General features: G+C 44.7%; 6 protein-coding genes across 7 annotated transcripts in view; 3 read left to right on the forward strand and 3 right to left on the reverse strand.

The window, feature by feature from the left end:
- The window catches only part of LOC117639038, a 19358-nt gene extending 14013 nt beyond the window's left edge, over window positions 1-5345 (reverse strand). The window contains exons 1-4 of the mRNA XM_034374396.1: window positions 5192-5345; window positions 3825-4033; window positions 2624-2824; window positions 49-160 (exon numbers count right to left, since the gene is read on the reverse strand). Coding sequence (XP_034230287.1) covers window positions 49-160; window positions 2624-2824; window positions 3825-4027 — 516 coding nt within the window. The 5' untranslated portion in view covers window positions 4028-4033; window positions 5192-5345. The remainder of the gene's footprint in view (window positions 1-48; window positions 161-2623; window positions 2825-3824; window positions 4034-5191) is intronic.
- A 5647-nt stretch (window positions 5346-10992) lies between these two features.
- On the forward strand, window positions 10993-37269 carry LOC117639082 (lipase 1-like). Its single transcript, XM_034374476.1, has 10 exons — window positions 10993-11302; window positions 23579-23685; window positions 23882-24071; window positions 27498-27612; window positions 31390-31645; window positions 32422-32580; window positions 33024-33108; window positions 36189-36334; window positions 36780-36961; window positions 37026-37269. Exons 1-9 carry the CDS (start codon window positions 11026-11028, stop codon window positions 36924-36926), a joined length of 1482 nt encoding a protein of 493 aa, XP_034230367.1. The 5' UTR covers window positions 10993-11025; the 3' UTR covers window positions 36927-36961; window positions 37026-37269.
- LOC117639164 lies at window positions 12003-21606 on the reverse strand. The gene is made up of 4 exons (XM_034374566.1): window positions 21285-21606; window positions 20485-20655; window positions 20245-20415; window positions 12003-12195 (listed from the first exon to the last, which is right to left on the reverse strand). The coding sequence occupies exons 1-4, from the start codon at window positions 21390-21392 to the stop codon at window positions 12013-12015; spliced, it is 633 nt and encodes a 210-aa protein (XP_034230457.1). The 5' UTR covers window positions 21393-21606; the 3' UTR covers window positions 12003-12012.
- A 22176-nt stretch (window positions 37270-59445) lies between the features above and the next one.
- Window positions 59446-61771, forward strand: LOC117642864. Its single transcript, XM_034381467.1, has 2 exons — window positions 59446-59643; window positions 61252-61771. Exons 1-2 carry the CDS (start codon window positions 59446-59448, stop codon window positions 61444-61446), a joined length of 393 nt encoding a protein of 130 aa, XP_034237358.1. The 3' UTR covers window positions 61447-61771.
- A 2257-nt stretch (window positions 61772-64028) lies between these two features.
- On the reverse strand, window positions 64029-119694 carry LOC117639150. Of its 2 annotated transcripts, none has more exons than XM_034374527.1 (3): window positions 119444-119694; window positions 64449-64763; window positions 64029-64362 (listed from the first exon to the last, which is right to left on the reverse strand). In XM_034374527.1, the coding sequence occupies exons 1-3, from the start codon at window positions 119540-119542 to the stop codon at window positions 64120-64122; spliced, it is 657 nt and encodes a 218-aa protein (XP_034230418.1). In that variant the 5' UTR covers window positions 119543-119694; the 3' UTR covers window positions 64029-64119. The 2 variants fall into 2 exon arrangements, with proteins under 2 accessions (XP_034230418.1, XP_034230429.1); XM_034374538.1 differs by lacking the exon at window positions 119444-119694 and adding an exon at window positions 64844-65118.
- Window positions 119695-128277: 8583 nt separating this feature from the next.
- On the forward strand, window positions 128278-138565 carry LOC117642871. Its single transcript, XM_034381480.1, has 3 exons — window positions 128278-128346; window positions 132147-132290; window positions 138140-138565. The coding sequence occupies exons 1-3, from the start codon at window positions 128278-128280 to the stop codon at window positions 138347-138349; spliced, it is 423 nt and encodes a 140-aa protein (XP_034237371.1). The 3' UTR covers window positions 138350-138565.
- Window positions 138566-143824: the final 5259 nt, after the last annotated feature.

Below are 143824 nucleotides of genomic sequence, written 5' to 3' on the forward strand. Positions count from 1 at the left end.
TCAGTTCGTTTAAGTGGAAATGAAGCAGCAGAGTAAACAACTACATACGGTGAGCTTGTCCCAGCTCCAGCTGTTGATCTTGATGGCGTTAAGGTGGAGGGAGTTGCCACGTGGGACAACTTCAGCGACGCCGGATCCCTTGATTCCTTTGGCCGAAATCCTGCAAGCCAGCAATTTGGACTGTGACAAGGGACTGGTTTTAACACGACAGCACTCTAAATGTCTTAAAATGAAATTTGAGCTATGTTAGAGTGATTTTGGCCCAAGCATAGGACGAAGCAATATTTATACGCAATACGAATCTTTTCAGTATTTTTATTGCAAGATACAAAGAAACGCCTTCGTAATACGAAAAAAAAAATACCTTGTTCGCATCGTGCCATTTCTCTCGTACTAAGGGAAATTTCTTCGTTAGACATTATGAGTGGAGACCATTTCGAGGGGTCCTATTCAAAAGATCTTATCTGCGCGTTCCCCCCAAGACAATCTTATCTTAAACGCAGGCGAATTTCACTCAGTTTGACCATTTGGGATGGATACGCGAGTAAGCGGGATATATTTCTGCATGCACTATTGGTTTCTTTGATCGTTCATCTTTACATTTCAGTGAATTTAATCACAAATTATATTGATTTGTAGCTGTATCAAATGATCAAACTAAGTGAAATTTTCTTACGTTTAAGATAAGATTGTCTTGGGGGGAACGCGCAGATAAGATCTTTTGAATAGGACCCCTCGATTTTCAGGACGTCCCCACCGTGAAACTTAGACTTCACGCTAAATATTGTACAATTTCGTTTCAGACGCCGAAATTTAGAGTGAGTTTCAGAAAAGCCAGAAATACAACCGGCCAATTTTGTCTTCTTTCCGGGCCCACCCAGAGTAGGGTGCGTCGATATGCACGACTTTTCAGATGCAGCTTTTGGGTAGCACTCAAAAGTTTCGTTTTTTTTGTGCTGATTCCATAAATGACCTCGGTTTTGCGATAGGACAAAGCCTTCATGACCCTACCGGGCGTTTTATGTCAAAAAGCGGAGTTTTTGTATTTTTTCTTGTTTTTGGGTTCCGCATTCCATCCCAAACTGTCGGGGCGGCTGTTGCACGGTCGGATGGCCACCGCCTACACTAAATACAAGTTTTGCGGCTTGGCAGGACCACCGGACACCTCACGTGTGTGTCCCAAACCTCAATTTTCACCATTTTTTTAACACAATTTTTCATTTTTCCCCCTTTTTCCAGCTTTTATCGAGGATTGTACCGACCCAGTCGGTCTATACCATGACCAGAGGTTGTATAAAACAGTGTAGGGGTACAAAGAACGCAAGGCAGCCCCCGGACCGGGGCTGTGTAGGGAGGGGGAGAAGGGAGGTAGGGGAGGCGGAGAAAAAAAAGTCCCAAAATCGGCCCAAATCAGCTGCTTTGCCCTTGCGTTTGGTAAATACTGTATTACCGTGCAGGTCTTAGCTCGGGAAGTGTTTGTACCCCTTGCCTACCCAGGACTCACCACGAGGAGGTGCCTGCACATTGAGTCCCGCCCACTCTCCCACCCGCGCTTGGTTTTTCTAACGCGGCGGTTTGATCACTGCCTTGTTAGTGTACTTGGGCATGGCGTTTCTCGCAGAGACCCTGGTCCTTATGAAGCCATCGCGGCGCTCCTGGCCGACCACCTTCTCCACCGCGGTGGTGACCTCCTTGGCAAAGCGCTCCACTGGCTGGGTGTGGAACGGCAGTGGAGGCAGCTCCAGAGGGCTGGCAGCGGCGGCGGCCTGCAGGTCTTCGTCGTCGAAGGTGGTCGGCCAGGAGCGCCGCGATGGCTTCATAAGGACCAGGGTCTCTGCGAGAAACGCCATGCCCAAGTACACTAACAAGGCAGTGTTCAAATCACCGCGTTAGGAAAACCAAGCGCGGGTGCGAGAGTGGGCGGGACTCAATGTGCAGGCACCTCCTCGTGGTGAGTCCTGGGTAGGCAAGGGGTAGAAACACTTCCCGATCTAAGACCTGCACGGTAATACAGTATTTACCAAACGCAAGGGCAAAGCAGCTGATTTGGGCCGATTTTGGGACTTTTTTTTCTCCGCCTCCCCTACCTCCCTTCTCCCCCTCCCTACACAGCCCCGGTCCGGGGGCTGCCTTGCGTTCTTTGTACCCCTGCACTGTTTTATACAACCTCTGGTCATGGTATAGACCGACTGGGTCGGTACAATCCTCGATAAAAGCTGAAAAAAGGGGGAAAAATGAAAAATTGTGTTAAAAAAATGGTGAAAATTGAGGTTTGGGACACACACGTGAGGTGTCCGGTGGTCCTGCCAAGCCGCAAAACTTGTATTTAGTGTAGGCGGTGGCCATCCGACCGTGCAACAGCCGCCCCGACAGTTTGGGATGGAATGCGGAACCCAAAAACAAGAAAAAATACAAAAACTCCGCTTTTTGATATAAAACGCCCGGTAGGGTCATGAAGGCTTTGTCCTATCGCAAAACCGAGGTCATTTATGGAATCAGCTCTAAAAAAAACGAAACTTTTGAGTGCTACCCAAAAGCTGCATCTGAAAAGTCGTGCATATCGACGCACCCTAACCCAGAGTGGCCCTCAGGTGACTGACACACTCTACCAGTTCGAACTTACGTGAGTGGTCCCTTGCCGTTGAGGTTGACCTTGATGAAGCCGACCTTGACCTGGCCGTGGATGTCGTAGTCGCCCGTCACCTCGATGCCGGGCACCTCAATGGCCACCTTCATCTGGCTGGAGTCACCGACCTGGGTCAACTCCGTGACCTGGAAGGACGACGCACCGACCACCTTGATTGCGCTCGCTTCGAGGTTGGCCCTGCAATGCAAGTGGCTTGCGTCACACCTCTACACACTCAACGATTTAGGACGCCCTCATGAAAGCGAGTAGCTTTCATGATCTTATTGGACACGAAAGTTTGTTCACGTCTTCTGGATAGACACTTCCACTCGCACTTCCACCAGAACGCCGAGTGGAGAACGAGAGGAATAAGAAGCGCCGGAACCAGTTCACAAAATTGTCTTATTTGCAGGTTTGACGGATTCAAACCATGGAACCCATCCTCGTTTCATTTTTACAAATTTCTAGAGCCCAAATGAGCACGTAATATTAACAAATTACACTCTCAGCCTTTTACTGACTTTTTCTAATTAGCTTTTGCATTTCTGTAAGCAACCATAAAACTTAGTATTTTTTGTCAGTATTACTTAGTAATTGCTAATTACTGTACTGATATTACCGTTTTCTTAGTAAATTACAAAGAAATTTTTATGTATTTAAGAACTAAATACTAAGTATTATGGTTGCTTACAGAAATACGTCTGCTAATGAGAAATAGTCAGTAAACGGCTGAGAGTGTAGCGACTTTTGTAGACTGTTTCCGGCTTTCGTTATTCTTTTTCTTCTTCACTCGGCGCGCTGGTGGAAGTGTCCATTACGACACGTTATTTTGTATTGCACTACAATGCGGTGCAGCCGTCTTATAAAACTTTATTCTAGTATTTCAAAACTCTATGTTTTATATTCCAAAACTTTTCTTTGCAATACAATATTTTGTCTCAATATTTTCTGGTGGTTTTTGTCACGTGATTATACCGTACCGTCTTAGAATGTTTTGTATCGAAGAAAAGTTTTGAAATACAAATCAGACGACTTTCTATTACTAGAGAATTTGTTTCATAATACAACACCATCGCGTTTTCAAATACAGAAGCAAGTCTTATAAAACAAGACTTTGGCAGACTTTTGATTAATAATGTAAGGAAAAATTCCAAGTACGTACTTAAGTACGTCCATGCATAAGAAGGTGGGTTCTTACTTGAAGGGCGAGGCGTTGATGCTGATAGGGATTTTCTTGATGGACAGGGGCTCCAGCACGGGGATGTTGAGATCGGGGCGGCCGGTCGACATCATGTCCTTGAACTCGGCGATGGTCTTGGCCACCTTGTCCTCCAGGTCGGTGGCCTGCGCCGCGACGGCCAGGGCCGCGACCACGGCTACGAGTCTCCACGCCGCACGCATGATGGCCTGGAAGTGAGAAGACGCTAAGGATTCCCCAAGAAACACACGGCTAAGTGTGAGACAAGCACATGCTTGCAAACGTAAGGTAAAAAATCAGCTGTTGGTCACGAATCAATTATGGCACTGAGATTCCAAACGCTATAAATATAGCACGAATGGTACAATGCACTGAGATATCGCACCATACACTGTGGCAAAAAGCTACAGAAAATTCTGTAAACAGCTTGTGGTAATTCTCCGTAGCCCCCTTATCAATATTCTCCGTAGGCTCTTACAGTATTCACCGTAAGACCTTACAGTGATCTCCGTAGGACTATACAGTCTTCCACACTCTCAGACTCGTATTGACTTTTTTCTCTTCATTATTGACTTTTTGTCCTTTGCTTACGTAGTTTTTTAAGCAGCAATAATATGTAGTATTTCCTTTGTAACCATGTACAATATTGTTCACTATACAGACTAAATTCTCATCAATTAATGACTATTTTTTAAGTCAATTGCGTATTGACTCTTTGTCAATAGCAAATTGACTTTAAGTCAATATAACAAACGAAATCTTACATAGATATTGACGAAATAGTACTTTTTATTGCTGTGTAAAATACTCTTTAACAAAGGACAAAAAGTCAATTACAGTCTGAGAGTGCAGGTCCTACGGAGAAGACTGTGCGGACTTACAGAGAATACTGTACGGCCCTACGGAGAATACTGTAAGAGCCTACGGAGAATATTGATAAGAGGGCTACGGAGAATCCTGGCAAAAAAAATAACAGAATTTTCCGTACCTTTTTGCCACAGTGTACGTGCAATGCCTCAGCCATGTTGCACCTAACGTGCAATGCGTCCCGAAAGTGCCCTATGCTGATGCATGGACATGGGAAGGCATTGTACTTCATGTGCAATGCTTTTGCATTGGACCAATTGACGCTACATTCATAGCGTTTGGATTCTCAGTGAGGCCATTTCGTTCGACGGGCCGCTACTAGCTCATGAATGAGCGGATCGTATTATTCCAGGCGTTTTGCCAAACTCCCACTTTCTTTCCTCATACTTTCCAAAAAATAAACTCGTCTATCAAGAATTCCTTTAATGAGGAATCAAGCGGCAGTTCGTGCCAAGAAAGCTGAAGTACTCACTGTCATCCAAGAAACATAAAGTACTTACTGTGATGTGTTCGTGGTGCTACCGGGCACTGAGGACGATCGCAGTCTGAGGCCACTTAATAAACGGACTGCACACCAAATCTTATCATCGAAGTGATTTGATTTCCGCGACAATCTCCAACCGCAGTGCAATGAAGCAATGTGTGTTATCAGCCTCCGCAGTTGCAGAATATACTGCAAATTACAAAATTCACGAGCCATATGCATTCTGCTGCAAGAGGTTGGCTCGCGTAAGAAATACAACCTACCTGAGCCTCGAATTGACATTTTCGGCATGCTAACGCGGTGGCTATCAACCACACCGCGGCTTAGTTAAGAACAGTTAAAATTTGTTTCCGTTCTAAGTCTTTATTTGCCTCTATATTGCTGAGAACATTATTGAACGTACCTTTGTATCCAGATGCTTCTTATCAACAGCGATCTTCTGAAGGGCCTGGTTCCTCAAGAGTGGGAAAAAGGTTGCCATTTTTAATCTTCCACGAAGTGTTATGCACATTTCATAGCAATAAGTTAGTAACTCAATCCATTACTTTTTTTTGGCCTGCCCAGTATGTCATGAAATAGGGAAGAAGCATTTGCCTTTTTATTGTTCAAAAAATCTAAAGATTCCGTCAGACCGATTGTTTCAAACTTGCTACTGGCAGTTAAAGTTTCAGACTTAAAGTTACAGCTTCGAGTTTTGCTGATAGTTCGTCTTTCAATTTCAGTAAGGTGTTGATTCATTACTGCTTAAGTGTAAGACCACTTTTATTTTGGAACACCTGGGACGGTGCACAAAGTCTGAATCTTCTCAAGGGTCGCGCCGCTCGGCCGCATTTATACGCAGTGCAGTAGCTAAGGTGCGAAGTTCGGATCAACACAAGGGCCCAACTCCTGTGGCTCTTCAGGACCGAAAACAAAAGAAAGTTCAAAGGTCGTTGGGCAGCATGATCACCTATTCCCAACGCAAAAATATACCTGAGAATTTTCAGACCTCATGGTAAACATCGGGCCTAACCTTGCCATCGGTCTGTCAGGGAAGCCGAAACCGTAGAAATTGACAGGCGAATGGAGGATCTGTGGCGCTTTAGCATCAGAATCACGAACAAAATAAAAACGTTCAACATCATTATTCAGTATTAAAGTACACTGTTTGAAAACATACTCTAAAAGTCATACGAAGGAACTTCCCATAATACGAAGGAAATGGCGCAAGCATAATACGAAGGTGGTTTTTCTTCGCATTACGAAGGTTTTTCTTTGTATCTTACAATGAAAGAGCTGAAAGATTCGTATTACGAAGGAATATTGCTTCGTATTGTGCTTGCGCCGAATTCACTGTAACATACGAATAAAATAGGTAAATTTAATTGTAAGAAATTTAGAGTGTAGATTTTATGGAAAAAAAACTCTAAAATCATGTTCATGGAGACTCCGTTTAGTTCCCAACTGTTTTTTCGGAGAGATCTGAGTGACAAGTTGCTTGATAATGGAGGCGGTGTATCTGTCGGTGCCATAACAGTGATAGTACAGTAAAACCCATTATGCACTTGACACTCCGACAAGGTGAACGTCTGTGGCCAATTTTTTGCGTTAATCAGCTCGGCGCTAGAGATTGATGCTCTGGGACACCAGACACAATATAAATCATAATCAGCAGCAGAAACTTTTCCCATACAGCCAGGGATGATACCCAAACCGAAACGATACCAGGGCCGTTACGACAACAGTTTGCACATATGACTGAAACTCAAAAAGTGTAGCACCTGAAACCAAGGGAACAGCTTTTCCTTGTTGATCAAGGCGTACCGGAGTTTTGTTCCCATGTGGGCCAAGTCCAAATTCCGCTTCCCTGAGTTTTGTTGATGAACAAGGCGAACGTCTGTGCAACACTTCTTGAGTTTTAATCATAAGCGCAAACTGTTGTCGTAACGGCCCTGGTATCGTTTCGGTTTGGGTATCATCCCTGCATACAGCCACGTTCTTAGCTCATTTGGAAAAGGTTGCATAAAATCTGCTGCATAATTACTTCGGCATACTTTCCCGTCAGGTGTACTGCAAATATTCACTTGATTAGACTAGGACTAGGCAGTTCTTAAACCAGAGATAAAGAAGCCAGTAAAATAAGGTTCAATCGAATTTAGACTATTTTTTTCGTTTATATGTTCATGAAACTAAATACCCTTCAATCCTGACGGTCTGGTAAGTACACACTAAAACGCATGCTTACAAGTACCCAGTTACAAATGCTTATGCGGAGCGTAGGGGTGTGCGAATCAAGGATTTTCGTTTCGAATCCAACTCCAATCTTAAATTAATTTTTGAATCGAACTGACGCGAACTTTCCTGTCATTTTATAACCTTTTCCCTAATCTGACCACCTTGGTTCGAAGACGAACCATCAACGATTCGTAATTTCGAATACTTGAGATCAAACTGTGGTAATCTGACTCCGAATCGAATCTTGCCCGATCCCATTCGGTAGCGAACTATTCGCACATCACTAGCTCAACGTGGATTCACACGGCTCCAAGCATGCATTTGTGTGTACTTAGAAGACAGTTACGTTTGTATTGTATATCGTGTTGAATGCAAGTACCCGACGAAGAGTTGGAAATGTTGTCTCAGTTAACTTCACACTAGAAATCTTAACGAAGTATTTTGAGCATATGTAACATAGCCATTAGGTTTGTTGTGAGAAGAAATAGCTTCTAATTTACCAAATATTTTCTTCGTGAGCTAATGTCTGCTCAAAATACTTTGCTACAACAATTCACTTTTCTTTGTAAGTAGTTTTTAAAGTTTCGAAAGTAAAGTGAGTGTAGGGTGGCAGCAACGCTTGCATCCTTCTACACACTGGCCACTTGTTGACATCCGCGAGAGCCACATAGAAACTGCTGGCAGGTGTCCTTTGACTTGGGTTGTTCACCTTTCGACTCTTGAGTTGTGGCTCCCTGTAATCTCAAGAGAGAAATCACAGATTGTCTGCTCTGCAGCCACTTGGTTGTTACTCGGCCTGCCTTAACGAGCCTCGAAGTTTGCATTGCAGATGAACTGCTGATTGTTGCACTGGACTGGATCAAACCGCAACCCCACCACGCTATCCCAGATCGCAGCTCAGAAAGTGAATTAGGAATTAGGGCAGAAGTTGCTTCTTTAGTTTTCAATAAATTCAACAAAGTAGGTGCACGCCAGATAGTGGCTTGCAGTAACTGGCTTCGCGATGCTGCGCCAGTTCCGACAGTCCACGCCCGGCGTTTACACCTACCTTGGCCTGTGGCGCTGGTTTGCCTTCGGCAGAACTCTTTTGACACACATCGGCATAAAAAAAGGGACGTGATCGCTCTTCAAACCATCATATAGTTTAAACATTCATGCGGGGGGGGGGGGATGGTCGAGTTTGGTTCTTTTTTACCCATTATGTGTACTCATTGGAACGGACCGGCCCAAAACATCGTCTTGACGGATGACAAGGCGTCAAACTACGTTCAGGACTCACATGGGATTGATTCGTGGTCCAATGCGAAGCCTACAGACGGATACTCCTGACAAAATGCCAATTGCCGCCGTCCATCGGGGCGCCTGAGAACTCAAAGTAGGCCGCCCGTTGAGCTCGCCTGTGTTGCGGGCCTGCCTAACTGCCATTACCATTACCTTTTTTACCCATTATGTGTACTCATTGGAACGGACCGGCCCAAAACATCGTCTTGACCACCACACATAATCGTATGCCATTTCGGGCCCGACACATGCTCGCCTGCACTGCAAAACGAGACATGGCCGTCCTCACTAGGCAGGCGCGTAATTTGGGGAGGGGAGGGGGGAATTGCCCCCTTTGGTCTCTTTTTTGGGCTTTAACGCGGATTGTTTCTTTGTATTGATGCGTAGACGTTGTTAATGTAGTTAATAAAACTTAAACGATATGAGCACTGTGTAGTTGAGATAATATTTACCGTACTGTTTTGATGCAACACTATAAAACTGACAACACTCTACAAAAAATGTCCTGTCAACGCCGTTAATTTATTACCAATGTTTGCTGTTATGCAATTCACGGCGTTTGCTGTGAACTAGTTCACGGCGTTCACTGTGATCTCGGTTACAGTGTTCACTGTGATCTGGCCACAGTAAACGCCGTGAATTGGAGCCTGATTTGCAGTACTTCGGTGCTTAGCGGCGTCAAACTCACAGTGTTTACTGGGGACCAGATCACAGTGAACACCGCGAACAAGATCACAGTGAATCCCGTGAGCAGATCACAGTAAACGCTGTGAATTGACCTACAGTGAAAACTGGTAATAAATTAACGGCATTTACAGGACATTTTTGGTAGAGTGAAGTTTGCCCTCGAGTTTGCCCCTAAAGATATGCACACTGAGATTCGAAACTCCATGAGTATAGCACGTGTTGTGCAATGTATGGACACATTGCACTATACGTGCAATGCCATAGCCATATTGCACCTTTCGTGCAATGCATCCTGAAAATGCCCTATACGAATGCATGGGAAGGCATTGCACTGATTGGTGCAATGAAAACGTTTTCAAACAGGAAGTCTCTGCGTGAACTCTGAATTTAATCCAACTCTGTTGAACAGATATCCTTCAAGTCGGTTTCGGTGTAATTGGCACTGCATGATGAGTTCGAAGAAATTTCCAACGTTTTATTCATGTTATTGCCAAAACACGGAAATGGGAACCATTAACATCGCTCCTGGGCAGCTAACACTGTGAATAAAAGAGTCTTGATCAATAATATCACGGTTTAGGTGAGGATTATTTATCACTCAAATTCAGGCGATGAAGATTTCCTTATCCAAATTTGGGCAATAATGGGATCAGCCAGCTACCTATTAAGCTAATTAGTAGTGACCACTCTAATTTTGGTGATTGGACACTTTCATCGTTCAAATTTGTGCGATAAAAGAATCCCACCCGAATTTGCACTATAAAGAATGCGTCACTCGATTTGTTAGCCCTGATTATGTCTCTTCGACTCACATTGAAGCATGGCGGTTCTATGACAGCGTTATGCAGTACGAGGAGCACCACAGAACTCATCACCGGCCATTTCGACGTCCTGCAGTGACAGCGCAAACGACCTGCGCGGACGACCCATCATTCGAATTACTTCTGGCCGCCGGCGGGACGTGCCCACGGCAGAATGATAGACCATTCTAGTCGTGGCCGAGTGAATAACAAAAAGAATCACAAAAGACAACCTTTAAGCACTACTATCCTTAATATTTAAGACTCTTGGCTTGGTAGAAGTTAGTGAGGATATTTAACTGCAAAACCTACTTATTTTCAGTGAACATATGCTTTCAAAATGCCCTAAATGAGTCTGTTGTGATTCTTCTTGTTCTTAACTGGGCCACGGCTACACTCTCAGACCTATATGACTTTTTTCTCTCTTGCTTATGGCGTTTTTTGAGCAAATGTAAAATGTACTATTTTCTCCTTAACTATGCACAATTTTGATCGTATAATAAAGATGAAATAGTCAATAGATCATGTAGAAATTGAAAAGTACATTGCCAATGACAAAAAGGCCGGCTTAATGGACTAAATACATTATACAATGAACAAAATAGTGCGTAGCTACAGAGAAAATAGTACATAGTACGTTTACACAAAAACCTTTATGGCAAGAGACAAAAAGTCAAGACGAGTCTGAGTGTAGAGTGGTCTATTCCGTGAGCCGTTTCCATTGCTCTCTCTCTCTCTCTCTCTCACACTCACGGTGCGTCCACAGGTGCGAGAGAGACAGAGTGACGAAGACGACTTCCAAAATCAACCTGCTCCGCGGGCCTGCAGGAGCGTGCGTACCAGCAAACTGATTCCAAGAGTAATTTTCATGTCTCTGACTCCCTCGCTCTCATGGAGCTTTCCTTACAGGTGCGAGAGAGACAGCGAGGGAAACGACTACCTCGGTGTCCGTGAGGTGGAGGGCCCGCGCCAAATCCAGCGTGTCGTGGAGACGGACGCGGCCCTGGCAGAGCCTGGACGAAAATCGCAAAGCCGGGCGCAGTGTCACTCTCCGTCCCGGCAGTGCCCGGTCGGTCAGAACGCCGCCAAACAGCACCCAGCTCACGGACTCCAGAGCGAGGGCACCGACACACTCAAGCTCTCAAGTAAGTCGGCGTGCTTTGTCCGAGAAGAAAGTTCTGCGGCAGTTGGGCGTAAGGCGCTTGGGAAAGCCATCGAAGATACGTTGTTATGTCCTCGTCCTGTCATTGTTGCTAAAATCTTCATAGAATCGACGACCCCCAGGCAGTTAAAACGACAGGAAAATAATTAAACATTCGATAAAAAGAATGTTGAAGACAAAGACTCTTAAATTTAAAAAAAAAGTTCTTTTAAAAGAATGTTCAACAAACCGGCTGTTAAATGAGGAGCCTTCAAAATAAAAGAGCTGTTACAAAGGGAATAAATTTTAAAAAAAAAACTTGGAATTGTTCGGAGAACTTTTTGAATTTATTTACTTTCTCAGATCCTGGCGAGATTTTGTGAGCAGGTTGCCTCAAGTAGGTAGGAGTCTCAGACCAAAAAATTTCATGCAGCAAAAATTTATTTACTGATCTGTAACAAATTCTGTGTAGGAATGGGCAAAGCCGTTCGACTTTTACGGGACGCTCAATGACCAAACCAACGCATGGCGACGGATTCGGGAGGGCTTAGTTGCCCGGGGTCCCAGCATGCATGTCGGTTGCTCCGACCGATCTTCCATATAACGCCCCCCCCCTTTCCCTCTTTTTCCCGCCGTTGGCGGTTAACCGCCCCTCCCGACAGGGTGCTCTGGGCACGCCTCTTGAGTCATTGTTACTGGCTTTTCCGTCCATTTCTATGGAGTGGCAGAATTTTGTTGTTTCGGCACTACTTGAAAGTAGCAACGTTTGCAGGCAATCAGCTCCTTCGTCTCAGTGTTCAGAATTTGACCAGTGCCTCGGTACCTGCCATAGAAAAAACTCGGAGGGAACTTGGCGATGTAGTTTGTTGAAACATTATTCACTGAGTACGTGTCCTGCTAAAGTAGAACAAAAGAAAAGAAAAATGCAGTCGTCAACTCTTATTTGGTCAACTCCCCCACAAAATGCCAGCCATCTCACGCAATTTTTAGAGGAACTGTGAACAATTAAAGTTTTGGGCCATTTTACCACTGCTCTGAAAATCGAATAGTGATACATCTCACTCTGAGAGGTGAGACATAACTGTGTCACCGAAAAACAAGCTAGGGCCCGCCCTTCCGTCGAACCGACTTGCCAGCTCCGCTTCGCTGCGCCGGCAACTCGGTTCGACAGGGGGCCGGCCCAGCTTGGCCTGCCGGCGGCCTTTTCTCGGGCCTTCGGCCCTCGCATCAGACCCAACTTGGCCAGTCGAAGGCCCGGGCCTTCGGCCCGATCGCATCACACACACCGTGAGCGGGTAAAGCAAAGTTATCGATGTACCATCGTGACTTAGGCCCGCCCTTCTATTCACAATATGCAATAGTCCTTACACTTTTTACTCCAACTGTCCTTAGAATATGCCCATTTCATTGGTCTCTTCGCCCTCATTCCGAAAATACACATATTTGCCATGCTACTGCAACTCCTTGCAAAAGAGGCACAGCAGGAGCGCAAAACGAGTCCGTCGCACTTTTTCCCATAACTCATGAAGGCGGGCTCCTGGACCCCCCTTCCGACCCCTCGTTGAAGAGGTCTTGCCAAGACCTATCCAAAACTTAAGTAAAAATTTTCAGTCGGTCGACCCCCTTTTTTCAAGATCCTGATGTGACTAAAAGACGAAGTCGGGCTCCTGGACCCCCTTTCCGACCCCTCGTTGAAAAGGTCTTGCTGAGACGAATCGAAATCTGCAATAAATTTTTTTAGTCGGTCGACCCCTTTTTTTGAAGATCCTGATCTGGCCAACTTGTAAAAGCGGCCGATGGGGTCGGGACCAGGTCCATTCATCTTGTCTCGTCGCCCCGATTCCAAAAATACCCCTATGTGCCCTGCTAGCACCAATAATGGCGGAAATCCCCCTCCCGCTCATGTAAACCATGATGCACCTGCAGCAGCCCTTGTGCGACCCGGACGGGATTTGCTCCACCGGATTATTTGTTTGGACGGTACTCCTGAAGTACCCTCCAAATCTGATTACTCTAGCTCAACTCCTTCCTTGTACACAGACGCCAACAACAACAACAACACACAGACACAAAGGCAAATGCATAGGCCCTCCCCCTATTTTTTGAATAGAAGGGCGGGCCAAAAAGTGATACTAAACTGTATCACCGAAAAAACGGTCGTACACGCATTTATCACCGAAAAAAAGATCGTACACGAATGTATCACCGAAAAAAAAGGTCGTACACGAATGTATCACCGAAAAAAAGGTCGTACACAAATATATCACCGAAAAAAAAGACGTACACAAATGCATCACTGAAATAACAGGAAAAGTAGCGATATACATCGGCAACTTTGGCCCGTCCCGTACATTAAGAAACGTACGAATTTCACCTATGTTTGACCCCGACGGAATTAAAACCTGAATCTGGGGTTAAAATTAATGTCATTTTCGTCATCAGCACCCTTAAAAACATCAGAAACAATGCAAAAACTCGAATATAAAGAATGTTCAAAAAATACCCCGCTGGGATTTGAACCCGGGTCCGAACTTCTCCGATTCGCTCGAAACTGGCACCATTGGTTTTTTCTCGTCGCCCCGATTCCAAAAATACCCCTACATGCCCTCCTAGCTGCATCCGTTGCCGAGATCCTCCTCGACCCCATGTAAACCATGATGCACCTGCAGCAGCACCCCCGGGGCTCGGATCGGATTTGCTGCCACCGGGCGGTTCTTAGGGTCACCCAAGGAGGCTCCATACCAAATTTGGTCAAGATCGGACCACGGGAAGTCCTCGGACGAACGGACGGACGGACGGACGGACGGACGCACAGCAGGGATCATACTATATGCCCGTCCCTCCGTCTTCTTTTTTTACAAAAAATGAACGGGACGGGCCAAAAAGGGTCATACTTCCCCAGGAAATCAAGGGTCAATCTGGCTGATGTCTCACCTTTTTTTTCGGTGATACATTTGTGAACTACCTTTTTTTTCGGTAATACATTCGTGCACGACCTTTCTTTCGGTGATACACCTCCTGGAACGCTTTTAAAACATGGTGCACCAAGACATTTTTTACCGTAACTGATAAAATGTTTGCCCTTGAGACTATCTTGAAGCTTCGAGACTTTCTCGTGGAAAAATATTTTGACGTTGTGGGGCACCATTTAAACCAGAGAGGAGCGAAATCGCCGATGGTCTACTTCGAACGGCGCTGGTATGCTCAAATCTCCAGCGAAAATAGTGAAACTATGCTACTTTGAGAGCCCGTAGCGTCGAAACCCGACGTCGTAGGGCCTCGTACGAAACGCCTTTCGAAAGAGCGTTCTATTTTGTACAAGATAAACCTAATGGGTGACTTTTTTGACCAGCCGGTCCCACCAACCCAACAAGTCCCAAACCCTAAAAAACAGCCATTTTGCGGGTTTCCGACCCTTAAATAATCCGGAGTTCGAGTCGGATCTCGCTCCCATGGTGTTTCGGCAGTCCGTATTATGGAAGGAACCCAGAAATAACCTACAATAACACAGAAGTATCATTAATTTGACAGAAACGACGGCGCACATAACGGTGCACAATATGTTTGAAATAGTATTGACCTGAAATGAAATTTCAATTATGCACTCTTAAAAGCCTACGAAGCATTTGCTTCATAACTACAAAGAAAATGAAGGCATTGTAGAATAGCTTCATATTATGAAGGATTTTGCCTCGTAATACGAAGCATTTCTTCGTAGATTTTACAATGCCTTTATTTTCTTCGTATTACAAAGCGGTTCTTCGTAGAGTTTTTACTGGGTGTAACTACTACGGTTTCGCAAATGTTCGCTACTTACCTCAGTTCCTCCCTATTCATCATCCTTGGTAGCACCTAGACTGGAGTCAACTTCCGGGTGCCGCACGTCACGTACGGCGCCATGTTTGGACCCGCCGCTTTCAAAATCAAACGAATGGACACCCTGTGCATCCTTGTGCGCGTTAGTGACGTCGATTGGAGTGACTTCCGGTTGCCTGAGGTCACTTCCGGTACCACGACTGGTCTCGCCGGCCTCGAAAACATATATATAGACACCTCGCATGGCTCTGTTTTCGTTCAAAGCGTTGAACAGCAAGAAGTCGGCCATTTTTTTTAAAATGGCGGATTTTGACCGACTTCCGGTTGTCGGAATGCATTTCCGGGATCATATTTGGATTCCTTGGGTCAAAATTATCCGGAATCGACACCCAGTTTGGATCTGTAGCTAAAATTAGGTCCGTTCGAAATTTTAACGTTAAATTTCCCCCACCCCCCTAAAAAATCTACCCTAAGGGACAAAATTGAGTGTTACATGGATCAAATCGACCAAATGGGTCTTGGAACAAGTGTGCCAAGTGGCACCTTAGTATCACGATTTGCAGTTTAGTTTTGCCTACCGCTAGCACTACTGGACTAGTGCCCTTGTTTCTGGTGATTTACATAAACTTCGAATTAATTTTTATGCTTTCCTTCGTCAAAAAGTGAAGTCTTAAAATTCGGACATTGCGAGGTCCTAAATATCAGGTCTTCAATAGATCCTCATCCAACCTGCCCTGTCTGAAATTTTGGACTTCCCTTGACATGAATTTTGAGACAAGTACTAATATTCAGACCAAGTACGGTTTCAGACTGCCTTGTCTGACCTTAGAGACAAGCGTTTTGAAAGCTCATGAAAAGGCATGAATTGGTGCGCCATAACGTCAAGTCTGAAAAAGTTGTCCGAATTCCCGAATAAACAAAGCTACTGTTTACAGAGCGCACATGGTACTCAATGCCGAAAAAGGAGGATGTGAAACCTTTGAAATGTTGCAATGTCACCCTGCCCACTTTCCAAAAATAAAAGCGAAACATCAGCAACTGTTGAAACTGGATTACCACTTAAAAATCGAAATGGAGTTTACATACGCGCACGCTACGCCACGCAGCCAACGGAAAAGTATGTTAATCGTAGAAGACCTTAGAGGGTTTTTGGCCCGCCCTTCTATTCAAAAAATAGGGGGAGGGCCTATGCATTTGCCTTTGTGTCTGTGTGTTGTTGTTGTTGTTGTTGTTGTTGGCGTCTGTGTACAAGGAAGGAGTTGAGCTAGAGTAACCAGATTTGGAGGGTACTTCAGGAATACCGTCCAAACAAATAATCCGGTGGTGCAAATCCCGTCCGGGTCGCACAAGGGCTGCTGCAGGTGCATCATGGTTTACATGAGCGGGAGGGGGATTTCCGCCATTATTGGTGCTAGCAGGGCACATAGGGGTATTTTTGGAATCGGGGCGACGAGACAAGATGAATGGACCTGGTCCCGACCCCATCGGCCGCTTTTACAAGTTGGCCAGCTCAGGATCTTCAAAAAAGGGGGTCGACCGACTAAAAAAATTTATTGCAGATTTCGATTGGTCTCAGCAAGACCTTTTCAACGAGGGGTCGGAAAGGGGGTCCAGGAGCCCGACTTCGTCTTTTAGTCACATCAGGATCTTGAAAAAAGGGGGTCGACCGACTGAAAATTTTTACTTAAGTTTTCGATAGGTCTTGGCAAGACCTCTTCAACGAGGGGTCGGAAGGGGGGTCCAGGAGCCCGCCTTCATGAGTTATGGGAAAAAGTGCGACGGACTCGTTTTGTTCTCCTGCTGTGCCTCTATTGCAAGGAGTTGCGGTAGCATGGCAAACAAATATGGGTATTTTCGGAATGAGGGCGAAGAGACAAATGAAATGGGCATATTCTAAGGACAGTTGAAGAAAAAAGTGTAAGGACTATTGCATATTGTGAATAGAAGGGCGGGCCTAAGTCACGATGGTACATCGAGAACTTTGCTTTACCCGCTCACGGTGTGTGTGATGCGAGCCGGCCGAAGGCCCGGGCCTTCGACTGGCCAAGTTGGGTCTGATGCGAGGGCTGAAGGCCCGAGAAAAGCCCGCCGGCAGGCCAAGCTGGGCCGGCCCCTTGTCGAACCGAGTTGCCGGCGCAGCGAAGCGGAGCTGGCAACTCGGTTCGACGGAAGGGCGGGCCCTAGCTTGTTAGAAGATTGAGTAGGTTTGCTCGGAAACAGTAAGAAATTTTCAACTTTTGAGATTTTTCTCAATTTTCCCATTAAATTTGGAATCGAATGGAAAAAACCGCAGGGCTCTACGACCACTCCTTGACCCCAAACATTTCTATGAGTGAGTGAGTGAGTGAGTCAGTCAGTGAGTCAGTCAGTCGGATTGGGGCTATATAGGTTCTTGATTGATGAGTGAGGGAGTCAGTCAGTCGGATTTTGGGGCTTTATAGGGGCTTGATGACAATTGATGATTGATTTTGAGTATGTTGCCGGTGACGGGGACCCGATTGCGGCACAGTTTCGGAAATGTCTCGACCAGACCTACCGATGGGGCGTATAAAAATTTTTAGTCGGTCGGTCCCCTTTTTGACCCGCCCTTCTATTCTAAAAATAGGGGGAGGGCCTATGCATTTGCGTCTGTGTGTTGTTGTTGTTGTTGTTGTTGGCGTCTGTGTACAAGGAAGGAGTTGAGCTAGAGTAACCAGATTTGGAGGGTACTTCAGGAGTACCGTCCAAACAAATAATCCGGTGGTGCAAATCCCGTCCGGGTCGCACAAGGGCTGCTGCAGGTGCATCATGGTTTACATGAGCGGGAGGGGGATTTCCGCCATTATTGGTGCTAGCAGGGCACATACGGGTATTTTTGGAATCGGGGCGACGAGACAAGATGAATGGACCTGGTCCCGACCCCATCGGCCGCTTTTACAAGTTGGCCAGATCAGGATCTTCAAAAAAGGGGGTCGACCGACTAAAAAAATTTATTGCAGATTTCGATTGGTCTCAGCAAGACCTTTTCAACGAGGGGTCGGAAAGGGGGTCCAGGAGCCCGACTTCGTCTATTAGTCACATCAGGATCTTGAAAAAAGGCGGTCGACCGACTGAAAATTTTTGCTTAAGTTTTGGATAGGTCTTGGCAAGACCTCTTCAACGAGGGGTCGGAAGGGGGGTCCAGGAGCCCGCCTTCATGAGTTATGGGAAAAAGTGCGACGGACTCGTTTTGCGCTCCTGCTGTGCCTCTATTGCAGGGAGTTGCAGTAGCATGGCAAATATGGGTATTTTCGGAATGAGGGCGAAGAGACAAATGAAATGGGCATATTCTAAGGACAGTTGGAGTAAAAAGTGTAAGGACTATTGCATATTGTGAATAGAAGGGCGGGCCTAAGTCACGATGGTACATCGATAACTTTGCTTTACCCGCTCACGGTGTGTGTGATGCGAGCGGGCCGAAGGCCAAGTTGGGTCTGATGCGAGGGCCGAAGGCCCGAGGAAAGGCCGCCGGCAGGCCAAGCTGGGCCGGCCCCCTGTCGAACCGAGTTGCCGGTGCAGCGTAGCGGAGCTGGCAACTCGGTTCGACGGAAGGGCGGGCCCTAGCTTGTTATTTATTCACTTCACATTTGATCCTAGTTATCCCTATACTCGCTGAAGGGTAATTCCACGCCCAACCATCGCACCCCCCGAAATCGACGGTGATGGAATTGGCCAATATAGGTGTCAATCCACTCAGGATGACCTCTTGAGTCACCCTGCAAAATATTTTGGTCCAACTCCAAACCGTTCAGATTTTATAGCGATTTGAAATTTTTGTCAACTTTGAATGTCGCAACTTTTGTCCACAGAGCATCTGTGGTCACATAGTGACCAGCCAGGTTTCATTGTCTTCACAAAAGACTACTCTATCCATAAGAAATTTTTTTTTGAAAAAAGTGAAAAACTTGGAAAATATTAAGAAAAATCAATGAAAATTTCACAAATATGGATGTATAAAAAAAAGCTGGTCCTTCGATTTTGACGATACTTGTTTCAAAAGTCACTTATCCTTAGTCGAACAAGCCCACAAAATTTCAACTCCGGCCCAGCTTCCTAACTATGGATCGGTCCACGTTTTATACTTTTGGGGCTAAATTTGGTATCGAAACTTGGACGGCATGAACCAAGAGTGCATGTTTTCACTTTTAAGATAACTTCTGAGCTTCAGATTGACCCCCAAACATCAATTCAAATCAGACACTCCAGGTCCAGAGATATATTTTTGTGTGTTTTAACTTCAACGTCGAGATTTTGGGTTAACGAGTAAAATTATGCTTGCGCAGACCATTTCCACCACATGAAAATAACGTCTGAGTATTCCCCTTACTTCATTTTACTCACCTGATGAAGAATTCAACACATTAGCCAATTGATTCTATCAGTTCTTTATCAGGAGAAACTCCCTGACTGATATAGGAGCTCACATATCATGGCCCACACCACAATAAACAAGAAAATCTTAACATTTGAGACAAAAGTTGTCCTGAGCACTACACTTTACTTTTCGAATCGTCTGCTCTGAAATTCGAAGGGTGAGACATCTCACCAATTTTCGGCGATACAAAATGTATCACCGAAAAAATGGTCGTACACGCATGTATCACCGAAAAAATGGTCGTACACGCATGTATCACCGAAAAAACGGTGAGACATCAGCGAGATTGGCCCTTGTTTTCCTGGGGAAGTATCACCCTTTTTTCGGTGATACATTTGTGTACGACCTTTTTTTCGGTGATACATGCGTGTACGACCATGTTTTCGGTGATACATGCGTGTACGACTATTTTTTCGGTGATACATTTTAGTATCACCATTTTTTCGGTGAGACAGGTATGTCTCATCCCTCAGAGAGTGAGATGTATCACTATTTGATTTTCAGTGTGCTTGTACTGCTCCAATCCCAGGTATGAGAAGTTGATAGTGCAGCAGAAAGTTCCCAAAAAATTTTGCAGGGTGACTCAAGAGGTCATCCTGAGTGGATTGACACCTATGGTCAATTCCATCACCGTCGATTTCGGGGGGTGCGATGGTCTGGCGTGGAATTACCCTTAAGTGAGTAACGTAGAGAATAGACGCCCCCTTTTATGTCTGACAAACCAGTTGGTAACCTACCGGTGGAAAAGGGCAGTCCCTAGTCGGATCGTTGAATACCATCATCATGCCTTTTCTCCATACGTTCGGAAAAAAAGTCTTAATAGTGGTGCAGAGTCGTGAGGTACTTTTCTGAAAGGCGTTGTCCTTCCAGCCTCCTCTTGAGCTCCAGGAAGCAAGGTTGAATGTTGCCTAAGTCAACACTCTGAATGAAAGCCATGTCTTACGCTGTTGAGTACGGAGAATGTACAGACGAATTACCGTGTAATTGTCATCAGCGGTGATAAACGTAGTGATATTGCCGGAATAGTACCACACGTCTGTGTTTCTCCTGTCTCGGAAACCTGAGTAGTAACCTTTGAAAAATTCCGTTTTTGGTCTCATTTCGGGTGGGCAGTCTTCCATGTAACCCGGTACGACTCGGAAAGGGCCCTGAAAAGTAACAAATCACCTATAGTCCAATCTGACGCTCCTCTCCATTGCACCCCGGAGATCACGTGACCTCCAGTACTGTCTCCTCAAACATTACGTCTTAATGGTCAGTTGGGACACAGAGAAAATACACAGAGAGAAAATTGCAACCCTTGTGGTGCTAATATCTTGCGTCTTGAGCCATACCATGGCCAGTTATTTCAAATGAACATAAAAATCTGAGAGTGAACTCCCTGTTAAATCGATGTTGAGATTTGCAGCAGGGCATAAAGAGAAGTCAGACTTTTGGCGTCAAAAACTTGATTGTTGCTCACCTTTTCAATCCAATATCCAACAACAATAGTCTTTTATTTACTTTGTTTTCAGGAGTGTGATTTACAACGCAATGAGGGTAAGTAAGAGATTCGAAAGCACTGGGCATTGCTTTTCTTACCCTGTACTTCTTACCCTGTCTTCTAAGTCGCACTGAAAACAATGTAAATTAAAGACAATTGGTGTTGCATATTGGATTGAGGGTGATCAACAATCAAGTTTTTGACGCCATTAGTCAGACTTCGGCGTGTGGAAAAAACGTACCCCAATCGTCCACTATCATGTTACATAATGGGCACGTCAGTTGCGGTACTTACGGCTATCTGCATCTGCGCAGTGCACTTGATTATCATTACTATGGTTGTGGCCAACAGGAGCTGGACGAGCCGCGCAGGGAGAGACATGGTCCCCATGGGAATGAGCATTCAGACTGTGTGGACCATTTCTTTCTTTCGTGGTGTGCGGTCGCGCGTGCATGTTTCTTCGTGTTACGGTGTCGCGTAATAGACCGCTGCTCGGGACGCTCACCTCGCCTTTGCTAAATAAAAAATACACGTGAAGTGACGACCTTACAATGCTCACGGTCCAAAGTGAAGTGGGATGACCTTGCGATAAGTACAACACGATGGGTCCTATGAACAAAGACCGCTACGCTTTGCTCCGGTTGAACAAAGACTCCGGTATGCCTTTTGGCCGCTTCTCCCACTCCCATTTGTAACGCGTATATCAACCAACGTAAGGTAAAAAATCAATTGTGGGTCACGAATCAATTGTGGGTCATTTTTTTCGACGGGTCACCGCAGACCCGACGGAGATTGAATCGATTTGAATTTCGTGGTAGACCTTCCTCCAACCTTTCTTTGTCTTTCCAAATAGCGTGCATGTCCGAGCGATGACTGTAACGGCTCCTATCAGGCTTCAAAGGAAGGCCCTCCATAATGTCGTGAAAATAGCGCCCATCCAACGAGGCGATAAATCGTATGTTTTTCAAATTGCCACCGTGAAGCTATTACGAGATAAAACGGGACGCCCTTGCTGATTTTGGTACATAGTAGGTCAGGGAACATAATTTTACCATAGTACAGCCGAAATCATTCGATGCCATGGTGCGCGGGTGATGGCAAAGTAGCGTTCGCTTCCATGTCAGAACCATTATTTTAACCGAATTTTCCGGTAGTTTTTCTGCTATTTTTTTTGTTTTCTGCGCTTCTGAATGACTGATGTATCCCAGTAAATTCCATTTTTCTGCTCTGTCACATTTAGTATTACGATACGAAGGTTATGTTAAGCTACAGCCCCGAATGACAACACTAGCTTATACTTCCAGTCTGCCATCAGGCTTTTTTGTTGGGGAGGGGGGGGGGCGCATTTCGGGGCTTACATACCTCCCGGAATGGAACCGCTCTCCAACTGCGGGCTAGGCACCCGAGGCCAGTCCGGCCCTGTTATAAGGAGTCAAATCAATCCCTACAGACTATATATTCTGACTGAAATAGATAAAAAACTGTAGCAATACCTCATGATGACAGGGTGTGGTGTTGGATTGTCTACCACACCGGCGGCCCTACAATACGCACTAAAAAAGTTCCGTGTCTAATCCAGGACGTTAAACTCACATCTGTCTCACAGTGAAGTTAGCCTGTTTATGTATTTTTCCTTTTTGAGTGAAAAACGTGTCTGCTTGGTTTATTGAGAACCAGGGACCTTTAATAAATGAAGATAAGAAAATATCTTGCAAAAGTGGTCAATTTACAAGCAAAAAGACGAAATGGCCCACAATTGATATGACCCACAATTGATTCATTGTGCTACAGATCCTGCAGTTTTCACGATTCCGAAAAATGAATTCAGAAGTGAATTTCTCTCGTATTTAAGCAAATCATATCCAAATTTGAGCTTCCTACAATGCTGACCCACAACTGGTTCCAAAAATCAATTGTGGGCCAAAACAGACTACTTTTAAAACAGCCACAGCTTAGTAAATAAGGATGATAGACAGGGCTACTATGCTGCAAAACTTAGGCCAAGGACCATAGTTAAAGGCCGCACATGCACTTTTGTCACCAGGTCAGAATTAAAGGCCTTAATTTGGAATTTTCAAAAATGTGACCCACAATTGATTTTTCACCTTAAAAGGAACGCTGCCAATCGAAATTTTCTGATACTTAAAAGTTTCACGCACCAAATGAGCACATTATCATCGTGCATCTATAAGAACTTCTATGGAAAGTAACTAAGATGAAATGAGAAGTCGACGTAACCCGAAATGCACGTCGGTCTTTGTTAAACCGGTCTTAGTTCAACCAATGTCCCCCGCCCTCCAGGACCACATATTTTCTACGGCGGTGGGCCGCACACTCTCATCCCAAGAACGTTTCATCACGTTGAAATGAATGTGACAAAATGTCACGTTGCTTTGGGCATTGTCACATGCGCTTGGACGTGAATCAGCCATACGTTGAAACGAATGAGACACAATGCTCAAAGGAATGTGACATTCTGTCATACTCGTTTCAACGTGATGTCACGCTCCTGGAGTGAGAGTGCAAGAGCAGGTCTAGTCTACGCATGGAATCAAAATTATCCTGTAAGCTTTATTTCTTTTTTCCAGAAGCTGGCTGCCTCAAAATGTCGTGCTGGTGGACGACGGGTGTCCTGGCCGTCCTCGCCAGCTGCTTCCCGGCTTCGGCTTCCCTCAGCAAGCCCAGCATCGGAAAGGTACACTGTACTCAGAGGTGCTCTAAACGCACTAAATTCATGTGGACTTTTTAACCCAACTGTTTTAACCCACGTCCTGTGTACTCTAACCTAGAGCACGTTTCAAACGTTACAATTTTATTTTTATTTTTATTGTAGGAATATTTTTTTTTGTATTTAACAAGAAAAACAATTTTTCTTGATGTGTTCCTTGCAGGTGGTGGCGAGCTGGGGCTACAACTTGGACGCGCTGGACGTTGCCACGCCGGACGGCTACATCCTCACCGTGCACCGCCTCTCTGCGCCCAAGGCCCGCAACGCCAGTGGCCACTTCACCCCGATTCTAATCGGCCACGGGCTCCTTGGCAACAGCGAGCAGTGGCTTCTGCGGTCGGACCAGAATCTGGGTGGGTCGCAACGCTGCCAGCGCCAGCAAAATTTCCTGCTCTCTCTGGCAGACGAAGAACTTTATGCCTACTTGGGCAAAGTAACCATTTTCTCCTACCCTTTAGGCGTCTTTATACGTGCTGGCCGAGGGAGAGGGGGCGCTTAATACACACCTCTCACGGCGTGCGGTTTCATGTGGGCCTGGGCCTTATCAATTAATGGAAAATAACGGGGATTTTATCACCTTTTGCTAACTTTAAAGGCAAAGTTGGTGGCTTTCTACAAATCGAAAAGCGTACAGTATGCTCTACCTGAAGTATGCCGACAAGCATGCTCTTGCTAGTGAATGCCTACCAAGCACGTACTTACCAGTGCATACATGCCAGGTACACAGTTAAATGCACGGTAAAAACGGTACCTGGTTTTCCCAGGAAGCCTATGACAGAGGCATAGGTGATTTCCTGGGAGTTCCTGGGAAAACCAGGAACCGTTTCTACCGAGTGAAGCATACATCTAGGGATAGGGAGTTGTTTGCATCAGGAAGCGTGTACGGCAAGTATGGACTAGTAAGTGCATGCTTGGCAGGCATGCGCAAGGGGAAATAACTCCTGAAAATTTGTACACCGAAATTCAAAATTCATGAATTTCAAGCCGAAATTCATTGAAATTCATCGAAATTCATTGAAATTCATTGAAATTCACGAAATTCATTGAAATTCATGAATTTCGGTCTAAAATTCATCGAAATTCATTGAAATTCATGAATTTCGGTCCGAAATTCATTGAAATTCATCGAAATTCATGAATTGCGGTCTGAAATTCGTTGAAATTCATGATATTTGATCCGGAATTCAAGAAACCACGTGAATTATGGTCCAAAAGTAATTAAGATTCATTTAAATGGATAAAAGTATATCAATTGATACAAAAACTAAATAATAGTTGTACAAAACGTGGAAGTGCATTGAAAAACAATCATTTTCATGCAATTTTCTTGTAATTTAATGCGGTAAGAGCTCTCCGGTGTGCGCGCTTAGGCTGAAGCAGCCTGGCTTCTAATACCGTCGGAAGCATTCGATTTTTCTCGGTCTAGATTTGGTCTACATGACCGTCTACAGACCTAAGCAACCCCGTCTAGCATTGAGTGGCCGTTGCGGCTGGAAGGCCCTGAAAAAATTACCGCCGCGGTAATTAGGCAAGGTCAAGGAGCCCTGCCGAGGGAAGGAATGGGAGGGGGGAGGGGGAGAGGGGAGGGGGCAGCCGGGGCGGCGACCTGCATCCTTGGGCCGAGAAGCCTCCCTCGCCCGCCACGCCGTCAGGATATTGGGACCTCAGCTGCCCTCAAAATTGGCCTAGAAATTCATTCGAACATGTTTCTGAAGCAGTGAAAGGAATGGAAGACGAATTTGAAATTTTCAGATTTGTAATATAAAGCAAAATATTAGATCACTGGGGTGAGCCACTTGTGAACAAAGACTATTCATCCCAAAGACCCCTCATTGAAAAACGCCATTGTCGTCTGTTTTCTCTCTTCCCCGCCCGAGACCCCCCCGAGAGTGAGCCAGTGTGCGTGTGTGTGTGAATGTGTGTTGGTGCGAGGGTCGGCCTGCCTGCCGCGGTGCACTCCTCCTATTGTCTCCAATTTTAACTTCTGTCGCTTTCAATTTTTCAACACTTTAAGCGCCATATTCTGCTTCCTCATGTCCACGCGGTTAACGCCATATTTTATTTTTGGATTTTGTGATATTTTTGAGTTTTAACCCAATTTGATTACGGAATTATAGAACCACATTTTCTTGTGTATCTCCCGAAGGCCTAGACCTAGAACTGAATTTCAAAACTGCTCCTGTACATCTTTTCATGGCGCATTGAACGAGCTCCTTTATTTTACTCTTAGACTTCTAGAAGCGAATTTACATTTTGCAGCCAGAGGCAATTGTCCTTGGGGGGCCAAGACCGCTCCTCTCTCGGCCGACCCGGACTACCTGGTTGGGTCTCGCCCGCAACCCACACTGCCGGATGGCTGCACTTTTCAATGGAGAATCGGGCGCCCTTTCCCTTGCGTTGGTTCAACTGAGCTTGTCGCGCACTCGTGAAAACTCAGAGGGCTTCCCCATTCGGTTACAAAGTGTGTGTATATTTGTGACTAGAGACCGGCACTGCCGCTCGTGGCGAGCCGGCCCGGCTCGGCAACCGAGTCTCTGTGCGAGAGAGAGGTCCGAGAAAGCCGAAGCCGAGTATTGCCGAACCCGCCGGTGCAAACGGGGCTCGTCTGAGCCGTGGCCGCCCGCGCCTCGTCGCCTAGCTTGGCGGCCTTGCGCGCGCTGGGGGAGACAGACACGTTCGCAGCTCCCAGCACAGCTCCCCGGCCGACTGCCGACCGACTCCGCACAGAGCCTCGTCGCTCTGTCTCTCTCGCACTTATGCGGGCCGCCCCATGAGTGCGACAGAGACGGAGCGACGAAGGTGATATGCGGAGTCGCTCTGCAGGCCAGCGGCAACGAAGTCTCACACCGAAATTCCTCAATTTTGTGATGAAATTCATGAATGTTGTTGTGAAATTCATGAATTTTGCAGTGAAATTCAATGAAATTCATCAAATTCATCGAATTTATCGAAATTCATCGAAATTCATCGAAATTCATCGAAATTCATTGAAATTCATTGAAATTCACTGAAATTCACCGAAATTCATGCGAAATTCAAAATTTTGTACACCGAAATTCAAAGTTATTTCCCCTTGGGCATGCGCTAGTTAGAGCGTCCTTGCAGGCATGCTCCAGCATAAAATGTACGCTTTTCTAGTTGGCTGAGCGATAGCGAAGCCCGTTACTCCAGTGCGGTTGAAAAGTTTTGTCTGTCTGTCTGTCTGTGTGTGTGTCTGTGTGTGTGTGTGTGTACACTACTCCTCCTGAACGGCTCGGCCGATCTGGCTGAGATTTTGCAGGCTTATTAGATATGTTCTTGGCTCGGCACACGCGAAATTTCACGATCGTACCTCAACTGGTTCAGTTTTTATAGCCGAAAAACACCTAAAAAACGGCGAAAAATCGAGTTTTCTGCTGGTAGATCACCTCTGTCTTGAAGAAAGGGGGGTCTGGGGGGCGGAGCCCCCCAGCCACGACAAGTTAAAAAGTGACAACGGTCAAGATCGTGTTATCTTTAGATGAAGCAACTCTATCTAGAATTAAGGGGGGTCTGAGCCCCCCAGCATGCAACACGTAAGAAGTATCCGACAATGGACAAGCCAATGCCTGCCGAAGGCAGGCTAGCGCCGCAGGCCAAGGTAGGTACGCCAGGCGCGGATTGGAGGAACTGGCCGCGAGACATCGCGAAGCCTGTTACGACAAGACGCGGTCTGGCGTAAACCTACCTTGTATTTGTACAGCAGTTACGCACAACTGGTTCCCGGAGAGTGCTGAATGTAATGTACGTGCTGTTCGCAGCTGTCCAGCTGGTGGACCGCGGCTTTGACGTATGGCTGTCTAACTTCAGAGGAACCAGCTATGGACTCAGACATAAGTCTCTCAGCATCAAGTCGCACAAGTTTTGGGACTTCAGGTGAGTCAAAAACTTGTCAGTATGAAGAGATCGTTCGCACATAATGCTAGAGTCATGTTTCTACCATGGTCCAGGAGCGGGTTTCGGCTGATAAGGGATCGTTTAATCTTTGTCTTACAAATACTAAGACGAAACTCAAGCATTGTACGCTTTAAAATTGCGACACTGGAAATGAAGTAAAGAGGAAAAAATGGCCTATGCATTTAGATACACACTAAATTCTTATGGATTTTTTAAATGCATAATCATACATTTTTAGGCATAGTGATGCACGCGTCAAATGTAAGGGAGGGTGGGGCACCATGACCACCCCCCTCGCTCTCGGGGACTACTTTGCCGACGGCAACCGGTCGACCGGACTTCCGAGAGAATAGGATTCTAACTATTTTCAGCCAGAGTCCTACCTTCTAGCTTCAAGGGTACGACCAAAGCACCTCGCCAAAATTCTTGTTACAGCGTTTTGGCTAAATTGGGCGTATTTAAAATCTGGGGTATTTTTTCTCATTCTCACATTTGAGGAAATAAGTTCGATGTCCTAGGTTTTTTTCAATATGTCGGCTCTCCGGCGAAGTATCCATTATCACATTTAATTTTAAAAAGCTTTTTTCTTGCTCGGGGAGCCTTAGAGTCGTAAACTGCACTGTGGAGAGCCATGACCACTTTTTAGTGGGGCACCATGAGTTGACTGGCCTGATGGTAACAACAGCGATATAAACAATTTCAATGAGAATACTGGTAGAAAGTACACTTTTTGGGCCAAAAAATTACCATGGTCATGGTGCCCCACGGGGTGGTCATGGTACCCCATAGGTGGGGCGCCATGACCACTTTGCGTTTTATTTTCCAAAGTGTTCTGTGAGCCTGCCGTGCATTGCAGACAAGTTCCAATGGGTGGAAGAGGTCCTTGGAGGTCCAAAAAATCCCCTCATGCTGGAAACTTAACTTTTCGAACCACACGGTGGAGTAGAGGGAGGCACCAAAACAAGTGGTCATGGTTCCCCACCCTCCCTTACACAGTGATGCAATATTATACATACCTTATGGACCTATCTGCAGATAGGTCCATAACGAGGGGGAAATCACTCGCGTAAATCACTCGCGTCGGGTCACCGATTCCGAGTATTACGCGTAATAGTAATAGCGTAATAGCCAAATTTTTTAAAGTTTTCCCTATTTAGGGTCCGATTTTGGCCTAATATGGATAATTTCGAGCGTAATAAGCCTTACGTAATAGCGTGATAGAACGTAATAGGGAGTAGTCGGGTCACAGTTTTTAAGAGTGATTTCCCCCTCGGTCGATAAGGTATGTATAATTTGGCATCATTGCGTACATTTGACGCATCTTCTTGCATAATATGTACACAGTGATGCATAATAATTGTACATACCTTGTGGACGTATCTGCGCGTGCATTACTATGCATAAAAAAGGTCCATAAGAATTAAGTGTGCAGAAGAAATCAGAACAGAGGAACATTTTGGGCTTGTACGGAGGATTTCAATTGGCTGAAGTTAATTTCATCAGAATGCACGAACCTTCAAGTTTCAAAGAAACAACTCTGAAAAGTCAACTATGTGCTGAGCACACTCTGTTCGGCGTGACACACAAGTACACTCCGACGAGAGTGTACTCAGATGAGTACACAGTACACTCCAAAGGAGTGTGCTTAGATGAGTACACTCTGACGAGAGTGTGCTTAGAACCTGGAAATATACGCACACTCTACCAAAATGTCTTGTAAATGCTGTTAATTTATTACCAATTTTCACTGTAGGTCAATTCACAGCGTTTACTGTGATCTGCTCACACGATTCACTGTGATCTTGTTCGCGGTGTTCACTGTGATCTGGTCCCCAGTAAACACTGTGAGTTTGACGCCGCTGCGCACCGAAGTACTGCAAATCAGGCTCCAATTCACGGCGTTTACTGTGGCCAGATCACAGTGAACACTGTGACCGAGATCACAGTGAACGCCGCACAGTGGGGCGAAAACGGAAAAAGTCGCACGAAATTATTTTCTTCACCAAATTTTTTGTACAGTGTATTTAGGGGTCGCTGAATTCATTTCTGACGAAATTTGAACGTGAAAGGCACCCTAAGAGGCGGAGCCAGGTGCGTGAAGGGGGGTAAAACGAACCTTATTGCTGAATTCTCGCAAAACTTTGGATTTGAGGGTTTCATTGGTAGTGAAAATCATTTCTGAGGAGATAAGAAGACAAAAGATATACCCAGGAGACGACCAAACGTGCCTCTTGTGCCGCCTATTGATACTGGCTGCACCCGAGGCCTGCGTAACGATGCATGTCTTGGCGTAACAGTATGATCACGGAAGTTGTTGTATCACTATCGGTGGCAGCCCAAAACGATGTCTGGTGTGGGACAGTGTCTGACAGAGCTGGTTGGAGTAGCCAGCGCGCATAGCGCCTCTGCCTTCCTCTCCCGAGGGCGCGGCGCGGTGGCGGCGGCGTGGCGCGGCGAGACGAAGTCGCATGTTTGACTTTGATTTGAAGGAAAACGGCATCGAACGGCATCGCCGGACGAAATGGACATGAAAGTGGGGTCACCATACTATCTCACCACGGTGCCCGACCGGTTCGCAAATGTTCGCAACTCGACTTATCCCTCGTCAAAAAAGTCGCAGACGACGATTTTAGCAAACATTTGAAGACCCGCAGTTTCCACACTTTTCGTTTGAAACCAATTTCAATGAATGGACTGGACTGCTTGATTTTTTGCCTTTCCAAAAACATATAAAACATGTTATTTTGCTCTACAACAGCGATAGGAGTGGCCTTTCTTACGCGACCCCCGCCAAATGTATCATTTTCTCGCGAAATTGCTCTACTTTGAGGTCGCTAAACGGCAAGTAGTAGTTATTTGAGGTGCAAAAAATGTTCGTAACTGTATAGAATGGTCCTTTCTGAGTTCAAAAACGTCGGTCCCATCCCTGTAGGACAAAAACGGCGAAATCGGACTTACGTGCGACTTTTTCCGGTTTCGCCCCACTGTGCGCCGTAACGCCGTGAATTGCATAACAGCAAACATTGGTAATTGGCTGAGCGATAGCAAAGCCTGTTACTCAGGTGGGGTTGAAAAATTTTTCCTGTCTGCGTGCGTGTGTGTGTGTGTGTGTGTGTCCGCGCTACTCCTCCTGAACGGCTCGGCCGATCTCGGTGAGATTTTGCACGCTTTTTGGGTATGTCCTTGGCTCAGCACACGCGAAATTTCACTATCCTAGCTCAACTGGTTCGGTTTTTATAGCCGAAAAACACCTAAAAAACGGCGAAAAATCGAGTTTTCTGCAGGCAGATCACTTCTGTATTGAGGAAAGGGGGGTCTGGGCCCCAGCCTCGACAAGTTAAAAAGTCAGGCCAATGCAGCCCTAGGCACGAAATCAAATGCTGCTTTGACCTTCAATCACGCAAATTGGTATGCGGATGCCTGGAAAAGAAACCTAGCCTGCCGAAGGCAGGCAAGCGCCGCAGGCCAAGGTAGGTGTAACGCCAGGCGTAGATTGTCGTAACTGGCGCAGCATCGCGAAGCCTGTTACGACAAGACACGGTCTGGCGTACACCTACCTTGTAAATTAACGGCGTTGACAGGACATTTTTTGTAGAGTGCAGTTGAGTACACGCTCGTGGGAGTGTGCTTGTGAGCACACGCTAATGAAAGTGTACTCGTGAGTACACGCTGAAGAGAGTGTACTCGTGAGTACACGCTAAAGAGAGTGTACAGAGTACACTGTTGAGTTTGCAGAGAACACTTGACTGGTTGCAGCTGGCACGAGAACGGGGTCATCGACCAGGCCGCCATGGTGGACTTCGTGTTGCAGACCACGGGTCGTCCTCGCCTTCTATCTTTGTCTTACTCCATGAGTTGCACCTCCACCATGGTGTTGCTGTCGGAGCGACCAGAGTACAATTCCAAGATAATGGGAAACGTATTCTTCGCACCGTCGGCCTTCTTCAGGCACCCGGCCGGCCTGTGGTTGTTCACCAAGTCAGCCATAGACAAGTGTCCTGGCCTTATTAAGGTATGCACGAGAGGGGCTTAAGGTGCACACTGTGTCATAAAAGTACGGAAAATTCTGTAATTTTTTCGCCCTCTGATCAGTATATTCTCCGTAAGGTCTTGGTCTTACGGTATTCTCCGCAGGACCGGACAGTATTCTCCCTAGGGCCTGGAAGACCGTATAGTCCCACGAAGAACAGAGTAGTGTAAGGTCCTACGGAGAAGACTGCACGGTTCTACGGAGAATATTGGCAAGGGGGCTACAGAGAATTACCACAAGCTGTTAACAGAATTTTCCGTAGCTTTTTGCCTCAGTGCACTGTAGCGACGGTGTTCTGGGATAATTTTGGAATACGGGGAAAAAGTGGAACAGCAGTTTCCTGGGCAAGACTTGACATTTTAGAATGGGTGTCAATGGGTTGGTTAGATTGCGCCTGTAGTAAATATTCAATTTTGGCACGGTGCCATTTCTCTGAGGGGGCAACTACTTGAAATATTTTTGTACACTGGATTCTTCTAAGGAAGAGATTTCGAGGTTTTTAACGAGATTTCACCAGATTTCGCTCAAGATTTCGTTCAGAATTTCGTTAACAGAATATCGGGACCGCATATTGCCCCCTCGATTTACTTGCTGTACCGGAACAGAGGTGCTGAACTCAATGTTACAGACTGTTTCGGTAATTGTGACAACACACGTGTGCCCATTAACATTCAGAAGAATGTGCCAGTGGTGCACTTCGACAAACATACGACTAGTCGTATGAGCTCATACTCGACACCTACGTACTCTGTGAACAGGATGCTACCGCACGCTACATTATCAACGACAAGATGCCATTTTCGGACGTGCCAGTGGACACCTTATGTTACGCAGCACAAAGCAGCAACGAACTCCAGCCAGTCTGCAAGATTTTCACCGAGTTTGCTGCAGGAAAACCAAAACCGCCAATTTCCAGTGTGCGTATAAGATTAGAAAACAATAAATTTTTCGATTCTTTTTTTTTTCATGTTTTGCCCTGCACATTAGTAATTGTGTACACAGTAGGCAAGAACCCTTCACGGCAAAACCCTGTCTACACTGGTAAAACAAAGGCCTAAAACTACGCCCTTTGGGACATAAACAGTCTTTTATGCCCTTCAAGGACGTAAATCGCTTAATGCCCTTGGGAAGGGCGTAAATTGTATATACGACTTTTAGGCAAAATGTAAATGTTCCTTCAAAGGCATAAACGATTCACGCCTTTCCAGGGCCTAGTTTTAATGCCTTTGTTTCACCAGTGTACCTGACACACACGGACAAAAAAAATGGTACTTACAACCCTTCACTAGCATGTCTTTGTAAGTGTGCACCAGGCAGATCGAAGTGTAGCATATTTGGTGAGATTTCCCTTTCATTGCAGAAGATGATGCGTGCGCTGCTAAGCCGATTCCCAGCTGGAGCATCTATCCGCCAAGTGACTCATTATGCCCAGAGCCTTATGTCAGGTACCTCTCATTTCCAACCTCCTGGCTTTCTCCGTGTTTCTTCCCTTCTGTTTTTCCTTCCATGATAGATGGGATGCCTTTCATGGGGTTTGAGGTTACTTTCAGAGTAAACCTAAATTATATCCCATTAAAGACTTGTTGTTTCCTAAGTTAAAGTGAAATTGTGTCTTTGTGCCCCGTCGCAGCAGCTGGGAGTAGGACGATATTGCGTAGTGGCTGCACTGCAAATGCAAGCAAAGGCGATACTAAAGTACATTTTTTGGCGATACAATTGAGTATCGCCAATACAAGGTAGGTTTACGCCAGACCGCGTCTTGTCGTAACAGGCTCCGCGATGTCTCGCTGCCTGTTCCTCCAATCCGCGCCTGGCGGACCTACCTTGGCCTGCGGCGCTAGCCTGCCTTCGGCAGGCTATGGCTTGCCCATCGTCGGTTACTTCTAAATTGTTGCATGCTGGGGGGCTCCGCCCCGCAGACCCCCCTTCATTCCAGATAGAGTTGCTTCATCCACAGATAACACGATCTTGACCCTTGTTACTTTTCAACTTGCCGGGGCTGGGGGGCTCTGCCCCCCTGACCCCCTTTCTTCAAGGCAGAAGATATTTGCCGGCAGAAAACTCGATTTTCGCCGTTTTTTAGGTGTTTTTCCACTGTGGCATAAAGCTACGGAAAATTCTGTAAACAGCTTGTGGTAATTATCCGTAGCCCCCTTGTCAATATTCTCTGTAGGCTCTTACAGTATTTTCCGTAGGACCGCACAGTATTCTGCGTAGGACCGCACAGTGATCTCCGTAGGACTAAACATTCTTCCACGTCCTACGGAAAAGACTGTGCGATCCTACGGAGAATACTGTGCGGCCCTACGGAGAATACTGTAAGAGCCTACGGAGAACATTGATAAGAGGGCTACGGAGATTCCTGGCAAAAAAATTAACAGAATTTTCCGTACCTTTTTGCTACAGTGTCGGCTATAAAAACTGAACCAGTTGAGCTAGGATAGTGAAATTTCGCGTGTGCCGAGCCAAGGACATACCCAAAAAGTGTGCAAAATCTCAGCCAGATCGGCCGAGCCGTTCAGGAGAAGTAGTGCTGACAGACAGACAGACAGACAAAACTTTTCAACCCCACCTGAGTAACGGGCTTCGCTATCGCTCAGCCAAAAAGGCCTTACGGAAAAGTATTGCCTTCAGAACGGCGATACACAGAAGTATCGCCAAAATTTGGCGATCCCGCGTGGGAGAATCTGCAGTCTGAATTGCACCCAAGAACTGAAGTCATACTTCACCTTGCAGTGAATAAGGATGGAAGTTAAGGTGTAACTCAATTGATCTTAAAGTGTTCATAAATCTGCTAGTTTGAAGTATGCATTGACTACAGTTTAACTGCAGATATACGACTGCAGCTCAAGTACAGTTGAAGCGCAGTTATTTGTAATTGAACTGCAGTTAAGTACACTTAACTGACATTCAACTGTACTCTGACTGCAAAAAAAATCTAGTACTTATTTCGGACGTTTCAGTTTTAACTACAGTTTTTTTGTCGGACAGTTCATAACAGTTCATAACATAAAAACTACAAATTTGAGTAAAAAATATAAAAAAAATCTCATTCAACGAACGTTAATGAAAGCAGATGATACTCGTTTGGTTTTCTTCTACGGGGTAGTATGGGCTCATTCCAAAGATAATATTTAAAAACTGAGTCCTTTGTGCCGTGGCCTGCACCGCCGCGCCATGAGACTAGGGCTTGGCCGCGCCGTGCCCGTTGGCCTCCTCTGCGCTGTAGCGGGGAGGGATTGTCAATGCTGCGCGCAGGCCGTCGCGCGCGAGGAGGGGGTGCCATTGTCGAATTCCGCGCAGGCTGCGCCGCAGCGACAGACTCATCAGCCCGCCCCGGCAGCCAGCCCCTATTATATTGTTAGGATACGCACTTGGTTTTTGGACTCTCGAGTAAAAGCTAGCTGACACCTTTATGTGTCTTGTAGTTGTAGATTTAGGTATGTTTTTGTAAAGGTATCATCTGCTAAAAATAGTGTCGAGAAAGGATGGGCCTCTACAGTCACGCCCTTCCTCTTCCCTCCTTTCCTTGTTTTGTCGTGTTAGTTTGTCAGTCTGATGAGTAGTCGAACCCGAGCGGCCGCGCTTGTCAGTCCGCAGCGCTGCCATCTGCGCCACGGAGACATCTGAGGGACACGGCCCAGTGCGGGCGATGCCACTGGCCGTGCCCGCGCGCTCAGGTAGACGAGGGATTTACCGCAACTCCCGCCCGGCGCGGGCCACTCCACGGGGAATTTTCACGTCATTTGTCCGGACATGCCGGTTTGGAAGCAGTGCGGAGCTTCACTTTGCAAAATTCATAGAGATTAAATCACTTTTAAGTGTCAGCGCTGAAGACATTCAGAGTGAAGATGGTAGTACACTTGAACTACTAGTGGGACAAACTCTAAGTGTAGTTTATGACTGCATCATGAATTGAGCCCGGGACTGTATATGCCATACACCAGTCTTTACTTTCCAAGTGTAAGTAAAGAGCAGTTGAGAACTGCATTTGATATCAACACTTTGCTTTTGTAAATGAAGCTAACTTGAAGTGCGGTTTTAACTTTCGGAATGACAGTGGACTGCAGTTGGATCTTACAACAGATGGCAGTTTAAGGACAGTTTTTGTCCACTTTAAATCATACAACTGACTGCAGCGGACGATACAAAACTGATTACGTTTTAAATACAAATAAAGGGAAGAAAAGAACTACAGAAACGGACTGCAGATGAACAACTGCAGTTTCATCTACAATTCAACTACAGATCCTTCCTACCCAAAAGTATGCTTTTGGGTATTGCCAAAACCACGGCATTCAACCAAGGTCTTCTCCCCTTGATTTGTTCGACGTTTATTGCCAAATCGTGGCAATACTCCCAAGTATTGCCAAATTTTGGCGTTTCTTTTGTGTATCGCCGTTTTGAAGGCAATACTTTTCCGTACGGCCGTTTATTGGCGATTCTCAACTGTATCGCCATAAAATGTACTATAAGTATTGCCTTTGGATTTACAGTGTGCTTACCTTGTTTTCTACTTTTGCAGCGGGAAGTTTTCGAAAGTATGATTTCGGAATGGCTAAAAATGAAAAATTATACAGCTCCCCCGTGCCTCCGTCCTACAACTTGAGCGCAATCAGTTCGCCCATTCATTTCTTCTACGGACTTGGTGATTTGACCGTGAGTGCTGAAGTAAGTGTGTCACCATTGACATTATTTTTCGTCACAAAATGATGGAGACCTATATTTGGTAATTGAGCAAAGTAAGCTCGCCGTGGCTGAAATGGGTAGACATGGACAAAAGTCGATAAATAAGAAGAAAACTTAAGCGCATGCGCAGTTCGCAATGTTTGAATTTTCTCAGAATCGTCATTATATCATAGTCCCATACATCGCGAATGGAATTCTAGGAATTAAAATCCTGTGAGTTCCATTTTAAATTATCAAAATGGGAACACTATGCAATGCAATTAGCATTTGACTTTTTTTTCACGTGAGTGACATTTTGAAGCGATTCACGACGATACAGCCTAAACCGCTGCAGAGAATACTATATTTGACAACTCCACGCGCCGCAGCAGCACGTCGTTCTTGCTTCGTTTGCACGTCATGCTGACTGAAGGCTTTTTTCCGCAAGGATGCCGCGGCCCTCTCGAGTGAAATTCCATCTGTCGTATCCGTGCACAAAGTTCCACGATTCAATCATTTGGACTTTGTTCTGGCCAAAAATGTGGACGAGGCTGTTAACAAGAAGGTCATAGACCACTTTCTAAGTTACGTGTGATACTCAATACCGGTTCTACACTGCGAACGAAAAAGGTAAATCCTACTGTTGTTAATTTGCCAGTGCCCGTTTATCCTCTCAGTCGTCCTCATTTTACAGGCTTTTCTGTAGAAACAAGAACAACATTAGCTGTTCAGTCAACAGGCAGTTCTGTCTCTTTCTTTGGTTCGTCCCATCCATGTGCAGGTGAAGGAAGGCTTCCAAAACTGTCCGAATCGATTCTCCTTTGCACGAATGGATTTATCTCAACACAAAAAATGGATGCTGTGTTAAAAACAGAAATTTATCGAAACTCTGCATGAATTAGTACATTTGCCATGATGTATCCAAATAAATATTCTTTCCAAGGTTAGCTGTGTGACGTTAATAAATTAATCATGACATTCCGGGTCAACCACTTAGTAACGTTCAGTCCGTGCAGCCGAGGGGGTTCATGCTCCAAGAAATCGTGTACAGAGTACTCGGTATTACGCGGTATACTACTGGGCATTACTCGTGTGTTACAGCATTAAAAAGCCAAAATTTGGCACATTTGGCCCAAAAATGGTACCACAATTATTGTACAATAATTGCAGTACCATTTTTGGGCCAGATGTGCCAAATTTTGGTTTTTTAATGCCGTAACACACGTGTAATGCCCAATAATACCGCGTAATACCGAGTACTCTGTACACGATTTCTTGGAGTGTGTACCCCCTCGGCTGCTCAGGGTTGCCAGATTGAGCTACATGTCGCGATTTGGGCTCCTCGGCCCAAAGAGGTCGTACACGCATGTATCACCGGATAAAAGGTCGTACACAAATGTATCACCGAAATAAGGGTGATACTTCCCAGGAAAACAAGGGCCAATCTCGCTGTTGTCTCACCTCTTTTTCGGTGATACATTAGTGTACGACCTTTTTTTCGACGATACATGCGTGTACGACCTTTTTTTCGACGAAACATGCGTGTACGACCCTTTTTTCCGTGATACATTTTGTATCGCCGTAAATTGGTGAGAAGTCTCACCGTTTGAATTACAGAGAAATATTGAAAGGTTAAGTGGGCACGCCCGAGCGCCTGGTAGCTCGGCAACTCATTTGACATTGGTGTTCGTTTGGTGGCCGCGACGAATCGCGGTTCATCATATGGCTACTTTGAGCCCCCTCTAAAAACGCCATTTTTCAATTTCCGGTTTGACCTTGAAAACCGAAATTCGGTGACAGCATTCCTGAGATGTCTGGCTATGGTCGGTACCTCAATCAGATTGAGTGGTAGAATGGTTGGATGGTAGAAGCGTGCTTTCTGTCTCCACGGAGCCTGGAAGCCTGTGGGGAAAAATATTTTTCCGGGGTAGCTGAAATGTACGCTAACCAAAATTGGCATGGAAAATAATCAGTCCATGCAGGGAGGTTTCATGAAGTGTGGCATTCATATTTGAAATAGAAACAAAGTGTCAGACAGAATACCAAAGAACGTAAATGATCCCACTACCGGTACTGCAGAAGAAAATGTTGCCTCCAGTATTCTTTCTCCTTCTTCTTCTTCTTCTTCTTCTTCTTCTTCTTCTTCTTCTATTAAATCGCCTGATTCATCAGTAACCTCAAGTCTTCTTAATTTTCTCTCTGAGAGCTGATACAGTTCAGAAAACAACACTCCACAAACTCCTGGAAAGAAAAAGGTGAAATGTATTTAAAAAATTTAATTTTTTGACCATAGTTTAAGCTTTGACTGAGACCAGTGATTCACCTTGTATTCACTTCTGGTCTTTTGAGAAGAAGTATTTGCTGACAATTAAAGTTTATTAACAAATTCCAAGTTTTTGTCTGACTGGTAGTTCTAAGATTCTGACTGATAAACTTGTTTAGAAGTTGCCCTCCCTGTACCTAGTCTGTTAGGTATTATTTATATTTCTTAAAATACTACAAATGTCTTTTTAAGCTTTTGTTTCTGAAATATACTCAAGTTCGTTTGAAATTGCAACTTTTTTCTATGTCTTCTCACAAAAAAACACCCGTTCTCATCAGTTTGGGGAAAATTAAGACCAGGATACATAAAATAGGGGGCAGAAAAGTGTGGGCTGATCCAGAGACATGCTCTAACTTTTTGCTGGGTCATTGATTGGGTTGGTAGAAAAGGCCATAAACTAGTAAGTGGGCCAATGTAGCCCCAAAGCACGGGGTAACTTTGCCCACCCTATTTAAACAGCGGCGCCTGGCAGAACCGTGCAGACGTCCTCAAACACGTCCAAGAATGCCACCAGCGCAAGCTGTCGAAGGAAGACGACGCTACCGGCAAGGCGGAAGTGGTTGCGCAGCGCAGGTTTGAGAATCTCCACCGTGCTGGTGCACGCACTGCAGCGCCGCGCCGCCTCCAGCGACACTTTGACTGGCCATTGTGGCAAAAAGGTACGGAAAATTCTGTTAATTTTTTTGCCAGGATTCTCCGTAGCCCTCTTATCAATATTCTCCGTAGGCTCTTACAGTATTCTCCGTAGGACCGTACAGTATTCTCTGTAAGTCCGCACAGTCTTCTCCGTAGGACCTGGAAGACTGTATAGTCCTACGGAGATCACTGTAAGGTCCTACGGAGAATACTGTGCTGTCCTACGGAAAATACTGTAAGAGCCTACGGAGAATATTGATAAGGGGGCTACGGAGAATTACCACAAGCTGTTTACAGAATTTTCCGTAGCTTTTTGCCACAGTGGCTGAAGGACATCATCCCTTCAAAACTGCGCAACCGACTGGACGAAAGCGTGGCGGCAGCATCATCGGAGCTCAACGGGGTGCTCGGTGATGAGACCTATCTCCAGCGGGACATGTCATCACAGAAAATGCTTGTTTCGTGGAAAAGCGTGAGCAGAGCAGATGATAAGACACCTTTCTTATTTTCCGTTAAAACATTTCAACTTTGTAAATTCTTAACATAAGGAGGCATTTTTATTAAGAAGTCCGATCGTGGAACACGACCGATGCCGATTTCCTCCATTTTTTGGTCAAAGGTAGTCCTTGTGGGTCTAAGAAAGGCCACAAATTTTTTGGGCCGAAATATGCACCGTTCAGATTCTATGGGCAATTTTCGTTTTCTCTGACAACTTTTCACATAATATGGCCAAAATTGAAAAATCGCCTTTCTGAGGCCTCTATGCACTCGATTGAGCTCAAAATGTGGTACCTCATGTCAAATCACGCGAGGAACACGAATCCGGTGCCCGTTTGTTGATAGGACAACCCAAACAGATGTTATGACTGTTTTTCAGGTTTTTTAGTGGTTTTTACTTTTCTTGGGGTTTTGGTGTTTGGCATCGATTTTCACCAATCCGATGAGTGGATTTTATAGATAAAGGACCAATCTATCATATTACGAGATAAAAAGTTTGTGTACGCCGCGTGAAAAGCAGTGGCGCTGCAAAAATTGAAAAACCGTCATTTCTGGGTAGTTTTAGATCAGATAAGCCACCTTTCGCGTGACCGTCTCCGCCCCATAGTCAGTCTAAATATTGTCCCAAGTGATGTCAGAGTTGGTGTGAAATTTCACCGCTGTAGCTCAAGTATTTTGGAAATGGCAGCTTTCTAAAGTTTTGCAATCACGTAAGGCATTTACTTAAGTAGAATTGCGGTAAATGTGAAGACTTGTCACAGATCGGGTAATAAATGAGATAGATGAGTGCGTCAAAGTTCTCTAAGCGTAATTTTGGACAAGGAATCCGATTTTGCCGGTACGAAGACCCTAGGTGTACTCTAAAACTACGTTTTCGTGCAAACCACATAAAAATGGCCTTTTTTCCGACTTCAGAGTTCGCCTAGGGTCTCCGTACCAGCAAAATCGGATTCGCTTAGAGAACTTAAACGCACTCATCTATCTCATTTATTACCCGATCTGTGACAAGTCTTCACATTTACCGCAATGCTACTTAAAGTAAATGCCTTACGTGATTGCAAAACTTTAGAAAGCTGCCATTTCCAAAATACTTGAGCTACAGCGGTGAAATTTCACACCAACTCTGACATCACTTGGGACAATATTTATACACTGCAAACGCAACGGCGATACTAAAGTACATTTTTTTGGCGATACAAATGAGTATCGCCAATAAACGGCCGTTCGGAAAAGTAATGCCTTCAGATCGGCGATACTAGAAAGTATCGCCGAAATTTGGCAATACTTTTGGATAATGCCAAAACCACGGCATTAAACCAAGGTCTTGTCCCCTTGATTTGTTCGACGTTTCTTGCCAAATCGTGGCAGTACTCCCAAGTATCGCCAAATTTTGGCGATACTTTTGTGTATCGCCGTTTTGAAGGCAATACTTTTCCGTAAGGCCGTTTATTGGCGATACTCAATTGTATCGCCAAAAAAGGTACTAAAAGTATTGCCTTTGGATTGACAGTGTACAATCATTGTACACAATATTTTACAGTGGGTCGCCCCTCGAGGAGAGGTCATTGCTTCGTTCCGAGGCTCACTGTCCTGGTACCGCCGCGGTAGCGTGAGGTACGATCCTGCTGCGGGGACTGACCCGTCCCTTGCCACGCTATGTGCAACTGACCTCTTCGTGCACTCTGCCGAGCGATTCAGAAGAGCAGTTTGTCGCTCTGACTCTCTCGTAACTGTTTGGAGAGCCCCGTGAGTGCGACAGAGTAAGGGCATCGAAACGGCTCTTCTGATCGGCTTGGCTGGGTTTTGATAACCATCCAATTAACGACCTCACGGATTACATACACAAAAGCTTCATAACAGGGCGTACACTGGAACTCTGCAACACTGACGCAAAGCGGTTGGACGACCCAGAGTGTTCAGTCTGACGATAGGATGCCTGAATCGCACGCCTTCAGGAATGGTCAACTTTTTCTTTTGGCAACTACGATGGTGGCGGTGCACGGTGGATTTATCAACTCCTATGCGGTACGTCAAGGATTCATGAGGAGAAAAAAGATAAGTTCTCTCATCCTTTCTCGTGGACACAGTCCGTGGTTCGCTGTAATAAGTTTGTACTCCGTACGACTTCTGTATGATGAGGCCTTCTTTCGTAACACAAGAAAACTCGGTGCAGTTTTGTAACTGTCATATTACAAAACTTGTTTTGTAGCTGAAAACGTTTCCTTACTATACTTATTAATATTTTCTGGTGGTTTTTCTCACGTCTTCGTAGTTTTGTAAAATGTTTTGCATGGAGAAAAGTTTTGTAATACAAATCAGAAGACAGCCTTCTACTAACTAAAGAATAGTTTCTTAAATAAGTTACAACTGCATCTTGTTTTCCTTCAATACAAAAGACTTGTCCAATGCTCAGTGACATAAATGAAAAGGATTTCCCCGGTACATACTTATGACTGCACGTTTCACACCTACATAAATCCTAAGGTCAGATTTTCCTTTCGCGGGAAACTTACATTAAGACAACATTCACAGCAGTCACATTCCACATTTGATTGAGGCAATTTAAGTTTTTTAAAGAAAACTTTATAATGACAGATTTTAACATATTTTTTTGCGTTTCATAAAATTTGAGTTATTAAATACTTCCCGATATTATTCCTCAAAGCTAGAGGGTTATTTTTACTTCTCAAGTATTTAATACAAGTGCAACAATTTTTTATGCAAAACTTCAAGCGGGGACTGAGTACCCTTGCGCGCAGTGCTATTTTGGCATTATTAGGCAAATGTGTTGTGTCATCTTGTGTCCTTCACACCCCACAAAGATGACCGTAGTTCAGCCAACTGTTTTCTACTCAAAATCATCCTTACAGAACCCTCTTTTCATTCATATCCAGTGTTTTTTCCTCCATGAACAGACAGGACTCTAAGTAGGCACTTCGTCAAATGTTGATCAAAAAATTATGTCGGTGGCGTTCCTGCCTCTTTTATTGGTTTCAGGGGCCGTATTTAGTCTGCGTCATCAGAATGTTCGAATGCAACGGAGACATACAGGACCCGCAGTTAAAACTAAATGTACGATTCAGCAATGTGAACCGATTCAAGCCTTACGAGAAACAGACTGTAACAGGAAATGTGACTTTTCTTCAGGACGTTGATGATACTTATCCGGTGAGTTCATTCAAAATCTTCCGAGATCTTGGGCTCTCCATTTGCAACGAAAAGCCAGCGACGACAGAGACAGTTTTTATTTTACTGTTGTTTAATGAAACTCCACGTCAGTAGTACAATGGTCTCGCAAAGTTCATGGCAAGTACGGAAAAAGTCTGGCCATAACTTTCCGGAACCGTCCGTAGGGCTGGGCGGTTTTCCGGTATACCGGTTCGCAGGTTCGGTTTTTTGCAAGAACCGGCCTGCCGGTTCAGACCTAGGAACTGAACCGGTACACCGAATACCGAAGTTTTACCGGTAAACCGACGAAAAGTGGCTCAAGTACTTCTTGTAATTGGTCCATTTCAAGTAAGTCAAGGGCGTTCAAGGAAAAATTAAGGCATATTTTACCGTATACTAGTGATTTTCATGGAAATTTGAAGAGTTAACAATGCGTGTACCAGCTGTAGAGCCTTTACCGATGAAGTTACTTGTTTTTTGATGCTTTTAAAGAGCCGGTTCGGTTGAAAAAACCGGTTTGGTGGAAAATACCGTTTTTTTTCACTGAACCGGTATACTGGTTCGGAAAAAGGTTTTTTGGTGAACCGGAAACCGGTTCGGAAATGTCTGAACCACCCAGCCCTAACCGTCCGCACCTGCCGAATACGTAACTTTTCCGTAGGTTCAGTTGGGGTAATTATGGAACACGGGGTTAAAATGGGACAGCTGATTCTTGGTCAAGGATTGACATTTTTGAACTCGTGCCATGCGAAATATGATGTTTTCAATGTGAAAATAACATTTGGTATGGCATGAGCTCCAAAATTTCAAATCTTGACCAAGAATCAGCTGCCCCATTTTTACCCCGTGTCCCATAATATCCCCAACTGACCCTACCCGTTTACATGTGTTTATATGGAACAAGCACAGACGTTCCGTACTTGTTTCCGCTCTTCTTTTACATCTTCTTCTGTACATCTTCCTCTGTACATTTTGCGAACGAAAGTCCGGAACCTTTTTCATTGAAAAACAGCAGAATCAACTTCCCTTTCTTTCTATATTCACTAATCCCTTTGCTATCAATAATATTAAATCATCAACCATAGATGAAGTTGAGTTTGGCAAAATGGGCCAACAACGAGTGGAAAAGGGATTTCATGGTGCTCAACTTTCGCGGCGGGTCCTGCTCCTCCGCGCGAGACAACGCTCCCTACATCTTCCGGACTGCTCTTAAGCCCGCCAAAATGACCGGGCCTTGCAGAGTCCGCACGGCAAGTACCAAATATTTAAGGGGGAAGTACACTACGCACGGTCAAAAATAGTGTTTTTGCGCATATTTTGCGGAAAGATGGCGTACGGGACGTCAAAACTGATCATGTGATCTTTTGATGCTGTAACTCAAGGTCAAATTAACATGTTTCATTAGGCAGAATTTTGTCTATTTTAGGGTTGCTCTAGGGTATTTATGGGTAATTCCCGGTGAAATTGAGCTATGGCCAATTCACACCCAAACAGATGTGACACAATGCTCAAACGAACGTGACATTTTGTCACGTTCGTTTCGACGTGATGTCACGTTTCTGGACTAAGAGTGTATTTTAGGCCTCTACAGAGAAAAGAAGTTTGTTACGACAAAGTATTTTGAGCATGCATAAGCTTACAAAGAAAATACTATGTAATTTACGAACTATTTCTTCGTACAATAAAGTAAATTAGTTTGTTGGCTGAGCGATAGCGAAGCCTGTTACTCCAGTGGGGTTGAAAAGTTTTTCCTGTCTGTCGGTCTGTCTGTCTGTCTGTCTGTCTGTGTGTCTGTGTGTCCGCACTACTCCTCCTGAACGGCTCGGCCGATCTCAATGAGATTTTGCACACTTTTTGGGTATGTCCTCGGCTCGGCACACGCGAAATTTCACAATCCTAGCTCAACTGGTTCAGTTTTTATAGCCGAAAAACACCTAAAAAATGGCGAAAAATCGAGTTTTCTGCAGGCTGGTCACCTCTGTCTTGAAGGAGGGGGGTCCAGCCTCGACAAGTTAAACAGTAACAAGGGTCAAGGTCGTGTTATCTGTAGATGAAGCAACTCTATCTAGAATGAAGGGGGGTCTGGAGCCCCCAGCATGCAACAAGGTAGAAGTAACCGATGATGGACAAGCCAATGCCTGCCGAAGGCAGGCTAGCGCCGCAGGCCAAGGTAGGTACGCCAGGCGCGGATTGGAGGAACAGGCCGCGAGACATCGCGAAGCCTGTTACGACAAGACGCGGTCTGGCGTAAACCTACCTTGTACTACGTACGCTCAAAATACTTCGTAAGGTTTTAAGCGTGCCTGAAAGGCAATGGAAAGTTGACAGAAGGTGTCGATCAACTTGCTTTTTTACAGGCCCGCATTCAGATTTTTTACTTAAACGAACCATTTGTGAATTTTTTTCATGTGGGTCATTCCATGGGGGTTCGACATACTTTTGCAAGTGATGTCTCCGATTTCGATGAAACTTTGCAAGCTTGTTGGCTATGGTCTGAATACCCCCAATACCAATTTTGAGCAAAAAATACCGATTTTTGAAAAAGTTATGGCCTGCGTTAGAAATTTTGAATTTTGTTGCAGACCTTTTTTGAAAACGCTGTAGTTTCTTCAAAAATGAAGCTACAGAGCTCATTCTGGGCTCATTTAAAAGGTCTTGAATTGGACTTTAAGCCTATTGCAACATTTTGACAAAAATTTTCAAATTTGAAAAAAATTGATCAAAGTCAAAATTTTGAACGCAATTTTCTAAAAAGTAGTATTTTTGATTTTTTTTCTTTTTTGATATGTTATAGTCCATACTTTAGTCTAGCAACCCTCAAATTTTGGTTGGAAAAAATTCATAAACAAGGGAGAAAATCGATTTTTAGTGTTTCAATGCACATCAATTTTGGTGTCCCAGACTCATTCAGTGTAGCGCTGGCTGCGTTACCTCCATGCTACTGCACTCCTACCCTCTGGGCGTCGAATTCACCTGCCCAGGGACATCCCCATCGACTCGTCGTATGCTCCGACCCCCCCACCCCCCTCCAGGTCTTATGGAAAAACCACGTGAATAAATATGTCAATTAAAAACACTCTTTTATTCTATCATTCGAAACAAATTAATGTCACTTTTTTCTTCCTCGCCTGCTTGATGGGGCCGGTGCTGGTGGCTGGACAGCCACGGGGGCAGCGCGGCGCGTTGGTGACCTGTTGGGAAATAATTTGTTGTCAATGTATGGTGGATTTCTACTGATGCGGTAACTTCGCTGCAAAGGCTAATTTTTCACTCACCGTGTTGCACGCCTCGTTTCAGTCTCGGCCTGCTGAAGTGGTACTGGCTGCACTGCTTCCTCCAGTGTTGGCTGTTCTTGTCTCTCCTGAGGTGGTTGAGTTCCAGTAGTCAGCTGCACCTCTAGGGCGTGTTCTGTGGCGGTGGCTTGAGTTCGCTTCGTGGTCGAGCTGCAGAAAAATGAAAACAAAATTATTTTACAGCTCTCATCTTTTTGCGATTGTCTTTATTTCATAGGTACCTACCGTGTCAGCACTGCATCTGGATCGTCCTCGTCTTCCACTGGGGTGTCCGCAGCCGATTTTAGCCTGAAGCTAATTTTGTCGCTTGACTTTGAGGTGGTCTTGCGAAAAAATTAGCTTCAGGCTAAAATCGGCTGTGGACACCCCAGTGGAAGACGAGGACGATCCAGATGCAGTGCTGACACGGTAGGTACCTATGAAATAAAGACAATCGCAAAAAGATGAGAGCTGTAAAATAATTTTGTTTTCATTTTTCTGCAGCTCGACCACGAAGCGAACTCAAGCCACCGCCACAGAACACGCCCTAGAGGTGCAGCTGACTACTGGAACTCAACCACCTCAGGAGAGACAAGAACAGCCAACACTGGAGGAAGCAGTGCAGCCAGTTCCACTTCAGCAGGCCGAGACTGAAACGAGGCGTGCAACACGGTGAGTGAAAAATTAGCCTTTGCAGCGAAGTTACCGCATCAGTAGAAATCCACCATACATTGACAACAAATTATTTCCCAACGGATCATCAACGCGCCGCGCTGCCTCCGTGGCTGTCCAGCCATCAGCACCGGCCCCATCAAGCAGGCGAGGAAGAAAAAAGTGACATTAATTTCTTTCGAATGATAGAATAAAAGACTGTTTTTAATTGACATATTTATTCACGTGGTTTTTCCATAAGACCTGGAGGGGGGGGGGGGGTCGGAGCATACGACGAGTCGATGGGGATGTCCCTGGGCAGGTGAATTCGACGCCCCCGAGGGTAGGAGTGCAGTAGCATGGAGGCAACGCAGCCAGCGCCACACTGAATGAGTCTGGGACACCAAAATTGATGTGCATTGTAACACTAAAAATCGATTTTCTCCCTTGTTTATGAATTTTTTCCAACCAAAATTTGAGGGTTGCTAGACTAAAGTATGGACTATAACATATCAAAAAAGAAAAAAAATCAAAAATACTACTTTTTAGAAAATTGCGTTCAAAGTTTTGACTTTGATCAATTTTTTTCAAATTTGAAAATTTTTGTCAAAATGTTGCAATAGGCTTAAAGTCCAATTCAAGACCTTTTAAATGAGCCCAGAATGAGCTCTGTAGCTTCATTTTTGAAGAAACTACAGCGTTTTCAAAAAAAGGTCTGCAACAAAATTCAAAATTTCTAACGCAGGCCATAACTTTTTCAAAAATCGGTATTTTTTGCTCAAAATTGGTATTGGGGGTATTCAGACCATAGCCAACAAGCTTGCAAAGTTTCATCGAAATCGGAGACATCACTTGCAAAAGTATGTCGAACCCCCATGGAATGACCCATGTTTAATAATATTTGGGACACATGGAACATAATGCGACCGGATGGTTATGTTTTTAAACATGTAACGCATTTGACAGCTGCGCAAGCACTTTTCATTCAGTTCGTGTGTGTATTTCAGGGAACGTACTCGTTGAACGGAGAGGAGATGGACTGGACACTGCCAAACTTCCCCACCCTGCCTTACGGACATTATCTCGTCAATGTTACTGTGTTTCGGACGGTCCGCCTTCGAATGTTCACCGTTTGCGCTGATGCCTTGCTTGTGCCCAAGCCTTAAGGGGGAGAGGTTTCTGGCACTCCATACGAAGTAATTAAAAAAGTATGATTCTGTTGTGTCCAGTGTTTTGTTTCCCTAGGAATGGGCAGTTTCATCACAAAAGTAAAAACAGGCAAAGAAACATATTTTTAGGGGTTCCCAAGAACCCCTATTGTCCGAGGTCTGCGGATTTTGCCCCGTTACCTCTCCGACTTTCAAGTAAACAACGCCGAACTATTTCAACCACAAAAGACCCTAAATTCCAAGCTTTTTCGAAAATTTATCGTGGAAATTTTCCGTAAACGCGAAAAACATAACTTTGAAACAATAGAAAACCAGAACCGTTGATGCTATCAAAAACAGTTCAAATAAAGATGTGTGACTTGTCTAAACTAAGGTGAAAAATCAATTGTGGGTCACATTTTTGAAAATTCCAAATTAAGGCCTTTAATTCTGACCTGGTGACAAAAGTGCATGTGCGGCCTTTAACTATGGTCCTTGGCCTAAGTTTTGCAGCATAGTAGCCCTGTCTATCATCCTTATTTACTAAGCTGTGGCTGTTTTAAAAGTAGTCTGTTTTGGCCCACAATTGATTTTTGGAACCAGTTGTGGGTCAGCATTGTAGGAAGCTCAAATTTGGATATGATTTGCTTAAATACGAGAGAAATTCACTTCTGAATTCATTTTTCGGAATCGTGAAAACTGCAGGATCTGTAGCACAATGAATCAATTGTGGGTCATATCAATTGTGGGCCATTTCGTCTTTTTGCTTGTAAATTGACCACTTTTGCAAGATATTTTCTTATCTTCATTTATTAAAGGTCCCTGGTTCTCAATAAACCAAGCAGACACGTTTTTCACTCAAAAAGGAAAAATACATAAACAGGCTAATTTCACTGTGAGACAGATGTGAGTTTAACGTCCTGGATTAGACACGGAACTTTTTTAGTGCGTATTGTAGGGCCGCCGGTGTGGTAGACAATCCAACACCACACCCTGTCATCATGAGGTATTGCTACAGTTTATTATCTATTTCAGTCAGAATATATAGTCTGTAGGGATTGATTTGACTCCTTATAACAGGGCCGGACTGGCCTCGGGTGCCTAGCCCGCAGTTGGAGAGCGGTTCCATTCCGGGAGGTATGTAAGCCCCGAAATGCGCCCCCCCCCCTCCCCAACAAAAAAGCCTGATGGCAGACTGGAAGTATAAGCTAGTGTTGTCATTCGGGGCTGTAGCTTAACATAACCTTCGTATCGTAATACTAAATGTGACAGAGCAGAAAAATGGAATTTACTGGGATACATCAGTCATTCAGAAGCGCAGAAAACAAAAAAAATAGCAGAAAAACTACCGGAAAATTCGGTTAAAATAATGGTTCTGACATGGAAGCGAACGCTACTTTGCCATCACCCGCGCACCATGGCATCGAATGATTTCGGCTGTACTATGGTAAAATTATGTTCCCTGACCTACTATGTACCAAAATCAGCAAGGGCGTCCCGTTTTATCTCGTAATAGCTTCACGGTGGCAATTTGAAAAACATACGATTTATCGCCTCGTTGGATGGGCGCTATTTTCACGACATTATGGAGGGCCTTCCTTTGAAGCCTGATAGGAGCCGTTACAGTCATCGCTCGGACATGCACGCTATTTGGAAAGACAAAGAAAGGTTGGAGGAAGGTCTACCACGAAATTCAAATCGATTCAATCTCCGTCGGGTCTGCGGTGACCCGTCGAAAAAAATGACCCACAATTGATTCGTGACCCACAATTGATTTTTTACCTTAAACCTCCTGGCTCATCAAAGTGACAAGAAATTGTCTGTGTTCTGAAAAAATGGTTTAAACATGAAAAAAAAAATCTCCATGGCAACGACACGATACCATCGTGCCAACTGTCAAAATTTAAAGCGGCCCTTAAAAAGAAATCAACACGCCGTGAAATTCGAAAATGCCAATGCTACACTGTTAAAAATAGACTTGAGTCGTAAATTTACGGCATATTCCCTTGCAAAAAGGAAAATATATGGAAAATATGTGTCAGTATATGACTCCATATACGTTTCATGCATTGCCAATGTGTCTTGCTCAATATATTGCAAATTATCTTACGCAATACGTGGTTTATATATGGGGATATATCTTGGTGCCCGTTAATATATGATGCATATATGCCCCCATATAATATTAAGTCGCGAAATGTAAGGGAGAGTGGGGTAATTCCGGACGCATTTTTTTCTTTTTGGTCTTTGAGCTTGAATTCTTGGGTTAAATGTTATCACAGGAGAGTATAGTATGGACCTTTACCTTCAAAATGGCATACATGAAAGCCAAATCTCAGCAACGGTTAGGGAGATATAGGCGCCTAACAAAAGCCCTGCACGTGTCCGGAATTACCCCAGCCTGGGGTAATTCCGGACGACTTATGGGGCAATTCCGGACGACCTTAAAATTTGACACTACTCAAGCTTACTTTCGCTTGTTTTGATGTGAGGCGTGCTTTTAGTAGGCGTACAAGGACATTTGCTGCGAACTGAAGTGTTTGATTATTACTCAAAGCATATTATAAGGAATATTTTCTATCAAAACCCCTAAATTGACAACACTATATTGAGTAAAGCTCTTAAACATAGCTGCAATGCTATTTTTCGTTCTTTCTTTATCCTTCCTAACGGTGGGGATGCATGTCCACAATTTTGAACCCACTACCTTAACATTATGCGGGAAATTGAAGAAAATAACCCGTCTTGTCCGGATTTACCCCACAGGTAGTGAAAACCTTTGATGTTCAATTGTAAGAAAACGGCGAGCCATACGAGCACTCCCGAAACGCCAAAGTAAAGTCCAATGACCATATAATATGATAAAATTTTAGTCATGGGACTGAACTTGACGGTAAGGTACGATAAGTACATGGAAATACGAGGTAAAGATGCAGCTTTTGCCTATTTTTGATGGTACTCAAATTTCATGAAGCGACCACAGCCAAACGGTTTGACCTCCTACCTTGGCGGTTTGGAATAATCATTTTTAACTGATTATCTTCCTCTGTTAGACGGGCTTTTGAGTTATCTTCACTCAAACCCAGTGAAAATCGAAGTGTCCGGAATTACCCCGTGTCCGGAATTACCCCACTCTCCCTTATGTTTCAATATCTGACACGGTGCCCGTCGTGATATGGGGCAGGGTGAGGAGGGCAGACTTTTCAAGTAACTTTTCTTAAAATCTTGGCGCTCGATGTTGAAAGGTGGCTATATTTCTCAACATGATTTTATGTTGTAAAATATATTGACGCCATATTGAGCAGGGGCAAGGTTCTTTTCTATGCGTTTAAGTCTCCAAGAAATTTTGAGAAATCCTGTTTAACAAGTTAACTGGAACAGTTCGGAAATTTTAAACGTCTTTTTTGGGTGTAGCGCGAAAAGTTCTTCTAGGCGACCACGGTACGATCACGATTGGATGTCCTCGCATGGCGAGGTTACATTCTTTGATAATAGTAAAGGAAGTCTCCGAGTCGTCAGACTCCATGGTGTATTCACACTACATATTGCCTACATATAGAGCAACCCGCGTGGAAGGATCTGTAGTTGAACTGTAGATGAAACTGCAGTTGTTCATCTGCAGTCCGTTTCTGTGATTCTTTTCTTCCCTTTATTTGTATTTAAAATGTAATCAGTTTTGTATCGTCCGCTGCAGTCAGTTGTATGATTTAAAGTGAGAGAGCAATCATTTTTAACTGATTATCTTCCTCTGTTAGACGGGCTTTTGAGTTATCTTCACTCAAACCCAGTGAAAATCGAAGTGTCCGGAATTACCCCGTGTCCGGAATTACCCCACTCTCCCTTATGTTTCAATATCTGACACGGTGCCCGTCGTGATATGGGGCAGGGTGAGGAGGGCAGACTTTTCAAGTAACTTTTCTTAAAATCTTGGCGCTCGATGTTGAAAGGTGGCTATATTTCTCAACATGATTTTATGTTGTAAAATATATTGACGCCATATTGAGCAGGGGCAAGGTTCTTTTCTATGCGTTTAAGTCTCCAAGAAATTTTGAGAAATCCTGTTTAACAAGTTAACTGGAACAGTTCGGAAATTTTAAACGTCTTTTTTGGGTGTAGCGCGAAAAGTTCTTCTAGGCGACCACGGTACGATCACGATTGGATGTCCTCGCATGGCGAGGTTACATTCTTTGATAATAGTAAAGGAAGTCTCCGAGTCGTCAGACTCCATGGTGTATTCACACTACATATTGCCTACATATAGAGCAACCCGCGTGGAAGGATCTGTAGTTGAACTGTAGATGAAACTGCAGTTGTTCATCTGCAGTCCGTTTCTGTGATTCTTTTCTTCCTTTATTTGTATTAAAATGTAATCAGTTTTGTATCGTCCGCTGCAGTCAGTTGTATGATTTAAAGTGAGGAGCAATATTTAACTGATTAACTTCCTCTGTTAGACGGCTTTGATATCTTCACTCAAACCCAGTGAAAATCGAAGTGTCCGGAATTAGTTCCGGAAACCCCACTTCAAGTTAGTTTCATTTGACACGGTGCAGTCGTTTATATGGCAGGTGAAGGGCAGACTTTTCAACTAACTTTTCTTAAAATCTTGGAAGTCGATGTTTAAAGTGGCTATATTTCTCAACATGATTTTATGTTGTAAAATATATTAGCATATTGACAGTAGTCAAGGTTCTTTACTATCGTTTAACTCCAAGAAATTTTGAGAAATCCTGACAAGTTAACTGGAAAGTTGGGAATTTTAAACGTCTTTTTGGATGTAGCGCGAAAAGTTCTTCTACGACACTACGATCACATATTCCTCGCATGGCGGGCCTTATAATAGTAAAAGTCTCCGAGTCGTCAGCTCCATGGTGTATTCACACTAATATTGCCTACTATAGAGCACCCGTGGGAAGACGAGTTGACGTAGATGAAACTGCCCGTTGTCATCGCAGTCCGTTTCTGTGATTCTTTTCTTCCCTTATTTGTATGTTAAATGTAATCAGTTCGTATCGTCCGCGGCCCGTCAGTTGTATGATTTAAAGTGGACAAAAACTGTCCTTAAACTGCACTCTGTTGTAAGATCCAACTGCAGTCCACTCTGTCATTCTGAAATGTAGTTGAAACCGCAGTTCAAGTTAGCTTCATTTACAAGTGCAAAGTGTTGATATCAAATGCAGTTCTCAACTGCTCTTTACTTACACCTGGAAAGTAAAGACTAGTGTATGGCATATACAGTCCCGGGCTCAATTCATAATGCAGTCAGAAACTACACTTAGAGTTTGTCCCACTAGTAGTCCAAGTGTACTACCATCTTCACTCCGAATGTCCTTCAGCGCTGACACTTAAAAGTGATTTAATCTCTTTGAATTTCGCAAAGTGAAGCTCCGCACTGCTTCCAAACCGGCATGTCCGGGCAAATGACGTGAAAATTCCCCGTGGAGTGGCCCGCGCCGGGTGGGAGTTGCGGTAAATCCCTCGTCTACCTGAGCGCGCGGGCACGGCCAGTGGCATCGCCCGCGCGGGACTCTGGCCCTCAGATGTATCCGTGGCGCAGATGGCAGCGCTGCGGACTGACAGGCGCGGCCGCCCGGGTTCGACTACTCATCAGACTGAAAAACTTACACGACAAAACAAGGAAAGGAGGGAAGAGGAAGGGCGTGACTGTAGAAGCCCATCAATTCTCGACACTATTTTTTATATTTTTACTCAAATTTGTAGTTTTTACAAAACTGTTTTGAACTGTCCGACAAAACTGTAGTTAAAACTGAAACGTCCGAAATAAGTACTAGATTTTTTGCAGTCAGAGTACAGTTGAATGACAGTTAAGTGTACTTAAACTGCATTTTAACTGCAGTTCATTGCAAATAACTGCACTTCAACTGCAATTGAGCTGCATCGTATATCTGCAGTTAAACTGTGGTCAATGCATACTTCAAACTAGCAGATTTATGAACACTTTAAGATCAATTGAGTTACACTTTAACTTCCCTCCTTGTTCACTGCAAGGTGAAGTATAACTTCAGTTCTTGGGTGCAATTCAGACTGCAGATTCTCCCACGCGGGAATGTATGAAATTTATATATTTGCCACATATTTTTATATCGGAAAAGTATCTTGCTAAATTATCTTTTCCACATATGTCGTCGATACATGTTGGGCCTTATATTTTGTCCATATAGTGCCCATATATTTTCCATTTTGCAATATTTGTTGCTAATTTTGATAGCGAGACGTTCCGTTTTGAAACGAATTAAGTCGTTACGACTTCACCCGTTTTTCCAATCTTTCTTTAGGTATCTTTATTTTAATGCTGTTTCTGCATGTATACCAATCACCCTCCAAACAAGCAATTACCAAAGTAAACTACCAGTGTCAGGTCCCTCCACAAATCTCAGGAAGTTATTGAATGTATAGGTATGACATAGCAAATTAGTTGACTTCGGTGTCTTCTGTCAATCTGAAACATGTATATGTGAATCCATGTTTTAATTGTTATTATATGTCTTACACATACTGGTTCCATGTGTACTTAAAACTAAATGTGTGAAAATTTTCAATGACCTGGTTGGTCAGCCCTGTACCTTGGAATATTATGGTATTAATAAAACAAAAACGTACTGACAATAGTTTATTTATATTCACATGCCCATCTAACATGTATTTGTCAGCAAAAGTGATGGCAACAAATATTTTACATTACCAAAAATATTCATCAAAACAAATTTAGGACAAAAAGGATTCTAGTGCATTACAATTGATAAAGTCATGTGGGGAAACGTCGGGACGTACCCCCGTCTTTACGTTCTCCCCTGTTTTATAGTATTTCTTACAATATATTTAATGAATCAATATATTGGGTGGATATTATTTTAATTCACTCTGGAATAAAAAGAAATAATCGTCCGTCGTCCGAGAAATATTTAAGAATATTTTTTCGATAGTCAAAATATTTTCCTCTCTAATGAGCTACATGCGGAGTTTCTCGCAAGGTCTGTCACAAGAAGACGAAGAGCTGGCGCGAGCAGTGTAAGATCTGTCACGAGTAGACAAGGACCTGTCACGACATCAGATCTGTTGTAAGTAGACTAAAATCAATCGCGAGATGAGATCTATCACAAATAGATTAAGATCTGTCGCGAGTAGTGTAAGATCTGTCACGACGTAAAATCTGTTGCGAGTAGCGTAAGATCTGTCGCAAGCCCGTTAGGTTTGGTTAAGACAGGTTGGACCCGTTAGTGTCAGAGTTTCACGGAAGCCATCCGTCGGGCCGCATGCGCAACTACCCCGCACCACCAGGCCGTGCCCGTCATGTGCATCCATCTAAAACAAGGTAGGTTTACGCCAGACCGCGCCTTGTCGTAACAGGCTTCGCGATGTGTCGCTGCCTGTTTCTCCAATCCGCGCCTGGCGTACCTACCTTGGCCTGCGGCGCTAGGCTGCCTTCGGCAGACAATGCTTGTCCATCATCAGTTACTTCAGAACTGTTGCATGCTGGGGGCCCCAGACCCCCCTTTCATTCTAGATAGAGGTGCTACATCTACAAATTACACGATCTTGACCCTTGTAACTTTTCAACTTGTCGTGGCTGGGGGGCCCCGCCCCCAGACCCCCCTTTCATCCAGACAGGAGAGGTCTACCGACAGAAAACTCGATTTTTAGCCGTTTTTTAGGTGTTTTTCGGCTATAAAAACTGAACCACTTGAGCTAGGATGGTGAAATTTCGCGTGTGCCGAGCCAAGAACATAGCTAATAACCCTGCGAAATCTCAGCCAGATCGGCCGAGCCGTTCAGGAGGAGTAGTGCACACACACACACACACACACACACACACACACACAGACAGACACACAGACAGACAGACAAAACTTTTCAACCGCACTGGAGTAACAGGCTTCGCTATCGCTCAGCCCAAAATTTTGTGAGCGAAAAGCAATTGCAACTAAAACATCGCTTTACCAACAACATTTCATTAAAATCAGTTCAGGACAGAAAGGATTTTAGTGCATTACAATTGATAATTATACATAGTCACCTAAAAGCCTAAAATGAATTTGTAAGCTACACATTACAAACAAATAAAACCGATTAGAAACAAAAAGTATTTTGATCCCAAAGTACCACAAAATGATCTCAACTCTGCACTTATGTGTTATATAGGATAACAAGCCCAGTTACTTTGGCTAAGTTGTCTAATTGCTGATATAAATTTGACTACAAAGTTAGATGGCAGAGGTCTTATGCCAAAAATGAACTCAATGTATTCATAGAAGCTCTTTAGATAAGGGTGATACTCCAAGTCAAAGACATGTTGAGCCTGAACAGATAACGCAATTGCTCGAACTAAAGTATCCTTGCCATTATTACCAACAAGAAAGAATCTGCGATCAATATTTAAGTATATATTTCCACTCTTGAAGTCGTTGGTTGCCCACAGTAAACAAGCTAGGGCCCGCCATTCCGTCGAACCGAGTTGCCAGCTCCGCTTCGCTGCGCCGGCAACTCGGTTCGACAGGGGGCCGGCCCAGCTTGGCCTGCCGGCGGCCTTTCCTCGGGCCTTCGGCCCTCGCATCAGACCCAACTTGGCCAGTCGAAGGCCCGGGCCTTCGGCCCGCTCGTATCACACACACCGTGAGCGGGTAAAGCAAAGTTATCGATGTACCATCGTGACTTAGGCCCGCCCTTCTATTCACAATATGCAATAGTTCTTACACTTTTTACTCCAACTGTCCTTAGAATATGCCCATTTCATTTGTCTCTTCGCCCTCACTCCGAAAATACCCATATTTGCCATGCTACTGCAACTCCTTGCAATAGAGGCACAGCAGGAGCGCAAAACGAGTCCGTCGCACCTTTTCCCATAACTCATGAAGGCGGGCTCCTGGACCCCCCTTCCGACCCCTCGTTGAAGAGGTCTTGCTGAGACCAATCGAAATCTGCAATAATTTTTTTAGTCGGTCGACCCCCTTTTTTGAAGATCCTGATGTGACTAATAGACGAAGTCGGGCTCCTGGACCCCCTTTCCGACCCCTCGTTGAAAAGGTCTTGCTGAGACCAATCGAAACCTGCAATAAATTTTTTAAGTCGGTCGACCCCCTTTTTTGAAGATCCTGATCTGGCCAACTTGTAAAAGCGGCCGATGGGGTCGGGACCAGGTTCATTCATCTTGTCTCGTCGCCCCGATTCCAAAAATACCCCTATGTGCCCTGCTAGCACCAATAATGGCGGAAATCCCCCTCCCGCTCATGTAAACCATGATGCACCTGCAGCAGCCCTTGTGCGACCCGGACGGGATTTGCACCACCGGATTATTTGTTTGGACGGTACTCCTGAAGTACCCTCCAAATCTGGTTACTCTAGCTCAACTCCTCCCTTGTACACAGACGCCAACAACAACAACAACAACACACAGACACAAAGGCAAATGCATACTAGGCCCTCCCCCTATTTTTTGAATAGAAGGTCGGGCCAAAAATGAAATGGGGAAGAAAAGTACAGTCGGCTGGGGAAGAAAAGTACAGGCATTGGGGAAGAAAAAAACACCCTGTAAGAAACTAAAAGCGGGATGAAAATTGAATTGATCACGGAAATAGATTTGATTAGGCGAGACAAGCAAAAAACGTCAACACAAGTTATAGAATTAGACTAGAAATAAACAAGTTATGGGCATTTACGTGAAAAGGGGAAGAAAAGCACAAAAATGCTGTACCCACTTATCTCTGAGAAAAGGCTTTTTGGACCGTCTGTGATGAGTCCATGTAGAATCAGAACCAATAGACCGATTTTGACGAAACTTGAACTAATGGCAAGTGAAAGCTCTCCTCTTTATGGGTAAACGTGTATTGAGCCATGATTGGCGGTTTCCTGGTTCGAAATCGCAATTCTTTTCGTTGTACTTTTCTTTCCCGATGGTGTACTTTTCTTACCCTTTTCGAGGAGTTCCGAAATCACATACATTTTGGCATGTTGTACGTAATGTAGGGAACTATAATCAATGAACAGTGATCCATTTCATTAGGAAGGCATTGGATTACAAGTTCACGAGAGCAGAATAGTTTAATCCTCATTTGAAACTTCTGTACAGTGCAAAGTACGCGTTTTGTAGTTTTCTTCCCCAACCTACCCCTACTAGTTTTCTTTCTTGTATAATGTACTCTAAAATGCAAATTAATATGGTGAAAATGATTTGCAAATTCGACATAAGCCATGTGAACTTTATTCCTGGCACCACTGTTTTACTCAGTAAGAAGTCACTTCTTCGTTAGACATCAATGGTACTGGCATTATTGTGGAGCCACGGCTTCCTCAGTTTAGCTTCAGGTATAACCGAAAATGGGCTGCCACACATTCTCAGGTAACATAAGGAGTACCGGCACTTGAGGCTGTGTCTGGACACATTGAATTGAGTTCAACCTCTAATGTGTGTGCAGTCAACTTAACAGAACCTTTTCATACGCCCATTGCACAAGTTCGACCCATTTCACTGGGTTTGCAGATATTGGATGACTTAAACTAACGATGGATTCCTCAAGGAGTTGTGCTGAAAATCTATCGGCACGACTTCGTGCGGCTGCAGGGGCGTGAATTAAGTGTCACGCCACAAAACGGCATGGCAGAAAAGTCATGCCAAACGTCGGCGTGACTCATTTATTCACGCTAAATTTTGGTGTGAATTTCCATCGTCCATGAGTGCGCTTTAAAAAAGTCGTGTGCAGCACTCAAAGAAATGTTAAGGGAACGTTGTCTTCTTTGAGTCGTAGTGCCACGCCAACTCGGCCCCTGGCTGGACAGTCCGCAGCCGTTCCTCAAAAGCTTTGGCGTGAATTTCCTGTCCTGCCCGCTTATCGCATCAATTTTCTCGTAGAACGTATAGTACGCAGTAATCCACATGGACTGCATCATGAATGCATTCATTGCTCCTGCTGCTGCAAGGCCGTGTGCCTTTGCTGACAGTCATGGACCATACACTGTTAATGCAAGTGTGGACCAAGTCCACGCTTCAAAGCGTGGACCAGCCAAGTCCACGCTTCAAAGCGTTGACCACTGCTTGGTCCACGCTTCAAAGGATGGACCACTGCTTGGTCGACACTACAAAGCGTGGACCATGAGTGGTCCTCGCTTTGAAGCGTGGACTTGGTCCACACTTGCATTAGCAGAGTATTTGCTCGACGCATTGTTTCCTCCTGGTTAAACTAAAGCGTAGTATTACCCTCTGTTTTCAAGCGTTATCGAGTTCAGATTGAAATCAAACGTAACAGGCTCATCCGCCAAGAATCCCCCTACATAAATGTATGAGGGAATTTCCCGAGTATGCTTCATTTCGACCGTAACTTTATGCTTTACTCTAGCATAGAGTTACGCTTTAGTTTTACCAGTGCGACCATTCAATTTTCGGTTTGAAGGTTGTGCCGTGGATGTCTCATGCGAGGCGAATGTCTGATGCAGCTCACCATAATCTTCCATCGTTGCCATCCTGGAGCTGCGACCGAAGGTAGTTGCGAGTACTACACAACATGGAATTGGACTACAGGGCTCTGTGGTTTCCTCGCGGCCAAGGGACTTTTGTGGTCGCGTTTCATCGAGAGCGTCCATCCACCATTCATTTGCCCAGTTCGTAAGGTAAGGGACAGTAAGGTAGTGTGCAGATTAAGAAATTCGCTTCAGAGCCGTTTTTCGATCATGACTCAGGTCATGACCTAAGGAAAGGCCTTAAACATCAAATTTATAAAATATGTTCATACACTGAAAATCAAATAGTGATACATCTCACCCTCTGAGGGGTGAGACACAACTGTCTCAACGAAAAAGGGTGATACTAAAATGTATCAACGAAGAAATGGTCGTACACGCATGTATCACCGTAAAAAAGGTCGTACACGAATGTATCACCGAGAAAAGGGTGATACTTCCCCAGTAAAACAAGGGCCAATCTCTCCTTTTCTCATCTTTTTTTCGGTGATACATTTGTGTACGACCTTTTTATCGGTGATACATGCGTGTACGACCATTTTTTTCGGCGATACATTTTAGTATCACCCTTTTGCGGTGATACATTTCGTACCGCCGAAAATTGGTGAGATGTCTCACCCTTCGAATTACAGTGTATCCTCATTGAACTTAGTACGACGTGGAGTCAGTCCAGTATCTATAACCCAGGATCACGCCACGATATAAGGCAACAACGAATAGAGTTGAAGGTAAAGAGAGCGGAATTAATGTTTTGTTTCTTTCAATGTATTCGGTTAAGTGGGGACCCTGGTGAAACTTTCAAGTAGGCTTCAAAATAATCCCAGGAAGTTGAAACTTTGCTTAATTATTAGGTTCATTATGGTGAGTTCCCAAAACAAAATTCAATCCAAAATGTTGAACAGTCTCTGAGAAAAGTGACTTTTTAGTGTTTTTGGAGCGTTGGGGAAAAATCTTCCTGCGTCTTTCATCGGGACGGAAAGTCTTGAAAACTTTTTTGGGTTATCCTAATGATGTATAGAAAAGATTTTAGTGACGGAATTTTCAAATTCAACTTCTGTCCTGAGATATGAGTTTTCAAATTTTAACAATAGAAAAAAAAGTGATTCCCCTCTTTTCAAACTTTTAGGTGTGTTTAAAAAAAAAGTAGGGCTGATATAAAGATTCCGTCACTAAAATTTGTCGACAAGTCATCAATGAATAGAGTCCATGCAAGACGACTCATGTAGGTGTCAACCAGGAACGCAGGAAGTCTTTCTACGACAAATTATTTTGTCGACTGAGCAAAGCTGTGAAGTTGAGCGTAGAAGCCAACGACAACTGATCTGAATGTTATTTCCTTCCAAATGATAAAGAAACTACCCACTTAGCTTAAGGGTGTACAACCTGTTGAATCTGAAACCTTCTATGCACATTTTTATCTATGAACTTTAAAAATACTATTTTTTGGAATTTTGGCGATTTTTTTCACCAGGGTCCCCCCTTAACCTGGAATCAGTCGTACTAAACATGGAATCGTTGGAGGGACGAAACACTAATATTTGACGTCTAGATATACCGAGAGAGCCAGCATAACCTAACCTGGAGGCTACGGACCACCTAAAATTTTCTACATTTCCTCTTTATTCACAATAAGCTGCACAAAATTTTTAGTTTCGAATCGGCATAGCCACCATACGACAAAAACTTATTTGCTCCACTCCAGTAGGCGCAATCTTCAGTTTGCAGAGTAAGTCGTGTCACAATAAACTCTCGTTGCAGGGCTACTACGAAGTTATCAATGGTACCGTCAGCATGCGCGTCCTCGACACCATGACAAAAGGATTGAGCATAGAGAAGTATACCTGGAAGGTCGGAGTCAGAATACACAACGAGCTGCAAGAATTGGTCGTTTGTGGTCTCTTCAAGGCTGAGCTGCGTCGAGTTGTTACGAAAAGAGGGAAAACTTCGTCATGAGGTTATTCGATTCAACTTGAACAGGTTCCGAAACAATAAATTCGGCTGCACCTCATCGCAATTTTAGCTGGCCAATCGATGTTAAGAATCTTGCGTGCCATCTGTCTATTGCCGGCATCAGAACAGCCCTAAATGAATGACAGCCCTCAGCGGGAATGACATCTCATCAGCGCCTCTCCTCTCTCGCTCTGAAAACAGACATAAAAGGGTCATTGTTTACGTTCTCTGCTTTTCTTGCGGTATCCTTGACTATTTAAAGGGCACTGGGGCATGCAAGGATCGGAAGTAAGAAAAGTCTTAATAGACTCACGCTGCAAGAAAAAGTGTGGATAGTACAACAAAAGTAAAACAAAAACTGTACACTTAAAGTACAACAGGGATTGTTGGCTGAGCGATAGCGAAGCCCGTTACTCCAGTGCGGTTGAAAAGTTGTGTCTGTCTGTCTGTGTGTCAGTGTGTGTACACTACTCCTCCTGAACGGCTCGGCCGATCTGGCTGAGACTTTGCAGGCTTATTAGGTATGTTCTTGGCTCGGCACACGCGAAATTTCACTCTCCTAGCTCAACTGGTTCAGTTTTTATAGCCGAAAAACACCTAAAAAACGGCGAAAAATCGAGTTTTCTGCAGGTAGATCACCTCTGTCTTGAAGAAAGGGGGTCTGGGGGGCGGGGCCCCCCAGCCTCAACAAGTTAAAAAGTGACAAGGGTCAAGATCGTGTTATCTGTAGATGAAGCAACTCTATCTAGAATTAAGGGGGGTCCCAGCATGCAACACGTAAGAAGTACCCGACGATGGACAAGCCAATGCCTGCCGAGGGCAGGCTAGCGCCGCAGGCCAAGGTAGGTACGCCAGACGCGGATTGGAGGAACAGGCCGCGAGACATCGCGAAGCCTGTTACGACAAGACGCGGTCTGGCGTAAACCTACCTTGTAGCAAGTACAGCGAGAATTGTACAGACCACAACGAGCCCTGGACTGCACAGCACTCGTCATGCCGGTTCCATTGTACTTCGTACAACAATTGTTGTACTTGAAAAGAACACTAAATTCCTGATTAAAAATTTGCCAGAAATTTGTGCACTTATGTTGTGGTTATACAGTGCATGATACGGTGCTCTTAAGGCATTGAGTTGTCAACACCTCGGGAACCTTGTAGAGTTCCTTAATTACAAGGTAGGTTTACGCCAGACCGCGTCTCGTCGTAACAGGCTTCGCGATGTCTCGCGGCCTGTTCCTCCAATCCGCGCCTGGCGTACCGACCTTGGCCTGCGGCCAGGGCTCTTCAAAAACGCCAATAGGGTCAGGGCGGGGAAGAACTGGACAGGGGAAGAACTGGACACCCCACATTTTACCTCAAATATCGTAGGCACAGGCTTAACAACTTTCACGTAATGTACCGCTGATGCCACGGAACAACTGATAGTTGTTATGACTGTGCATACAGTATTTGAAGTTAAATATGGGGTGTCCAGTTCTTCCCCTGTCCAGTTCTTCCCCGCCCTGACCCTACGCGCCGCTTGGAACTGGCCGCACAGCCGCCTCGGCCACGGACTGCGCTGGCCGACCGAGCCGGCCAAGCGCAGGCCGAGTCGGCCTGCGTCAGGCCGTGGACACTTGAACGGCCTGTGCTTGCCGCCTGCCGCCTGGACGCTCTCCTCAGATCCCCCCTCCACCGGCCAGCACCTGGCCGCTCGGTTAGTGAAGGGCCGGCTACGGCCTCCCTTAGGCCGCGGCCGCGTCAGCCTCCAGGCAGGTGGAGGGTGCCCCCCTCCAACCCCCGGACCATGCATGCGTTCCGTTCTCAGTGGCGGATCCAGGAGAAAAGTATGGGTTTTTGTCTACCTTGAGGAGAAACGCATGACCTTTTGCCTACCTTTCAGGTGGTATCTAAGTCAGGGGTCTCAGACACGCGGCCCGCGGGCCGCTCAGGCGCTTCTCGGGCCGCAGTGCGGCCCGCAGCGGGCCGCAATGGGAAAGATAGGCGAGAGACACAAGTCCAGGCCGGGCCGGCGACGGCGGCTGGCTCGTCTCCCTGCTGTCGAATGTGTCGAGCGGCCGGCAGTGAGGCTGTCTCTCTCGCACTCCCACGGTTATATGGGAGGGACAAGGACAGACAGTGTGCTCGCGCGGCCGACGTGAGCCGAGGCAGCAGAGAGCTGGCTCGTCGCCGCCGGGCCGCCGGTTCGAGCCCGGTGTGTCGCCCGCTGGCATCTATCCTTGTCTTTCCCATAGGAGTCAGTGAGAGCAGGAGAGATGGACGATGTGCTCGCTTCGTTTGGACGAAGGCAAGCAAAGCCAGCGCCGGTCAGCGCCGATTTCACACCTCCCCGGCCTACTCGCCTTATCTCCCATCTCTCTCTTTTCTCCCGGTGCGGCCCGCGGTCTTCCGCCAGTTTGAGACCCCTGATCTAAGTGCCATGGTAGGGGCAAAAGATCTGTGCCCCCCTGGGTCCGCACTTCTCCGTACTACCCCAGTCGATGCCAAATCACGACGCTAGAAGAATTTTCGAGAATTTTGCAATGTATTCTTTATTTCAAGGTAGAAAAGAGGTAAGAATATGGCAAAAAATAATTATTGTCAAATTTAAAAAAAAAAAGCTCTTTTTGACTAGAAAAATAACTGCACCACTTGATGAATGGCGCCACCGGTCACCGGGTCACCGCCACCAATTCACTATTCTTCTCCCTCAAGGGGTTCCGCTTCGTCGCCATCGTCCAAAGAAAGCACCTCCAAGCCGAAGGACTTGATGAAATCATTCAAAAACAGATAATCATCCACTGTGTCAGTGGCGAGGCATGTTCTTGTTGGGCTGATGAGGCGTTCTGCCCGACTAAACACACGCTCCACCGGCGCACTTGCTGCCGGTGTGGCCAGAATTAGTCTTGCGACTCTGCTTAGGGTGGGAAAAACGGCCGCCTGTGGACAACAAAAAATTCTATGTAAGGAATAAGTTAGGAATGGTGTCCTGCAACACTGTGAACCCATACGCTACTCGTCCATACGTGTGATGACTTCTGATAGCACAGGGCACAGGGGGCACTACTCTTCCACCATTGAAGGACCTCACTTGCTTTCACATTGAAATCCTGCAATAGCAGGTACTGCTGCACCTCGTCTTGGACGAGGCGCTGCTCGGCCGTATCCATGTCGATCAGACTGTTATATTCGTCATCGCTATCGACGCGGCGAACCCGGCGCCTTCTTGAGGCCGGCTGCTGCTCTCCCGATGCAGTCTCGCCGACGCCTGCGTCTGCCCGGCCTCGTCGCTCTAGACACATGGCTTGCTCGCCACAAAGGCGCCGAACTTCTGCCAAAACCTAAAAAAGGAAAGAGTGATTATTCATCCGTTTTGCAGCCGTGCACGTTTTGCACTTTGATCAGAGTTGATTTTAATTACTTGCGTCAGCTCTGTTCTCCTCAGACATATTCGGAAGAGATGCGAACTTTGGCCAGAAGAACAGGCCCATTTTGTGACGTAAAGATATATTTGGGGCCACTTTTCAAGTTCCGTCAATAGAGAGGCCCTGAACACAGCAATGTCCTCACTATCCTGCTGGTTGGCTGGAGGATTCTGGCAAACTTTGCCATAGGCCTTAATTTAACACTAGGGGTACGCGCCGTTTTGTTTGGGCGCGTAGTAGGCGAGCGATGCGTCTGTATTCTTGTAGAAGATGGTGAAGAATATGTGCAAAGTAAGGCCAATACAGGGTCAATGTGAAACTCAATTTTAAAAGTTTGGTCACAAATTGGTAAATTTTGGGGAAAGTAAAGGTCTGGGATGAAATTGGAAGTCATTTTCGTGATCAGCACACCAAAAACTGCAGGAAACGAAGTAAAACTCGATGTAAAAATTTTGGTCCGGAATTGGTAAATATTTGGAAAAGTAAAGGTCTGAGATGAAATTGGAGGTCATTTTCGTGATCAGCACACCAAAAACTGCAGGAAACGAAGTAAAACTCGATGTAAAAATTTTGGTCCAAAATTGGTAAATATTTGGAAAAGTAAAGGTCTGGGATTAAATTTTTGTGATTTTTGTCATTTTTGTAATCAGCACACCAAATACTGCAGGAAGCAAGGAAACACCGAGGAAATTTTGGTTCTAAATCATGTGATTCTAGTTGAAAGTATGGGTCTTCAGTTGTTAGGTTTTTTAAGAGCGTTTCCTGTTCATGGTGTCATGCCATGAACCCTGACCCTGTTACTCAGTCGAGAAACAATTAACAGCCAGCATTGAATTGCTTAATACGATTCACAAATACTTCAATTACCATTCGATATCTCCTTGTTACTGAACTTATGAATACGCAATGTTATTAGTAATACCTAAAAAGCCTTCCTCCCTTTTAGTTTAAACTAGTGGATTAAACTATATTGATTTATCTGCATTAATTAAAAAGAGACATATTTACAGGCAGGCTGATTGCAACTACTTTACGGAGAAGACCTTCTGTCAGATCCAATGAATCGTTTCATAGAATCCAATGTCGAGGCCACTTATTGCTAAACGCAAGTTTATTTTATTCATAATGATAGTCATGATGTGTTATTTAATCTTTGAAACAGTTTAGCAAAAGTATTTACCTAACATTCTGAGTAAATTAAAAAAAAAAAGCCAACTCAAACCATGACCAACACAAATTAGCAGTTGTCGCAGACAATGCATGATTAAGTTAAAAGAATTGTCTCATGAAATCATATGACCAAGTCAGTGAATCGTCTCATTGAATCTGATGTCAATGTCAAACCTTGAATGTGCTACACTCACTCATCATATGGTTTTCTTTAGGTTAGTACTATAGTAAACTCACAGCATTGCAATGAAGCCTTTTCCCAGAATCAGTGCCAAGAGTCAGCAAAGACTATTTATTTTGGCAAGATTAGCATCTGGTTTGTACTCATAGAATGTATTAATATATTTTCTAACTGTTATTGAGCAAAGCAAACAACTAAAGAATATAGTGTCTGAGAATATAAATGGAAATACACTCACAAAGGTTAAAAAGACCAAATCATTCTTGCAATTATCAAACACACTCCACTGACTAAAACATTTCCCCTGCAGCGGGGGAGGGGAGGGGGTGGACGGACGGACGAAACGCGTAATAATTGTCACTTTCATTTTCCGTATTTCACTGAGTTGACACTCCGGAGGGGTTTCAATCATTCTAAAATATCAAAAAACTATGACCGTACTCACTTCTAAGCCCTTCTGCTCTTTAGTTCGTTTTATTTGACAATGTTTTGCCAGGTCCCGTATTTAAGAGTCGCGGCCGCAAGTATGAGAAATTGCTACGAGCTGCCAACCACTGCCAACCTAACCACGCTAAGAACCTAATTCAAAAAGATGTTTTGAATATTTCAAACAATAGTTATCGTGAATATAAGATAAACTCCCCCTGGGGGAGATTTAGGAGCCTTCCGGTGCGAAATTTTGAAACTATTTGTGGGGTAGTTGCTGAGAAACGTGAGTGAGTTACAGACAGACAGACGACCAGACACTTTTTGGTACCCCCAAACACGGCATGGGCTCGCTATCGCTCGCCAAAAATCCACTCAATCTTCAAACAAGCTAGGGCCCGCCCTTCCGTCGAACCGAGTTGCCAGCTCCGCTTCGCTGCGCCGGCAACTCGGTTCGACAGGGGGCCGGCCCAGCTTGGCCTGCCGGCGGCCTTTTCTCGGGCCTTCGGCCCGCTCGCATCACACACACCGTGAGCGGGTAAAGCAAAGTTATCGATGTACCATCGTGACTTAGGCCCGCGCTTCTATTCACAATATGCAATAGTCCTTACACTTTTTACTCCAACTGTCCTTAGAATATGCCCATTTCATTTGTCTCTTAGCCCTCATTCCGAAAATACCCATATTTGCCATGCTACTGCAACTCCTTGCAATAGAGGCACAGCAGGAGCACAAAACGAGTCCGTCGCACTTTTTCCCATAACTCATGAAGGCGGGCTCCTGGACCCCCCTTCCGAACCCCCCTTGAAGAGGTCTTGCCAAGACCTATCGAAAACTTAAGTAAAAATTTTCAGTCGGTCGACCCCCTTTTTTGAAGATCCTGATGTGACTAATAGACGAAGTCGGGCTCCTGGACCCCCTTTCCAACCCCTCGTTGAAAAGGTCTTGCTGAGACCAATCGAAATCTGCAATAAATTTTTTTAGTCGGTCGACCCCCTTTTTTGAAGATCCTGATGTGACTAATAGACGAAGTCGGGCTCCTGGACCCCCTTTCTGACCCCTAGTTGAAAAGGTTTTGCTGAGACCAATCGAAATCTGCAATAAATTTTTTTAGTCGGTCGACCCCCTTTTTTGAAGATCCTGATCTGGCCAACATGTAAAAGCGGCCGATGGGGTCGGGACCAGGTCCATTCATCTTGTCTCGTCGCCCCGATTCCAAAAATACCCCTATGTGCCCTGCTAGCACTAATAATGGCGGAAATCCCCCTCCCGGTCATGTAAACCATGATGCACCTGCAGCAGCCCTTGTGCAACCCGGACGGGATTTGCACCACCGGATTATTTGTTTGGACGGTACTCCTGAAGTACCCTCCAAATCTGGTTACTCTAGCTCAACTCCTTCCTTGTACACAGACGCCAACAACAACAACAACAACACACAGACACAAAGGCAAATGCATAGGCCCTCCCCCTATTTTTTGAATAGAAGGGCGGGCCAAAAAGGGAAAATGGGTGAACGTTCAGCTGGATTACGTGATGTTTCTTTGGACACAACACCTAACCTAACCTAACATCTGTTCCTACCTAAGAAAAAAATAAACTTTTTAACAATCGATATGATAATGGCTGTCACATAAGCAGAAAATAGGAAGGTCTTACTGGCACAGTCTGCACAAGAGCACTACATGGAATGGCTTCCAGGATGCCCTTATATGATTTGATGTGACTGAGGTGAGCTGCATTCGGTACAGTGTTCTTATTAATAACCAGATTTAACAAGGTAAGGGAGAGTGGGGTAATTCCGGACGCTTTTTTTCTTTTTTGTCTTTGAGCTTGAATATGCTTCTTGGGTTAAATGTTATGACAGGAGAGTAAAGTATGGACCCTTACCTTCAAAATGGTATACATGAAAGCCAAATCTCAGCAACGGTTAGGGAGATATAGGCGCCTAACAAAAGCCCTGCACGTGTCCGGAATTGCCCCAGCCTGGGGTAATTCCGGACGACCTATGGGGCAATGCCGGACGACCTTAAAATTTGACACTACTCGAGCTTACTTTCGCTTGTTTTGATGTGAGGCGTGCTTTTAGTAGGCGTACAAGGACATTTGCTGCGAACTGAAGTGTTTGATTATTACTCAAAGCATATTATAAGGAATAATTTGTATCAAAACCCCTAAATTGACAACACTGTCTAGAGTAAAGCTCTTAAACATAGCTGCAATGCTATTTTTCGTTCTTTCTTTATCCTTCTTGGGTGGGGATGCATGTCCACAATTTTGAACCCACTACCTTAACATTATGCGGGAAATTGAAGAAAATAACCCTTATTGTCCGGATTTACCCCACAGGTAGTGAAAACCTTTGATGTTCAACTGTAAGAAAACGGCGAGCCATACGAGCACTCCTGAAACGCCAAAGTAAAGTCCAATGACCATATAATATGATAAAATTTTAGTCATGGGACTGAACTTGACGGTAAGGTACGATAAGTACATGGAAATAAGAGGGAAAGATGCAGCTTTTGCCTATTTTTGATGGTACTCAAATTTCGTGAAGCGACCACAGGCAAACGGTTTGACCTCCTACTTCGGCGATTTGGAATTCTCCTTTTAAACTGATTATCTTCCTCTGTTAGGCGGGCTTTTGAGTTATCTTCACTCAAACCCAGTGAAAATCGAAGTGTCCGGAATTACCCCGTGTCCGGAATTACCCCACTCTCCCTTATTGAAAGAAAATCCTAAAAGGATTTGGTCGGCCCACCGTTAGTTTTTTATTTGCACAAGAAAATATGTATCATTTTGGGCGTTTTTCTTGAATTCTCAAACCAACTTTCTCAGTTTGGATCCAAGCTTATGTCCCGCGAGGAAATAAATTTTGTCTTGTCGAGACGATTTCATTGATATATAGAAAAGTCATTTTGGACAAATTTGAAAATTTACCCTAGTTTCTCTCATACACCTGGTAAATGTCACAACACCCGATCTGGTTACTGCAAACTGATTATCTGGTAAGAGTTACTAGGATTCTCGTACGAGTAACTAGTACTCGTTTAACTAGGATTGGTCTGGTACTTTTAACCAGAATTCTTTTTCGGTGTTAGGCAGGACAATTTAGAATCAATTGCAATGTATCTCACAGATACTAATTCAGGTATTGAACTTAACGTTTTCTGTTTCTTCATTTTTAAATAATTTGTTTTGTCACTTAGTCAGAAAGTTAATTATTTATTGATCATTCCAGTCTTGACTTTGCCGCCTCAACGAAATCCAAGAAGACCATTGATCCACTCACAAGAAGTTTTAGCTAAACTCAAAGAGCAGCTGTCAAATTTAGCATGCTGGACAAGAATGGATGGCGAAGTCAGTATAAAAGAAAAACGAAAAATATAACCCAGAAGTTGGTTTTGTCAAATATTTAAAACTTCTTTTTTTTAAAATTTAGGTTGAAATAAGTCGAGGCACAAATGGGTCGAATTTGTGCCTTTTAAAGGACACTCACAGGGACAGCTCCTCTAGATTGCTGGGTGCTATACAAAAGGCACTAATTCCACAGCACATTAGAGCGAATCGGGCGCTCACTTATTCTGGTGGCAATGGAGAGTCTGTGGGAGCATGAGACTAGGACTTTAATGGATAAGCAACGGAGGCGGCTGGGGCCTCCGTCTTGCGATTTATGCAGCTCGATTTGCGTAACTTGGATCCTGATATTCCCCATAAATTAAGTATTTTTGGAAAGAGGACACTTCAAAGTATCCTGTAAATTCAAAAGAGTTGCAACTTTCCCGCCCCAATTGGAATGGGAGCCCGCTTTACCGCGCTGCAACCCGATTCGGCAGGGATCCGGACCGGGTAGCCACCGCCAGCTCGAACAGTCCGAAAACGACCTTTTCATATTTTGCGATTTAAAGCTTTCCCGTCGACTCTGACTCGAATTTCGGTGATAATAATCCACAAAATAATTTGTTCGATAAGTTTCTATCGATTCCGCACGCTTTTACGCGTATTTCGAGTATTCATCGAAAGGGTTAACGGACCATCACAACAGACGAACATAACCACCAAACCAGCGCTCGGCTGCGCGCGGCCTGCAGGAGCCTGAGTCCGACAATTCGCAAAGGTAGGTGGTTTTACGGGATGATTCATCAAAATAACGTTCCATTTAACTAATATAACACCCGCTGCGCCTATTTTCATTCGGTTTTGGCCCGGTTTCGTCTTATTTCGACTAATTACGTGCGTTCTGCGGAACAGTGCACGAGCCTACCTCAACTTCGACGTCCAATCTAACGTGGGTTGTTTTACGGGATGATTCTCCGAAATAACGTTCCATGTAACTAATATAAGACCAGCTTCGCTTATTTTCATTCCGTTTTTGCCCGATTCTGTCCGTTTTCGACTGAACACGTACCAATTATTCAGAAAATCAGAGATTTTGGCCCCAGGTTCAAATGCAGGGGGCGTATTATCGTAAAACGTGGTAAAAGACATAGTGTAAAACTCGAACCACCAGTATCAGGATGCGTATTCAGAATTTCAGCTTTCATAAGTGCGCGAATTTTGATCAGGATTTCAGACATGTTTCTGACATTTTGACAAAATTTACAAGAGTGATCTGGCGCCCAATTTTTTCTGTCGTAACCTACCACCCAAAGAACACGCCTATAAATTTTGTTTTAAAGAAGAAAATCAAAAGTTTGACCGTTGTAATTTTTTGAAATGTCAAAACCTTTTCTCTTAGTTTTTTCGGAAACTGCATCTTAATATCGCTTACAAGCGCTCAAATGGCACAACAACAATAAATGGCAACTTCACATAGTGAGAAATATGCTTGGGACCCCCCGTCTTTGCCAAAAAGAACGTTTGACTAAAAAAAAACCTTTTTGGCTGAGCGATAGCGAAGCCCGTTACTCCAGTGGGGTTGAAAAGTTTTGTCTGTCTGTTTGTCTGTCTGTCTGCGTGTGTGTGTGAGTGCACTACTCCTCCTGAACGGCTCAGCCGATCTGGCTGAGATTTTGCAGGGTCATAAGGTATGTCCTTGGCTCGCCACACACCAAAATTCAGCTTTCTATCTCAATTAGGGTGGGTCGAAAATCCCAGAATTAAACGGCGTATGGTTTTGTTTGCAGTTGACCATATTAGAAAAGAGATCCCACAATGCTGCGGTCTGGTGACGTCACCTTCCATCTCTTTGGAGGCTCCAAACTTGGGTCTAATAGTGAAAAATGGCACTTTTGGCCCTACAGGGACCAAACCATGGATCGCCCAGGATGCGGCTATCTCGCGATGGGTGCGGAATACGTTCCTTTATATTCCTGCAAAGTCTGGGCGATGTGGCTCAACATCTTGGTTAAGCCCGGGCACTTGTTTTAACGCTAAAACAAAGTTGCAAAACACTAAAAATTGGATTTAAGGGTCTATTGTTCGCTCAAAGGTCCCATATACTTACATGCATGGAAAGGGCTCAAAAAATGTAATTTTTTGGTATATACTAGCCAGGGGAAGGCCTTCGGCCTCGATGCTGAGCTGGATTCTGCTGGAGATGGTAATGCATTTTTATCAGTAGTAAATTTGGATGTGTTTATTTTGAAAATGAGCCTCTTTTCTTTTGGGGGGGTGATAGCCAGGAAGTATGCTTTTGCGCAAAGGATTGTGATTCGGCAATGGTTGGTTTCTCCTTGAATCGACGGAAGGCTATTTAATATTCTAAAACTAAATGTTCCAACCAATCCTAACCTAACCTAACGGGCTCGTGACAGATCTTACTCTACTCGTGACAGATCTTACCCTACTCTCGACAGATTTTATTCTCAAACTAAATGGTCCAACCAAACCTAACCTAACCTAACGGGCTCGTGACAGATCTTTCTCTACTCGTGACAGATCTTTCCCTACTCTCGACCGATCTTATTCTCAAACTAAATGATCCAACCAATCCTAACCTAACCTAACGGGCTCGTGACAGATCTTTCTCTACTCGTGACAGATCTTACCCTACTCTCGACAGATCTTATTCTCAAACTAAATGGTCCAACCAATCCTAACCTAACCTAACGGGCTCGTGACAGATCTTTCTCTACTCGTGACAGATCTTTCCCTACTCTCGACCGATCTTATTCTCAAACTAAATGATCCAACCAATCCTAACCTAACCTAACGGGCTCGTGACAGATCTTCCTGTACTCGCGAAAGATCATACCCTACTCGCGACAGATCTTATTCTCAAACTAAATGGCCTATGAAGCTTGGCGTACGACTATGGAGCTTGGACTATTGAGCTTGGACTATAGAATATGGACTATGGAGCTTAGACTATGGAGCTTGGACTATGGAGCTTGGACTATAGAGTTTGGACTATGGAGCTTGGACTATAGAGCTTGGACTATAGAGTTTGGACTATGGAGCTTGGACTATAGAGCTTGAACTATAGAGCTTGGACTATGGAGCTTCGACTATGTATACGCATATGAATATAGTAAAAATAAACAGAGGAAGATACCTTTGTAAACTAAAGGTATCAGGGGGGGGGGTCGGACAAATGAGCTATTCAAAATCCCAAACAGGGTGCTTCGCTTCGCTCAGCAAATAACTTTGTGATCGGACGAAAATTGTTGCCAGGGCGAAACTTTACACATTTCTGCAAAAGCTCAAAAACACTAAAAAGTGATCTTTAGGAGAATATGTATTGCCTGTGAATCCAATATGATCATACAGTTCGAAAGATCTAAAAAAATGCAAAATTTTGGTATATAAAGTTTTGTGATTGGACAAATACTCGAATAGTTGCAAGATAATTAACAAGCAAAGCGAAGCAAAGCCCTTGTTAGGCAAAAGATGGCACGACGAACGTTTACACTTTCTTCTATAATTAACTACAAATCGAGTTTTTGTCCATTCACAAAACTTTATATACCAAAATTTTGAATTTTTTTAGATCTTTCGAACTGTATGATCATATTGGATTCACAGGCAATACATATTCTCCTAAAGATCACTTTTTAGTGTTTTTGAGCTTTTGCAGAAATGTGTAAAGTTTCGCCCTGGCAACAATTTTCGTCCGATCACAAAGTTATATATACCAAAAAATTACATTTTTTGAGCCCTTTCCATGCATGCAAGTATATGGGACCTTTGAGCAAACAATAGACCCTTAAATCCAATTTTTAGTGTTTTGCAACTTTGTTTTAGCGTTAAAACAAGTGCCCGGGCTTAACCAAGATGTTGAGCCACATCGCCCAGACTTTGCAGGAATATAAAGGAACGTATTCCGCACCCATCGCGAGATAGCCGCATCCTGGGCGATCCATGGTTTGGTCCCTGTAGGGCCAAAAGTGCCATTTTTCACTATTAGACCCAAGTTTGGAGCCTCCAAAGAGATGGAAGGTGACGTCACCAGACCGCAGCATTGTGGGATCTCTTTTCTAATATGGTCAACTGCAAACAAAACCATACGCCGTTTAATTCTGGGATTTTCGACCCACCCTAATCTCAATCCATTCGGTCATGTTAGCCAAAAAACACTAAAAAACGGCAAAAAAAGACAACTTTTTAGGTACTTTCAACTTTGTGTCACGTTTCATATCGTTTCATATGTTTTTGAGGCTGCTGATGACGAAAATAGAACCCGTTCGGAACCCCGACCGAAAGTTGAATCCGATTGGTGTAGATTTTGATGACCGAATGCTATTTTTGAGGGGATCACGCCCATTTCCACGGTGTGCCTAGGGAAGCAGCCTGCCGAAGGTAAGTTAGCGCCGCAGGCCAAGGTAGGTGTATACGCCAGGCGTGGATGGTCGAAACTGGCGCAGCATCGCGAAGCCTGTTACGACAAGACACGGTCTAGCGTACACCTACCTTGTATTGATTGAAGAGAAATTACGAATTCCATACGCTTCGGGGTCACTCTAGCAGTCAGCAAAATAATGGGGATGGCAATCCATAAACACCACAGTTATTGTCAAAAAGCTCTTTTAGTTACCTTAGTGTTTCCCCAAGAATTGACTCTACATTGGTCCCGTGCATTAAAAATGTTAACCTTGTCTGTCTCTGAAACCTACGTGTTCTTGCTGTTTAATGCCTAATTTCTTGTAATGCTGAAGTTGACCTCGAAATGGATCCAGAGTGATAAGACAGACACCAGGATAACATTTCAACGCACAGGACCTATATCGGTCCCACTTAGTCAATATTCGGAGAAACACGTACATAAAGGGCTTTTTTGTCAATATCTCTACTGTTAATGGATTATGGTATATTTTTAGTAAAAAACTTTTTTTTTTTTTTTTGGCAAAGGCTGGGGGTCCCAAACATGTTTCTCACTACATAATGTAGCCATGTAAGTACTGTTTTCAACCCATCTAAGCGCCTAAAGACGCAAATTTAAAAAAAATAAACTAAAAAATATTAAAATTTTACTTGAAATTTCAAAAAATTACTCTACAAACCGAAGAGCGTACATTGTATGCTCTAACTGGAGCATGCCTGCAAGCACGCTCTAACTAGCGCATGCCTGCCAAGCATGCACTTACCAGTGCATACATGCCATGTACACGCTAACTGATGCAGGCAACTTCCTACCCCTTTTGCGCTAGATGCATGCTTCAGTTAGCGTGTACATGGCATGTATGCACTAGTAAGTGCATGCTTGGCAGGCATGCGCTAGTTAGAGCGTGCTTGCAGGTATGCTCCAGTTAGAGCGTACACTGTAGAAAAAAATCGACGGGAAAAGGTACAGGCACAGTCTGGTAGACAATTTGCCTGGTACCACCGTACCTCAGCCAGTACGGCTTTTGGGGTACGGAGTACGGCTTTTCATAACATGGGCTCTTATGGGAACCACGGTTTTTGGGTACAGTTGCTCTGTACACCGTGAGGTACGGTCTAGCCGTACCTTTTTCCTTGAAATGTACGGCTTTTTTAACAGAGTACAATGTACGCTTTTCGATTTGTAGAGTACTGCGGACAAAGTTTTAATTTCAGTCCTTTTTTTTTTTTAAACAAAAAAATACGATTTCAAGAAATCCTAGGAGTCACGAAGTCAATATAGTTATTGTGTAGGAGTGTGGAAAAAGGAAAAAAGTTGTGTAAAAGGGATAGGGGGTGGTTTAGGTACGAATGGCAAGGGTATCAATGTGGTCGATGTGCCACCCGTCAAAATTTAAACTTGGCAACAAAAAGAAATCAAATCAAAATGCCGTAAAATTCGAAAAATTCCAATGCTAATGTATTCCACACTGGAACATCTTTGAAGTCAATCATTATTAAAATGTTCGTGGGGGAAAGGAGGCAGTAAATTAACTTTCGCGGGTTGGCAACAATCTTCTCGGCAACTGCGCCCTTGCGAAAATAGCGAAGCCGAAAACACGAGTAGTCGCGCATTAAAACTGCTCCGCCATTGTTGCTCACGTTGAATTGTTTGGCTTGTTTCAAAAGGCGGTTCTCTAGTCATGTTTTCTTCAATTATGTGTAATAGTTCTCATTCACAACGTAATAACACCACGACGGTTGGTTTGACAAACTTTATAAACTCAGTAGGGATGGTTTCGAATCGCAGGTGAGTCTTGTTCGAGGAACATGAGCACTGAAAGTCGCGAGGTGGAGCGATGTGGTCATCGTGCTAACTGAATGAAAAGAAACATCAAACAAATGTTCCGCGCATGAGCAAAGACATTCCCATTAAAAATTTTCATCAGGCAGTGCCAATGAAAAGACTGCGTCCAAAAAACCCTCTTGTGCTATTGTTACATCTGTTCTATCACGGTCGCGGAAAGTTTTTTATTCGCACGTCCTTTTTCAAAGCAGCGACCGTTTTTGGGGTAACCTGTACACAAGCGAAAAGGAGCCATGCTATTGGTTGGGTTTGGCTCGGCTCCCCCCTCTCTCTTCCCTTTTCGTTGACGAGTCGAGCTTTGCTATGGAAACAGTGATTTTGACGGCAATTTTCTCAAAATTTATCGCTAAGATTTCAACCATACTCCAGAATTGAAATCACGTCTCAGAATTCTACCAGTCTGCAAAATCTCATCAAAATCGTACAGAGAAGTTTCGACTTGCATAAGGGGCCACGCGATCAAATCCCAGCGAGGCTGAATCCTGGGGGATACTCTAAGGCTACTTCGTGCCTAATAATAATTATTGGAGTGTTTTTCTTTGTGATAGGCAACGATGGAAGAAAAAATTGAGAGCCGGATCTGAGCAAGTACGTTTTGGACCATGGTGGTTTGACTTGGAATGCCCCGAACGTTCAAATTAAAGGTCCCCGCTGGTGTGGCAATGAATAACCTGCAAGAGTCGCAAAGATTCCATAATGTTGGTGGCCGTCGTCTTGTCTACGTCAACCAACAAAAACCACGTCAATTTCTGAATTGAGCTCAGTATTATGAAAATCAGAGTTTGCCTCGACACTTTCGACGCAGCTGCGTTGGAAAGAACTTTTCGAAAAGTGAGGTGCTTATTTTTTGTCCGCCGTCCGAAGGGAAAGGAAGTAGTGCGTTGTTAAGCGCGCAATAGCGTAAGATTGAAATAATCTTAAAAACTGTCAAGCTGTGTGAACTCTTAAGTATACTTGAGGCGTCCTTATCAAGAGCGATTAGTGTGATAAGGAGGTTTGAACCACACACGACAATGTTGAATACGAAACTGTACCTGCGAAGAGACGAACCAATGAGGAGACTGTCATAATAAATGATCTACACATTTGTACGCTTAATCTACACTGCAAATCCAAGTGTAGGACAGGTCGACCCTTTAAAGCGTCGACCAGTTTGTCCTACGCTTGCAAGTGGCGACCACTTGTGTCCGACGCACAGTGAGACTACGAAATGCGAAAAAAGTGGTTATAATAAAAGGGGCCTCCACACTGTTATTCAAATTGCGATAACCACCGTATATATTTTGCAATAAAAAACTTATCACATTTTTTTGCTATAATGACAACTAAATATCTGCAATAAAAAAATTATAGCTAAATTTTGCAATAAAGTATCACATTTTTGCGATAATGACTACAAAGAAAATGCAATAAAAAGTTATCGCAGAAAAAATGTGATACAAGTTACTACAAAACGCTCCATTATCGCAAAAATTATGGGGTGGTTATTGCAAAAAAAGTGTAATAACAAAATTATCGCACTCCAGGATGCGATAAATCGTGGGAATCGCAAACTCGGTTTCATCGCAAAAATTTGTAGTAAAAGTATCGCAAAATGAATGACAGTGCAAATCAACAAAATAATGGGAGTGGTCTGTTAGTGGTCGGCTAAGAAAGAAGAAATTGGGGGGCCAGATCTAAGCAAGTACCTTTTGAACCATGATGGTTTGTCTTGGAATGCCGCATGCCAAAAGTTGACAAGATTCGCCCGAAAATACTCTCCAGCTTGTGAGGGTTTTGGGTCAAAGCTTGCCAAATTTTGGCATTCAGAACATCTTGCCAAATCTGTGTTTAGCAGAAATCGATACAGCTCACCAGTACCAGCTCTTCGACACTAGCAACTCTTTCCCACGACATAGTCCAGGCAAACATTACATTTGTGGTGGACAAAATTGCTAACAAGCTGCAATTTTGGGATTCGATAGAGTTCATATTGTAGAATAACATACCAAAAATCCCAAAACTTTTATCGACCACATTGGCCGCAATCAGCGTTCAATGTTCAAAATTTACACTTTTCGAACGGCGGCTAACTTTTTACCTATTTGTCCGATTTCACTGCGGTTTTGCTCGTTCAATGCAACATTGAACGCTCTTGAACTAATATAAAGACGTGTTTCGTCGTCAGACTAAAACTATCCACGCTAGAAGGCACAAACTGTCAAAAAAGGGATTTGGTTAAAGCTGCAATTTTGGTTTTTCGTATTTTGTGGCGAAATGCGGGAGCGATTTTTAAAGTACCCCTTTACAACTCGTGTAGATCGTTCTATTGCGCACAAGAAAGGTCATTATGCATTTCAGGCTACGACGTACGGTTTAAGTCCTACGGGGACGGAAGCGGCGCGCCACGGCGCTCTGCGGGCGGCCCGGGCGCCTTGCTGCGCGCCGCTCCGCGTAGCTCGCCGCGACCGCCTAAAGTGACACTTTTGACGTCGCAATGAAGGAAACCGAAGCCAGTTAGAACAGAATGGTGAACGGGATATTGTTCTACAGCGCCGTCGCTTTCAGTGTCTCTTTCGGAAAAGTTATGCCAAGCTCCGTTCCGCGGGATATGCGCCTCAAAGTCGGTGTGATAGCGCGTTTGTGTCACTTTGGGCGAATTCGTCACATTTTCGGCTGCTTCGCAGCGAACTTGCAAGTCAACAAATGGCCCGAGCCCCAGCCATCTGGCAAGCCGCATAGGGAACTCGAGCCCTTGCTCGAGCCTCCACGAGGCAGTGGAGCGTCTACTCTGGCTGTCCACACTCTAAAAATAGTTACAGAATTTTGTATCATTTTTGATGCAGGATTTTGTATCACCTGCATTGGTTACAAATATTTGTATAAGTGATATAGAATTTTGTAACAGATGTGCCGGTTACAGAAAAATGAATCATTTTGGACCTTGATACAGAAATTTGTTACATGAAGGTTACAATATTATGTTTGTAACATAACTGATACAGAAAATTGTAACTGGGTACTTAATTCTGTATCAGAGATAAAAACATAATGTTTTAACGGCATAATTGAACAGCAGTGCCCATAGAGACAAGTTAAACTTAGAGTTTTCATGTGCTTTTATTTTTCCCGACTCTGAATAAGAGATTCAGTCTCGTGTATGCTTGGCTGGCAAGGCCTCCGTCCCTTACTGCGCGCGTCTCAGGTCACCGGCTACCTGCGCCGCTCCCTCCACGGCGTCCGCACAGCGCAGTTGGTAGCGTAGCGGGCCGCCAACCCAGAGTTTAAGGTTCGATTCCCGACTTCTCAGAGTACATCTGGGAAAGTTGTTACTCGAAGAGTGGCATAAGGACCTTCACTCAGACCCACGGAGACTACGTTCGAACAAAATTCTCATTTTGAAGCTTGATTTGGAAGAATAACGACTGTTTACAAATTTTGTAACCGTTACGAAATTCTGTAACCAAGTTACAAAGAAAAAAATTGTATCCATCGTGATACAAATTTCTGTAACACATGTTATTGAAAAAGCTGCGTAACCATGTTACAAAATTCTGTACTGATTTTCTTTAGAGTGCATCTCTAGGGTGTTGGCATGAAGCGGTAGCATCTGCACAATGTTACCCAATATACACTCTAACAATTATACAGAATTGATACTTATTTATTTGATCACTTGCAGGCTGCCCATAGAGTCCAGCTCATCTTTAGGGCTGTGCACTTAAGTTGGTAACCTGTGTAGATATTGTATATATTCATTGTATACATTCCTGCCACGATAGATCTTTACAACCATCCTTCAAAAGCCGCAGGCATCGTAGTGTAACTATGTAGGTGAACATGCTACCCACCTACTCGGAGCTCCTGCTTCCCTTAGGCAACCGAACGACGACCGACGACGACTCTCCACACTGTCATTCATTTTGCGATACTTTTACTACAAATTTTTGCGATGAAACCGAGTTTGCGATTCCCACGATTTATCGCATCCTGGAGTGCGATAATTTTGTTATTACACTTTTTTTGCAATAACCACCCCATAATTTTTGCGATAATGGAGCGTTTTGTAGTAACTTGTATCACATTTTTTCTGCGATAACTTTTTATTGCATATTCTTTGTAGTCATTATCGCAAAAATGTGATACTTTATTGCAAAATTTAGCTATAATTTTTTTATTGCAGATATTTAGTTGTCATTATAGCAAAAAAATGTGATAAGTTTTTTATTGCAAAATATATACGGTGGTTATCGCAATTTGAATAACAGTGCACGGGGAAGTGGGTGCAGGTGGCTTTTCGTGCTTCACGGTTTAGCGGAAGCCTGAAAAAGACGACTTCCAGATCGGGAGTTTTTGTCAAGAACATTGAGCCTCTAACACAGGGTAGCATGGGCAAGATGCAGAAGGAGTGCGGGTTGGGCGTGGGCGTTGGCGTCATGCGTTGGCGTCATGCGTTGGCTCAGTGGTCAGGACGTGGTGAGAGCTGGGACTAAAACAATCGATGGCAGATCCTGAATCAGCTGAGGAAATGCGTTGTATAGTTGTGTTATAATACATCGACCTGTAGAGACGCACTGGCGATGCTACACGGTTAACGTGTCCACACCCGTCCTTGTTGAGGGAAACGTGAAATAACCAGAACACACGTGGCAATCGTGTGAACGACAGGCACGCCAAAAGATTCATCTAAAGTTTCAGTTCAGACAAGAAAAGGGAAGAGTATTGTTCATGTTTTAATAACTGCGAGGCGGCGGTGAACTGTAGAGGGGGTAGTAGGGGCGGCCCACCACTTACATCGTCAAGAAGACACCTGAATATTCGGCCAGAACCATGGTTTGCGTCACTTGTTCGGTTCGCACTGGTGAGGGGCGCCGCGCCGCGGGCCAGAAGGTGCGTGTCGTGTGAGTTGCCGCTTTGCCCCCAAACACAAAACCACTGTGTGCCTCGGGTTTCAGATATCGGAGAGGGCTCAAATTTGGTGGACCTTTATATTTCTTGACATGCTCTTTCAGAAAAACGTCGAGTCGAAGAAAAAAATCGTTTGATGCACCCTACCTGGACAAGTGTGGATTGCTCATGGCTTCCGCCACATCTACCACTATCTCGGCTCATCTTGACAAGTCTTAATGAAAGCGAGACGAACACAGGAGCTTTGACAACTAGTCAAATTTCAGCCTAGTTCCACTGGGTGTGGAACTAGTTAAACTAGGGGTACGCGCCGTTTTGTTTGGGCGCGTAGTAGGCGAGCGATGCGTCTGTATTCTTGTAGAAGATGGTGAAGAATATATGCAAAGTAAGGCCAATACAGGGTCTTCGGTAATGAAAGGGCCGGAATTAATGTCATTTTCGTGATTATCTTACTGAAAACTGCAGGAAACAATGTGAAACTCAATTTTAAAATTTTGGTCACAAATTGGTAAATTTTGGGGAAAGTAAAGGTCTGGGATGAAATTGGAAGTCATTTTCGTGATCAGCACACCAAAAACCAGTAGGAAACTATGTAAAACTCGATGTAAAAATTTTGGTCCGAAATTGGTAAATATTTGGAAAAGTAAAGGTCTGAGATGAAATTGGAAGTCATTTTCGTGATCAGCACACCAAAAACTGCAGGAAACTATGTAAAACTCGATGTAAAAATTTTGGTCCAAAATTGGTACATATTTGGAAAAGTAAAGGTCTCAGATGAAATTGGAAGTCATTTTTGTGATCAGCACACCAAATACTGCAGGAAGCAATGAAACACCGAGGAAATTTTGATTCTAAATCGTGTAATTCTAGTTGAAAGTATGGGTCTTAAGTTGTTGGGTTTTTTAAGAGTGTGTCTTGTTCGTTCATGGTGTCATGCCATGAACCCTGACCCTATTACTCAGTCGAGTAACATTTAACAGCCAGCATTGAATTGCTTAATACGATTCACAAATACTTCAATTACCATTCGATATCTCCTTTTTACTGAACTTATGAATACGCAATGTTATTAGTAATACCTAAAAAGCCTTTCTCCCTTTTAGTTTAAACTAGTGGATTAAACTATATTGATTTATCTGCATTAATTAAAAAGAGACATATTTACAGGCAGGCTGATTGCAACTACTTTACGGAGAAGACCTTCTGTCAGATCCAATGAATCGTTTCATAGAATCCAATGTCGAGGCCACTTATTGCTAAACGCAAGTTTATTTTATTCATAATGATAGTCATGATGTGTTATTTAATCTTTGAAACAGTTTAGCAAAAGTATTTACCTAACATTCTGAGTAAATAAAAAAGAGAGCAAACTCAAACCATTACCAACACAAATTACCAGTTGTCGCAGACAATGTATGATTAAGCTAAAAGAATCGTCTCATGAAATCATATGACCAAGTCAGTAAATCGTCTCATTGAATCTGATGTCAATGTCAAACCTTGAATGCGCTACACTTACTCATCATATGGTTTTCTTTAAGGTTAGTACTATAGTAAACTCACAGCATTGCAATGAAGCCTTTTCCCAGAATCAGTGCCAAGAGTCAGCAAAGACTATTTATTTTGGCAAGATTAGTATCTGGTTTGTACTTATAGAATGTATTAATATATTTTCTAACTGAGCGATTCTCACGTTTCGGGGTAGTTTCGTTTCTTCTGACTCCTGTGCCCAAACGAGCGCAGATATCGACATGGGGTTTGTTTCTGATGTTAGGGAGGGCCATTGCCCACTAAACGCACACATTTCGAAAAGTTCACGTTCGTTGGTTTGGTCTACGTAGCGTTTGGAATACCCTAAATGTAACTTCCGTGATTGTCCAAAGAGAACATACTCGAACTTTCCGCCCCCAGTGTGGCGGTGTGGTTCGAAAATGCTGCCAACTGTCGATGGGGATTCGAAGCTTGGCATGTCTCGAGCTAATTTCGACCGAAGACCAATACGCCAGACTTCTTTCAAAGGTACTTATGCTGCAACGAAAAATGTCCTCCGTATATTCAATTTCACTACACAAATTTCGAAAAGGCAGCTCTGGACTTCTCCCCAAGCCAAACTTTAAACTTTCCATGACACAAGCCATCAAAGTGGAGTCCCTGGGATATAATTGCATGGGTCGCGGAAATCTAAGATGCTGTACACGGTCTCAAAGCGGGCTAGAGCATTATAAAATGGCGTGTATCAACAATTACCTGTAACTTCCGTGGCACCCTTCACCCAATGTTGCAGCAGCACTAGGTGAAAAAATTTTCCGCTTAAATGTCGGGCTTAGAGTATCATTTGACCCTGGAACGACTTTTAAGCCACAGCAAGCCCGAGTCAGCCGTTAAAGCCGATTTTCACACTTTGTAACTTCCGTGATAACGTAATTTCCGTGATCAAAACACCCACTAAAACGTATGGGAATACCTTATGGCTCATGTTTTTAGGAAGGTAGTACAAGGTCTTTACTATAAATACCATTGCCATAACTCTAGTATCATCCAGGACCCCAATAATCAGAAAAACTTAATTGGATATTTCTCACTTTCGGCGAATCAGAGACGCCAAAACTACCCCGAAACGTGAGAATCGCTCAACTGTTATTGAGCAAAGCAAACAACTAAAAAATATAGTGTCTGAGAATATAAATGGAAATACACTCACAAAGGTTAAAAAGACCAAAACGTTCTTGCAATTATCACACACACTCCACTGACTAAAACATTTGCCCTGTCGCGGTGTAGCGGGGGAGGGGGGAAGGGGGCGGACGGACGGACGAAACGCGTAATAATTGTCACTTTCATTTTCCGTATTTCACTCAGTTGACTCTCCGGAGGGGTTTCAATCATTCTTAAATATCGAAAAACTATGACCGTACTCACTTCTAAGCCCTTCTGCTCTTTAGTTTGTTTTATTTGCCAATGTTTTGACAGGTCCCGTATTTGAGAGTCGCGGCCGCAAGTATGAAAAATTGCTACGAGCTGCCAAGCACTGCCAACCTAACCACGCTAAGAACCTAATTCAAAAAGATGTTTTGAATATTTCAAACAATAGTAATCGTGAATATACTAGTCAAAGTCAGAGACTTTTAAGGCTTCGCTTTAAAGAATATTGGAGACTCCGCATTGCGGAGTGTATGAAAAGCTGCTGGGGTGATGTCGTCGGTGGGAGTCGGTTGTCCACTTGAATGCCACAGATTGATTTTCACTGATTTTCAATTTCCACATATACGCTTATCTTGACACAGAAGTCACCACATGCGACGCACCACTCATATCTCTTTCATTCTGCTCATCTCCTGTCTCCTTATGATTTTCACATGTAGCTTTTTCCGCATCTTTATCGATACAATCCTCAATACCTTCATCATTAATCCATGCTCTCATGAATTCTTTGGTTTCGTCCATTGAAATCCATTTATCAAAGTCAATGATCCATTCTATAACCAAATAACATCCATAAATTTCACATCCACACACAGCATACATTTACTCCACTTGCGAACTAGCCATCAAGAAAAACATTTCAGCAGCACATAGATAATATTGACTATATGACTTCTTAAGTGATATTATATTCGCTTCTTCAATATATCTTTTTGTGTCATCCATCTTAATGAATGTCTTTGCCCCATCCATTTTCCCACAACAAACAGATAGGCGCCATTCCACAGGAAACGGAAACAAATAAACTGCAACTTTCTATGAGAAATTTTTGTCAGGTCTGCATCAATAATGCCAACACGAATCATTTTTTTACTTTGTTTCATTAATAGTGTAATGTCTCATTCCTGTTTACAATCATAATGATGTTAAATGCTCTTATGGACGTACAGTATCAGTTTTATTTCACATACACACCTTCCTCTTACGTTACGATCATCGCCATTATCCGCCAAAGAATAGGTACAGTAAAGTTGGCAACAACCCAACTGGTGGCCAAACCACATCCACTGCCGAAGGCTCCAGAGCTTTGCGTTCGAAAAAAAAGAATGTCTGAGTGTTTGAAGGCAAAGAGGCTGGTAGAAGTTTTTTGCACTCAGCCAAGGATAAACTCCCCCTGGGGGAGATTTAGGAGCCTTCCGGTGCGAAATTTTGAAACTATTTGTGCGGTAGTTGCTGAGAAACGTGAGTGAGTTACAGACACACAGACAGACAGACAGACGCACGACCAGTCACTTTTTGGTGCCCCCAAACACGGCATGGGCTCGCTATCGCTCGCCAAATATCTTCAGTTTACGGAGAGTAGCCAGGAGTGCGCGGCGTGCTGAAATTCTCATACTGTTCTGCAGCCGGGAGGGTTTGAAAATACGCCTCCCCGCCAGGCGCAGCAAGCCTCGAATTCCTTACACAATTTTATCTATGCAATAACAGAGATAAGAGCGCCACAACACTGATTTTCCGAATGTAATAATGAACTTATTTAAAAAGCAATAACATTTTTATTGCATTAGTAGCGCCATGAAAAAGTTATTGCATTAAAAGTGCAATAATTATTGTATTGCATTAGCGCATTTATCGCATTATTTGTGTAGTTATCATTTTATCACACCAAAACTGTGATAATCCGGGCCTAGACCGGCCAAAACCTAAGGGACTTATTGCAATTTTAGTGCGATAATTTTTTATGGCTGCCACAGATGCGATAATTTGAGGGAATCACACTTGCCTTTTTATCGCAGCAAATTGTATGAAACTTATCACATTAGAAATACCAGTGAACTAGCATTATAGGACAGTAACAAACTAGTATCATCCACTTCCACGAACGTTCCTGGAATGGATATTATTTATGCTAATCAATCTGAAACGATGAGTGGACAGTGAATCAACAGGGGTTATTGTCCTACCTCAAGCAGACTTGTGTTCGGCGAATATGTCCAGATGGCGTGCGGGGACGCACGACCTTTCTCTCATTTGCCCGACAACGCATTCGCCCGCTGACGTCATTCAGTGCTTTTCAAGTGGATAAAGAGCCCAGCCACCTGCCCACAGGTCCCATTCAGAACCTCGTATCACCCCCTCAATGTCGTCAAGCCTTACTGGCTTTCAGAAATCGCTGTACGACACCCCACCCTTTTTTCCACATGAAATGCATGTCGGCTCAGACGTGTGCTCTTCTAGTGCTTCTTGGTACGACGGCGGTGCTTTCCCGCTACATAAACTCTTACGCGGTAGGTCAAGGCCACGGCTCGTTAACTACATTGAGCCTTTTTTAATGTTTTTTTGTCCCTAGAGTCGCGGGATGAAACTAAACAGTGAGCCCAACCGATTTGTCGGTTGGTCTTCGCCCACTCCGTTCTGGAAACGAAAGTTTCGTTAGAAGAACGGAAAATTCGCTCGGCACTGAATTTTATCGTAGTGCCAGCGAAGCTATTCCTTTGTTACGACCAACGTCCAGTAGGCTGCGAACCTTTTCGTTGCAGCAACAAATTTTCCGTTCTTTCGACGAAATTTTTCTTATTGGAACGGAAAGGGGGTTAGGGGAAAGATGGGCTAAACCAATCGACAAATTGGTGGTACTTCTAATAATATTTTACCGTGATATGAGTTCTCCATCAGGAGTGGCCTGACGGAAGCCTGTGAGTGGTTAAATAAACACATGTCCTGGGACTTTTTGGTCCCATGAACGCTGCAATTTTAAGCACATCCGTCTACAATTTCACATTGCAATTCGCTTCTTGGACACAAATTGTCCAATACCTATTGCACTTTGCTATTTCATTGGATAGCAATTGTCTAATTCCCACTTAAATTTGCAATTTCATTGGACAAATGTGTGTCACCTGGTCGTGGAAACAAAATTGTAGTGTGGACGAATGTGCTGAAAGTTGCATTGTTCACGAGTCAAAAAAATCTCACGACGTTCGAGTGGTTATCGGACAGAACAACCTATTTTCACTGCGTTTCCCATGTGTCTTATGCCCAACGGCCGCTGATTTAGACTTCATGTTTTCAATTAATTTCAGGGACCGTATATTGCCAATGCTGTTAGGATGTATGAATGTGGTCAGAACGCCATGGGCTCACAGTTACTAACACACGTTCGCTTCAGCACTTTCAATCGGTACAAGCCGTATGAGAAACAGACTGCGACAGGAAACTTAACGTTTCTGCAAGACCTGGATGACACTTATTCAGTGAGTAAGGGAACGTGTGGTAAATGCGTAACGTCATGGTGGGGTAGGTGGGTCGCTGAGTTCCTCTCTATGATATAGCAAACACTGCAAGTGAAATGCTAATACGCTAAAATAAAGTCCCGCCAAGTTTCGGCCGGACCTGAAAGTCTCGCCAAAATTTGGTCAGACAAAAATGTCTCGCCACAAAATGGTGACACTTTTTTGTCTGTCCACCCACGGTAAAGATCGTACAGACCGTAATGACCGGACTCAAAGGTCTGACTATGTTGGGGTGAGACAAAAAAAAATCACGCAATTTTGTGACGAGACATTATTGTCCGACTAAATTTTGGCGAGACTTTCAGATTGGACCAAAAATTCCCTAGCCTTTTTGTCTCACCTCTGGAGTGGCAAGTACTCTAACCTTTGGATTTGCAGTAAAAAATTTAACATCGAATCTAACAGAACGCAATGAATGCATACCGTTCTCTGCTCAGGGTACATGGTACATTCCATGAAATCCTCCTAACTGCTATGGTTAATCGCTTCTGATTACCGACAAATTTGCAGATGGGTATACGAGTGGCAAAATGGTCCAACAATGAATGGAAACAGAATTTCATAGTGATGAACAACTTTCAAAGTGGAACGTGCTCTACCATAAGAGAGAATGCCCCTTTTCTTTTCCGCACTGTTGTGAGGCCTGCCAACATGACAGGGCCCTGCAGAGTCCCAAAGGCAAGTTCTCAAGATTACGCTAGATTTGGCCACTCTACAAACTGATCACTGTGCACACGTAGAAAGTACTTAAATCTGTACCTGGGAATCCCAAGCGGCTTCTACGGAGTACCCCTTTCTTCAGGGTGGGCTAGGATACCAGGTGCTGCTTCTGCGGTGCGAGCACGGTAAAAAGAGGATTTGCTGGGCCAGCTAATTTCTTGGCTGGCTCGGTACCACCGGAGATTATCGGCTGCCGCAGTTAATTTTTCCTTTGACTTCCCTAGCTAACAGTGATTTCCTCAATGAAGATAATTAGCGGCTGGCATAGCTATCAGCTCAGTGGACTGACATGATTTTATCGAGCCTAAAGTACGAGGGCGGATCTCGAACCCGTGCTCTGCGGATCGGCCTCAAGCTCGGAGATACTGAGCCACTGGAACACTTGAATACTCTTGAGGCTGCATACGATCCGCGTCTAAAATTCGCAGTCGATGTGATCAGCTGCCTCAGCTAACGCATCGCTAGACCGGCTCAAATTTCGGGAAGGTTCGAAATGTCGATGCGCGGAAACGGAATTCGGTTCCTTTTCGGATTCTAAGACTCTGAGAATTTTTTGGGATTTTTGAGGTCACCGGAAGTGGTCCCGCACGGCAGGGTAAGTTAGGTGCACCGCTAATTGATAGACCAGCAGTAATGCGGCCTAAATATTCATTTTACGGGCATATTCCACGAAACAAAAGTTGTCAGAAATGGTCAAATGAATTAAAATATGAAATGTCTGATTTCTAAAACTCAAAATTTGCAATCTGGGTGCCTCTCTGTAAGAGGTAACTGGCGTCTATTTTAGCTCGGAACCTCAAAATGAAGTGGATCAAGGCGTAAAACTGTTCGACAATCAATTGGGCCCTTCTGGTGGTGCTATTTTGAGTGCCCAATCTTCTTCTGGTCTAACGGAATGATTGGGGGCCTTTAAGAATATTGTCTTGTTAGCGCCTGGGCGCCCGGTTTGTGGCTAATAGCTCGTTTTCTTTTTGTTTTACTCGGTGCTTTCGGAATATTCAATCGCGGAGATATTAAAAGCGCGAGAACGGAAAAGACAACTCCGGACGGACACGGCTTTAGCCTTTTAAGTCTAAAATATAATTCTGAACAAGATTACTTTCATTGTGATTTACATTTCCCTATCTCCAACCGATCTTTACTGAAATGTTGTGCCTGCGCTGAAAGTTAGCGATTTGATTACTTTGCTTCACCAACGCGCATTCACATGGACCAGGTCAAAACTCATTTCGCAAGAGCTTCCTTTAGTCTTAGAGATTCATCCTACTCGGAACCTTTTGTTTCGACCAATAGATTAATCGCCACGAGCCTGAACTCATTTGAGTATATTCCCAAGGCACAACTTAGTGCTTTCTATTGTAAGTGTGTTGAATTGAGTACTTCCCGCCCATAGGTGCACCCCGAAGAGTGCATATCAGACTGTTGACTTTGCTAAGCAGATTCAGAATAGGACGAGCTTTTCGTTAGACTTACCCTTCTTATCTAAAGCCATCGCAAAAACTCGCTTGGCGCGTTACTCTTTACGTACTGATATGGCATTCTCAAATTTAAATGTGGCAGACTGTCCCTGAGCTCACACCTTACTCCCAAGTAGAGCAGTGTTCATCGATGAATTGCACCAATAGATGTATACTAGCTTTAATATGAAACGACACTTACGTTACTCTCCCATCCTACACTCAAAAACTAACAGTCTTGCCTCCGGTTTTAGACTTTCCTCGCAGTGCCCCGGATCACCGCGCTCCAGCCCTTCGCCGTGTGGCCTAGTTTCCGCGCTAATACTATGTCAGGGATTGAATCTTCGGAAATCACCGAGTAAAACGAAAAGAAACCGAGCTTAGCCACAATCCGGGCGCTCAAACGCAAACAAGACAATACTCATTGAGGCCCCCAATAAATCCGTTGGACCAGAGGGAGGTTGGGCACTCAAAATAGCAACACCAGAAGATACAAATCGATTGCCGAACAGTTTTACGCCTTGATCTACTTCATTTTGAGGTTCCGAGCTAAAATAGACGCCAGTTACCTCTTACAGAGAGGCACCCAGATTGCAAATTTTGAGTTTTGAAAATCAGACATTTCATATTTTAATTAATTTGACCATTTCTGACAAATTTTTGTTTCATGGATTATGCCCGTAAAATGAATATTAAGGCCGCTTTACTGCTGGTCTGTCAATTAGCAGTGCGCCTAACTTACCCTGCCGTGCGGGACCACTTCCGGTGACCTCAAAAATCCCAAAAAATTCTCAGTCTTAGAATCCGTAAAGGAACCGAATTCCGTCCGCGCATCGACATTTCGAACCTTCGGGAAATTTGAGCCGGTCTAACGCATCGCTTCCTGAAGCCACAAAGGGTTCTGAACCAACGAATTTATTTTTACCGCAGCTTGCAAAATTATACTTGCTCGTTATCCAGATACATATCTTCTGTCCTAATAACGCCAGCTTGCTGCTTAGCTACCATAGATAAATAAGAGTTCGCCAATAGTCGTAACAGGCTTCCGGGTTGCAGCCGTTCTCCAATCCAGCTGTTCGACCACCTTAGGTGGGCGCTATTGCGGCATGAATTAGCTGTCCTGGCTAATTCTTAGCCACCACAGCTAACTGAATTTTTTTTCTCAGTTGGCACACTCCGCCGTCACGTGTCTGCGTGCACAAGAGTGTCTTGAGAGCCGTTGACGCCCCTTTCCAAGTGAGCTGACGTCTTCGGCAAAGAGTCCTTTTTCCTAGGGCGGCTCCTGAAAAATGAACCCCTTTATTTTCCCGGGCTGCCCGGGGAATCCCAGACTGGTTAAGCACACCTTCGAGCAATGCACTCTCATTCCAGGAACGTAACGACAACGCAGAAACGAAACTGATAAAGTGTCACGTTCGCTATGGGTGTAGATTCGCCAAAAACAGTTGTTCACATTCAAACGAACGTGACAAAATTTGTCACGTTCGTTTTTAGTCATGAAAACACGTTTCCCGGAATTCTTAGCCACCACAGCTAACTGCATTTTTTTTCCGTGTGGCACACTCCGCCGGGAGCGTGTCTGCGTGCACAAGCAGTGTCCTTGAGAGCCGTTGGACGCACCCTGTTCCTAAGTGTGTGCTGACGTGCTTACGGCAACAGCAGGGTGCCTTTCATTCCTAGGCGGCTCCTGAAAAATAGACCCCTTTATCCAGGGCTGCCCTGGGGATTCCCAGGTACTGGTTAAGCACACTCTTCCGAACAATGCACTCTCATTCCAGGAACGTAACGTAACGCTGAAACGAACGTGATAAAGTGTCACGTTCGTTTGGGTGTAGATTCGCCAAAAACCAGCTTGTTCACATTCAAACGAACGTGACACTTTGTCACGTTCGTTTCAACGTGATCACGTTCCTGGAATGAGAGTGTGTGATTGACAGGACTGCATGATGTAAAGCGCGCGAACACGCTTAGGAACAACGTGCATTCAACGGCATTCAAGAACAGAGCCCACTTGCAGCCTGCAGCCACGCCCCAGGCGCACGACAAGATCAAATGTGTATGAGGCATTTTTTTTAAGAAGTCCGATCGTAGAACACGACCGACGCCGATTTCCTCCATTTTTTGGTCAAAGGTAGTCCTTGTGGGTCTAAGAAAGGCCACAAATTTTTTGGGCCGAAATATGCACCGTTCAGATTCTATGGACAAGTTTCGTTTTCTCTGACAACTTTTCACATAATATGGCCAAAATTGAAAAATCACCTTTCTGAGGCCTCTATGCACTCGATTGAGCTCAAAATGTGGTATCTTATGTAAAATCACGCGAGGAACACGAATCCGGTGCCCGTTTGTTGATAGGACAACCCAAACAGATGTTATGACTGTTTTTCAGGTTTTATAGTGGTTTTTACTTTTCTTGGGGTTTTGGTGTTTGGCATCGATTTTCGCCAATCCGATGAGTGGATTTTATAGAAAAAGGACCAATCTATCATACTGCGAGATGAAAAGTTTGTGTACGCCGCGTGAAAAGCAGTGGCGCTGCAAAAATTGAAAAACCGTCATTTCTGGGTAGTTTTAGATCAGATAAGCCACCTTTCGCGTGACCGTCTCCGCCCCATATTCAGTCTAAATATTGTCCCAAGTGATGTCAGAGTTGGTGTGAAATTTCACCGCTGTAGCTCAAGTAGTTTGGAAATGGCAGCTTTCTAAAGTTTTGCAATCACGTAAGGCATTTACTTTAAGTAGAATTGCGGTAAATGTGAAGACGGGGCCAGATCGGGTAATAAATGAGATAGATGAGTGCGTCAAAGTTCTCTAAGCGTAATTTTGGACAAGGAATCCGATTTTGCTGGTACGAAGACCCTAGGCGAACTCTGAAGTCGGAAAAAAGGCCATTTTGATGTGAGTTGCACGAAAACGTAGTTTTAGAGTACACCTAGGGTCTTCGTACCAGCAAAATCGGATTCCTTGTCCAAAATTACGCTTAGAGAACTTTGACGCACTCATCTATCTCATTTATTACCCGATCTGTGACAAGTCTTCAGATTTACCGCAATTCTACTTAAAGTAAATGCCTTACGTGATTGCAAAACTTTAGAAAGCTGCCATTTCCAAACTACTTGAGCTACAGCGGTGAAATTTCACACCAACTCTGACATCACTTGGGACAATATTTAGACTGAATATGGGGCGGAGACGGTCACGCGAAAGGTGGCTTATCTGATCTAAAACTACCCAGAAATGACGGTTTTTCAATTTTTGCAGCGCCACTGCTTTTCACGCGGCGTACACAAACTTTTCATCTCGCAGTATGATAGATTGGTCCTTTATCTATAAAATCCACTCATCGGACTGGCGAAAATCGATGCCAAACACCAAAACCCCAAGAAAAGTAAAAACCACTATAAAACCTGAAAAACAGTCATAACATCTGTTTGGGTTGTCCTATCAACAAACGGGCACCGGATTCGTGTTCCTCGCGTGATTTTACATAAGATACCACATTTTGAGCTCAATCGAGTGCATAGAGGCCTCAGAAAGGTGATTTTTCAATTTTGGCCATATTATGTGAAAAGTTGTCAGAGAAAACGAAACTTGTCCATAGAATCTGAACGGTGCATATTTCGGCCCAAAAAATTTGTGGCCTTTCTTAGACCCACAAGGACTACCTTTGACCAAAAAATGGAGGAAATCGGCATCGGTCGTGTTCCACGATCGGACTTCTTAAAAAAAATGCCTCTATGGTAATGGTACACAGCTGTGTGAGTGTACTACAATCTCTCACTACGAGAAGAAATGTGTCCTTACACTGTGGCAAAAAGGTACGGAAAATTCTGTTAATTTTTTTGCCAGGATTCTCCGTAGCCCTCTTATCAATATTCTCCGTAGGCTCTTACAGTATTCTCTGTAAGTCCGCACAGTCTTCTCCGTAGGACCTGGAAGACTGTATAGTCCTACGGAGATCACTGTAAGGTCCTACGGAGAATACTGTGCTGTCCTACGGAGAATACTGTAAGAGCCTACGGAGAATATTGATAAGGGGGCTACGGAGAATTACCACAAGCTGTTAACAGAATTTTCCGTAGCTTTTTGCCACAGTGTAGCTGTGGAAGTATACTTAAAATCAGTCGAGTGCTTGACACGTACAGGTCTTAAGGAGTGACGATGGACAATCGTACACAGGAGTATGCTTCGACAAGCACAAATCTGTAGGAGCGTGGTGTTCTTTCAAATGCGCGCGAGATGCAATTGTTCTTGGCCTACCACAATGCAACGGATGTGTGCTTGCCCAGCCCAAGCATGCACATATAGGTATGCTTGTCCATCCTCACTCCTGACGATGTGTACTTGCCAAGCACACGCGTGCTTGTAAGTACACTCCGACAGCTAAGTACACATTTCTTCGTAGTGTCAGTTCGTAGAGTATTTTGGAGGATTTTACAGAAACTGCATCTTTTTCAGGGATTGTACTGCTTCCGTGGGGATCAGATGGACTGGACTCTTCCCAAATTTCCGCAGCTGCCTTTCGGGCATTACGCGATTAATGTTACCGTGAAAAAGCGCAGAACCCGTGTCCCTTTCTACAGTGCTTGCTTCGAGATTATCGTCATGCCCAAACCCTAGGAAGGCCTGGAGGACCAGTCGCTCCGGATCAATCGTGAAGGACCGTTGCGCCCCCGCGCGTACAGGAAACCAAAAATTCGACCCGTCCTAGATTCTGGTGACTCACCAGTAAGGGGTATTGAAATACACGATTGTTTGAAATTCATACCGGTGCAAGTCCTACCTACTATGCCCTCGGAGCTGCCTGGAGTTTTCAGACGACAAGCTTTCCCTGGGCCATCACTGGTATTTCTAATGTGATAAGTTTCATACAATTTGCTGCGATAAAAAGGCAAGTGTGATTCCCTCAAATTATCGCATCTGTGGCAGCCATAAAAATTATCGCACTAAAATTGCAATAAGTCCCTTAGGTTTTGGCCGGTCTAGGCCCGGATTATCACAGTTTTGGTGTGATAAAATGATAACTGCACAAATAATGCGATAAATGCGCTAATGCAATACAATAATTATTGCACTTTTAATGCAATAACTTTTTCATGGCGCTACTAATGCAATAAAAATGTTATTGCTTTTTAAATAAGTTCATTATTACATTCGGAAAATCAGTGATGTCTCTGGGAGGATTTCAGGACCCCCCCGAGGACAGGATTCCAATGAGCACAATAGTCTGTGACAGCAAGAAAATTAATCAATAGTTTACCAGCTGGCTTCAAAAGCGTAAGTTCTGACACACGCTTTTCCCGCATCCATGAGATCTGCGAAACCAGTATACTGTTAAAAAAAGTCTGAAAATTCAGACCTATTTTTTTCAGACTTAGTGGTCTGAATCTGGAGTTGAGACTTGAGTCAGAATTTTTAGACAGTTGGTCTTAATTTTACACCTTGTGGTCTGAAAAATGAGTTTCGGACTCAAGAGTCTGAATTTTTGGATGGCGTGGTTTAAATTTTCGGCGTCGGGGTCTTAAAACAGTCATTTGCAGTAGACGGTCTGAGTTTTCATCCTGCGCAGTCTGAAATTGACGCTTTATTTTCTGATAAAAGGCATGACTGCGTTTCAAGTGCGATGGACCCTGAATTGCCAGAGCAGTACTTAATAAACTTTTGCTCAGCTAAGCGAACGGCAATCTAGTGTTGAGTTTAAAATCGGCCTGCACTCCGCTGGAAGCTACAGGATGCGACACGTTTGACCTGGTTCCGGCCTTGACCGAAGCCTGGGTCACCCGAGCCGAGCCGAGCCGCTCCGGCGGCGGGCAGCCGAGCAGGGTACTCCGAGCCGAGCCGGGGCTTTCGGAAAATCACCGCTGACCGGCGTGCCAGCCGAAGCCTACCTGCGCGGGGCGGGGGGAGAGGAGGGGGCCCTTAATCCCTCGGCCACTCGGGATTTCTGGACACTATGCGTCAGTTTCAGTTTTAGCTTGTCTCCAGAGCAGCGCACACCGCAGCCACAAGTCCGCGTCGCGTGTCATCTTTCTTGTGACGCTCCGTCGTGAAGCAAAGTTTTATGTGTTACATCGGCGCTCAGCACAGTGTGTACAGTGCCGGTTTGCCTTCGCCTTTCCGTGCTCCAAAATTGCTTCTGGCTGCGTGCAGTCAGCACTCTGAAGCATCGGAAATCCGCGGCAAGCAGGCTGTGAAAGTGGCGTAGCCCTATGCTGACATTGTGTCTTCCAAACTAAAGGGACGGGTGATGAGCGAGTGGGTGGCGTTTTGAAAATTTGCCACTCCTCTTTCATCCTTGTCCCCAAAGTATTTTCATCGTGCCGAAAAAGCTTCCACAAAGTGTGCATCTGGTTCCAACATGCTGCTTTCCAGTGTTTACAGCTGCATCTCCTGGAGTCTTACATTCGAGGACTAGGTTTCGCAGCAATATCATATTTAGCTAAAGTTTTGCGCAACTTTGGGTGCTGAAGAGCTGCTTTGAGGCATTTTTTTTAAGAAGTCCGATCGTAGAACACGACCGACGCCGATTTCCTCCATTTTTTGGTCAAAGGTAGTCCTTGTGGGTCTAAGAAAGGCCACAAATTTTTGGGCCGAAATATGCACCGTTCAGATTCTATGGACAAGTTTCGTTTTCTCTGACAACTTTTCACATAATATGGCCAAAATTGAAAAATCACCTTTCTGAGGCCTCTATGCACTCGATTGAGCTCAAAATGTGGTATCTTATGTAAAATCACGCGAGGAACACGAATCCGGTGCCCGTTTGTTGATAGGACAACCCAAACAGATGTTATGACTGTTTTTCAGGTTTTATAGTGGTTTTTACTTTTCTTGGGGTTTTGGTGTTTGGCATCGATTTTCGCCAATCCGATGAGTGGATTTTATAGATTAAGGACCAATCTATCATACTGCGAGATGAAAAGTTTGTGTACGCCGCGTGAAAAGCAGTGGCGCTGCAAAAATTGAAAAACCGTCATTTCTGGGTAGTTTTAGATCAGATAAGCCACCTTTCGCGTGACCGTCTCCGCCCCATATTCAGTCTAAATATTGTCCCAAGTGATGTCAGAGTTGGTGTGAAATTTCACCGCTGTAGCTCAAGTAGTTTGGAAATGGCAGCTTTCTAAAGTTTTGCAATCACGTAAGGCATTTACTTAAGTAGAATTGCGGTAAATGTGAAGACTTGTCACAGATCGGGTAATAAATGAGATAGATGAGTGCGTCAAAGTTCTCTAAGCGTAATTTTGGACAAGGAATCCGATTTTGCTGGTACGAAGACCCTAGGCGAACTCTGAAGTCGAAAAAAAAGGCCATTTTGATGTGAGTTGCACGAAAACGTAGTTTTAGAGTACACCTAGGGTCTTCGTACCAGCAAAATCGGATTCCTTGTCCAAAATTACGCTTAGAGAACTTTGACGCACTCATCTATCTCATTTATTACCCGATCTGTGACAAGTCTTCAGATTTACCGCAATTCTACTTAAAGTAAATGCCTTACGTGATTGCAAAACTTTAGAAAGCTGCCATTTCCAAACTACTTGAGCTACAGCGGTGAAATTTCACACCAACTCTGACATCACTTGGGACAATATTTAGACTGAATATGGGGCGGAGACGGTCACGCGAAAGGTGGCTTATCTGATCTAAAACTACCCAGAAATGACGGTTTTTCAATTTTTGCAGTGCCACTGCTTTTCACGCGGCGTACACAAACTTTTTATCTCGCAGTATGATAGATTGGTCCTTTATCTATAAAATCCACTCATCGGATTGGCGAAAATCGATGCCAAACACCAAAACCCCAAGAAAAGTAAAAACCACTATAAAACCTGAAAAACAGTCATAACATCTGTTTGGGTTGTCCTATCAACAAACGGGCACCGGATTCGTGTTCCTCGCGTGATTTTACATAAGATACCACATTTTGAGCTCAATCGAGTGCATAGAGGCCTCAGAAAGGTGATTTTTCAATTTTGGCCATATTATGTGAAAAGTTGTCAGAGAAAACGAAACTTGTCCATAGAATCTGAACGGTGCATATTTCGGCCCAAAAAATTTGTGGCCTTTCTTAGACCCACAAGGACTACCTTTGACCAAAAAATGGAGGAAATCGGCATCGGTCGTGTTCCACGATCGGACTTCTTAAAAAAAATGCCTCTTTACAACTGCTCAATTTTGTGCATGCATTCCATGTTTCTCAGCAATTTAAAACATGCGTCTCCAAAAATATACATTCTGACAGAAGTGGTAATTTTATTACCTGGGCGGCTAAGAATTCAAAGCCGCGAGGTGAAAAATTCAGACCGCCAATTGGTCCGAAAATTCAGACCACCTGGTAGTCGTAAAATTCAAAGTACATGCCAGTCTGAAAATTCAGACGACAGGTGGTCCAAAAATTCAGAGTGTCCGGGGGGCTGAAAATTCAGACCACGGGGTTTCAAAATTGACTTCACCCTAAAAAGTCTGAAAATTTCGACTTTTTTTTAACAGTTTTTTAACCTCTCGCCTTGGCCGCGGCCCGGTCGCGAACCGGTGCCTGCCGGCTTCGCCTTTGTTCTCGCCGCGCCGTGCGGCGTCCTCGCTCTGTCTCTCTCGCACTTCAGATGTAAAGGGAAGGTGGGGTACCATGTGACACGGCCACCATGTGACTTTGGCTTTTTCTCCCAAACGGCTTGCTATCCAACAGCGGTAAGAAGACTCAAGGGAAGGTATTATGAAGGAGAATCGACGTCACCGCTCTCAAAGCCTGACCAAGGGATAAAAAATTAACTGCTCAGCAGGCAGCCTTGCCTATCCGTCCACCATTGAGTGCTCTGCAACGCGGCACTTTGCGAAAAGGGCACCCCTGAGTGCCGACGGAATGCCGCCCTGCGACTCTGACACCACTCTGCCACTGCAAAGGCGATACTTGAGTACATTTTTTGGCGATACAATTAAGTATCGCCAATAAACGGCCTTACGGAAAAGTATTGCCTTCAGAACGGCGATACACAGACGTATCGCCAAAATTTGGCGATACTTTTTGGTATCACCAAAACAACGGCATTGAACTAAGAACTGTTCCCCTTGACTTGTTCAACGTTTAAGGGGGCAATACACTGAAAATGGCCAAAAACTGACTTGTGCGATTGCTTCCATACGCGTTGTTGAGCGTTGTTCAAACTTTTCATGTGTCAAGACCTTACAAAAGGAAGCATTTTAAGCCCAGAATGGCATCGATCGGACATCAGGGAGCGGAGCAGCGCCCAATCAAATTTTCGTCAAAAGTCGAACTGGCGGGCGTCCCTCAGTTTGCAAAAATGAAGATATCTCGACCCCGTTTGCGCCGTGCATTAGGCGTGACTCTCCTTCGAAAAGGACGGGAATGGTAGCGATCAGAATTGGAAATAGTCTTAAAATAACTCATTGGAAACTTTTTCTATTTCCCGCCGCGTCCGCTCTTACCCTTAAAATACATTTTAAGGACATATGCTCTGCAAGATGTTCTTCTTTGATGTTTTACCGCAAAATAAGCTTTGGCTCGATTCTCTACGGCATAAACTTTGAGCGTTATCGCTCTTTCCCCTAAAACTGTTGATCTGGGCACCATGTGACACTACTGTCATTCGCTATGGGATTCCACGATTCACTCAGTTGAATGTGTTCAGCCCATGACATTTGTACACTAATAACTAAAACCTTCATTGCTCGGGAACCAAATATAATAAATTGATAAACTCAACGGAAATAAAAAGCTGGAAGACTTCTTCATTCATTCTTTGCGTATAGATACGCTGAATAGGATTTAAACCCTGACAAAAGGCCACTGTCACATGGTGCACTAAGGCTGTCACATAGTGCACTACGTGGGGTACGAAGTGACACTTTGACTTGGCCCATTCAACTCGGGATAACTCAGCAACCAAAACAGATAAATTAGAAATCTCAACAGAAATTTTAAGGTGAAGAATCATTTTGTTCACATGACTACTTATGGATGTAATGTGATTGGTAGTATTGGGTTGACGGGCACTTAACAAAAACCGTCACATGGTACCCCACCTTCCCTTACTGCGCGTTGTGCTTCAGTAGATATTCTATGCCGGTCCTAAACGGTGTGTACTCTTACCGCTCCCCTCCCCACCCCAACCCACCCCTAAGGCCAACCAATTGACCATAATAAGGGGGTATTAAGTGTTATTGTGATTGCCCCACCACAATTGATTCAGAAGGTATTTTTGTCAAACTTGAGCGATTCTCACGTTTCGGGGTAGTTTCGTTTCTTCTGACTCCTGTGCCCAAACGAGCGCAGATATCGACATGGGGTTTGTTTCTGATGTTAGGGAGGGCCATTGCCCACTAAACGCACACATTTCGAAAAGTTCACGTTCGTTGGTTTGGTCTACGTAGCGTTTGGAATACCCTAAATGTAACTTCCGTGATTGTCCAAAGAGAACATACTCGAACTTTCCGCCCCCAGTGTGGCGGTGTGGTTCGAAAATGCTGCCAACTGTCGATGGGGATTCGAAGCTTGGCATGTCTCGAGCTAATTTCGACCGAAGACCAATACGCCAGACTTCTTTCAAAGGTACTTATGCTGCAACGAAAAATGTCCTCCGTATATTCAATTTCACTACACAAATTTCGAAAAGGCAGCTCTGGACTTCTCCCCAAGCCAAACTTTAAACTTTCCATGACACAAGCCATCAAAGTGGAGTCCCTGGGATATAATTGCATGGGTCGCGGAAATCTAAGATGCTGTACACGGTCTCAAAGCGGGCTAGAGCATTATAAAATGGCGTGTATCAACAATTACCTGTAACTTCCGTGGCACCCTTCACCCAATGTTGCAGCAGCACTAGGTGAAAACATTTTCCGCTTAAATGTCGGGCTTAGAGTATCATTTGACCCTGGAACGACTTTTAAGCCACAGCAAGCCCGAGTCAGCCGTTAAAGCCGATTTTCACACTTTGTAACTTCCGTGATAACGTAATTTCCGTGATCAAAACACCCACTAAAACGTATGGGAATACCTTATGGCTCATGTTTTTAGGAAGGTAGTACAAGGTCTTTACTATAAATACCATTGCCATAACTCTAGTATCATCCAGGACCCCAATAATCAGAAAAACTTAATTGGATATTTCTCACTTTCGGCGAATCAGAGACGCCAAAACTACCCCGAAACGTGAGAATCGCTCACTTGTGTTATCATTTTTTCTCTCAAGGAAAGGTAAATAACATACTCATATTCAATTCAATGTTCTTTTTTATTTTATTTTTACAGTCGTTCACTCTCATTTGATAACCTATTTTCAGTCTTTAATTCTCATTTTATTTTTCATTGTGTTGGTAGTTGTTGTGCCAGGTAGCAACAGCAGATTCCGGGTAAGGCTCTGATGAGTGGAAACACCCTATTCCTCTACATAAGACGGCAATTTTAAAAATTTTAGTGTCAAGTAACCATTATTGTACTCAACTGAACATAACGATAAACCATATCCGGTAACAAATTTAGTAAATTTTGAAAGATAAAACAAAAATTTGTGCACGTGCGGCACACGTTGAAACTCCATTAATTTAGTTTCTTGTTGAGGGTTAGCCAAGTACACTTTTTTGCAACTATTTACACTAATACACTTTTACTTATACTTACACCACGATGCAGGAGGTGGGTGAGAAAAATGGTCGGTGTGCCGCGCGTTCGCGCCTTTTGACGTTAGTTGATGGTGAGAGCTGAAAGGTAAGAATTTCAAAGTGCATTAGAAAGGTGTTGTCTGCTACACTATTTTATTTTTTTTCTTCTCGTGAGGAAAACCTACGATTTTACTCTGCATTTTTATGCATACTTACACTGTTGTGCAGGCAGTAGATTGCGATACCGTTCTGCTTGCTCGTCCTGTCGGCGGGTGTCAATTTGACTGGAAAGGTGATAATTGCAAGGTTAAGAGAGAGGGAGAGTGCGTCGGGCAAACTGAGTGACTTTTGGGTTTGCGCGTGGAAAACTACGCGCCTTTCAGATCACAGGACCGCAACTGAGCACTTTTTAGATTGCGCAAGCGCCACTGCGCGCCTTGCCTTCTCTTTACACGTGTCGACACGATGAGACAATAGTAAAACTCAACAAGTTAGCGTTTTACATGTTTTGAACGCACCTACCTGGTGAGAGGGTGTGATGCGTTAAAAAACTGCGCTGTGAGCTGCACGTCTGTCTCCGTCGGCGACGCACAAAGGAATGGTCTGTTCAGTCGTTCTTCGAGACTTAGCAACCAGGAAATTATCCGGGAGGGACCTAAGCATTCCATGCCAAAATTGAAAAAGTGATACTGTGTTGCAGGTATGATTTCGTGTCTACTTTCGTCAGTATGTTGCAGCTCTGTAATTTGCTTGTTTGGACCATCCGAAAACTAGTCGATTCGTCATTGGTCAAGGTGAATGACGCAAGCAGTTGCCTAGGCAGGTGTCACCCAAGCAATAAATTTTTTAAAGTGTTTTTGTTTAAGATCAATGTGACAACGATTGGCGATTAGACCGCTCTCACCTCAGTGTTGTTTGAATTATGTGTAATTAAAAACAACATTGCGGCAGGCGTAAAGATTTTGCAGCGCGTGGTGCTCTTTTTGCAACAGGTGCGAAGAGTTCACGCCTAATTAACTATCGTTTAAGCTTTGCGGGGAATCACGCGGCGAAGGGGCGGGAGCGGCGGAATGAGGTAATCATTGCTGCTGTCTAGTCTAGCGCACGCGGGGAAGAGGTGGGAGCGGGGGACCGCGGTACCTGTGGCCGTGGCCGAGCGTAGTGTGTGAATGGGTCAGTGGGCTAGTCTGGCGGCTTGGTGAGAGGGGGGCGGGGTGGTGGAGTGAGGTACCCACCGCTCTCTCTAAATCAAGCGTGCGGGGAAGGGGCCGCGCGGTGGAGTGAGGTACACAGCGCTCCGGCTAAGTCAGAAGGTGAGGAGATGTGGGGAGGGGAGCGGTAAGAGTACACACCGTTTAGGACCGGCATAGAATATCTACTTGCTTCTCTCTCGCACTCTCAGTGCCCCTGAGCACTCGCAGCGCTCCCGCCACGTCGCTCTTTGTCGCACTCACAGCACTCCCACGCTGCCTCCATCGCACTCGCGTCGCTCTGCCTCTCTCGCACTCCCAACGCAATGCAGTCTCGCTCTGTCTCACTGTGGCAAAAAAGTACGGAAAATTCTGTTAATTTTTTTGCCAGGATTCTCCGTAGCCCTCTTATCAATATTCTCCGTAGGCTCTTACAGTATTCTCCGTAGGGCCGTACAGTATTCTCTGTAAGTCCGCACAGTATTCTCCGTAGGACCTGGAAGACTGTATAGTCCTACGGAGATCACTGTAAGGTCCTACGGAGAATACTGTGCGGTCCTACGGAAAATACTGTAAGAGCCTGCGGAGAATATTGATAAGGGGGCTACGGAGAATTCCCACATGCTGCTTACAGAATTTTCTGTAGGTTTTTGCCACAGTGCTCTCTCGCACTCATCTCACTCGCAGGCTCCGGTCGCTCTGTCTCTGTCGCTCTCGCACGCCGCCCCTGCTGCACTCCAGCTGGTGCAAACCCACTTGCCTTTGTGCATACCGCCGCCGCGTCGCGCCGTTCGCTCTGTCTCTCTCGCACTCGTTGCGTTCACGCCCCTGCCGCGTCGCTCTCCCCCTTCCGCCCCTTCTCCGCAGCAGCGTTCCAGTCCAGGCACGATGGGTTGCCTCGGCGTCGTCGCCCGTCTCGCCTCGCGTGCGTTTAGCCTCGTTGGTGAACCGTAAGTCGTGCGCTCGGGGGGAATTCCCTCCTTATAGCGCACTCGTCGTCCAATCGTTGCCAATGAATTTATGCAACGGAAGAGGTCAGCCTTCAGTCACCAAATTATAGAGGTATTTTTTAAAAAATTTGTTTGGTCTTTGCATCACTAAGCTGACATGATTTCCATTCATCTAATTTAGTTGCATTAATTTTGGTGTGCTGCTCTCCCGCACAGTCCACTGTGGCAAAAAGCTACGGAAAATTCTGTAAACAGCTTGTGGTAATTCTCCGTAGGCCCCTTATCAATATTCTCCGTAGGCTCTTACAGTATTTTCTGTAGGACCGCACAGTATTCTCCGTAGGACCGCACAGTGATCTCCGTAGGACTATACAGTCTTCGAGGTCCTACGGAGAAGACTGTGCGGATTTACAGAGAATACTGTGCGGCCCTACGGAGAATACTGTAAGAGCCTACGGAGAATATTGATAAGAGGGCTACGGAGAATCCTGGCAAAAAAATTAACAGGATTTTCCGTACCTTTTTGCCACAGTGTCGCTCAATTAACCGAATCTAATTTTTCAAATTAACAGTCACTAAGGTGAAGCTGTGCTCCATCTTTTCCTTATCATTTTGCATTATTTAGTTCAGCATAATCTTACGATGCATGCACTATCGTAAGTTTCCATATAGTCTTTGTATGTTTGTGTTAGGCACACTGCAAGAAAAAGTGTGAATAGTACAACAAATGTACAACAAAAACTGTACAATGAAAGTACAGCAGGGATTGTAGAAAGTACAACGAGAATTGTACAAACCACAACGAGGCCGGGACTGCCCAGCACTCGTCATGCCGGTTCCATTGTACTTTGTACAACAATTGTTGTACTTTGAAAGTACAATAAAAACCTGATAAAAAATTTGCCAGAAATTTGTGTACTTTTGTTGTGGTTATTTCCTGCAGTGCAGAATGTTAACGGTTCCCTTTTCTTTGGTTTGCAGGAGGACTCTAGCTCGGAGGTAGAGGGCGCAGCAGCTGCTGCTACACCACCCCCGCAACCCTCCCCGGAAGTTCCACGCAGGCGTGGGCTGCTGCCGACTCCTCCACCTGCAATGCGCGTCGTTAGTATGCCTCTGTGAGATAGGTGTTTGACAGTATTTTTCGCATGGATTTCTTCAATGATTTTCTGTTGTTTTATGCTCCAGAGTGCCCTGGACCCGACCCGTCTAGGAAGCATCGCCTTCAGGCGCACCCCCAGTGCCCCCGCCGCCAAACGAGTCCCCAAGAAGCGCTTCATCTTCTGTACGTCGCCGACCTGAAGGTTGGGGAGGGGTTCGGCGCATTTCGCTGAAATTGCACCAACATAGATGTGGGCAAAGTGGAAAAGCATCGGCTCTACAAGTCGGTGAAGGAGTACATGCAGGTCCTGTGGACGCAAGCAACTCCAGGGATGGAGGTGTACCAGGATGATGTGAAGGGCTACGGTCTCCGCGTCGAAGACAGAACGTGAGTAGAAGCTCTGCAGCCCCCATTGTAGCCGATATAAGCGACGTCGGGATTCCGAGCGAGTTCATCCGCCCCCTTTGCCCCCTCCCCTGTCCTCGGACTGAATCTGGGAGGCCACATAGAGCCCTGGCGGCACTTGCAGGGCCGCGCCTCGCTCTCGCCCTGCAAGTGCCGCCAGGGCTCTATTTGGCACCTTCTGAAGGATGCCTGACGCGGGGGTAGCGCACGGGGTAGCGAGCCCGCCGGGTGCGGCCAGGGAACTCCGTATCCCTCGTTGTTGCACTGACTTGGTCCAACCGGCCTTAAGGTAAAGCCTTCATGTTATTGCTGCACATAATCACTCAACTGGATCCTTCTTTATCGATTTCTCTCTCTGAATTGCTCAGGCTTCTCGCGGAGTAAGACACTTGGATATGCGATGGCACATTTGAATTCGCGCCAGACAAGTTCGCACAGATGTATTCCATCCATGGATTCGTCAAAGGTTTCAATGTCAGATTGGCGTATTTTTGCCTGCCCAACAAGAAAACCAAGACTTACGTGACTATGTTCGAAATGCTGAAAAACTTAGCGTTGGAGCGAACAGGGCAGAGTCTTCAGCCGAGGACAATTTCACTCGACTTTAAGGATGCTCCTATGTCGGCTGTCCGACAATGCTTTCCTCAAGCGACCATCCGCGCTTGTCGATTTTATTATTCACAAAACTTGACCAAGGTGACAGCTTACAAGGTAATGCAGAGGTCTCCAACTCAGGCCCGGCGGGCCATTTGGCCCGGCTGGGCCCGCGGACCCGGGCCTGCGCCACGGCTGCCGCAGCGAGCCGCCGCCACTCCCGCCACTGGCGCACTTCCCCCACTCCTGAGCCACAGCCCCCACCCTTCCTCTCCCGCTTCCCCGTCGCCCGCCCCGCCTCTTCCCCTTCCCCGCCCGCCCCGCCAGCCCCCGCCCAGCGGCCGGTCACTGCATGTCGATACATGACAAGTTCAAATCGGAGCGCCAGCGGGATGGCGAAACATCGAAGAAGTTTTCTGAAAGACTGGGAGTTGGCGTTCTTCAGTGTTGAGGATGATGATCTGCTCGATGCCTAGTATGCAACGAGAAATTTATTTGCAAAAAGTACAACCTCGAACGGCACCACGAATCGAGGCATAATAACCTCTCAACCCTGGAAGGACCGGCGCGTGCGGAGAAGTTGGCCGAGCTGCTGCAACAGCGCCGAGCCGAAATTGAGAGTGCTTCCGAGGTAAGAGGGCCTTCCCTAAAAACGCAGTTTTGACCAGGGGGCAATCTCGCCGCTTTTTCTAAAAGAAAATTGGTTTTTTGGGCTTCCCTCCCATTTTCAATTCTTTGCAAAACATTTAAATTTGAGTGTTGTTAAAAATTGAGTTTGTGTGTGCAGTCAATACGTGAAGATAAGCTGACGCCTGAGGCTGCAGTGAGGGCTAGTTTCAAGGTAGCACACAAGATTGAGAGGGATTAGAGGGAAGCCTTTCACAGACGGGGAATTCGTGAAGGAGTGCATGAACGAAGTTGCTGGGATTTTGTGCCCGACTATAGAGTTTTTTTTTTCATTGGTTTCAGCGTTTTAGAGAAAACAAGAGCCTACTGTCACACTATCGCAAACGCGATACTGAAACAGGCCGATTCGGATCGATTTGTGGAGTTGATACGTGAGGCACCAACGAATTCCGGTAGCGTAGGGGTAGGTTGGGGAAGAAAAGTACAAAACGCGTACTTTGCACTGTGCAGAAGTTCCAAATGAGGAATTAACTATTCTGCTCTCGTGAGCTTGTAGTCCAATGCCTTCCTAATGAAAAGGATCACTGTTCATAGATTATAGTTCCGTACATTACGTACATCATGCCAAAATGTATGTGATTTCGGAACTCCTCGAAAAGGGTAAGAAAAGTGCACCACCGGGGAAGAAAAGTACAACGAAAAGAATTGCGATTTCGAACCAGGAGACCACCAATCTTGGCTCAACACAGGTTTACTCATCAAGTGGAGAGCTTTCACTTGCCATTAGTTCAAGTTTGTCAAAATCGGTCAATTGGTTCTGATTCTACACGGACTCATCACAGAAGGTCCAAAAAGCCTTTTCTCAGAGATAAGTGGGTACAGCATTTTTGTACTTTTCTTCCCCTTTTCACGTAAATGCCCAATAACTTGTTTATTTCTAGTCTAATTCTATAACTTGTGTTGACATTTTTTGCTTGTCTCGCCTCATCAAATCTATTCCCGCGATCATTTCAATTTTCATCCCGCTTTTAGTTTCTTAGAGGGTGTTTTTTTCTTCCCCAGCCGACTGTACTTTTCTTCCCCATTTCATTTTAGCACTAATAAAAAATTGTTTTGAAGCCTAAGAGCATCGAACGGCACTGTTTTTCAAAGATGATGGTCTAAGCTATAAGGTGGTACCTTACATTGGACTGTCGGGTGATTCTGCAGGAAGCTGTACTTCAAAGTACAAACATTTAAAAAAAAGATTTTCAAAGTTATTTTTAATTATTTTTTTCAAACGTGCAGTTTGATTCTAAATATAACATGTAGAACTGGGCTGAATTTATTTTTGGTCAGCGGGATGACCAATCTTTCTAAAACCACTAACGTGATGGTTCAGTGTAGATTCAGTTCAGAGATATAACGGGTGTACTTTTCTTACCCGAGCCTGGAGTGTACTTTTCTTACCCAACCTACCCCTAGATGATTTCACAGACCACGTGCTCAAAACGTTCATCGAATCCACTCGGTAGGTGCCTTTTTAGTTCTTTCATAACTTTGTGTTTGTGGTATATTTCGTATACTTCATTTCATTGTTTCAGCTATCCACCGTCCCTCTGGGGCAAAGAGCCGTGCATGAACGACCACCAATTCAGCCGAGAGCTTTCACAGCAGATACAAATATGACCACACAGCTGCTCACCCCAACATTCACATCACGGTACAAGCATTTTTAGATCAGCAGGAAGAAATTGATCTGATTGAACGCACCATTAGACCAAGAGCAGATGCTACATTGAGACCGCCTAGGTTGAGCGAAAATTTCTTGTCATGCCGGGTTTTGGCACGACTTCTCATAAAACGCATCGTACGCACCAATCCACACGGTACCTTCATGCCAGGCGACAGAGTGAGGCACAAGTCACGCCGTGTGGGGCGTGGATTTCCTATCACGCATGTCTGACCACTTCATTTTAAGTGTTTGATTTGAAACGCGGCACGGCCTCGCTGAAGCAGGACTGCGAAAAGTGCGTCAGTAACGATGTTGATAGTAGCCGGTTCACTTCTTCTCACGCATACTGACGCTTTTGCACGAAACTGACACTTCGTCGGTTCGATCGGCATTTTAATATTGGAACGTGTTACAGACTCTCAAAAGCCACCCTCCAGTAATTCGTTTCGTGACACCTACGCTTTTTACGTTGAAAAAGACGGGACGGTGAGCCGTGTTAACCCGTGGACTGGTAAACATTAAATTTACTTACTGCTGAATTTGAAAGGAAGAAGGTGGGATATTCATTTTCCAGTGGTGATGAAAACTGCTGCTCAGATTTGCCTCATGCCTCACTGAACTCTCTGCCTAAAAAATTAAGGCTGTTGCATTGGTGTGGTCTTCAGGAATGTGGGATTCAAGTGAAGTAGCAACAGTTTGTTTCTTCACCACCACATTATACTTATGGAAGATGTGCTTCCCTGCAAGACCCAATACTAGTAGAATGTTGTGGGCCTCTCCAGCCCCATTACAAAAAAGGAACGAAAAATTTAAGAGTTGTTACTCCGACATGGGCTTAGAAGGCTAGAGCAAGGGGAGTTTCCATTCGTGTTCATGTACTAATTTGTGATAATTGTCGGGGAAAAGTTGTGGACTTACCAACAAGACGGAAAGGAGTGATTATAGACACGCCGCGTCTATATAATAAAGAGTCAGTTATTTGCACACCGGAAAACCGCCGGTGTATATATATTTATACATGGCGTTATATCCACACCGCGTGTCTGCAACGTCTAGTTTTTTTAATTGAAAAATTTTTCAACCCCACCCGAGTAACAGACTTCGCTATCGCTCAGCCAATCAATGTCCATGGATAGAAAGTCGTGCTAACGACAGTCCCACCCACACTCTAAAAAAAGTAACAGAATTATGTATCATTTTTGATGCAGGATTTTGTATCACCTGCATTGGTTACAAATATTTGTATAAGTGATACAGAATTTTGTAACAGATGTGCCGGTTACAGAAAAATGAATCATTTTGGAGCTTGATAAAGAAATTTGTTACATGAAAGTTACAATATTATGTTTGTGACATAACCGATACAGAAAATTGTAACTGGATACTAAAGTCTGTATCAGCGATTAAAACATAAGGTTTTAACGGCAAAATTGAACAGCAGTGCCCATAGAGACAAGTTAAACGTAGAGTTTTCATGTGCTTTTATTTTTCCCGGCTCTGAATAAGAGATTCAGTCTCGTGTATGCTTGGCAGGCAAGGCCTCCGTCCCTTACCACGCGCGCCTCAGGTCACCGGCTACCTGCGCCGCTCCCTCCACGGCGTCCGCACAGCGCAGTTGGTAGCGTGGCGGACCGCCAACCCAGAGTTTGGGGTTCGATTCTCGACTTCTCAGAGTACATCTGGGAAAGTTGTGACTCGAAGAATGGCATAACGTCCTTCACAGACCAAAGAAGACTACGTTCGACCAAAATTCTCATTTTGATGCTTGATTTGGAAGAATAACGACTGTTTACAAATTTTGTAACCGTTACGAAATTCTGTAACCAAGTTACAAAGAAAAAAAACTGTATCCATCTTGATACAAATTTCTGTAACACATGTTATTGAAAAAGCTGCGTAACCATGTTACAAAATTCTGTACTGACTTTTTTTAGAGTGCATACCACTTATTGGCTTACTTACTCCTGGTCTCCGATACCCGGTCTTTTCATTTTCCCAGAGAAAATCAGATTACATCGATCGCAAGAGTCCATCCCATGAATCTGGTCACCTGTGTTACCGATCCGGAGACTTCTGGAAAGATTTATATTACCTTGCCATAATGTTTATGTTGCTGATCGGGTCAAAGAATTAAATGATGCCATTTCGCCCGGGAAGGCTCCCGTGTCATTGGCTGTCTCTCTCTTTCTCTCATTTTTGTTTCCTTTTTGGCCCGCCCTTCTATTCAAAAAATAGGGGGAGGGCCTATGCATTTGCCTTTGTGTCTGTGTGTTGTTGTTGTTGTTGTTGGCGTCTGTGTACAAGGAAGGAGTTGAGCTAGAGTAACCAGATTTGGAGGGTACTTCAGGAGTACCGTCCAAACAAATAATCCGGTGGTGCAAATCCCGTCCGGGTCGCACAAGGGCTGCTGCAGGTGCGCCATGGTTTACATGAGCGGGAGGGGGATTTCCCCCTTTATTGGTGCTAGCAGGGCACATAGGGGTATTTTTGGAATCGGGGCGACGAGACAAGATGAATGGACCTGGTCCCGACCCCATCGGCCGCTTTTACAAGTTGGCCAGCTCAGGATCTTCAAAAAAGGGGGTCGACCGACTAAAAAAATTTATTGCAGATTTCGATTGGTCTCAGCAAGACCTTTTCAACGAGGTGTCGGAAAGGGGGTCCAGGAGCCCTACTTCGTCTATTAGTCACATCAGGATCTTCAAAAAAGGGGGTCGACCGACTAAAAAAATTTATTGCAGATTTCGATTGGTCTCAGCAAGACCTTTTCAACGAGGGGTCGGAAAGGGGGTCCAGGAGCCCGACTTCGTCTATTAGTCACATCAGGATCTTGAAAAAAGGGGGTCGACCGACTGAAAATTTTTACTTAAGTTTTCGATAGGTCTTGGCAAGACCTCTTCAACGAGGGGTCGGAAGGGGGGTCCAGGAGCCCGCCTTCATGAGTTATGGGAAAAAGTGCGACGGACTCGTTTTGCGCTCCTGCTGTGCCTCAATTGCAAGGAGTTGCAGTAGCATGGCAAATATGGGTATTTTCGGAATGAGGGCGAAGAGACAAATGAAATGGGCATATTCTAAGGACAGTTGGAGTAAAAAGTGTAAGGACTATTGCATATTGTGAATAGAAGGGCGGGCCTGAGTCACGATGGTACATCGATAACTTTGCTTTACCCGCTCACGGTGTGTGTGATGCGAGCGGGCCGAAGGCCCGGGCCTTCGACTGGCCAAGTCGGGTCTGATGCGAGGGCCGAAGGCCCGAGAAGAGCCGCCGGCAGGCCAAGCTGGGCCGGCCCCCTGTCGAACCGAGTTGCCGGCGCAGCGAAGCGGAGCTGGCAACTCGGTTCGACGGAAGGGCGGGCCCTAGCTTGTTTTTTTCACCGTAACGGAGCCTGCTGTCTCAGCACCGCAAGCGTGAAAGTGCGATAAGCATGTGGTTCAGAGCTTTCAATGCATTCAGTCACTCCGTCTCTAGTTTCCGATGCATTTGTGGAACTGATCGGCGACGCCCCAGCAACATCCGGGGCTATTGACGATTTCACTAACTATGTGGTCAGAACATACGTAAAACCCACACGGTAAGTGTTGCTCTCTGGTCTTTGATTGGCTGAGCGATAGCAAAGCCCGTTACTCCAGTGGGGTTAAAAAACTTTTTCTGTCTGTGTGCGTGTGTGTGCACACTATTCTCCTGAACGGCTCGGCCGATCTGGCTGAGATTTTGCAGGCTTAATAGGTATGTTCTTGGCTCGGCACACGCGACATTTCACCATCCTAGCTCACGTGGTTCAGTTTTTATAGCCGAAAAACACCTAAAAACGGCAAAAAAAACTAGAATTTTGCAGGCAGATCTGTTCTGTCTTGCGGAAAGGGGGTCCCAGCCTCAAAAAGTTAAAAAGTTACAAGGGTCAAGATCGTGTTATTTGTAGGTGAAGCAACTCTATAATTAAGGGGGGTCGGGGGGGGGGGGGGGGGGGGCGCAGCCCCCAAGCATGAGTAAGAAGTAACGGAAGATGGACAAGCCAATGCCTGCCGAAGGCAGGCTAGCGCCGCAGGCCAAGGTAGGTACGCCAGGCGCGGATTGCAGGAACCTAGCTTGTAAATACTACAAAAGATTTTTCAGCCTCTTGCAGGCTTTGAAAGGGTAGTGCTTCGGCTCAGCGGGACAACCTCATCTCTGACCACACCACTACCTTGCTTCCAGTTTAGGTCGCCCTGATGGCATTCAAGCATCACCAGCCTTCATCAATTTCTTTTTAAAACGTTTCAAAATGATTTGAAATAGTGGTTTCCTGTCGAGCCACTTACACAAATGAAATGTTTTTGATCTGATTCTAGGCTTCATTGATGCAAATTACGATTGCACCTCCAACTGGCTTTGTCCTGATCATGTTTCTTCCAAAGTTGTACTTTTCAAATGTCTGGCCCAAACAATTTTAAATGTTTGGCTGAGCGATAGCGAAGCCTGTTACTCCATTGCGGTCGAAAAGATTTTCCTGTCTGTCTGTCCGTCTGTGTGAGGGTGATCACGTGCGTAGGGGGTCATTTCAGGTCACCGGGGCCTTGCGCCTGAACTGAGGTTGATTTCGTAGCTTGGGCAATTGAAATTTGTTTTACTAAACGAAGACCATGTCCTCATGTGGATAAGTCTATCTAACTTTTGTTTTTCTAGGTTTCGTAACCTGCTAAAGTGTCGTTTTGTAAGTTCTGTCATGGTCACCAACACCTACACTGATGGACAAAATTGAAGCACCACTTTTTGTTTTCCGAGCCAAATCTGAATGAGCCGGCCGATTTCCGTGAAACTTCGCTCAGTGGTGGTCGAAAGGGTTGTCCACACGTACCCCAAACGGTGGGACCGCGGGTCGCAGGGGGTGGCGTCAAAAGGGCCTAAAGTGCCGCGGGGCAGAAACGGCCGCTGGGTTAAAAAAAATGAATCGCGTATAACACACTTTCGGTGAGGGTATGGGGTCCTGCACCTCAGGATGCGTTCAGAGGGACGTCCTCAAAGCATCCCCGCGAAAAAATCCGCCACCGAAAGCTTCATCCCCTTAGAATCCACCCCTAGACGTAAGGACGGTTACTCAGGCCCCAGGGTGTGCCCCACTGCCGAGAATGGGCTTTCGTGGCGTCAGGTACCCCGTTTGGTGTCCCCATGCTCCCTCACGAGAGGGCGAGAAATTTGGATCAACCCCCACCCCTTTACGGGGGTGGGGGTAGTTAGGCCCTTCTGGATTTTGGTTCAAAGGGGTGGAAAAAACAGCGGCAAATGTTGAGAAATGATTGATGGGGCACAGTCTACCCCAGACTAACGCACAAACCCGAGTTAAACACCACGCACGCAGCAGCACCGTCAAAAACCACCCCCCACCCCCTGTGTGGACTTAGGCCCCACCGACGTGGTCCTGGCGTGCGGCACTGATGCGGCACGGCAGAGGAGGCCTGCAGGCATCACATCCAGTCCATCCCGCAGCATCGCAGCCCTGGGGAACGCCTCTGGGGCCCCAAAATGATGAGGGGTTGAAAAATCAACCCCCAAGTTCGGAAGGGTGCACAGGGTGAACCCGTGGGCGGAAAATTTTGATTCAGGGTGGCAAAGTGACACGAGACCTTCCACTCAGTGGCCGCAATGGCCCACACCTGCAACGCGTACCGGAAGGGTTCAAGTCGGCCCTCGCGCAACACCCAACCTTTCTTTCCGTCTCGGGCAGATGCCGCCCGCGCCGTGGAGGTAGGCAACCCATTCGTCAATTTCCAAGTTTATTCCTTTGTTTGTGATGAAAAAAGAGTCTTTAAGCGTTAAAGTGTGGTCCGAACTTGATTGATGTTAAAATTTTTGCCTTCCACAACAAAAACAATGGAATTCGCACGAAGTTAGTGGAACTGGGACAGATGGGTTGCCTACCTCCACGGCGCGGGCGGCATCTGCCCGAGACGGAAAGAAAGGTTGGGTGTTGCGCGAGGGCCGACTTGAACCCTTCCGGTACGCGTTGCAGGTGTGGGCCATTGCGGCCACTGAGTGGAAGGTCTCGTGTCACTTTGCCACCCTGAATCAAAATTTTCCGCCCACGGGTTCACCCTGTGCACCCTTCCGAACTTGGGGGTTGATTTTTCAACCCCTCATCATTTTGGGGCCCCAGAGGCGTTCCCCAGGGCTGCGATGCTGCGGGATGGACTGGATGTGATGCCTGCAGGCCTCCTCTGCCGTGCCGCATCAGTGCCGCACGCCAGGACCACGTCGGTGGGGCCTAAGTCCACACAGGGGGTGGGGGGTGGTTTTTGACGGTGCTGCTGCGTGCGTGGTGTTTAACTCGGGTTTGTGCGTTAGTCTGGGGTAGACTGTGCCCCATCAATCATTTCTCAACATTTGCCGCTGTTTTTTCCACCCCTTTGAACCAAAATCCAGAAGGGCCTAACTACCCCCACCCCCGTAAAGGGGTGGGGGTTGATCCAAATTTCTCGCCCTCTCGTGAGGGAGCATGGGGACACCAAACGGGGTACCTGACGCCACGAAAGCCCATTCTCGGCAGTGGGGCACACCCTGGGGCCTAAGTAACCGTCCTTACGTCTAGGGGTGGATTCTAAGGGGATGAAGCTTTCGGTGGCGGATTTTTTCGCGGGGATGCTTTGAGGACGTCCCTCTGAACGCATCCTGAGGTGCAGGACCCCATACCCTCACCGAAAGTGTGTTATACGCGATTCATTTTTTTTAACCCAGCGGCCGTTTCTGCCCCGCGGCACTTTAGGCCCTTTTGACGCCACCCCCTGCGACCCGCGGTCCCACCGTTTGGGGTACGTGTGGACAACCCTTTCGACCACCACTGAGCGAAGTTTCACGGAAATCGGCCGGCTCATTCAGATTTGGCTCGGAAAACAAAAAGTGGTGCTTCAATTTTGTCCATCAGTGTAGAAGACAACATGACTCAGCCACATCAAAAGATAACAGGAAAAGTAGCGATTTACATCGGCAACTTTGGCCCGTCCTGTACAGTAAGATATGTACGAATTTCGCCTATGTTTGACCCTGACGGGAATTAAACCTGAGTCTGGGGTTAAAATAAATGTCGTTTTCGTCATCAGCACCCTCAAAAACGTCAGAAACAATGCAAAAACTCGAATAAAAAGAATGTTCAAAAAATACCCCGCTGGGATTTGAACCCGGGTCCGAACTTCTCCGATTCTCTCGAAACTGGCACCATTGTTTTTTTTCTCGTCGCCCCGATTCCAAAAATACCCCTACATGCCCTCCTAGCTGCATCCGTTGCCGACCCCATGTAGACCATGATGCACCTGCAGCAGCGCCCCCGGGGCTCGGATCGGATTTGCTGCCACCGGGCGGTTCTTAGGGTCACCCAAGGAGGCTGCATACCAAATTTGGTCAAGATCGGACCACGGGAAGTCCTCGGACGAACGGACGGACGGACGGACGCACAGCAGGGATCATACTATATGCCCGTCCCTCCGTCATTTTTTTTACAAAAAATGAACGGGACGGGCCAAAAATGAACGGGACGGGCCAAAAACTGGTTATTTCACTCTCTTCCCTGACTTATTCTTTACAAAATTACGGAAGGTGACCTTTGTATCATCACTTGTTAAACCCGAAACCGCCTATGGGAAAATGTCCACCGTGTGACCATGTGACCTGCTTTCACAACTGACGGTCTACTGGGGTTCCTTTTCGTTTTAGAACCTCGCGACCACTTGGGATCGAAAGAACATAAAAAACGCTACCAGAAGCCCGTGCCCGCGGGACCTGGGGCGGTCAAACGACGCTTCCAGGCCGTCAGAATTGTTCAAAACGGTAAGGGTGTAGATGTAAATTCCATTTCGGGCCGTAGCTCCTCCATCTGAGGGAGAAAATTCCCACAACCTTCGCTGAAAAACGCTATTTTGGATGCTCAAAATGACACCGTCAACAGTTTTTACCTATCTTGTAACCCAGCGGGTCAGGAGACTAAACACTTCGCTTTGTAAATTCCGTAATCTGTAAATTCCGTCATTATTTCTGTAAATTCCGCCGTATTTCATAGGGGGTGAAATTAAAAGTCAACTTGTAGCGCTGCCACGCTCAGAGGGGTACTGTGGGGTACTATGTATGCCATCTACATCAAATTTAGCCCCTAAAGTTGAACTTTAAAAAAGGACATGTGGTACATCCAAAATGACCCTCTACGCACGGAATCACCCGTGTGTGTGTGTGTGTGTGTGTGTGTCTGTCTGTCCGCACTACTCCTCCTGAACGGCTCGGCCGATCTCGGTGAGATTTTGAACTTTTTGGGCATGTCAATGCCCCCTTGGCTCGGCACTCGCGAAATTTCACGATCATAGCTCAACTGGTTCAGTTCTGGTAGCCGAAAATCACCTAAAAAACGGCGAAAAATCGAGTTTTCTGCAGGCAGATCACCTCTGTCTTGAAGAAGGGGGTCCAGCATGCACCAAGTTAGAAGTAACCGACGGTGGACAAGCCATTGCCTGCCGAAGGCAGGCTAGCGCTGCAGGCCAAGGTAGGTACGCCAGGCGCGGATTGGAGGAACAGGTAGCGAGACATCGCGAAGCCTGTTACGACAAGACGCGGTCTAGCGTAAACCTACCTTCCATCTGTGAAGACCAATTTGTGAGGGATGCATCGAAGAAAAAGAGATATAATTTGAGAGTGAAAGCAACAATGGCTACCTCATCCAGGTCACCTCATCCACCTCATCCATGCTGCTAATGACCCTGATTGGCTTGACATGACAGATGACATTGTCTCAGGTAAGTCCCAATGTTTGTTTACTCGGTTGGTAGGCTAAGAATTGAGTTGATTTTTGGCTGAGCGATAGCGCAGCCCGTTCCTCCAGTGCGGTTAAAAAGTTTTGTCTGTCTGTCTGTGAGTTTGTGGCTGAGATTTTGCAGGCTTATTAGGTATGTTCTTGGCTCGGCACACGCGAAATTTCACTATCCTAGCTCAACTGGTTCAGTTTTGACAGCCGAAAAACACCTAAAAACGGCGAAAAATCGAGTTTTCTGCCGGCAGATAACTTCTGTCTTGAAGAAAGGGGGGTCTAGGGGGCAAAGCCCCCTATCCCCGACAAGTTAAAAAGTTACAAAGGTCAAGATCGTGTCATCTGTAGATGAAGCAACTCTATCTAGAACGGAGGGGGGGTCTGGGGGGCAGAGCTCCCCAGCATGCAAGAAGTAAGAAGTAACGGACGATGGACAAGCCAACTGCCTGCCGAAGGCAGGCTAGCGCCGCAGGCCAAGGTAGGTACGCCAGGCGTGGAGTGGAGGAACAGGCCGCGAGACATTGCGAAGCCTGGTACGGCAAGACGCGGTCTGGCGTAAACCTACCTTGTTATATAGATTGATTGATTGATAATTATTGGCTGAGCGATAGCGAAGCCCGTTACTCCAGTGCGGTTGAAAAGTTTTGTCTGTCTGTCTGTGAGTTTGTGGCTGAGATTTTGAAGTTTTGTCTGTGTGTGTGTGTGTGCACTACTCCTCCCACGGCCGATCCCGCCCAGTTTTCCTCAGCCACTTTTCCTAATGTGTATTTTTCCTAAAGACAATCTTCCTAAGGCAAATTTTCCTAAAGACGCTTTTCCTAAAGCTTTTTGTCCTAAAACGGAATACAGCTGAATATCACCTTTCATAGGGTACTTGAAATTATTACCTTTAACGTTTAAAAAAGTTTTCAAAAGGATAGGTCAGTGGTTCCCAACCCCGGGGTCGCGACCCCATTTGGGGTCGCGAAAAACTTTTGTGGGGTCGCGGCATGCTACCTGGGGTCGCGTGGGGTCGCGAGTTGGCTCCTGAGGGTCGGTCAGTACCAAGCTTGGATGTCAAAATTAACACAGCAAGGCAGCTATCATTTGAAGATTAGAATGTCTCATTACAAAATTCGGCCCTCTATTTTAAATACACTCAAACCCTCTAAATTCTGTCATGATTCAAAATGTGACAGTTAATTTTCGAAAAATCCCCCCTCCCCCCTGAAAAAAGATGGGGTCGCGTGAGGTTGCGTTATTTTGTTCCTGGGGTCGCGAAAAATCTTGGAAGCCGTTTTGGGGTCGCGGGCTGAAAAAGGTTGGGAACCGCTGGGATAGGTTATTATTTTTTGTCTCGAATTTGTGTGGATATACTTTTGGAAGTACTTTCAAAAGTCCGTACACTTAACCTTTAGCGAACATTGTCTTATGTTACGTTACGAAAGCAGTGTTAGTTAAATGCTAAGTTCAGTCAAAGCGAGGGGGCAAACACTCGGGATTTTCGTGTACACATGATTCGGAAAACGCAATGATTGCGCATGGTTTTAATTGACTTCATGGCTGATTTTGCCTTATTTCGCGACGCACCAGGGTGATGTTGAGCGTGATTGCGTGTGATTGTGTTCGGAAAGAAATAATTTCGGACTGATTTGGCCTGGTTTCGTGTGATTCTGCCTAATTTCGGTCGATTTTAGTGATTTTGGCTGATTTCGGATTGCTTGATTTCGCGTGATTCTCAATGATTCGCGTGTGATTTCGGGGACCGTGTACACATGATTGCGCGAGTTTTTGCCCCCTCGACCAGACCTACCGATAAGTCGGTCGGTCCCCTTTTTTGAAGATTGAGTAGGTTTGCTCGGAAACGGTGAGGAATTTTCAACTTTTGGGATTTTTCCCGATTTTCCCATAAAATTTGGAATCGAATGGATAAAACCGCAAGTCTCTACGACCACTCCTTGACCCCAAACATTTCTATGAGTGAGTCAGTCAGTCGGATTGGGGCTATATAGGTTCTTGATTGATGTTTCTGCCTCGTCATGGGATTTGGAAGAGTGTTTTGCTCTATCTGAAAGGAGACTTTAAGTGGCAGAACGTGGCCTTCTTATCTGTTTTTCTGTTCGGCACCAATAATGGTACTGTCATGTGTAGAGGAAATAGGATGGTCGTGGGCTTCTTTTTTCGGTCTTGTTTTGGATTAAGCAGGGCACTCTTGTTTTCCACACTCTGATGTCTTCTTGTCTCGCTCATGTCTCATGTAGTTGTTGACATTGTGAAGGTCAAATGATGAGTACCCTAGACATTGGCATTCGCCATCACTAACATGTGGTTGTGGCGCTCTCTCTACGTAAGGAGAAATTAGGTGAGTATGTGTCTTTGGTATGGTGTTGTTGTAGATACTTAGTTGCATTTGTGGAAACTTCAAGGCAATCCATTTTGAAATGATCCTTCTTCGTGTCAAAATAAATCATTCAATCTTTCTTGTTCATCCAGGGTTTATCCATGAGGACGTTGAGGATCCTGATGATCCTCATGTGGCTGTGACGGTTCCTGTTGACTCTCCAGTTGCACCTCCACCTGCACCTACACCGTCTCCAGTTGTACCTCCAAGTTTAACGCTCCAAAATGGTATTAACACTACTATGCTGCTACTAGTATTTTCTACTTGTTTTGAAATTATTGGCTGAGCGATAGCGAAGCCTGTTACTCCAGTGCGGTTGAAAAGTTTTGTCCGCCTGTCTGTGTGAGTACACTACTCCTTCTGAATGGCTCGGCCGGTCTGGCTGAGATTTTGCAGGGTCATTAGGTATGTCCTTGGCTCGCCACACACCAAAATTCAGCCTTCTACCTCAATTCATTCGGTCATATTAGCCAAAAAACACTTTAAAAATGGCAGGGAAAAGGTGTCAGGGGAGCTAGTCGTGGTGTTCCTGAACGACATGGAGCGGGGTTCGTACGGCAATGAGGACACAGTGTTTAAGGGTTGGATAACCTCCCACTCACCAAGCTAGGTCCGAAAGGTGCTGCCGCTCTGAGGCTCAGCCTACGACTGACGACTCGCGGCCAAGCCGGACGCCGCGAGCGCGTCTGCAAGATCAGCATTTCCTCTTTTCCTATGTTGCCTTGTGTCTATCCCTGACACTGGGGAAAAGACAACTTTTAGACAAGTTTTATGTCGTTTCCTATGTTTTGGAGGGTACACATGACGAAAATAGAACTCATTCTGACCCTCGACCTTAAGTTAAGTCCCATTAGTGAAGATTTTGATTATCAAATTCTAATTTTTGTGGGGATCACGCTCATGTGTACGGTTTGACTAGGAAAGCAGCCTGCCGAAGGCTAGCGCCGCAGGCCATGGTAGGTGTATACGCCAGGCGTGGATTGTCGAAACTGGCGCAACATCGCGAAGCCTGTTACGACAAGACACGGTCTGGCGTACACCTACCTTGTATTGTACTCCTGTCCCTTCTGTGGATGCCTTCGTATCAAAAAAGATCAATGTGATCTTCGTACCTCAAAAAATTGCTATTACCGTGAGGCAAGCTGAGTAAATCATATGAAGCCGCGTTTTGTATTGAATTGTGCTAATGTAGGAGTAAATGTTGCTCTGAAAAGCAGGGCTGGAAAACAAAAAGTTGGTGCCTTTTATTTGATCTTGGAAAATATTCCACCCAAGTTCAAGACAAATTGGAAAGTTAGTTGTTGAGTTGCTCTTTTCATTGAAGGAAAGTCCTTTGGTATGGATGCAGCACTTCCCACATGAAAATCTTGTCACTTGACGACAAAAGAGAAATGCGATGGCACCCCATGAAAATTCGTGTGGCCCTGTATTTCACTCACTGTCTGATTCACTGTACATTAATACGTATTAATGAATGCCGAATTTTTACATTGTCTTCAAGTGGACGGCTATTTGATTAGACCCACTTTATCGAGCCTCAAGAAGGTTGACAACAGGAACTGACCACGAATGATTTGGTCAGATCAAATATTTGGTCAAATCAAAGATTTGGGTAAATCAAAGATTTGGTCTGCCGGTATGGCGCTTGTCCTCCGAAGTCGTCCGAAGTGCACAAACTATGTCAATTCGCATCGCTCAGCCACACTACGCGCCCACTCTAAACGGCGCGTACCCCTTGTTTAATTGTGTTTACTTTTCTGGACTGGGACTTCCGATGACTTCTTAGGCATGCCCGTTGATCACACGATAGCCACAGCCACGTGCGTTCTGGTCGTTTCACGTTTCTCTCTACAACGAAAGATGGGTGTGGACACGCACAACCGTGTAGCATCGCCTGTCTGCCTCTCGCGGTCGATGTAAAATAACAGGACACAACGTATTTTCCCAGCTGATTCAGAATCTGCCATCGATTGTTTGAGTCCCAACCCTCACCACGTGCTACACTGAGCCAACGCATGACGCGCCAACGCCCAACCCGCACTCCCTCTGCATCTTGCCCATGCTACCCTACGTTAGAGGCACCCTTTGAAGTAGTTGACGAAATATCCTGACCCGGAAGACGTCCTTTTCAGGCTTCCGCTAAGCCGTGAGGCACGAAAAATGCCACCCGCACCTACTTCTTCGTGAAGAGTCGTCATTCGGTTGCGGAAGGGAAGCAGGGGCTCCTCGTAGCATGTGCACCTAGTTCCATTACACTGTGCGGAAGGGCGGGCCCTCGCATGTTTTTAGAAAGTGTACACTGTGGCAAAAAGCTACAGAAAATTCTGTAAACAGCTTGTGGTAATTCTCCGTAGCCCCCTTATCAATATTCTCCGTAGGCTCTTACAGTATTCTCCGTAAGACCTTACAGTGATCTCCGTAGGACTATACAGTCTTCCAGGTCCTACGGAGAAGACTGTGCGGACTTACAGAGAATACTGTACGGCCCTACGGTGAATACTGTAAGAGCCTACGGAGAATATTGATAAGAGGGCTACGGAGAATCCTGGCAAAAAAAAATTAACAGAATTTTCCGTACCTTTTTGCCACAGTGTAGTCTTTGGAAATTGGGTAACAGTGTGCAGATGCTACCGCTTCATGCCAACACTCTAGAGATGGACAGCGAGAGAAGACGCTCCGCTGCCTCGTGGAGGCTCGAGTTCCCTTTGCGGCTTGCCAGATGGCTGGGGCTCGGGCCATTTGTCTATCGTGGGGGAGAGTTGCGAGTGTCGAAGAGCTGGTATTGGTGAGCTGCATTGATTTTACACTTCAACTTTACAAATCCTAAAGCGTACATTGTATGATCTACCTGGAGCATGCCTGCAAGCACGCTCCAGTTGGCGCATGCCTGCCAAGCATGCACTTACTAGTGCATACATGCCAAATACACGCTAACTGAAGCATGCATCTAGTGCATAAGGGATAGGGAGTAGTCTGCATCAGGGAGCGTGTACATGGCATGTATGCACTAGCAAGTGCATGCTTCGCGGGCATGCGCTAGCTAGAGCGTCCTTGCAGGCATGCCTGCAGGTAGGGGTAGGTTGGGTAAGAAAAGTAAACTCGAGGATCGGGTAAGAAAAGTACACCCGTTATATCTCCGAACTGAAACTACACTAAACCATCGCATTAGTGGTTTTAGAAAGACTGGTCATCCCGCTGACCAAAAATAAATTTAGCCCAGTTCTCCATATAATATTTACAATCAAACTGCACGTTTGAAAAAACATTAAAAATAACTACGAAAATCTTTTTTTTAAAATGTTCGTAAGGGAAGGTGGGGTACAGTAGGACACCGGGTACATTGGGACACCTTCAATATTTTCAACTTCCGGTTATGTCAGGTTGTCCGGAAAATGGACAAAAATAGAGCGTTATTTGGTTTACTGTTTTCACGACTCGGGGACAGAACTGGGAGTTTTCTGAATGAGAAACGTGGGTTGGAAGTTTGATTCCACGAAAACCGATGAAAAAGTGGCACGTTTTTTGAATTTTGTTTTCTTTTTAGCGTCTGAAATGCACGTCGGATGATCGTACCGCGGTTAGGAATGTGTTCCCTGGTGCAATGGGCGTCAAAAAGGGTCAACGCGCAGAACTTGGTCTTGAGGTCAAGGACCACAGACCAAGTTGACGTTTTAAAGTGGCTCAGTTCACATTAGGACAGGGTGAGGCTACTGGGCGTGGATAGCAAAAATACATGAATCGTACGTATATTGTCTTGTCTCGTCCAAACAAATAAAAGTTATCTTATGCATGTGGTCTCTAAAGTCATTACTTCAGGGTTTTCTCGAGTAGAGAGGTCGAAAAAACACGAAAAATAGTACTTTTCCATTGAAAGCAGCGTATCTTCCGAACGCTTGGAACGAGAGATCCGAGTCTGCGCTCATTGTATTCAGCATAGCTTTTTGCCTGAGCGATAGCGAAGCCTGTTACTCCAGTGCGGTTGAAAAGTTTTTTCTGTCTCTGTGTGTGTGTGTGTGTACACTACTCCTCCTGAACGGCTCGGCCGATCTGGCTGAGATTTTGCTGGCCTAAAAGGTATGTTCTTGGCTCGGCACACGCGAAATTTCACTATCCTAGCTCACGTGGTTCAGTTTTTATAGCCGAAAAACACCTAAAAACGGCGAAAAATCGAGTCTTTTGGCAGGCAGATCACTTCTGTCTTGAAGGAAGGGGGAGCCCCCCCGCCTCGAGAAGTTAAAAAGTTACAAGGGTCAAGATCGTGATATCTGTAGATGAAACAACTCTATCTAGAATGAAGGGGGGTCTGGGGGCTCTGTCTCTGTGTGTGTGTGTGTGTGCACTACTCCTCCTGAACGGCTCGGCCGATCTGGCTGAGATTTTGCAGGCTTAATAGGTATGTTCTTGGCTCGGCACACGGCTCACCACCCTAGCTCACGTGGTTCAGTTTTCATAGCCAAGAAACACCTCCAAAACGGCAAAAAAATCGATTTTTCTGCAGGCAGATCACTCCTGTCTTGAAGAAAGGGGGTCTGGGAGGCGGAGCCTCGCAGCCTCGACAAGTTAAAACGTTACAAGGGTCAAGATCGAGTTATCTGTAGATGAAGCAACTCTATCTAGAATGAAGGGGGGTCTGGGGCGGAGCCCCCCAGCATGCAACAAGTAAGAAATACTCGACGACGGATAAGGCAATGCCTGCCAAAGGCAGGCTAGCGCCGCAGGCCAAGGTAGGTACGCCAGGCGCGGATTGGAGGAACAGGCCGCGAGACATCGCGAAGCCTGTTACGACAGGACGTGGTCTGGCGTAAACCTACCTTGTAGAATTAGACTAGAATCAAACAAGTTATTGGGCATTTACGTGAAAAGGGGAAGAAAAGAACAAAAATGCTGTAACCACTTATCTTTGTACTAAGAAAACCTTACAAACTATTTTGGGCCTTACAAAGAAAAGTAGTTTGTATAACAAAGTATTTTGAGCATACGTAAGCTTACAAAGAAAATACTTCGTAATTTACGAACTATTTCTTCGTATAACAATGTATGTTAGTTTGTTATATGTATGCTCAAAATACTTCGTAAGGTTTTAAGAGTGTGAGAAAAGGCTTTTTGGACCTTCTGTGATGAGTCCATGTAGAATCAGAACCAATTATTGTCAATTGTCAAGTGACCGATTTTGACAAAACTTGAACTAATGGCAAGTGAAAGCTCTCCACTTTATGGGTAAACCTGTAATGAGCCAAGATTGGTGGTCTCCTGGTTCGAAATCGCAATTCTTTTCGTTGTACTTTTCTTTCCCGGTGGTGTACTTTTCTTACCCTTTTCGAGGAGTTCCAAAGTCACATACATTTTGGCATGTTGTACGTAATGTAGGGAACTATAATCAATGAACAGTGATCCATTTCATTAGGAAGGCATTGGATTACAAGTTCACGAGAGCAGAATAGTTGAATCCTCATTTGAAACGTCTGTACAGTGCAAAGTACGCGTTTTATACTTTTCTTTCCCAACCTACCCCTACAGCGTAGTATGTACGCTTTTGGATTTGTAGAGATGGTATCAGCAGATATACATTCTCATCAGATATAATCTCACCAAATATAATCCCACCACATATAAATCTCACCAGATATACAGTAATTAATTTTATTTGCTTCAACGCATATTCGCACGAAATATAAATCCCACCAGGTATACAGTAATTATTTTTTTAAAATAAATATAAATGCAATTAATCCTGCTCTTTCGACGCAACGCAACTACACTGCAAACTCGATAGTGTGCTCAATACACTCTATTTTACGTGCACTCACAAGTACACTCCGGTGAGAGTGTACTTGGCTGAGTAGAGTACACTCTAACGAGCTCCGCTGAGTGCACTCCAATGAGAGTGTGCTCAGATCAGTACACGCCAACGAGTATGGTCTGATCAGTAAACACTTTACGTAGTTCCCTTGAAAACAAATGCAGCTGAGACTGTGGGACTGCACGGCAAAAGCACCGCCTGGGATTCCCAGGCGGTGCCTGGAAAATAGGCCCTTTTTCCCATGATGCGCCTGGGAATCCCAGGCGGTACTTTTGCCGTGTGTTCTCTTGAGTACACGCTAAAAAGAGTATGCAAAAGAGTTCAATCCAAACAGAGTTGACTTCGCAGAGTAGAGCACTTCAGATGCCCGTTCCATACATATAAACTGCAGTTCTGCCAACGTGCTAACCTGCATTGCATATGATTTGTTTTTACTGTTATACCTGGTGAGAATTATATTTAGTGGGAATTATATCTGGTGAGACGGTTAATTTTAAAATATTAGTTAGTGTATATCTGGTGGGATTTATATTTCGTGCGAATATGCGTTTATCAAAATAAAATTAATTCCTGTATATCTGGTGAGATTTATATCTGGCGGGATTATGTCTGGTGGGAATGTATATCTGGTGAGGTAACCCCTGTAGAGTATCTTGGACCTCCGCGACCCACGCAAGCTTAGCCCAGGGACTCTACTATGATGGCCAACGCCAAGAAAAGTCAAAAATTTGGCTTCGGCAGATGTGGAGAGCAGCCTTTTCGAAATTTGTTTAGTGAAATTGAATACACGGTGGTCATTTTTCAGCGTAGCAAAAAAGCCTTCGAAAGAAGTCTGGCGTATTGGTCTTCGGTTGAAACAAACTCGAGACATGCGAAGCTTCGAGTCACCATCGACATTTGGCAGCATTTTTGAACCACTCCGCCACACTGCGGGGGTGGAAAGTTCCAGTATGTTCTCTTGGGACAATCACGGAAGTTACATTTTGGGTATTCCGAAAGCTAGGAAGAACAATCCAACGCACGTTAACTTTTTGAAATGTGTGTGTTTAGTGGGAAGGAACAAAGTCCATGTCGATATCTGCACTCGTTTGGGCACAGTGGCCTGGAGAAAAGAAAATACCCCGAAAGGCGAGAATCACTCCCTTGCAAACGCACCATGTCGAACCCCCACAGCATGACCCGTGTCGTGTCGAGAAAATAAGGGAAAATTGGTCGCGTGTCACTGCGTGACGATTATTTCATGAACTGGACTTATTTCGGTTAAGACCTCTTTGATTTCGATAGACCTAAGTGGGTAATACACAGTTGTAAGTACCACCAAAAACGGGATTAAAAGCAACCTATTTGGACTATGAGTGAGAACCTGGACAGCAAAGGTTCGCGGTACTTCAGAAATATAAAACCCAAATCAATCCCCGCGTGGTTTCATAAAAATTTAAGCTAGGTGAAAACACACTACGGAAATTCGTTACTTTGCGCGCTGGACTTCGAGGCACTCGTCAGATTTTCTTACACTCTCAGCACGTTACCGTAGAACGGGGTAATATGAGACATAATGGAAAATCGAGACAAAGCGCACTTTTTTCGGTTTTTGTCGTGTTGCTCTCTAGCGGCTATTCTGAAGACCACGAATTTTTTTTCGTGATCTACACTGAGATTTCAAACGCTATGAGTATAGCACGTATGGTGCAATGCGCTGATATATTGCACCTTACGTGCAATGCCCCAGCCATATTGCACCTTAGGTGCAATGCTTCCCGAAAATGCCCTGTGCTAATGCATGTGAATTGGGAGGCATTGCACATCATGTGCAATGCTTTTGCATTGCACCAATTGACGCTATACTCATAGCGTTTGGATTCTCAGTAAAGGAGCCCGAGGCAGCTCACAGGAAACGGACGAAGGCTATCAGAGACTCGCCAGGATTATTTAGAACCAAAGGAAAAACCTCTAAATTCTACAAGTTGTATAAAGCTAGTAAAAACCTCCCCAGAAACCTTGGTTAGAACTCGGGCTCTCGTCCTAACGAGGTTTAAATCTGTTGGCAATTATGTCAACATTATCAGGACAAAATTAGGTTCCGTTATGTCTACTTCCGGGCTGCCTGTTCCAGATGGAATACAATTTTGTTACCTTGCAGGGAAAATAGAGACACCTCTTTTCGCTTGAAACATGAGGCCAAACATACTCCACTGTTAATAATTTCAAGTAATAATGATTTTAACGCGAATTTGTTTTACTATCTGACCGGCATCTAAGCTCTTCGTTTAGTATTTTCATGTGACAGGCAGAACTCATGACTTCTTATACATTTTTCAGCTCTCTTTAGTGACACCCATTTTTCTTCCTTCCAGATTTTATATCGTCTCCATTGTAGTTTCCAATCATCCTTCAAATGAATGAACAGAGCTTAAAAAGCTCCAAACCCGCCTAAATGATTTAATTCTCCTTACTTCTTGAACATTTCTTTCTTTTGTCTCATATTACCCCACATTGCAGGGAAATTTGGGACGGCATTCCGAGTGTTAATGAAAGGTCCCTACTGCACCTCAAAAACTGAAATTTGGTGGGAGTGTAGCCAAAGGGTCAATGAACAAGTGATGAACACCTCAGTACCTCAAATTGAATTTAAAAGGGGAAAATTCACAAAAAAACTCGAAATTTGTCTCATATTACCCCCTTCTAGGGTACTGCCTTTTTCCACTGGTAAAACTAAAGCGTAGTATTACCCACTGTTTTCAAGCGTAATTAGTTAACGCTTGAAATCAAGCGTAACAGGCTCATTCGCCAAGATTTCCCCTATCTTAATGCATGGGGGAATTTCCAGACTATGCTTGATTTCAAGCGTAACGTCTTCAAGCGTAACTTTATACATGACTCAAGCATAGAGTAACGCTTTAGTTTTACCAGTGTCCTCATTAATTACGTATTCGTATAAACAGCAAAAGTGCTTAGTATTTTCTAGGTAAGTATGACTAATTTCCTTTGTAAAATTATGTACAAAACAAAATTCTCAGTACATTATTTGATATTTTCTAAGTAGTTCTTTAAACAAGGAAAAGTACGTATTATGGTTGCACAAATTACTTGCATAAGTACTGACAAAATGAGGAAAAAGTCAATAACGTGCTGAGAGTGTAGTGATCATTTGTTTCAATGCGCATAATTCGCATGAAAAGGTACACTTTGCAACGTGTCGTGTAGGTGCGTGAACTTATACAACACGCCCATTGTGTGTTTCTGTAAAGTCATTAGATTAATGCCTAACGTATAAATTTGTTGATCCTGTAATATGACAGTCTCCTAATTGGTTCGTCTCTTCGCAGGTACAGTTTCATATTCAACATTGTAGTATGTGGTTCAAACCTCCTTATCACACTAGGAATCCTCCATGAGATCACCTCTAGGGTATTTAAGAGTTTACGCAGCTTGACAGTTTTAATGATTTTAATAATAGCGCGCTTAGCGGCGTATCTCGTCGCAAGTTACACTTCTTCCTTTCCCTTCGGACGGCATACAGAAAACAAGCACCTCACTTTTCGAAAAGTTCTTTCCAACGCAGCTGCGTCCAAAGTGTCGAGGCAAACTCTGATCTTCATAATACTGAGCTTAATTCAGAAATTGGCGTCGTTTTTGATGAATGAACTGAACGCCGCTGAAAACGAGACGGTCACCGTTATTCTCGAGTCTTTGCGATTATTGCAGGTGAGTCATTGTCACACCAGCAGAGATCCCTAATTTCAACATTCAACGAACCCTGCTTTCATCACGTAACATATAACAATATATGCTACCCTGCCGAAAATATGGGAGACCGCAGAGCGTTGTGGCACGCTGTAGCCGAGTGAACCTGCTTTTCAAGGCCACCAAATTGCACCAGTGCACAGATAAATTCCTACAAAGAACTGCTCTTTGTAATACGAAGAAAACGGTGGTTTCGCAGCCTGCGAAGGAAATTGTTTGTCATACGAACAGTTCTCATTGTAGTACAAAGGAAAAATCTTTCGCAGGCTGCGAAGAAGTTCTTCGTAGGCTACGGAGAATTTTCCTTTGTCTTATTACAAACGATTTCCTTCGCAGGCTGCGAAGCCGCCGTTCTCTTCGTATTTTGTTCGCGTAACGAATAATTTGTTGGTCCGACGAACAATTCGTTGGCGGAGCATGAAAGTTAGTTGGAGAGTCAAAAGCATGACTTTGTTCCTTTGACGGATCTTTTCGGAGCGCTAACAGATTGTTAGTTTTACCAACAAAAATTTCGTTACTCAAAGAAGTAACTCAAACACATTTTTTCGGTTATCACGGAATCAACGCACTTTTTCGTTGGGTCAACGAATTCCTTTTTTCCGTGCAGAAGTTTCGGAAAAACTCCATGATTTTTCCATTTCTTTTTCGGAATTTTCTGACAATGCAGGGTCGGCCCTGGAAATTTTACGTGATCGCCTGCGTCCGCCCTGGGAACACGTCAGGTCTCCTGGAAACGTGAGAAAAGCCCTATTAATCCCAAGCGATGGATTCACCGTGTGAACCTCGGTCCAAAAATCAAAACAAAGTTTCAGCCCCACTAGAGCAACGAGCTTGGCCTTGCTATCGATTATCCGAGTTGCTGCTGACAGACTTAACTTTTGACCCACATAACTGTAAATCGACATAACTGGTGACAGAAATAACGCATTTATTTCTGAAATATAAAAGCATTTATATTGAAATTAAAATTTTAATTGCTAGAAACATAACATTTTACAGGGGGGAGGGGATGTGCTAGGCACGCCTTCGGCGCGCGCGCTGAGGGCAGGCTGTAGGGGGCAGGAGGTGTGCGTGTGACAGAGTGTGTGTCGCTTCTAGGTGCAGGGTGCTTTCTATCGCTTGGCTGATTCGTCCAATTCCCATCGTGAGCTTGTTTCTCTTTCCTGCTTCCGCACGTTCCCTTCCCCATGCCGTCGCGTCCGGGCCCTGTGCACACGTTCCCCCCGGGGGCTGCCATCGCTTTCTTGTGGAAGATGATGAAGATGATGCCAACCGCAAAAGACGGACACGCCTATCGATGAGCTGGACCAGATATGGGACTGCCATTCGACTGGTGTTAGTTAAGGCGCTGCTGTTAGACCCATGCTTATGCCTTGTCTCTCTCTTTGTTTCTGCATATCTAACCACGAGGAACTGCAAGATGTGCGGCATGAATGGTCACTGTCAACCTGGAGGTCGACTGATAGGATTCGCCAGAGGGGAAGAACGGGCGCGACCCCTTTCCACTACCGGCTTCGGGATGGGGAGAAGAAGCAAAAGATGTCGGAAACGGCCAATGACCTTAACAGAGGGAGCTCTGTTTGTTGTGGGGGCGTGGTTGCTGTTGTACCAAAGCTTTTCTCCCTATAGTAAACCCTCACGCCGTGGGCTCCGGAGGAGCAAACGCTGCGAAGGTAGTCCACTCGTCGCGCGCCGCACAGTGGTCTGGGAGACCGATTTAGGCGGACATAATTCAATACTCCGGTAATACTGAAACAAAAATAATGAAACTGCTAGAGGTCAAGTTTTACGGGTCGCTGAATCCGATTCTGTAAAAATTTCGAACCAGGGGCGGCTCAGTTTTCCAGAAAAGGGGGGTAGTTTTTGTTTTCAAGACCTGGCCTTCAAAAGTACAGTGGAAGGGTTTAGAGGACCGCTGAGTCTGATTCTGTAAAAATTTCGGACCAGGGGCGGCTCAGTTTTTCAGAAAAGGGGGTATTTCTTTTGTTTTTCAAGATATGGCCTTAAAAAGTACAGTAATTGGGTTTTGAATGCCGCTGAGTCTGATTCTGTAAACATTTTGGATTACAGGAGGCTTAGTTTTCCAAAAAGGGGGGTATTTTTGGAGTTTTATTTCCCTATTCTGGAAAACGAGCCGCCTCTGGTCCAAAATTTTTACAGAATATCAGACTCAGCGGCCCTCAAAACCCAGGAGCTGTACTTTTGAAGGCCATATCTTAAAAAACAAAAAAATACCCCCTTTTCTGGAAAACTGAGCCGCCCCTGGTCCAAACTTTCTACAGAATCAGACTCAGCGGCCCTCAAAACCAAGGAGCTGGACTTTTGAAGGCCATATCTTAAAAATAATAAAAAAAAAATAACCCCCTTTTCTGTAAAACTGAGCCGCCCCTGGTTCGAAATTTTTACAGAATCGGATTCAGCGACCCGTAAAACCTAACGTTCAACAGTTTAATTATTTTTGTCTGAGTATTACCGGAGTATTGTATGATGTCCGTCTGTGCGCCGAGCGCGCGCGTGCCGGCCGGTGTCGCATATTGTGCGTTCCGTGGTTGCGTTGGACCGTGCAGAAATTAGAGTAGCAGATTTTAGCAGATGGTTCTTTCTGCATCGATTTCCTTAATATATTGCTGACATTTTAGACCAGAAATGAAAATGAATGAAGCCGAATGAAACTTTCTCGAACTTAGAAATGTTTGAATTTCACCGTTTGCTCAACACTTTCTTCGCAAGTCGATAGCAAAACGAAAAATTGGTCGAATCCCGAAAGTGAGTAATCAAATTTATTCGCCAAAGAACGCTCTTTCACGCTATATCTTCAGAAATTAGCTGTGACCAAAACTCAATTTTACAGAACTTAATTTGTGGACAACTTTTTCAAGTGAAAATTAGCGTTGGCGCATTCATTAAGTTTGAGACCCCGTGTGTGAAAAATAAGGTGACCCCTTGATCCAAAAGAACTCTCCCAAACATTATGCTAACGGTTTGTGCCGATATATTCGATATTTAACAGATTATAGAAATGCCTATTTGTCCGCCTAAATCGGTCACCCAGACCACTGTGCGCTGTAGCGTGGCGGGGTCCCCTTTAGTGACGCCGTTGTACGGGTCCCGACCCGGCGGAATCCGGAGTTTGTCAATTTTGGCTTTGCTCAGTCGCGCCTTATCTTATCTTATCTGCTAGAAACATAACATTTTACAGAAATAACCAAATCGCTCATTCACATAACTGTTGTCAGACATAACATTCGACAGGCATAATATTTGATAGACATAACCGTCGACAGACATAACCGTCCAGGTGCGGGGCACTCGCCCGCGTGGACGTCCGCGAGGCAGCCGTGCCAGAGGCGGCCGCGGAAGGGGTGGTCGCAGCAGGGGTGCTGGGGATGTTCCACCCGTTTCATCTAGGGTAGGAGGAGAAAGTGAACGAGAGCTGCCGGAAGGCAGCTCAATTTTTAACTAAGCTCCATTGTTTTTCTACCTTCCTCTATTTCTAAAAGAAATTTATAAATATGTCTTTATATAGGAATTTAAAAGTTATTTCTGAATAAAGTTATGGGTATTGAAAGTTATTTGTGTTTACAGTTTTTCAACCATAATTAATCCTGTTTTATGTGTGACACCAGTTATGTCTGTAGCCGGTTATGTCTGTCACCAATTATAAGGATAAACGGTTATGTGGGTTTAAAGTTATGTCTGAAGCAGAACTCCCGATTATCCATTGAGAGCATTGAGTGTGATCATATTTTTTTTTTATTTAGGACGTGGTGCTTGGAGTCGAACAGGCTCTGTTTATGTACACGGTGGAGACTCTCTCAAATCGCTACGCTCGTATAAATCAGAGTCTGAAGACAGTTGAAGTGCTGCTATATAAAGGTTACAACGTCCAACGACGTGTGGAAGAGGTGAGTAGTACCCAAGAGCAACCACTGATACGAAACCCAACACCTTGTAGTATTAGTATTTTCTGATAGGTGATTCCGCACGTAGAGGTCATTTCCGCTCCTTCCGCAGAGCTAACTTTCCGAGTGCAACCCATTTCTGTACTCAAGGATCTTTAGCATTACACGTGCTTTCGTAAATGGGGTTTCAAAGCAAACAGGATAAACTTAACTGGTAAAACTAATTTTATGCCACCCAGGCTGCTAAATTCAGACCGAACAAACAATTCCGGCCGACATGACAAGATACAACCAGACATTTGACTTCAGCTTTCTTGATTTTGGAATGCAATGCGATGGGTCGCCTCTGAACAAAGAGCGATGATCTTTTGGTCGCCCGAACAAAGACCGATCTCCATTCCTGCATTTTAAAGTCTCAGAACAATGTGCACGTTTTAATAGAGCATTCTATAGTCGTCGCCGATGGAAGAAAAAGGAAAGAAAAAAAGACTGAACTGGCGCCGGCAATGTATACCCTCGCAGGCTTCTACGTGTGAGTTTCTGAGTTTCGCGAGGCGTAACTTCCTCCTTGACGCGTTATGTATGTTTCAAATACATTTTGACAAAGGTAATAATGATATTTGGTCTGTTTTTCTCCATGAAACCGGGATTGCTACCCGCACCTTTTTGTCCGGCTTCTTCCTCTCACTGTAAAAAATTAATGTAATTTTACAAAAACAATTGTTACAAAGTCCATGAAATCTATTTGTAGAGGGCGTTTTAGGAATAATTCATCACAGAAATCTTCTTCGTCTGAAGAAATTTGTTTGTGAACACTGACTTATGAAATGGTATTGACGAAATACATTTCAAAGGCGACGATAATACTACAGGATGGTCATAACAATATGAAATGCATCCTCAAATTACAGCAAGTATTTAGGTAATTCCATTGCACAAATTGCTTGTAAAATTACGAGATGGGGTGATGGCTTCGTCAATTTACAAAATATTTGTTAAAACAAGTTTAGATCAAAAAAATTATTCTTGCAACAAAATTACCCAAGAAATGTTTGTAATTTTACGAACAATTATTTTACAGTGCTTGTTCTTTGATCGGCGAGGACTAGAATGTTCATCTCAGACAAAAGCAGGGATCTCTAGCTTAGGAGGGACATCAAAGCAAAATGGTCAAAAACTGCACCTTTTTTAAAACTGGTACTGATATTCAGGGTGAGTTTTGTTCAAGTCTCTTTCACGTTTTTCGTGTGTTTTGTTGATCGAAAATTTCACTGACATCAAACTGCAGGGTGAACAGTGGCCAAAAATCACCTCGCTTAATGCACGGGCCCGAAACGAACGGAAATCGCTTTATTTTCTGAAAGGGAGGGAAAGTTGTAGTCGGTGGATTGGTGTACGGAAAATTAATTGCAAATTGCATTGAAACGTGTTTCACTTGTCAGAAACACAAATCCATTGCAACGCTCGCACAGGAAATTTTGTGTAGCTTCTAAACATTACCTCGTTTACTCAATTCGGTGTATACAGATTTGAGTTATTTTAATTTTAGCGACATGGTGGCGCCGCGCAGGCTGGCCCTGGCCGCGCTCCGGCCACGGCTCCGCCGTGCGGGGAGCACAGCACACTCTAAATGTTCTACACCGAAGATTCTCCATATTATGGTGAAAATGTTCCATATTATGGTGGTGCAGCTGAGTTCGTAACATACCATTGAGAAGTCACTGTTTTGATTTTGATGAATTTCGTGAGTATTATGGAGAAAATCTCCACCATAATATGTTGGTGCAGCCTTTCACCGTAAAGCATTTACTGTGCATCGCTTCACGCGCCGCGTAGCTTGTTTGCACCCCTGCTTCCCACGACTTCTTTTCTGTGTTCGCGCGCTTTTGCCCTGTGCATCGCATTAAATGTGTTTGACATTCATTTCCCAGGCACGGATGCTGCACACGGCTACGACGGATGCGTTGGAAATGGTGTGCCTTTGTTTTGGCAAACAAGTGGCTTTCATCGTACTCGTCGAGCTTTTGGTCTCCATCGAGACTTTGTACACATTGGGACCGCTAGTTGCCATAATATCAAATGCCAAAATCGTTGCCTTGATGTCTTATCGGCAGGTTTACACCATTTGGGCAGGAGTGATGGCAATGGCGTCAAGACCTCTCTTTCTCATGTGGTTTTTTCTTCGGGTTGCGCGAGTTACTGAGATTGTAAGTGTGATATATTTGGAAGACGTTACGGATTGGGCCACTTAACGTCTTCCGTTGACCAACGTAGCCTGATGTCTGGGTATCTGTCTTGGGCACAGTGGGGATCCAGGAACACACCACAAAACCGGAAATGGAGAGGATTGGCAGTCGCTACACTATTAAATGCAGCCGTTTTAGAATATAAAATTCGCGCTAAGTTTAAAAACAAATACTGATGTTCGCAAGCGGCAAATCTCTGTCATGATGACCCAATATTATAACAGGGCCGGACTGGCCTCGGGTGCCTATCCTGCAGTTGGAGAGCGGTCCCCCTCCAGGCGCTATGTGAGCCCCGCAATGCCCCCCCCCCCCCTCTTAAAAAAAAAGCCAAATGGCAGACTGGAAGTAAGAGCTGGCGTTGTCATTCATGGCTGTAGCCAAAGCTCAACGTAACCTTTTCTTAGTACTAAATGTGACAGAGCAGAAAAATGGAATTTACTATGATATGGCGGTCATTCAGAAGCGCGGTAAACAAAAAATTTCAGAAAAACTACCGTGAAATTCGTCCAAAATAATGGGTTTGACATGGTGGCGAACGCTACTTTGCCATCACCCGCGCACCATGGCATCGAACGATTTTGGCGGTACTTCACCGCGCGGGCGGCACAAAAGAGAACCAAGCTCGGGTGTCAGAATTGAAACAGCAAGGCAGCTATCTATCATTTTGACTCTTCAAAAATTACGGCCCTCTTTTTTAAATGCACTCAAACCCTCTAAATTGGGTTACAATTAAAAAGGTGCCCTTTTTTTTTCGAAAACAATGCCCCCCCCCCCCCCCCAAAAAAATGGGGTCGTGAAATTTTGTTCCTGCGGTCGAAAAAATTTTTGGAAGCCATTTTGGGGTCGCGGCGGGAAAAAGGGTTTGGGGAACCGATGCCTTGAATCCCCATGAACTTAGGGGCCCCCACTCTCTAAACACCCCCCCCAACTAACTTACCTCATTTTCTTACTTGTAAATTTACAGTGTCTATCGAGAAAGGAAAGTCTCTTGTAGCTCTTTCGTTGTCCTTTTTTTTAGGGGACGGCGACTCTTAATATCATTCACTCCATGTGGAACTCCCTCGCATTTCAGAGGTGCAATCATGTCAGGTAATATGAGAAGGATTTCGGAAGGATTATTTAAGAGAAGGGGGACTTTTTTCTGTCGCGATTTTCCCTTATTGTAAACACCTTAAAAGATGGGTTGTCAAAAATCATCTTCTTCAGATTCTTCACTGGGGCAAAAAGCTAGGGAAAAATTCTGTAAACAGCTTGTGGTAATTCTCCGTAGGCCCCTTATCAATATTCTCCGTAGGCTCTTACAGTATTTTCTGTAGGACCGCACAGTATTCTCCGTAGGACCGCACAGTGATCTCCGTAGGACTATACAGTCTTCGAGGTCCTACGGAGAAGACTGTGCGGATTTACAGAGAATACTGTGGGGCCCCTACGGAGAATACTGAAAGGGCCTACGGAGAATATTGATAAGAGGGCTACGGAGAATCCTGGCAAAAAAATTAACAGAATTTTCCGTCCCTTTTTTGCCACGTGTTCAGATTCACTTGAAGATTCATCGCTTGAAGATGAAAATTTTTCATCATCCTGATCCATCTTGTGGATTTCCAAGTCCTGTGTATTGATTGGATCTGGTGGCAGCACCTGAAACACAAAGAAGACAGGAATAAACGGTGATTTTGAATTCAAGTAGTTCATGTCATTTTCGAGTTGTAAACGTACATGGCCTGGGAGAAAGCATTTCTTGCAGTCATATAGTGGCAGACATTTGCCCTCGTTACGAGATGTCCCAACGCCAACAATTGTGAAGACATCCTTGAGTATGCTTTCAATTTCAGTCTTGTTTCCTTTCACTTGTGCGATTCTGTCAACCAAGGTTGGAAGGTGTATGGCCCTCTGCACGCCCGTGTGAATTGCGAGTCCATATAAATTTTCGCTTTCGTAGTTGGTACACCTTGTATTCTTTTGGAACCGCTCCGGCAATGGATCCACCTCACTCTGTACCACTCGGACCCGGTCTGCGGACCACTATTACCTCCGTTCCGCGCTCGGACCCGTTCCACGGACCAGATCACTCGGTTCCACTCGGACAGGACCCGATCCGCGGACGAATAGGACTAGTGAGCGATTCTCGCGTTTCGGGGTAGTTTTGGCGTCTCTGATTTGCCGAAAGTGAGAAATATCCAATTAAGTTTTTCTGATTATTGGGGTCCTGGATGATACTAGAGTTATGGCAATGGTATTGATAGTAAAGACCTTGTACTACCTTCCTAAAAACATGAGCCATAAGGTATTCCCATACGTTTTAGTGGGTATTTTGATCACGGAAATTACGTTATCACGGAAGTTACAAAGTGTGAAAATGGGCTTTAACGGCTGACTCGGGCTTGCTGTGGCTTAAAAGTCGTTCCAGGGTCAAATGATACTCCAAGCCCGACATTTAAGCGGAATTTTTTTTCACCTAGTACTGCTGCAACATTGGGTAAAGGGTACCACGGAAGTTACAGGTAATTGTTGATACACGCCATTTTATAATGCTCTAGCCCGCTTTGAGACCGTGTACAGCATCTTAGATTTCCGCGACCCATGCAATTATATCCCAGGGCCTCCACTTTGATGGCTTGTGTCATGGAAAGTTTAAAGTTTGGCTTGGGGAGAAGTCCAGAGCTGCCTTTTCGAAATTTGTGTAGTGAAATTGAATATACGGAGGACATTTTTCGTTACAGCATAAGTACCTTTGAAAGAAGTCTGGCGTATTGGTCTTCGGTTGAAATCAGCTCGAGACATGCCAAGCTTCGAATCCCCATCGACAGTTGGCAGCATTTTCGAACAACACCGCCACACTGGGGGTGGAAAGTTCGAGTATGTTCTCTTTGGACAATCACGGAAGTTACATTTAGGGTATTCCAAACGCTACGTAGACCAAACCAACGAACGTGAACTTTTCGAAATGTGTGCGTTTAGTGGGCAATGGCTCTCCCTAACATCAGAAACAAACCCCATGTCGATATCTGCGCTCGTCTGCGCTCGTTTGGGCACAGGAGTCAGAAGAAACGAAACTACCCCAAAACGTGAGAATCGCTCTAGTCCGTTCCGCTCGGACCCGGTCCGTGCGCAAGGTCGCTCTGTTCTGCTCGTAACCAAAACGGTAATGGGTATGAATCGGATGATTTGATCGAAGTCTGTTGATTACGGAAGACTAAATACAGGGCATCCTTCTGCTCTTCACAATACAAATTTTATCGGAGTCAAAGGCGGTGAATAATGTCATCGTGTTGTCCGACGATGCGACCGCCTCGTCTGAGCCATCTCTGGCTGCTCCGCTGTGGAACGGAACAACACAACGATTGCAACGTGCCGTTCCATCACGGAACGTGGGACGGAACATGAGTAGGCCCCGTTCTGGACCTCTGGGAAATTCACGTCAAACCTTGGCGTGAATTTCTGAGTCACGACAAATTTCGGCATGACGTTTCTGTCTTGCCGTTTTTTAGCGTAAAATTTAATTTACGCCCTTGCCCGAAAATTTTTCAGTGGAAGTATCTGATTTGTAACGCCTCTTTTCCTCCCATGTCCGTTGACACTGATTTTATTTCTCCTGCTATTTCACAGCTGGAACGTTTTGCTGCAGCTGTAACTCAGCGTCCCATTCGGGTCACTCTGGCCGGACTGATGACATTACACCTCCGCACCCTCATCGGGGTACGTTTATTGAGACAAGCTACCGGGGCAGAACTTTTCACATTTCAAACACCAGTTGGAACGATTTCCTCGGCACTAGGGTGGGCCGTGAAACACGATTTTACAATATTGAAGACGTAATAGCGCGCAAAAGTTACTTCCTGGCATTACAAACTGAACGTGACCTCGGCCAGGTCTGTAACTTAGGGCTTAACCCTCGCGCATCGACGTTGAAAATTCGAAATTTTGGCTCTTACGAAGTTTCAGTTGAATCGTTGCAAAAAATGCGCCGGTTGTCCGAATGATGTTCCTGCGACGAAAATAGAATCGTCTGGTCACGCTTTTCAGACCACCGAAAGCAACACCAGGAGCTCGATGGGAGAAGAATACCAAATTATCACTTTTTTCACTCTTTCAAAAATGCAAGAATTTCGTTTCATGTTTGATACGGGCATTCTGGGGACACAATCCCTTGACCATACCCTTCTCCGAGGACCCTTTTACGGCTTGGAGTGTATCTGTATCCATCCAGACATTGTAGGTCGAACGCTGAAATCGCTTATAATTATTTGTTAAAAAATTGTTCGAAAAATGTTTTTCTTTTTTATAAAACAATTGCAGATTAAAAGCCTATTTTACTCTACAAACTTAAGTCTGTACTCAGTACGCGTTTTCAGATGCATACTTGTACACGTGCAGATGCATTTTTAGCTCAGCACACCATCTACGTACAGATGCATACTCAGCTGAGTAAACGTCTACAGATGCATACCCAGCTGAGTGCACATATGCAGATACATACTTGGATGAGTTGGGTATGCGTCTGTAGGTGTGAACTCACCCAAGTATACATGCATCTGTAGATGTGTACTTAGCCAAGTATGCATCTGTAGACGCACACTGAGTAAACACTTCAGCTTGTAGTCATTTCTATGATGGCATGAGTCTCCCTGATTTTGCCCCCTCAGCTCTGAGCAAGTATGCGAACAAAATCTTACAAGAACCAAAATTTTAAACGTTTCTACAAAATTTCCTAAAAAGATGTCCTCAGTCCCTTTTCTTTATGTCAAAATGAAGCTCACTCAATTATCTAACAGGCTTAAAATACGGAAATCATTAAATCTTATCCTTCTACATCAGAAAAATGTTTTTACAAAGAGCTTTTAACGTGTGAGGCCCCTCAAAGGGGCACACCAGTGAATATGCAGAGCACTGTTAAAATTTTTTTTTACATATTCATTACATGGTAGTGAAGCTATAATCATTACAATGTAATTAAAGTTTTCATTACATATATGTCATTAAAATTTTCATTACAGTGTAATGAACGAATGTAATGAAAATTTTAATTACAAAAACGTAATGAAAATGATCAAAGTTGACGCAAATTGCGCAACTTTTCGATTCGATTTGACATAGGTTGGAGTGGATTCACAACGACTCTGACAGCAGAGAAGAGGTAAAAATTGAGTGGCACAGGACAACTCTGATCTGAGGCAGTTTCGTTGCCTGGTTAGGGGAGATCGGGGCCTGACCCTACCAAACGGCAGCCCGTAGACGCCTTCGAGCAACATCAGGAAAATCTATTCGGTCACTTCAAATATCGCTCTTTTCCCCCAAACTCTTCGCCGTTAAACAATCCACTACTTTACATGAAACACGGATAAATTTCAGAATATCTCCTCACGATTTAATATTTTAATACAAAATACAGAGTTGAGAGTGATCCCCGTGTACCATGCGACACCTAGCGGCAGACTTGCGAATGACAGATTTGGCATATGACGCCGTAATAGACGCTTGTAAGAGAAAAATTGATGTTAACGGCCAATAGAAGGCTTAATTAGTTTGAGTAAGCTTAACTTAGATCCTGGAAAAACCTAAAAAATTTGAGTAGTCTTCATCAGGTATAAGGTCCCATCAGGTATAATCTCATCAAGCATAATTCTCATCAGATATAATGCATAAATAATTATTCTTGATTAACATGAAATCTCCTCAGGTATAATTCTTAACAGATATAACCGATATTATATAATAAATACAAGCGTAGCATAAGATATAATTATCTTCACATATAATTCCCATCAGGAATAATGTCATCAAACATAATTCCCGTCAAATATAATTCCCATCAGGCATAATACACAATTTCACCAGCTGCAGTATGGATCATAATTGATGGAACATTTTCCGTCCGTCCTGAGAAACCATCTAGTAGGCAGCTGTTAGTCATTTTGGCCCTCTACCAAGACATGGTGAGCACACTGTTTGCAGCTGCAAGCACTCAAAAAGTCTACAAGGCTTTCTTGTGTACTTTGCGATGTACGGTACTGCATCGATACTTAAAGATGTTTTGGCACTTCGTTACAGTTGTTCCCAGTGTGCTTTGCATTGATGGTATCCGAAGCGGAGGTGGCGTACCAATTATTGTACTTTGATTAGTATTCTAGATTAGTGTAGTGATGTACAGTGGCCTACAGAGTGAGAAGCATTAATTGTCAGTTCTGATTTCAAGTCTTCTTCCTGGTTCTGGAATGGATTCCCCTCCTTGGCCAAGGTTCCACTATTGCCTCGCTTTCTGAATGCACCCACCTAGCAAGGTGTCACTGTTGCCCAGACTATGAATTGGATCGCTCCTCAGAGCCAAATTTATTGTAAAATATAAAAAAGATTTTAAAAAATAAAAGTTATATTTGTTGGGAATTATACTTGATGCAAATTATACCTGATGAAACAAAAAATAAATCCATTATACCTGTTGAGAATTATGCGTGTTGCCAATTATACCTGAAGAACATTATACCTGATGGGATTATACCTGATGGGACCTTATACCTGTTGAAGTTCCCCCAAAAATTTCAGTCATGCTTAAATATTTTTGAAAAATTTAATGACATGTAATGAAAATTTCATGACAAGCTGCATAATGTAATGAAACTTTCATTACATGGCTAATGTCATTAAACTTTATGACCGAGGTAATGAAATTTTTATTACAATGTAATGAATGTGGAGATGTAATTAAAAATAATGACGTTTAATGAAAAATAATGTCACAAATGTTATTACATTTCATTCATTTTTAACAGTGAGGTTTCGAAAAACGATCTTTCTGAGAAGCAACATATGTATTCGATGTATTTTCTCATCTTGGCGCCACGATGCCGCGCGCCTCTCTGGATTCAGCGTCGAGCACGGGATTCGAAAATTTACGAGGGGTACCTCACTTCGTCTAGTCAGTGTACACCCCTGACTCCAGTCACTGCCTTGTTTCAGTCTAGTCACTGAAAAAGTCGGCAAAACCACGTAAATTTGTCCCAATTTTAGTATTTTTGCAACGCATTTCGTGATATTTTCAGTCTAGTCCAAGTGGAAATTGAGTATAGTCACCAGTCAGTGTACACCTGTTTTCGAAGTGAGGTACCCCTCGAAAATTTATCACCAGGACCTATGCCAGCGGTTCCCAACCTTGGGGTCGCGACCCAATTTTGGGTCGCGGAAATTTTTTTTTGGATCGCGGCGTGGTGGCGGGGGTCGCCTTGGGTCGCGAAGCGTATACCTGGGTCGCTAGCGGCCCCTAGCAGCCTACGGTATTGGCGCTTCCGCGAAGGGAAATCCCAGAGTTGTTTGTGTCTGCCTTGGCAGTGGGATGCGTCCTAGCATCAGTTTACGGCTAAAAGGGGGAAGATGGATTTACACGGAAAAGGGGAACTTGACATCAATTGTTGAGTACAGTCGCTTGCAGAAAGGTTCCACTGTTGTCGCGGCGTAGTAACTGGGGCCCGGGGCGGCGGCTCGGCTGGCCTGCTGGTGCTTGTGGCGGCCGGGGCATGGCGGGAAAACGGGGCAGCCTGGAGAACTGGCTGCGGACCGCGCCGAAACGGCCGGCATCAAATGCACCGGGAGGTGCTGGCCGAGGCCGAGGTTCTGGATCGTCCAACAGCTCCGGGAACCTGCCAGCCCCTGGTGCTGCTCAGGCCCCAGGCGGGCGCGGGCGCGGCGGACGGAAATCCGCTTAATGTTGAAGGGGACCTACGCGTGGCGGTGACGGAAAACACCTTACCGCGCATCGACAAGCTGGTAGTATGCAGGCCCAGGGCAGCCACTGATAGAACAATAAAGCAATGAGAAACTAACCTTCTTTCATTTACAACATATATAAGACACAAAGCTAAACAAGAAACAATTAAAACATTTTTAAAAAATTGGATTATTATTATTTTTATTTTTATTTTTTTATTTTTTTTTTTTGGGGGGGGGGGGGGGGTGAGGGTCATGGGTCGCGTTGGGTCCCGACATTTCGGCTGTGGGGTCGCGAAAATTTTTGGAAGCCAGTTTTGGGTCGCGAGCCGAAAAAGGTTGGGAACCGCTGACCTATGCGGCTATGGTCTGCCCCACGGGCATGCAAACAAGATGATTTTGAATTTTTTTTTTTTTTTTGAAAGGCAAAAATAGAAAGAAACTTTATGACCAATTGTTTCACGCTTTCATGGCTGCTGCTCTCGTCCTATTAATGCGAGGTTCAGACCATCGAGGCCAGTTGCTCGGAAAAATTAAAACAAAGTGCAGATAAATTACTTAAGCCAGTGACAATTTGAGCTGAAGTAGGAGGACATTTGCTGAATTGAGTTTACTTTTAAGTGGCTCACTCCTTTTAATATTTGGGAATTTGAAACTGTATAAAAGTGTGTTGTCACAATGCCTTCATCCCCCTCTCCCCCATATCACATTTAGTTACGATTTCTCTGAAAAAAATAAAAACTTTTTTTTTTGTTGATTGCAGGTTGCGATTACAGTGACGAATACTGCTATATTAAGTCTGCAGTTGCGTGGATCATATAAACAGACTATGGTGGATGTTTTCATGTTTGACAGGGACACTAACGAAACCGAGATGGCGCAGGCGGTATTAAAGAAGGCTTTAACGTAGTCGACTTTTCATTACGTACGGACAATGAACCAAGCCACCAAGCCAAAGGCATTAAACTCACGACTTTTATGGCATAAACAATCTTCCTCGGGCAGAGATAGTGTCTTTGAAAGGGTGCCTGAGGGTCTTTTACCAATTTACGCACTTTTCAGGGGCATTTATCGACTCCCGCGTTCCAGGGGCTAAAATTGTGTACGCCAGGCCCAGGCGCAGTTTTTGGAAAACCTCCGTAGGTTTGCGCTGAACTTTCGAAGTGCAATTGATTCGATTTAATTCATTTTAAACGTGCGACTAGAACATTCGGCTGTGCTCAGGGCTTTGAAACGTAACATGAGTTCCAGTTTTTTTTTTTTGTAAATAAGGCTGAAAAGTGAAAATAGAGAGTCAATACTTCATTTTTTGCACTTTTCTGCCTTATTTACAAAAAAACTGGAACTCACTTTCAAAAACGGGCGATGGTGTGAACTAGATATGTTTCAAGTATCCTGTACAGAATACCTAATCCTGGAGATCAATTACTTTTCGAGAAAACGTGCGCACCGAAGGTTGGCAGCGTTGTTTTTTGGCCGAAGTTTTCTACACTCGTAAGGTACTTGGGTTAAATGTCTGGCTGAATTTGGAGTCTATACGGAACACATTACAAGACAAAATTAAACTCCTTAATAGTACGGAGCATTTCTGAT

This window comes from Thrips palmi, unplaced genomic scaffold (genome assembly GCF_012932325.1).
Source record: "Thrips palmi isolate BJ-2018 unplaced genomic scaffold, TpBJ-2018v1 HiC_scaffold_1, whole genome shotgun sequence".
In the NCBI taxonomy this organism is placed as follows: Eukaryota; Metazoa; Arthropoda; class Insecta; order Thysanoptera; family Thripidae; genus Thrips; species Thrips palmi.

What these genes read in the sequence shown, in the direction of transcription:
- LOC117639082 (XM_034374476.1), top strand. Translation starts at nt 11,026, where the DNA reads ATGTCTCTGACTCCCTCGCTCTCATGGAGCTTTCCTTACAGGTGCGAG. An exon ending in CGACACACTCAAGCTCTCAA is followed by an intron (nt 11,303 to 23,578) that starts GTAAGTCGGCGT and finishes TCTTTTTTCCAG; the next exon opens with AAGCTGGCTGCCTCAAAATG. An exon ending in CACAAGTTTTGGGACTTCAG is followed by an intron (nt 27,613 to 31,389) that starts GTGAGTCAAAAA and finishes GACTGGTTGCAG; the next exon opens with CTGGCACGAGAACGGGGTCA.
- LOC117639164 (XM_034374566.1), bottom strand. Translation starts at nt 21,392, where the DNA reads ATGCTCATTCCCATGGGGACCATGTCTCTCCCTGCGCGGCTCGTCCAG. An exon ending in CTGCGCAGATGCAGATAGCC is followed by an intron (nt 20,656 to 21,284) that starts GTAAGTACCGCA and finishes GTTACTTTTCAG; the next exon opens with GGCCCTTTCCGAGTCGTACC. An exon ending in CCGCTGATGACAATTACACG is followed by an intron (nt 20,416 to 20,484) that starts GTAATTCGTCTG and finishes GTGTTGACTTAG; the next exon opens with GCAACATTCAACCTTGCTTC.
- LOC117642864 (XM_034381467.1), top strand. Translation starts at nt 59,446, where the DNA reads ATGCGAGGCGAATGTCTGATGCAGCTCACCATAATCTTCCATCGTTGC. An exon ending in TCATTTGCCCAGTTCGTAAG is followed by an intron (nt 59,644 to 61,251) that starts GTAAGGGACAGT and finishes CTCTCGTTGCAG; the next exon opens with GGCTACTACGAAGTTATCAA.
- LOC117639150 (XM_034374527.1), bottom strand. Translation starts at nt 119,542, where the DNA reads ATGCTGATCTTGCAGACGCGCTCGCGGCGTCCGGCTTGGCCGCGAGTC. An exon ending in CACCTTTCGGACCTAGCTTG is followed by an intron (nt 64,764 to 119,443) that starts GTGAGTGGGAGG and finishes TTCCTTTTTTAG; the next exon opens with GTTTTGGCAGAAGTTCGGCG. An exon ending in GCTATCAGAAGTCATCACAC is followed by an intron (nt 64,363 to 64,448) that starts GTATGGACGAGT and finishes TGTTGTCCACAG; the next exon opens with GCGGCCGTTTTTCCCACCCT.
- LOC117642871 (XM_034381480.1), top strand. Translation starts at nt 128,278, where the DNA reads ATGAATGAACTGAACGCCGCTGAAAACGAGACGGTCACCGTTATTCTC. An exon ending in AGTCTTTGCGATTATTGCAG is followed by an intron (nt 128,347 to 132,146) that starts GTGAGTCATTGT and finishes TTTTTTATTTAG; the next exon opens with GACGTGGTGCTTGGAGTCGA. An exon ending in TCCAACGACGTGTGGAAGAG is followed by an intron (nt 132,291 to 138,139) that starts GTGAGTAGTACC and finishes GCTATTTCACAG; the next exon opens with CTGGAACGTTTTGCTGCAGC.